The following is a 116,822-nucleotide window of genomic DNA, read 5'->3' as shown; positions in this document are numbered from 1 at the left end:
ATCAAAAGCTATGATTTGGATCGAAAATAGAGTGCACCCTAGGTGTGTGCTGTATAAGAGGTAGTTTACACTATCTATCAATGTCATATGACACGAAATAAAAACATTAAATATCTACCCACGCAGGCAATGTTGGGACGTAATTTTATTACAATTTTGCTGGTGTGGACGCACAAAGTAAATGGCGTAAGGAAAATCCCCAATATTGCACATATTAGCGACTATATAATGATGGAAAATTGCATGTCATATGACATTTACATATAGTGTAAACTAGCCCTAAGCAAAATGGAGTGCATCCTAGCTGCGCGCTCTCTTGTAAAATTCATAAGTGAATTCATACCCAGCAAACAATTTTGGAAGTTGTGCATGTGGAGTTATGATTTCACAACATCCTTCGATGTAGTCCACACGGAGTTATGAAAAATGCACTCCGTTGGATACAATTTATAAGCAGTTGCTTTAGAGATCCCTAAAAAACAGTTGGTTGATCCCTACCCGCCGGTGGCGAAATCATAAAATAAGAGGGCGTGTATACATTTCGAACAATTAAAAAAAAACAGCTGGTTGATACCAACCCACCGCTGGCGAAATCATTTATTCCAACAATAACACTACGTTTACATTTACGAAATCCACTCGATTTCAACTGTCAAATCCATAGGTTAAACGTCAAATGAAATCCAATGGATTTCAGATGAGATTTCATTTGAAGTTTGAGCTATGGAATTGACAGTTGAAATCGAGTGGATTTCGTAAATGTAAACTTAGCATAAGAGAGAGAGAGTGCATACATTTCTAAGAATTTTTTATAAAATAAAAAATAAAAACTTAAGTTGCGAACATTTTTGCGGTAATTTACGAGGCGGAAATTTTTAATGGAGTGGAGTCCAGTTGGTGTCCATGCCAAAAGCTGAACTAGTAATGGGAAGTCAACATATGGTCTGTTCCTCTGCTTTTAAAAATGGTAACAGTGGCAGAAAATGGTAAAAGTGGTAAACTGCTCTCATGTAAATTGTATGCTATTAAAATTAAGGGAACACTTTACAGGTTAAAAATGGTAAGAAATGGTAACCTCAGGCACATAAAGGAACAGAGCAATAATAAACCTTTAGGATAATGAAACAAAATCAGATGCGCTTGGATTAATTGGAGAACGGAGAAAGTAAACTCAAATGTGATTGAATTTAATATAAACTTTTTTAATTTGTGTTTATATTGTTACGAATGTAACTGATAGGTTTAAGTTAATTTAGTTTAATTTCCGTTAATTTAAAAATTTTAATTGTAACGTAAAGTTTTATTACGCAGTTACTTTATTTAAACAACAACAACAACTACCATGTTGAAATCTCTTCATCATTCTAGTTCTTTACCTTTCATTAATGTGCTTTTGTTTTGTTTTGCCACAATCATGTAATTATTGTTTAGTTTGTTACTTCTTTATTTCTTGAATTTGTTTGTTGTTGTAGTTACGTCATTACTGTGCTTGTCGTCCAATTGTATTCCCCCCATGTATGTATGTGAGTATGGTTGTTCGCTTAGTGCGAATGTGCGTCTGTGTGTTCGCTGCACAGATTCGAGGTGTTGCCATATGTGTTCTAGAGGACTCTAGAACAGGGAGATTTTGGGGTATAAATAGCGGTAGGAAAGGCAAAATTGAGTTAGTTGTGAATTTTATCCCGAAGTGTAAACATCGACTAGTAAAGAAGTAAAGTAAAGCTGTGTGCTTAGCTATAACAGTCAGCTACGAAAAAGTGTAATAAAGTAAATAAAGCATTGTAGAAACGTAATCTAAAACGAACCCTGTTTTATTTGGTACAAATCGCATCGGGGAATAAAACAACGTCTACACGGAGATTAGTTAAACCTAATTCCGTAACAATTGGTGTCAGCAGTGAGATTACGATCATCCTACAATGAAGTTTAAGGATCTACGAATGGAAGACTTGAAGAAGGAGCTAAGTAAGTTGGGGTTGTCTTCAACTGGCAACAAGGCCGAACTACAAAAACGCTTGTTGGAAGAGTTCGAGCGCCGTGGAATAAACATCGACGCATATGAGTTCGACAGTAAGGAGGAAGTCGAGTTATCGGCAAAGGGCGAATCCTGCGTTGAGGAAGTTTCGTCGGTAGCTGCCAGTGGAGACGATTTGAAATCAATGCTGGCTATGATGATGCTGGAAATGAACAAGAAAAATTAAGAAAATTCAAGAAGACTTATGGCGGAAATGATACCTGACAACTGCAAGATGTCTAGAAAGAATGAAGAAACCTCTAGACTTGTGATGGAAATGAAAGCAGAAAATTGTCGAATGAGCGAAGAAAATTCCAGAAAAATAGAGGAAAAATTAGAAGAGAACTCTAGAAAAATCGCTAATGGCATGGAAGAGAAATTAGAAGTAAATTCTAGAACAATTAACGAGAAAATCGAGAACATCACGATGGTGATTGAAAAGAGAGTAGATAACGTGGAGGTACAAATTAAAGAGTTGGATAAAAAGATTTTGTCTGTTGACGAGAAATTTCTGGCTCAAGATGAGAAGATTCTGGGCATAGAAAAGAAAATGTCGGAACTGGAAATCAAAGGCGGCCCAGTGAGGGCTATTCATAACACGTTAAAAATCAAGCCTCCTGTGTTCGACGGCTCAACCTCTTTCAATGTGTTCAAATTACAGTTCGAGACAGTGGCTGCTAGAGATTCTTGGAACGACAACGAAAAGGCGGTATCACTCCTTATGGCATTGAAGGGTGATGCTGCTGACGTATTACAGAGTATTCCCGCCGATTCTAGAAACAATTATGGAGATATAATGGCTGCTCTCGTACGTAAGTACGGTGGCGAACATAAGCAAAACATCTACTTAATGGAATTAAGGGGAAGAATACAGAAGCCAAATGAGACCTTACAGGACTTCGCAACGGAGGTAGAACGTTTGGTGCTAATGACGTATCCAGGAGAAAACCATCCATTGTTGGACCATATGAAAATCGAAACATTTGTGAATGACCCCGAGATCAAACGTGCAACGTATGCGTCACCAAAATCGTCACTTGCTGAAACCGTGTCGTACGCCCTTACACAAGAGACGGCAAGAATAATCACCAATCCCCAGACTCACAAGGTCCGTAAACTGGATACCGAGTTCGATGAACCCGAATCTCTTATTAACATGATCGAGGGAGCAGTGAAGCGGGCATTAAAAGAACGTTATACGGCAGCACCAACTAAGGCCAAGGGTAGGTGTCACAATTGCGACAAAATGGGTCATTTTGCGCGTGAATGTAGAGCGAAGCGCAAGCGATCGAGGTCATTGTCACCACGCCCGTCAAAAGAAAATAAAAAAGAGGCTCAACGTTCCACAAATGAGTCACCGTTAAACTAAATCGAGCCAGTCCAGCGGGGCATGAACTGGCTTCCATCGACGACGGCCCCACAATCTCCATAGCGATTGTACAGCAGAAAAACCACAACCTTACGACAACTGGTTACATCAATGGCGACAAGCGAATTCTGACCTTGGATACAGGCGCATCAAAGTCCATCATCAGATCAGATCTGGCCAGGGGAAAGATAACGCCACTAAATGGAGTCAGACTGCGCACAGCAACAGGGGAGCCTGCGGCAGTACATGGAAAGATAACCGTGAGACTAACTATTGTCAATAAATCGGTCGATTACGAGTTTATAGTGGCTGATATCGTAGACGAAGTTATAATAGGCGCAGATTTTATGATTGCCTTTGGTCTTAATCTGGATATGAAAGAACGTGTGATGACATGGTCCAATGTGTAAATTCCATTAAATATGGGTTACGAGGAAAACACACCTATTAGACGTCTGACTACGGAACATCCAGAGATTATACCGCCTTGTGCCGAAACATTGATATGGGTACCAATGGATGGAGATTGTGGAGTCGGGAAATTGTGGGTGGTGGAACCAGCGGAAAACAAAAATAGTAACATCTTAATAGCGAATGCCCAGGTGAAAAGCAACGATGATGGATTGATTCCAGTTAGAGTTTTGAACCTGTCAGACAAACAAGAACAAATTTATCAATTTCCCGATGTTAGACAATGTACACCAGCTGAAGCTGTAATCAATTTGGAAAATAACACCGAAAAATCTGCAGCCATGGAAAAAAAGCACCTCGATGGTTACATCAAAGAGTGGACACACAACTTATCACCTTCCGAGAAGAACAAGGCCAAGCAGTTATTATGGAAATATGCCTCTACCTTTGCGTCTACAAAAGGGCATCAAGGAAGAACATCGGTGGTGAAACATGAAATAAACACGGCAGACGCAAGACCAATAAAACAGGCCCCAAGAAGCGTTCCACTGGCAAAAAGGGACGAAGTCCAGAAGTTGATAAGCGAAATGGAGGAGAGTGTTCTGGTCAAGAAGAAAGATGGAAGTACCAGATTTTGTGTGGATTACAGAAAACTAAATGATGTCACCAAGAAAGATAGCTACCCTCTCCCAAGAATCGATGACACACTAGACACCTTAGCCGGGACGTCATGGTTCTCTACCCTCGATCTGCAGAGTGGTTACTGGCAGGTAGAGATAGCCGAAAAAGATAAGGAAAAGACAGTGTTTGGCGTTAACGGCGGTCTCTGGCAATTTAATGTCATGCCATTCGCGCTCTGCAACGCCCCGGCCACATTTGAAAGGCTGATGGAGCGGGTGCTGAAAGGGTTGCAGTGGAAGTCGTGCCTTATATGCTTGGATGACATCATAGTCATGGGACAGACCTTCGACGAACACCTCACAAATTTAAGGAATGTGCTCCAGCAGCTATCGTCTTCGGGTCTGAAACTGAACCCGAAGAAGTGTAACCTCTTCCAGCGAGAGGTAAAGTTCCTGGGGCACCATGTGACGACGGAGGGCATATCGACGGATAGCGAGAAGATTAAAGCCGTCAGAGACTGGCCGCAGCCTCGAAACCTCCATGAGCTGCGAAGTTTTCTGGGTCTCTGCACCTATTACCGTCGGTTTGTCCCCAATTTTGCCAGCATTGCCGCAAGCTTACACCGATTGACTCAAAAAGGGCAGAAATTTCTGTGGAGCAACGATCAGGAAGAGGCATTCCAAAAACTCAAAGACATGCTCTGCACAGCCCCTCTTTTGGCGTACCCTATACCGGGCGGTATGTTTGTGTTGGACACTGACGCCAGTGCATACGGGATCGGTGGTGTCCTTTTCCAGAAAATAGACGGCCAAGAAAAAGTCATCGGGTACTACAGCCGAACATTGTCAAAGCCTGAGAGGAATTACTGTGAGACGAGGAGAGAGCTGCTGGCAGTTGTGGAGAGCATCAAACACTATCACAAATACCTGTATGGACAGCCCTTCCTGGTAAGAACCGATAATTCCGCTCTGCGATGGCTGCTCCAGTTTAAGAACCCGGAAGGTCAATCGAGAGGCTTCAGAGTTATGACCTAAGTATCGAGCACAGAAAAGGTGGAAAACACGGTAATGCTGATGCCCTGTCTCGTCGGCCATGCAAAATTGAATGCAGACATTGCTTGAAGGCTGAAGGCAAAGCAAGTATCGTCGATGTCCGGCTACTGCAGGTTGAGTCCGGCGAGGATTGGTCGGCGGAACAAAGAAAAGATCGCACCCTAGGCAAAATAATCTCTGCTATGCAAATGGGCGAACGCCCTAGTCGCAAAGAAATAGCGCCCGAAAGCCCACTTTTGAAATCTTATTGGCCCCAGTGTAACAGTCTACTTCTAATAGATGGGTGCCTACATCGTAAGTGGGAGAGCGACGATGGAAAAACATACCGTAACTTTATTGTCGTACCAGACTCCAAAATAAAAGATGTCTTGTCAGAGTTTCACGATGGGCCAAGTGGAGGACACCTTGGTGTAACAAAGACTGCTGAAAAGATAAAGCAGAGGTTCTACTGGGTCGGCTGTCAGAAATCCATTGCAGACTGGATTGCCAATTGTGAGAGGTGTATAAGAGCTAAAGGTCCAACCCGGAAGAGTCGAGGCCACATGCAACAGTATAATTCAGGAGCTCCATTTGAAAGAGTCGCAATGAATGTGGCTTGACCGCTATGGAACGAGAACTGTGCCAGGTCATGAGGAACAGGCTTAAGGGGGAGGCAGTGTTACCAATGCCCATACCACAGAGAGGGAACTGTGCCTATTCGGGATGAACAGGCTTAAGCGGGAGGCAATGTTACGAATGTAACTGATAGGTTTAAGTTCATTTAGTTTAATTTCCGTTCATTTAAAAATTTGAATTGTAACGTAAAGTTTTATTACGCAGTTACTTTATTTAAGCAACAACAACAACTACCATGTAGAAATCTCTTCATCATTCTAGTTCTTTACCTTTCATTAATGTGCTTTTGTTTTGTTTTGCCACAATCATGTAATTATTGTTTAGTTTGTTACTTCTTTATTTCTTCCATTTGTTTGTTGTTGTAGTTACGTCATTACTGTGCTTGTCGTCCAATTGTATTCCCCCCATGTATGTATGTGAGTATGGTTGTTCGCTTAGTGCGAATGTGCGTCTGTGTGTTCGCTGCACAGATTCGAGGTGTTGCCATATGTGTTCTAGAGGACTCTAGAACAGGGAGATTTTGGAGTATAAATTGCGGTAGGAAAGGCAAAATTGAGTTAGTTGTGAATTTTATCCCGAAGTGTAAACATCGACTAGTAAAGAAGTAAAGTAAAGCTGTGTACTTAGCTATAACAGTCAGCTACGAAAATGTGTAATAAAGTAAATAAAGCATTGTAGAAACGTAATCTAAAACGAACCCTGTTTTATTTGGTACAAATCGTATCGGGGAATAAAACAACGTCTACACGGAGATTAGTTAAACCTAATTCCGTAACAATATAATAAAGTTTTTTGCATTATTGTTTTACACAAATAATAAATGCATTTTATTTATTCTGGGATATTTCGCAATGGCTTGCATTTTTACCCAGCAAAAAGTTTGCATCCGCAGATGCAGTTGAATCACTACGAGTGTACAGTACAAGTGCCGTTGGAGTACATCTTTTTCTATGAATTCTCTTATGAATTTTACAAGGGAGCGCGCAGCTAGGATGCGCTCCATTTTGCTTCCACAGCACACAGCAAGGATGCACTTCACTTTCGATCCAAATTACAGCTTTTGATGTAGTGTTTTGGATTGAATTTAAAGGCACTCTTTGGATTGCATTTTAGTCAGTCTAATGTCCAATTTACATTAGCAACTTTTTCGTCATTTAGAGCTGATTCGTCATTTATTTGCTAAAACAGGCAACATTTTGCGTCATTTGCCATACAAAAATAAATGACGATATCTGCGTCATTTATTCTAAACAATGCACGAAAACACCATACTATTATACGCAACCCTGCTTTTTCGTCATAAACTACCAAAAAATGCAACTGTTTTATGATGTCTTTGTTTGTTTGTGTGTGTTGTAGAAAAACAAAAATACTCAAACGACGACAAAAGTGAAAATAAATGGTTAAAAAACTTGCAAAAATTGTGTTTTTTTTTGTTTTTGGAATTAATTTAAGTTATTTAATAAACATTTGTGTTGTGAAATTCCTATTTCTCAGAATAAATATATTGTGTGTTTGTGTTATTGTGTGCGATTGTGTGTGTAAGCAAATGACGCAAAAAAAAAACAGATGTAAATACACTTCATTTGATTCTAGGATTTCGTAAAACGAAATCATTTAATGTGCATATGTAAATTGGACTTAAAGCAACTGCTTCAAAATTGTATCCAACGGAGTGCATTTTTCATAACTCCGTGTGGACTGCATCGAAGGATGTTGTGAAATCATAACTCCACATGCACAACTTCCAAAATTTTTTGCTGGTAACATATTTGAATGACTACAACAATTATAATCAATTTCCACCACCGCGGTGCACCGACAACAACATCAGCAGGTGCTTAATAATCATCAGTTACCAATGGAAGCCGGAAGCAATAGAAATAACTTTTTGGAATAAGAGGAACATTTTACTAGAAATTATTTAGAATTTCTATTATGTAAAGTTTTTTAAGAATCGCTCACAACGCAATTCATCGCGCCATATAAATATGTTCAGTACATGTTTTATGTATAAGTACCAATTTCTATCCCAGCAATCTCATCCTAAGGGTTTCTTAACGAACTAAAATAAAAGTAGTTAAAATTTAAATGGAATTTGAGAGTGTTTTTTTATTTAGACAAAATATATATGTACATATGTACATAGAGGTAAAATGTGAATAATATAGCGAGAAGTCAATATTATTATACCCTCAGCCTTTATGCTAACGAGGGTATATACACAATCGACAATTTGGAGTCGATGGGCCATATCCTTTGGATAAAATGTACGAAATGATTTATTTTTGTAAAATTTGTTGACATTGTTGTAACAAATTGGTAATGCATATACATAAAAGCTTCGTTCCATAACTAAAAAGTTTTTACACATTTAACACATTTTGCACATTTTTGCCCAAAATGCGTTCCCTCACACCAAAAAAGTTGCAAAATGTTCACTTCTCTTTGAACAAAAATGGCGCTGAATAGCTTTCTCTTTAGAAAATTTTACACGACAAATTTGGGCGAGTAAACATGTGCAACATGTTTGCCGGCTTCGGATTGGCTGACACGTCGACTTTGACATTTGTTCCAGTTTTTATGACGTTTCTGCCATTTTTCCGTTCCAGTACATTTTGACATCTCATACGACATTGATGGATAATGCAAACAACACTTTAGCTTCGTTCCAGTAATTTTAAAATGGTAAAAGTGTCAAAAGAGAAAACCGTCGAAAATGAGTTCCACCTACACATTTTTCCAAAATGTCGTATGAGATGTCAAATTTGTCACTTGTGAATTTGGTACACATAAGCTCTGTTCCTTTACGTGCAAGAATCTTCAATTTTTATCACTTTTTTACCGAAAAGCGTTCCTTTACTTCGGACACAATGCAATTCATATGGGAGCAGTTTACAACTTTTACTACTTTCGCCGGTTTTACTATTTTTAAAAGTCAAGGAGCAGGGTTTTGCGGAGTTAACCTCCTTTAAGAGGATTTATTTGAAATATAAGCAATAGAATAGACATTTGAAACCCAGTGGGTTTGTTAAAACCGGTTATATATAAACGTACTATAATACACTCTTTCGTTTTAGGAAAAAATAGCTGTGTTCCTTTACGTGCAAGAATCTTCAAGTTTTACCACTTTTTACTCGAAAAGCGTTCCGTTACTTCAGACACAATACAATTCATATGTGAGCAGTTTACAAATTTTACTACTTTTGCCGGTTTTACTATTTTCAAAAGTAAAGGGACAGACCAAACCAGACACCAGACAGTTTGTCGTCAAATACAACTCTGAATTACTAACACATAAGCTCTGTTCCAGAACTAAAAAGTTTTTAAAATTTTTACCACTTTTACACATTTTGCGTTCCCGTACACAAAATTTATATGAAAATCGTTTACGACTTTTACGGCTTTTACCACTATATAAAGTACGGGAACAGGCTGTCCATCAGTTTTTCACAGACAGTAGGGTTAAAAAATTTTTGACATTTTTTGTAAAAATGTGTGAGATAATAGGTGTGTCTTTTTAAGTGATAATTTGTAATAATTATTACGAAATGTTACTAAATGCTGTCTTTTTACACAAAAGTTCAGTAAAAGAGAGCGAAGTGAGAGAACAATTTTGACAGTTGTTTGCTGAGAAATTGCTAAAAGTTGCTGAAAGAATTTTTCCCAGCAACATTTAGCAAGTTCGAACAGATGTTTTTTAATCATCTGCTAATGGCCAATGTTTATCTTATTTTTGTGGAAAAATACAATAAATATTACGATTCAGGATTATTTATTGATTATTTTATTAATATATTCATTATATTTTATTTATTTTGCTTAAAATTGAAGAACTTTTTCATTGCTTTGGAGTTATTTTTTCGTTCATGCATTGGCGCCAATGTTTTTGTTTTGGTTATCAACTGTTATCTTGCTAAAGTTTACTAAATGCTGTCTTTTTACTTTTTTCTCTATTTTCGTATCAAAGAGTAAAATCTCTCTTACTCTCTGAAAAGTAGTTAAGGCCTGCGTACATAAGCTGCCTTGCCTGGTTGCCTTGCTTTCCTGCTTCATTTCTGACATAATAAAAATAAAAGAATAAAGAAGGCCGAGCAAATTTCGAACTGGATTGCCCTTTTCTTTTTTATTCTTTTATCAGAAGTAAGCAAGGTAAGCAGGCAAAGCAGCTTATGTACGCTGGCCTTTACTGACATGGTATAAGTAAAGAAGTAGATTTAAATGAAAAAAATCTATAAAACCCTTGTTTTTCCTGAATTCCTAAAACATCAAAATTGGTAAACACAAAAGCAACATGTGGGTTTGTTTACAATACCAATTTTGAGCATTTTATAAAACACGAAAAATGAATGAAGGGCCAAGGTTTTTCCACATAATCGAGTTTCGGATATGATAAAATGCGTGGTAGAACAAGAAAAGGTAGCAGCAATACCCAGCTGACTGAACTGGGTTGTAGTGTTAGTGTCAAATTCCATACGACATTTTATGTATTTATTTCTATGTTCGATGTATATTAGGGATATATATTTTTGAAGAACAAATTTATTCATCAGAAAAAAAAAACTATTTCCCATAAAGACGGCTTCATATCATTGTCATGTAACCTCCTCCAGGTCCGAACGACATGCCGCACACTAAAACACCGCTTATAGAGGCGGTACAATATTTGTTAATATGTGTGGTATTTTGTTAAACTTGAAAAGAATAAAGCCCTAATAAACATGTGCTTTTTTGTTTTCAAAAGCAAACGATTGAAACAGTTTCTCTTTTTTCAATGAATTACCAGCGATCCGAAACACTTTTGCAAGTATTCTACTTTCTGCGATAATTATGCATTTAGTGGAATGATATGGAAATACTCAAATTGAAAATCTAATGAGTTTTCATTCATGTTTTTCAAAATATTCAATCAAATGTGAAAAATTATTAGTTTTTTAAATTCCAATAATTTATAGACATTTCCTTGTTTTGTTTGTTTTATGTACATTGACACTAAGGTTTACAAACAAAAACAAATTTCAATGTGGTAGTTGTTGAGTTGTATTTGTTGTAGTATTAACTTTACCTTATATTTGTTCTACCATGGATAAAATGTTTGTTTCAATGATAAGCTGACAAATTTCTTCCATACTAATATTCTATTAAAAACCATTGAATTCGATTGTTTTTAAAATTGTTTGGTATATTATTCAAACAGCACACACATACAAAGATTGTGTATATTGTTTTGACGTTTTAGGAATAGTCGAAAGAAAAAAATTAAATTGACAGGAAGCTTTGGCTAACCTTTCTTATTAAACCATGGTCACTGAATAATTATTACTGAAAAAGAAAAAAAGACACAACTAATGATTAAAATGTGTTGAAAACAAAAGATCATGATCAAAACCAAAATATGTGAATGGAAAATAAAAACATTCACAATGATTTTCATTCATTTTTGCAGTTGTCTGGACGCCTCAGTTGTCTGGACGTCACACAGGCAAGTTTTTGGTTTTTGACAATCAATACATGAACTCAACTGTCCTGTCATTTGTAAACGCAGGGTTAGGGATTAACAAATTGGCTTGTTTTGTAGGGATCATTAAGTAAGTGCATATAAAATGTATCCAACGGACTACATTTTTCATAACTTTGTGTGGACTGCATCGAAGGATGTAATGAAATCATGGCTTCGTTCCAGAACTAAAAAGTTTTTACACATTTAAGACATTTTCCCCGAAATGCGTTCCCGTATACCGAAAAAGTTGCAAAATGTTCACTTCTCTTTGAACAAAAATGGCGCTGAAGTGCTTTCTCTTTAGAAACTATTTACACGACAAATTTGGGCGTGCAAAATATGCAACATGTTTACCGGCTGGTTGGCTGACACGCCAACTTTGACATTTGTTCCAGGTCTTTAAGTTTCTGCCATTTTCCGTTCCCGTACAAATGTGTATGTAGAATTCATTTTCGACGGTTTGCTCTTTTGACACTTTTACCATTATACTATGTTTACATTTACGAAATCCACTCGATTTCAAATGTCAATTCCATAGCTCAAACGTCAAATGAAATCCAATCGATTTCAAATGAGTTTTCATTTGACGTATAAGCAAAGGAATTGACAGTTGAAATCGAGTGGATTTCGTAAATGTAAACATACCATTGTCCGTCTGGGATGTTTGTGGAACAATTATTATTATTATTAAACATACCATTAAAGAAGTACAGGAACGAAACTCATAACTCCACATGTACAACTTCCAAAATTTTTTGCTTGGAACTTAAGGCCTCGGAACATAAGAAGCATGGCATTCTTGCTTAAGTCATATCTGGTAACCCTGCGTTTTCACATGACAGGACAGTATTGATTGTCAGTACATGTATTGATTGTCAAAATCCCAAAACTTGCCTTTGTGACGTAGGCGTCCAGACAACTGCAAAGACTGTTGTAAAATTATGAATGAAAATCGTCGATTTCTTTTTGTTTTCCATTTACATATTTTGTTTTTGTTCATATTTATTTGTTTTCAACACATTTCAATTATTATTTCACTCATTTTTACAAAAAAATGTCAAAAATATGTTAATCCTACTGTCTGCGAAAAACTGATGGACAGCTGGGAGACAAACGACAAATGTATGTATGTGTTAGTAAATCAGAGTTGTATTTGCAGACAGTCTGTCTTATGTAAACACCCCTTAATGAATGAAAGACCAAGATCGACCTAATTCAAATGTGATTCTGAAATCTTTTTATTAGGTCGAACTTGGTCTTTAAGCCCTGAGTACATAAGCGCCTCGCCTGCTTACCTTTCTTGCTTCTGATAAAAGAATAAAAAAGAAAAGGGAAACACAGTTCGAAATTTGCTCGGTCATTCTTTATTTTTTATTCTTTTATTTTTATTATGTCAGAAATTAAGCAGGGGCTGGATTCTTGTTCTATGAAAATTTGAAATGAAAAATATTTGCCTTATAGGGCGAAACCTATAGCTCTGTGTGTTGCGTGTGCTTTCAAAAATACAAAAACAAAATACAGGTATTTCAAATTGAAAACAACAACAAATACATGTACTTTGTTTTTGTACTTTTGAACGCACACGCAACACGCGGAGCTATAGGTTTCGCCCATAAAATTGTTCATTTGACATTTATTTCCTTTATAAAAAACAAGGCAAGCAGGCGAGGTAGCTTATGTACCCAGGCCTTAAGTCTTTTATCAGATATGACTTCAGCAAGAATGCCATGCTTCTTATGTGTCGAGGCCTTTATTGTTTCTTACATTGCATACGGCTATTTTACGTTCCAGTTACGTTTTGCTATCATATGTAAATATGCGCTGTGTTCACTACGCTCTACTGTTTTTTCTTTTAATAATTCTCTCTCTGTGAGGAACTCTCTCAGTAAACATATGTTTTAATTTCCAACTTCCAAACTTTGACATCTATTGGAGCCCAAACAAAAGCAACCATCATATCCCCAACTAAAAAGCCGAAGTTTATCCTGTATTTTAGTCATCTCTACAAGGAAGTGCGCGTCGGTGATAAAATAACAAGGCTGGTCTATTGATAAACTGCTGGAAAGAAAGAAGTTGCAAAATATAAATCCAACATAAATTCCATTTGTTCTCATATGAAAAAAAATTTAATGCAATATAAATAGCCCCCCGGAATTATTTTAAAAATAGAATTTGATGTGATACACAAATCAGCAGAGCATAACAACAACCACAGCATCAACAAAAGTCAAGTGAAGATAGGTAATTGAACGGAGCAAGCAAAATAAGCAGAGTATAACAACAAATTAATTGTGTGCTAATAAGAAAATTATTGTCCCATTAGAGAAAAGCAAGGGATACACGGGTTGTGTGAAAAATCTCGAAGAAAAATTCGATTGGCCTCCGCCCTAAAAAACAGTGTCTCCTATTCAAGTATATACATATATATTCAACTATATATACACCAATCTATATGTACCACTAGTTGTTTGTACGAGTGTTTTGAAGAACATCCCAGGAAAAAGGAGGGAATGTGAATGTTTCAATTTGTTTTAGTTGATGCGCGTTGTTGCTCTGCTTGCAAAGAAGTTGGTCAAAATAAAAAACACCCAGCCAGATAAAGGATAAAGCTCCTCGTCGTGTAAAGTTTTGTTGTTGCCTGTGAATGTGTTGTGCTTCGTTTGTTTGTCCGTGAGTTTGTTTTCATGTAAAAACGTGCAGATACGAGGAACATAGCGCGAATATACAAACAAAAACAAAATTAAATAATCAAAACTGTGTGTTGTGTGTGTGTGTTGTGTTGAAAGGTGTTTATATCCGTCAGTCAATCAGCAAGCAATTCGGACGTCATTGTTTTTAAAGGTTGTTTTGGTCGCAAAATTCGTTAAAAAACGAGAAAATGGGTAAGTAAGTGCAGTGCCCTAGTGGGGGTGGTTGGAAATGCATAATAAAAATATGTATGAATGTAATGCAATTGTTATATCGCATGTACAACGGATGTTTGTTTATATTTTTATTAGTTTACAGGGTGTGTCACAAGATTGTCACAATTTTTTATATGTATCATATTTTAAAATTGAAACAACTCTAGTTTATTAAAAACTCTCCGATTTTTTTGAAATTTTGGCCAGAGGTAAATATTGTTGCGCTGATCATGGGAATGTATAATTTTCTTGGCGGACGGATCCGGTTACCCGGTTATTGGACCCGAAAGTCCGGGTACAAAACCCGGGTTAGACCCGGCTCTACTGAACCGATTACTACAAAATGGGTATCATTGAAAAGCTTATACCATTGAAAAGAAATACATATCCAAAAAGTGGTCATATGATGGGATTATTTTTAGGTGATCAGGTGATATAACCCAAAAACTGATTTTTGGACCCGGATTTTTCGATAAAACCATCAAAAAGTCGAAAATGGGCCCATTATGGGTGCCCGCTTAATTTATCCAGATTATAGCTCGCACTTTAACCTTTCCAAAATGGTGCTATATGTTGTAATACCTTCTCTGGATCCAGAGATATGGCCCTTAGAAACTTGTAGCAATAGGTTCAGTAGAGCCGGGTCTAACCCGGGTTTTGTACCCAGACTTTCGGGTAACCGGGTAGGTTCCCCAAGAAAATTATAAATTTCCGTGATCAGCGCAACAATATCTACCTCTGGAAAAAATTTCAAAAAAATTGGAGAGTTTTTACTAAGCTAGAGTTAAGCCTTAAAATTTTTCGCTGGCCTAATTATTGATAACAGTTTGTCATTTTCAGCATATATCAATTCCTTTGTTTTAAAAGTAAATTTTATATTGAGTAAGCCCTATAATTTAAACTTGTCGCTTTCATGGCATATTAAAGCGAAAGTTCATGTTATTATTATGCCAATTTTTTATATTGCATGGAAGTGTATTCAGGGACAGTGGGATTTATTTTGAAAAAGTTGCGCGTTGTTTTTAAAAACGTTGTGAGGTACATACATACAGTTAGTCAACATAATTATTGCAAAACCATAATTTTAAATAAAACATCATTTTATTGGTATTAATAATTTTCATTATTAATATTTTTGTTAACAGTTAAATTAGTCTTACACATGTTTATTATTATTAATAAAATAAAATAAAATAAAATAAAATAAAATAAAATAAGAAAGTGGCTAAATTTCACTAAAAATTTTCTTAAAATTAACAAAAAGATGAACTGCTCATTATTTGCATTGTCAACAAAAGAATTGCAAAATGCACCACTTTTCAGTCTTTCACGGTATTTTCTGAAAATTGTTTCTAATATTTCGTATGGCCACACTGGGCATAAATAACAGCTTGTAAACGTCTCTGAATTTAATAAATAAGTTTCGGAATGTCATATTGCAATTGTATATTTTTGCCATTATAATGTAATGCATTTTATTTAGTCCATCCTGTTAGTGGGCGACCTATTCCAGAATTTTTTCTTCAGGTGTACCCATGAATTGTCGATGGGGTTAATATCTAGACTTTGGACTGGAGTGTCAATGATTTTGCTGCAGTTCTGTAACAACCAAGTCCTACACAAATAAGATTTACAGTGCTGCTCAATCATTCACTATTCCGAGTAAATGTTTACAATTTCTATGAACTTAAGCTTATTTGCTTCGAAATTTTGTTTACTTTTCGAGGAAATAAACAAAATTTTGAATTATTTCTTATAAAAGATGAGAAAAATGCGAATTTAGTGAAATAGTACTTTTTTTGCTAGTAGTCGGCACCATTTTCCAATAGTCGGCATTTTATTCCATATTGCTTTTAAAAATTAAATAATTTTAAAAATTTTTTAGCAATTGGAAATTAGTAAATTTTTTTTTGGTGTTTAGAACGTCAAGATAATTATTTGAAAGGCAATAGTTTTTTTTTGCAATTTTGTTCACATTCCAATTAATTTTGCATACAAAAGTAAGAAAATTTAAAAATATTGCTTAAATAAATTAGTTATTGCCTATAGTCGGTAACTGTAACCTAATTGTCTGTATTACTATGTTTACATTTACGAAATCCACTCGATTTCAACTGTCAATTCCTTTGCTCAAACGTCAAATGAAATCCAATCGATTTCAGATGAGTTTTCATTTGACGTATAAACAAAGGAATTGACAGATGAAATCGAGTGGATTTCGTAAATACAGTATAGTCTCGATAATCCGGACACTCGTTAATCCGGACAACGTGGTAATCCGGACACTAGAATTTTTTACATTGTAGACTCTATAATCCGGACATCACACATTTTTCTTACCTCGATAATCCGGACACCAATATTTTTCCCCTATTTTGAGTATTAGATTCTTATTTATTTCAATGACGTTTTTGTTCTTAGCAATACCAATTGGTGTATAAATGAGAAAAATTAAGCTTTTCAAAGTTTTCGGTCCAAATCTCGGCTTTCTGGCTAGCCAGTGTTGATTCCGTTATACAGTCAATATGGAATTAACTATCTGAATCTGTCAAATGATTTTCTAATCGCTCAACCATTGATGCCTGGTTATGATAAGCAACAGTATTTAAAACCTAATGTTGGTTAGCCTAGTTCCCAGAAAGATCTATGTTGCGTGTTCTTTTCCTCTGAAGGAATTAGTTCCTTCGCCCTCCGGTTAGTGAGAAAGTCCCTTGGGCCATGTAATGTATATCAGGGACATTTTATCTAGAAATATCTAGATTAGTTTTTATTGGGATTTATAACTAAACGAGGAAACGAGTAGATACCATAGATTCAATAAACTAAAAAAATCGTATGGCCCCTTTTATTTTCTTTCTTTGACATTCAAAACACTGGCGACTAAGGATTGTTGTATGGCATTCTCAAAATTATGCAACCAAAAGATATGAATTCCATTTTGTCTTATTCGTAAGCTGAAACATTTATATAAAAAACATCTCTTTTTGGTTCGTCGACGAGATGAAGTCATTTGGTGATGTTCATAGAAATCGCTAAATATTCACCATAATGAGATGAGTGCATATGAATTCTGTAGTTCTATCGCGAGTCATAAGAGGCTCGTGCTCCATGGAAAAAGGAAATCATTATATGTACATGGACTACAAAGTTTATATCATTAAAATAACTTTGAATTAATATACACCAGTTGTAAGGAAGTTTTAGGTAACAAAAATACTTAGCAAGTGTCACCTTACGATGGAGGAATAGTAAATTTGGTAAGCCAGGAAAGTTGCTCTCGGTCTTAAAATGGTCGCAATAGACCCTTATTAATGATTTAAACTTTCAAAATTACATGTCTTTATTACTACTCGGTAATCCGGACAATTCGATAATCCGGACATCGCCGAAACATGTGGTGTCCGGATTATCGAGACTATACTGTATAAACATAGTCTATGCCACAAACGGCCGGACTTCACACTAGGCCTCATATGGGCTAAAATCGCATAAATACTCATTTTTATGGAAGTTATTTTTATTAATTAGACTTTAAAGTATTTATTAAAGATATTTTTTTATATTTTCGAGCTAAAAATAATTGACAACGCGCAATTTTTTCAACCTATGCCGACTTCTGGCAAACTTTACATTTTCTTGTCCCTAAAGTCAGTTATAATGGCAGAATTAAAAAATGTTTTTAATAATTTCTTTTTCTAATGTGTTCTTTTGAATATTATCTACCATCACAACAAAATTTTATTGAAAATTTGCTCATTTTAATACAATTACAGACATTTTTATGTTGACGTCTCCACTAATTTTTTCTTAAGAGACATGCATTTTCGGTCGTTGTGAAAAACGCTCACTAACAAAAAGTTAAATTCCGATATAATAAATGGTCTTACCCCCTCTTTTTGTAACTATTTTTTGTTCGTTCGTCTATATTCGTAATATTTTAAGCATCCATAGCTCAACCGCCTGATTACATACGGACCTAATTTTTCGTAGACTCGTTCCATATATAGTTAAGAAATCCTCTTTTAAAAACCGGAGCTCTACATTTGCGCTGAGGCGAGTAAATCGACCTACAAAATTTGACAGTTCGTGTGAGAAGAATAAAAATTTTTACAAAAACAGGTGGTTAGTTCAATGAAGTGTTACACAAAGTTAGCTGTGAGTATTGTTGAAGCTTTTCTATTATTATTTTCACATTTTGTTACAGTAATTTTGAGTTATTTGAGTTCAAATACGAAAGATGCCGACTACTGGAACATGCCGGAGTTAGGAGCATTTACCCTATGTTTATTTATTTAAAAATTATTATTCAGTTTTTAAGACTTATGTTACAGAAATGTGTGGAATATCGGAGGATCCCTTTTTTAGCATGCTCAAAACATATGTAACTCCGTGTTTCGAATATGTATTACCTAATTTTGACGGACAAGTGTGTCGAGAACAAGACATTTCTAATTTGTTAACAAAAACAAAAGTTATGGTCTGAAATTTTCATCAAATATATGCAAAAATGTTTTATTTTGACGATATAAAAAAATGAATACAAAAATACTAAAAATATAAATTTATACTTATAAATGAATTAAAAATAAAACATAAACTAAACACCCAATTAGGAATTCTTCAATAAAAATGCTACCCCGCACAATGGTTCAGGAATCGATTTTCCTGGCCAAAAATCAAAATTTTGTTTTGTCAAAGATATTAAAACTAAGTAAAACAAAAATTTAGGTCAAGATATTGGAAGGTATGGGCGTGGTTTGCCCCTAAAGACGAACATTTTCCCCATTTTTTTTGGGAAATACACTCCACGTCAGTAGAATAGAACACCTAAATTTCTGTTAATGTTAGGTTATTTATCCCGAAGCGAATGAATCTACGTCTTGAATCTTGTAGGGATTTAAAGCCTATGATCTTCCGTATCAAACACAGAAAAAATTACATATGTTTCTAGCTTTTCGCGAAATGATTTTCTGATCATTTTTCCGATAGTACAATGAAAAATAGGCGTTTATTTTCGGTCATCAGGATAGAACAGTCATTTTATTTTCGCGAATTGTGGAGATATAAACGCCGAATTTTCTTTCAGTCGATAAAGCGGGGCTTTCTAATCATTTTTCACCAAAAAAACCACATAAATAATTCCGCGGACGCCGAAATAACAGCGTAGACGGGTTTAAATTTACAGATAATTGAAACATCTCGGAATATCAATAAGAGTCGCGCAGCTATGTCATATTTCTTCACAATAAGACAGAATATGACACAGACAACCTCGACGGATACAATCGAGTCCTTCGGATGCTGAAAAGTATGAAAGTATGAAAAGCGTCAAAATTTCTTTTAAAAAGCTTGATTTTTTCTTCAATAAAATGATTTTTTCGCGAACAAGTCTGCAGTTTAAAGGTTTGGACATGTGCTCCACATTTAGAGGAAGATAATCTGATATGAAAACATACGCTATTTTAATACACTAGGGGAAATTTTAGCACATTTTTCAAATTGAACACACCCTTTGGACTTTGTATTTTGTAAGTGTTCTTATTTCGGCGTCCGCGACTGTTCTCAATAGTGCTATGTTCCAATAATAATGGACCAGGTTATGCTCTCCATACCGGATCTTACAAATTAGTCGTTTTTTAACTGAACTCGCATATGTAAAAGCCCCGTTGCGTAAGTTGCTTTTAAAAAGTACTAAAATTTGGCTCAGTGTATTAAAACAACGGTTGTTTTCATATCAGATTATCTTCCTCTAAATGTGGAGCATACAGTATCGGCCAAAACTAAAGCACCCCCTCAGTAAATTTTTTTGAAATGATAATTTTTTTATGAAAACTAAATTATAAATTTATATTTTATTTTTCTTTTTATTTATTTATATCTTTATAATTGGAAAATACAAAAATAAGGAATTCAGAATTTTATAAACAAAAGTTAAAATTCAAAAAATATTTTAGGTCGCAAATATAAGCGGACAAAACTAAAGCACCCCCCAATTTGAGGTACAACAAAAACTATTGAAATCAATATTTCGTTGCGTATCCTCTATTCTGAATGACACAATCACATCTTTTTGGTAAAGAAGATACTAAATTATTAATTACTGCAGGCGAAATAATTGATTTTCGGAAAATTAAGCTTAAATCCTCAAAATACTGAAAATCGGAAGGTACCGTTATATGGAGGCTTGGTGGATGTGTTTTGTGACCACTAAGAACCCTAAGTACCAAATTACAGCTAATTTAGTAGGAAAATTTGGCTTAAATATCCGAAATACCGAAGATCGGAAATTACCGCTATAAGGGGGCTATACCAAAACATTAGCCGATATTGTTCATATTCATCCAAAAATGATGCTACACCCGATTTTCAGTATTTTGAGGATTTAAGCTAAATTTTCCGAAAACCGATTATTTCGCCTGCAATAATTAATTATTTAGTATCCTTAATGCCTAAAAGATGTGATTGTGTCATCCAGAATAGAGGATACGCAACGAAATATTGATTTCAAAAGTTTTTGCTGTACCTCAAATGGGGGGGTGCTTTAGTTTTGTCCGCTTATATTTGCGACGTAAAATGTTTTTTGAATTTTAACTTTTATTTATTAAATTCTGATCTCCTTATTTTTGTATTTTTCAATTATAAAGATATAAATAAATAAAAGGAAAAATAAAAAATAAATTTATAATATAGTTTTCATAAAAAAAGTATCATTTCAAAAAAAATTACTGAGGGGGTGCTTTAGTTTTGGCCGATACTGTATGTCCAAACCTTTAAACGGCAGACTTGTTCTCGAAAAAATCATTTTATTGAAAGAAGCATAATTTTGTCTGTGTTTGATACGGAACATCATAGGCTTTAAATCCCTACAAGATTCATTCGCTTCGGGATAAATAACATTAACAGAAATTTAGGTGTTCTATTCTACTGACGTGGAGTGTATGTAATTTTTGAAAATTTCTGCAGAAATAAGTAGCTATTTCTCGGAAACTATAACTATAAAGGAAGAAGGATCAATAGAAATCCGTTGTGAAAAAAGAAGATATGCCCGTTTAAATTTGAAAATGTAAGAAACCCAGATTTTCACTATTTTTACCGTTATAAAAAAATAAAAACGAAGTGACCCAAGCGAACTAAAGGCATTTTCGTTGTCCATGGATCCCAACACGATAGAATTTTGCATCAGAACGCTTGAATATTTTTCTGGTCAACTTTTGTAGCACAGTGCCATTTATCGACATTTTTCGAAAAGTTTGCACCTTCTCAAGGCCAAAACTGCCTGAAGGAGCGCTCCAATGATTTTGCGATGTATTAGAGAGTTCTTAATCACTTTGTATTGGATCGAAAATCTCAATGGTTTGGCCGTTATATGCTAAAATGTCCAAAAAACGTGGATAAAAAAACTTAAAGTCAAAATCGGGAGGCTCGATTTTCGCGGTAGACCTATGGTCTAGTGGACTTTTTTGCTTAGTTCATTCCCAGGAATCAGAAACGCGAAGGGCTCATTATAGTTTTCAAATCGCCCCGGCCTAATAACTAATGCTTAAGCTATTTTTCTTTCAAATATTTAAGAAAATATATACAGTATGCATTTTTTCTTTATTTAAATATAACATGCCGACTACTGGATCATATCATGCCGACTATTGGGCAATGGTGCCGACTATTGGGCAATGGTGCCGACTATTGGTGAAAAAAGAGTATTTCACTAGAATTGTAATTTTTGCATGTTGAACAGAAATAATCAAACAAATTGTTTATATAATCTAAAACTACACCAAGTAACGAATCATAACTACTTAAATTCAATTTGATAGAATATTTAGACTAGGAATGACATACGGCTGAAGATACGAGAATCCTTAAAGTGCCGACTACTGGTGCACTTACCCTATACCGTTTTCCATATGAATTACGGATCTTTGACACAAATTAACATTTTTTGAGTATTTGAGTTCTTATACAAATTATATAAGTTTTATGAAAACCTAAGGATAATTTTTTTAAATATTGAAAAAATTTGAATTGTTTTTTAAAAAAATTTTGAAAAATTTCGAAAAAGAAATTTCGAAAGAATTTTGTCTAGGAAAAAACGATTCTGAACCACTGTGCGCCGCAGAAATAAACGGATTTGTACTAGTAAAAACATCCTGTCCTAAAGAAATCTTAATATAAGTTAGCAAAAACTTATAAAAGTTTGAATATTTTGGGAAAGACAAATACAAACATTGTTTACTTTGATCAAAATTTACAATATAGAAGCAAATATCGCAAGTAGTTAAATGTATAAAAAAAATGTTTCTATGTACAAAGTTCCATATATTTAGCCTTGAAGCGTTTAACAGAAAACGAAAATGTCTTATGTGAGGATGGTAGGACATTATAGAGTCGTGCAACTCTGACGTGGAAGGATCGATTTAAGTACGAGTTCAGACGGGGTATGTGAAGTTGGGCATTTCTTATAGATCTACCAAAGTGGAACAGGTTTATTAAATAAGTGGACTTCTTAAATTTATAAACTTTGTAAAAATGCAACAATAATCGTGAATTGAAATAATTTGAAAAGGAACACCCTAAAAATCGAATACGTCCTTTTATAGAAAATATATATCGGACTACTCGATTAAATACTACATGCAATTTTTTCATAATAACTTCCTTGGTCCCACAATACACTTCAATTCAATAAAGAAAAACAGGCATAATTAGAGCATGAACAACTTTGACTTTAACATGCCAGGGAAGTGATAAATTTAAGTTGTATAGTTTCCGTAGTAAAAAATTAACCGTAGACACAATCAAATTGATGTGTGGTAAAAAAGACAATTTATCATCAAGTGTAAGACCAAGACAGTTTATATTATTAACGACATTAATAGACTACTTCGGTCGAAACTGCCGAACATTATTGACTTCGTTTTACTTTTATGAAAATTGTGGATGCAACGCCGTCCAAAAGTAAACTAAGAACATGACAATATTTAAAATTAAGCTGTATACCGCGTAAAAAGTACTAAGTTCGCCAAGAGATGGGAAGGAGTTGAATGTACAACTATATCTACTGCTGGGGAAAATCAAATAACGAAGCGAATTATTAAGCAGATCTTTTAAAGTTCATCAACAGATGTTAAATAAAGAATTTACATCGATATCTATACAAAACACTCCGATACATACCATAGATACCGGTGTACCAATATGGGCACATTTTTGGAAAACAGTGATTTCCAGGAAAAATTCAATTTTTTATATAAATTTTGCAAAAAAGGTTTGGAATTGTTTTTGGAGTTGTAAAATAGGCCATGTTTATATTATAGCCTTTTGCAGGGTTAACCTTATTAATGAGTATTTATTTGACTTATACCCAAAGGAATTGACATTTGAAACACAATGGGTTTGTTAAATCCGGATTAAATGTGCATCATTATATTGAGGGCTTCGGCCGGACACGTTCGTATCGCCCCTGTCTTCCCGATGCAAGCAGATCTTTGTATGCTCTATAGTTTTTTCTGTATTGTTTTCTTTTCCACTGTTGACCACCATACTAGTGCTCCATATGTGAGAATTGGTGTGATTATGCTAGTGTAACGGCATCCAAACAATTTGCGACATGCGTAATATGCAACGGTTGCTTTGTGAGCACGGTGCTCCATGCTACGTTTCCATGACAGCTTTGAATCTAGGATGACTCCTAGGTACTTGGCATGATCTGATAGGGGTATTACTTGATTGGGTATTGCATATTTGGTCTTTGTAGTGAATAGCACCATTTCAGTTTTCCCTGAGTTCACTCCCAGACCACAACTTGTGGCCCAGGTATCTAGCGATCTCACTTGTTACGGTCGGAAACAAACCAGAGACGATTATTACCACATCGCCCGCATAGTCAACCACCTTAATCCCCATATGGTCAAGTTTATTTAGAATTTCATTGAAAGAATTTCAGTGTGGCATTAATAACTCTGTTAGATGACTGGCGTTTAAAGGTTATCCCGCCTCATCGGTGAAAACAGGGACCATCGCGTGAAGCCTGAGGTTGAAATTTGCACTAGAGAGGCTATTTGTGGCGCATCTAGTGCCTTGGCCCCCAGCCAACAAAATGCAATCTGAAGAAACAAAACGTAATTTTCTGTCCAATTTTTCAAATAAATACCGGCAGACGCCTTCAACACAATCGCCGAATCTCAATATAGAAGCTGAATAGACGAAAATTAAAACTGCATTGTCTGTGACTGCTGTCGAAACAGTGATCTTCCACAGAAAAGATCACAAGGAATGGCTATCCCAAGAATTTTGGAATTTGGTAGAGGAGCGACGTAAAACCAATACAAAACAAGTAAAAAAGTATCAGTCGGCTTTGCCGACAGAGATATACCCTCAGCCTGTGTATATTGAAACAATTTTTTTTCCCAAAAAACGCATGTATTTAGGGAGTTTTAAAAAATTTGGGCGTTTGAACTGACAAAAATGTTGATTAGGATTTAATATCAAAAGTTTTGCGGAGCAGATACTAAAAAGAATGGATCTCCAGCCACTACATATGGTACCATAGGGGTTTTTTAGAACTTCAGGGATGTTTGCTCAAGAAGTATGAACTTGCCCCTGAAACAACTTTTACCATCGCAATTGAGGCAGCAATGCAAGTTGCTTCAACAAAAATCAAAGTGATTCGAAAGCAGGTCTTAAAGTGAACATGTATCCGAAATTTTGAGTGGGAGCTACCGGATGGAGTGGACAAATATAGTCCATATTTGAACCTGATCTATATCTGGTAGATATATTAGGATGTGTAAAGTATGGACCAATTCGGCCACTCTCTTCAAGAGTTATCGTACGCACAATTTTTCCGAACATTTTTGAACTTTTGTGGGGGAGGTACCTGAAGGAGTAGACCGATATGGCTTATCTTCGAACTTAAACTATGTTTGGACAAAATATTACTAAGGCCAAACTTTGGACCGAATCGGCAGACCTGTTCGAGAGTTATTTTGCCCTCCAACCTCCTCACACGGTGTCATAGGGGTTTTTTGCAACTTTCAGGCTATTTTCTCAGGAAGTATGGACTTGCCCCTGATGAAACTTAAAAAATCAAAGCGATTCGAGAGATGTTCCTAAACTGAACTTTTCCAAAATTTTGTGTGGGAGGTACTCGACGGAGTGGACCGATTGAGCAAAGTATGGACCAAATCGGTTACACCCTTCAAGAGTTATCGTGCGTACAAATTTTCCGAACATTTTCGAACTTTTGTGGGGGAGGTACCGGAAGGAGTGGACCGATATAGCTCATCTTCGAACTTAAACTAAGTTTGGACAAAATATTACGAAAGACAAAATTTGAACCGAATCGGTTCATCCCTTCGAGAGTTATCGTGCGCTCCAGCCAGCCAGACAGACAGACGGACGGACATTGCTCAATCGACTCCAAATTGTCTGAAACACATTTCGTCCAAACATACTTGGGGTCTAAAACCATTATTTCGATGAGGCACATTTTGCCCGTATGAAAGTGTATATACCCTTCATAGCCTAAAGGCTGAGGGTATAATTACTAACGGAACAAGTAAAAAAGTATCAGTCGGCTTTGCCGACAGAGATATACCCTCAGCCTGTGTATATTGAAACAAATTTTTCCCAAAATACGTATGTATATAGGGGGTTTTAAAAATTTTGGGCGTTTGAACCGACGAAAATGTTGATTAGGATTAAAGATCAAAAGTTTTGCGGAGGAGATAATAAAAGGAATGGATCGACATTGACCGTTATGGAAATGGATCTCCAGCCACAACATATGGTACCAACGGGGTTTTTACACTCTTCGGGCTGTTTGCTCAAGAAGTATGGACTTGCCACTAAAAAAACTTTTGCCATCGTAATTTGAGGCAGCGAATGCAAGTTGCTTGAACAAAAATCAAAGTGATTCGATATCAGGTCTTAAAGTGAACTTATCCGAAATTTTGTGTGGGAGGTAACGGTAGATATTTTTGGACGTGTAAAGTATAGACCAATTCGGCCATTCCCTTCAAGAGTTACAGTACGAACAATTTTTCCGAACATGTTTGAAATTTTGTGGGGGAGGTACCTGAAGGAGTGGACCGATATGAGTTATGTTCAAACTTAAACTATGTTTGGACAAAATATTACTAAGGACATATTTTGGACCGTATCGGCAGATCCGTTCGAGAGTTATCTTTCGCTCCAGTCACCTCACATGGTGTCATAAGGGTTTTTTGCAAGTTTAATACTTTTTTCTCAGGAAGTATGGGCTTGCCCCTGATGAAACTTGTAGCGTCGTATGGAGGGCAGTAAATACAAGTTGCTAAAACAAAAATCAAAGCGATTCGAGAGATGGCCCTAAACTGAACTTTTCCGAAATTTTGTGTGGGAGGTACCCGAAGGAGTGGACCTATTGAGACCATATTGGAACCTCATATTACTCTGGTAGAAAGTTTAAGCTATACAAAGTATGGACCAAATCGGTCACTCCCTTCAAGAGTTATCGTGTGCACAAACTTTCCGAACATTTTCGAACTTTTGTGGGAGAGGTACCTGAAGGAGTGGACCGATGTAGCTCATCTTCGAACTTAAACTAAGTTTGGGCAGAATATTAAGAAAGCCAAAATTTGAACCGAATCGGTTGATCCGTTCGAGAGTTATCGTGCGCTCCAGCCAGCAGGACAGACAGACAGACCGACAGACAGACGGACGGACATGGCTAGATCGACTCCAAATTGTCTGAAACATATTTGGTCCAAACATACTTGGGGTCTAAAACCATTATTTCGATGAGGCACATTTTCATCGTATCAAAGTGTATATACCCTCCTTAGCCTAAAGGCTGAGGGTATAAAAATACCCCCTCCAAAAATCATCATTACAAGCTAAAATATCACAACTTATCAAAAAAGTGAAGAAACAAGCCAGAAACGATAAACGCAGTTTTATAATTTCTATGGCTGCCGAATCCGAGGCGGCAGCAATTCGTGGAGACTTAAAAGCAGTTTTTAATATAACGAGAAAGCTTTCGGGGAAAAAGCTAAATTCAAACATACCTATTAAAGACAACTTCGGAATGATTCTCACGGATACAGACGCACAGCTCAAAAGATGGAAGGAGCACTTTGAGGATATCTTAAATCGCACAATCGAACCAGCTATCGATTTAAATAACGACGGAGTACAAAGCCACACCTACAACCGTCCTACGGAAAACATATATTCGGGTACACCCCTCAATAAATGAAATAAAAGAGGCAATAATACTATTAAAAAATGGTAAAGCAGCAGGTATTGACAATCAGCCTGCAGAATTTTACAAATGCAACCCAGAATATTTCGCTGAAATACTCTCACCACTAGTAACCAAAATCTGGGAAATTGAAACGATCCCGTCAGAGTGGAAAGAAAGTCTAATAATAAAAATACCAAAGTCCATACTTTCTGAGAAAATGGCCCGAAAGCTGTAAAAAACCCTACGGCACCATGTTAGTAGGTGGAGCGCACGATAACTCTCGAACGGATCAACCGATTCGGTCCGCCAATATTTTCGTAATATTTTGTCCAAACTTAGTTTAAGTTTGAAGGTGAGCCATATCGGTCCACCGTATCGGGTACCTACCCCACCAAAGTTCAAAACTTTCGCTAAAATGATGTGCACAAAAACTCTCTAAGGCAGTAACCGAGTTGGTCCATACTTTACACATCGTTATAGACATAGATCACGTTCGCCTATGGACTATATACATATATCAACTCCTTCGGATACCCCCCACACAAATTTCCTAAAAGCGCAGTTAAAGAGCTGCTTTCAAATTTCTTTGATTTTTGTTGTAACACTTTTTATTCCCTGCCCCCATTACGACGGTACAAGTTTGTTCGGGGGCAAGTCCATACTTCCTGAGAAAATGGTCCGAAAGCTGTAAAAATCCTCTACGGCAACATGTGTACAGGCTGGAGCGCACGATAACTCTGGAATCTGGATCAGCCGATTCGGTCCAAAGTTTGGTCTTCGTAATATGTTGTCCAAAAAAATTCAAAAATGTTGATTAAGTGCAGTCTAAGGTCTGTTCGAAGATATTTTGGTAATTCATACCGACGTCTTGTGGTCCTGTTTACAGAAATATTGTGTTTTTCATGGGCAAGTCCATATTTCCTGACATAGTAGTTCAAAATCTTTAAGGTATACGGTGACCAATTGAAATGACTGGAGGGCGCGCTATCTAAAGTCAAAAGAAATGACTTCGGTATTCGATTCTATACTGTACATAGATGAAAGTATCAACTAACACAGTCTGTTGGTATAGCCACCATTCCCAGTAACTACAAAACTCTCCCACAATGTAACCATGTAATGACCTACACTTTCCTGACGAAATAACTTTAATTTTACATTTAAGGTTCCCAATGTGTACAAAACTTTCTCATCAAAAGTTGTCGACATAGGTCCACGTTTTTGGTATAGTTCCATATAAGGGTACCTCCCGAATGGAATTATTTTGAGGACTTTACTAGGTTTCCTGGCCGAATTAGCAGTAATTTGACATGTAAGGTTCCCAGTAATTACAAAACATTCCTATTTAGTTATAGGTCCACGTTTCGTGGTGGATATCGAATTAGAAAGAAAATCTCTGGACAGGTATTATTAGCCGTTATAGCATGAGTGTCTACTTTATAATACGCTCACAGAGCTTTCTACTAATGCCAATTTTATTCCCGCTGAATTGTCCTGACGCAATGGTCTATGGAATGAAAAAGTAGAGTAGCATATTGTCTGGTCGCCTTTGCCGGCATTATCCTTTGGTAACTTGGTTCACATATTCTTTGCCAAATGAACGAATTTGACATATGCATTTTGCCTCTCTCCCATTAGCTTAATCTCTCCTATAAGTTTGCTCTCTCTCTCTTCCTTATTCTGTTTTGTTTTGTTCGGCTGGTTTTACTTCATTATGGCATTGTTATTGTTGTTACCGTCGTTACCGTTATTTATGTTGAATGAGCTTCGTTCTACACAGGCTGGGTCAGCCAGGCAGCCAGCCAGCCAACCATGTGTTGTGTTTTTGTTGGCATTCTCTTTCATATCCTTTTCGTTACACTTGTGCTTATCCTTGCCTTTCTTGTTGCTGCCTTGCTCTATTTTCCAAATGATTTTGTTGTTGTTATTGTTTTATGCTCTCTGTGTTATTTCTTCCTCTTCTTACTTTTGCTCAGTTTCCTTTAGCGTGGTATGTAGTAGTATTTAATTTTTGACAATTGTTACGGCATATCCTTGCAATGATTGCCTGCGCCTGGCTGTAGTCAGTCAACAACGTCGTTGTTAACGTCAGCAAAACCAATGCCGTCGTCGTTGTTTGCCACAGTCTCAGCTGGTCCTGTTGTGCGTTCTTCTTGGGTAGTTGCAATTTTTCTATCGCGTTGATAAGTCTGCCGCTCTCTGTAACTGAGTTGACTGGTGCAGTTGGCTCTGGGTGTTGTTTTTCTGCTTTGTGAACCACAATAGTTTTCGGGTATAAATTACATATTTTTTTTTAAAAAAATGAAACCTTGAAATATTTTAATGAAAAATGGAAAATTTTAAAATTGTTTTAATGATATGTTAATTTTTTAATGAAATAATGTGATTAATTGATGTTTGTGTGTGCGTGTTTTTCTTACATCTTTCCATTGCAGATAACATCGAAATGCTTAAAGCTTTATACGATTTTCAAGCCGCCTATCCCAAAACGATTAGCTTCGATGAGGGTGAATATTTTATTTTATATCAGACATCGGCAAGACAAAGGAACTGGTGGCAAGTGGTTAGCATGAAGGGCAATATCGGTTTTGTGCCCTCCAATTACGTAATGAAAATAAAGGTAAGTTCAAATAACAAAATTCCCCTCCCCCTACTCCAAACCAAATCAATAAAATAAACAAATAAATGAGGAAGCAATTTGGGCAACGACAATAACTGCAAAAGAAAAAAAAACGGAAATACAACTGACAACAACAACATCATAATCATCGAACCTACACCCATACAAACATATACTATAAAGTTTCCTCCCAAACAACCTAACCCAAATTACTTTTGAATCAAACTTCTTGCTTTTCTATTTATCCTTTAGCTCTCCTGTTCCATTTACTTTCTAGGAATTTAAATATTTGTTCAGTACTTCCATTTGGTCGTTCGGTCTCTTATTGAATTTCTATGGTTTTTGTGTTGAAGTGTTCCCAATTTTTTTGATAAATTGCTTTCACATCCAACAGCAGCATGCCATCAACCCACTTTTCTCCATACTTCTCTTGCAGCAAGATTTGATTCCTGTAGTTGTTGTTTTTGCCAGGAAAGCCAAATTTTTTTCGTTTTTTGAAAAGAGAATTTTTATGATATTGACCATTCTCGCCACACACATTTGTGTGATAACCACTACAAAAGAAGATGCCTTTAAATCTTAGTGACCGATATTGATACCTTGCCAATGATAATAACAATAATATGGTGGTGGCCATTGGGCCATTGATGTATAATTTATGTGTAAAATATAGTAGATGTAGCCATGGATATGACAGATAAGGGAAAGTTATCTCTGTGCCAATCTGGGTAAACGAAAGTTAATAAGCAATAAAATATTCTCTTGATAGCGGGTGGATATTTTGTAGGTGGAATATTTTGTTGATAGCTGAGGGGATTGTTTTTTAAATATTATTTAATAAATAAATACGACATTAAATTGCTTAGTTCGGACCAAACCCTTTATAACATTGAAAACATTTTAAATTAAATAGAAGAACTCTTACGTGTGAGTTTTGATTTCTCAGTTCAGTTCAAACGAGAAAATTTATAATAGCTGATGATGAGTTTTTATTTTATATTAGATAAAACCTTACATAGAATGTGATTTGGTAAAAAAAAAAACAAATAAAAAGGTATCAGTCGAATTTGCCGGAACAATACATATACTCTTAGCCTCAGACCTAAAAAAGAAGTAAACACAATATTTCTGAAGTCTATAGGCTTTGTTTTTTATACCCTCAGCATTTATGCTAACGAGGGTATATACACTTTCATACGGACAAAATGTGCCTCTTCGAAATAATGGTTTTAGACCCCAAGTATGTTTGGACGAAATGTGTTTCAGACAATTTGTTGATTTAGGCATTTCCGTCCGTCTGTCTGGCTGGTTGGAACGCACGATAACTCTAGAACAGATCAACCGATTAGGTCCAAAATTTGACTTTCGTTATATTTTGTTCAAACTAAGCTTAAGTTCGAAGATGGGTTGAATCGGTCCATTCCTTCCGGTACCTCCCCAAAAAGTTCCAAAATGTTCGGAAAATTTGTGCGCACGATAACACTTAAAGGGAGTAACCGATTTTGTCCATACTTTGCACATCGTGAAATTTCTACTTAGATGAGGTTTCAATATGGACTCAATCGGTCCACTCCTTCGGGTAACTCCCACACAAAATTTCGGAAAAGTTCAGTATAGGACCTGCTCTCGAATCGCTTTGATTTTTGTTGTAACAACTTGTATTCACTCCCCGCCATACGACGGTACAAGTTTCATCAGGTGCAAGTCCATACTTCTTGAGAAAACAGCCCGAAACTTGTAATAACTTCTACATCACCGTATGTAGTTGCTGGAGAGCTCGAACCGAATACTGAATTCGTCCACACTTTGTATATCGTAATATTTCTTGGAATATTATATGAAATTCGAAGGTCCACTTGGGATACCACTCACACAAATGATCAACATTTTTGTGTGGTTAAGGGCCGGTTCGAGGATTCTTTGAAAATTTTTACCGAATGTTTTCCTAGTGGCCCTGTTTAGTACAAAAGCCCTATCTATCGATTTCTCCCCGCAAATTTTGAGCTTAATCTAATCCATATTTTATCGGTTCATACGCCCAACATTTTCGAAACCAAAATAAATATATAAGTTTTTTTTGGGAAATAAGTGTTTCACTCCACACAGGCTGAAGGTATATCTCTGTCGGCAAAGCCGAAAAAAAATTGTACCTTTGTAACTATGGCCGCATATACAACACATTGTCAAAAATTCAAAAACGATCCCATACGAATCCTTATACTGCACTCTTTCCAAACTTTGTGTGGAAGGTACCCGTTGTAGCCAATATTCGGACTGTCTGTAAGAAATAATGCGAATAATACGTTTGGACCAAATCGGTTTCTCGTGGTGGTGCCGGCAGGCTTTTTCTGTTATTTTAGGCCATTAACGCAGGAAGTATGCACTTGCCCCCACAAAAATATCAAATCAGGGCCTGCAAGAAGAACTTGTTGGAAATAAGAAAGAAAGTACAGACAACTGTGCCGACGGACCAAAAGAAAAAATAGGAGTTTCTTGAGTTTTTGGGAAAATTTCTCCCGAAAAATTGTACCTTCGAAACAAGGGCCGCATACAAGACATATTGTAGTCGAGGCTGTAAGAAATAATACGATGTTCAGAATCGTTTTTTTCTGGTCAAAACTCTATAACTTTTGAAAGTATAAAGAAAGATATTTTATTATTTTTTTCGACAGATAACATAATCAGCTTTCCGATGCATTAAAAACACTCTATATCGATGTAGTAGTTGCAAAGGAATTCGAGGCCAAAGTTAAACATTTGAGCTGTTTTCATATTTTGCTTCATAATATGATTGTTTTTGAGTTTTTAATATATTCGAACTATTTTAAATAGATCACACAACCATAAACAAACTATAAAAATACAAAAAATTAAAAAAAAATCTCAAAAATTGCTCATTTTTTTTTCAAAAAATTTATTTTTTCCAAAATTAAAAATACTCCTTGGGTTTTCATCCCCCCATACCATTGCTATCGAAAACGATATCGTTTTCGAATGTTTCTCGAGAGTTTTGCGGATATTTTGTTCGAGAACGACACACGAGAATGAATTAAAAACGATTCACTCGTCGCTCAGTTTGTGGCAGGAAATCCTTCGATTTCGAATATCGTTAATAATATTATTAGCGAATGATTGACGATAGTTTTACGATAGTGGCGAAAAACATTTTTTGTGGAGTTTCTTGATGTTTCTGTTATGTACCTTTTCCGTTTTTATTTCTTTATGTTTGCGACGCGATATTTAACTGTTGATAAACATTGTTGTCTTGTGTTTGGCAACCTACCCATATGTTGTCTTTATCAACACTTATTGTCTATATTATACGTAGCATTTATATCGAAATTATTTGAAACAAGTAAGAACAGACTATAGTCGGACGGGGCCGACCATGTGATACCCTATACCACTAAACGCGTCTTCTTGGGATAAAGTTATAAGATGTGCATTAGAAATTTTACCAATTTTCACACAAAAGTTTTGATCAATTTAACCCGCTAAATATTATCCGATCATACCGTTGACTTGCACGCTACTTCTTCATCTCAAACCAAAACTACGTTTAAAATTTCGCGCCGATCGGACTATTATTGCGACCTACAGAGCGGCTACAAAATCGAGCAAAAATTTTGTTTTTGGTCCATTTCATCCCTTTAACATTTCACGATCATCGCCAAAAACTAATCAGTTCTATTCTGGTCCAAACCCGACCTCCATACTAAATTTCGTGACAATCGGTCCATAATTGCGGCCTCTAGCTTGATTACAATTTTTAATGGACGGACAGACGGACGGACGGACGGACGGACACACATCGCTAAATCGCTTTATCTCGTCGAGATATGAAGTTTGGTATACCACATGAGGGGTCTACGACGAATATTTCGCGGCGTTACATGAATTTTTGGGAAAACAAACTTATTATACCCTTTTCCACATTGTGGTATAGGGTATAAAAAGCAAATGGGAATTTTTTACAAACAACGTAAATTTTTTTTTTGAAACAAAAAAATGTTCAAAGTAAAAAATGTTTCTCGAAACAATTTTTCTTGTGAAGAAAAAACATTCGCCAAATGTTCGAAAACGATATCGTTTTTAAACTTTTGACGAACAAAAGAACAACGTGCTTGTGTACACCCGAAAAACAATTGCCAATTCTTCGAATGTGATATCGTTTTCGAAAGTTGTGTCGAACATTCGAATAATATCCGCAATTGGTATGAGGGGAAAACTCATATAACTTTTATAAAAACTCATATATTTAAATAAATTTCCATTTGTCTAAAAAAGCTATAATTTATATGGAAAACGGTATGGAAAATCACACGCATTTTTAGCCATGCACTTTCTAAAAATTTAAAAAATTGTTAAACGGAGGAACGGGTACAGAAGTATATATTGGCTGAAAGAGGACACTCTCGGTCATTATTCTTTTAAAACGGAACTTTGTTCCAAGCTGTTTCCTAAAAGTTCTAGTCCACCAAATTTGGAATTTCAGTTAAATTTATTACCTGAGGAAAAATAAAATAGCTCACTTCATATAAACGCTACGTTAATTTATTGAAACGTTTCTTAAAGACAACAATCCTACCTACCTAAAAACAACAACGAACAAAATATATGTTTTAGCTTCCAAGAAACAGCTGTTTCTTTCTCCAGAAAATTGCAAAACTGAAGTATTTTCCAAAATTGTCTGTAGGAGCACGCCACACCCACACCTTCCAATTTTTTACCTAATTTTTTGGTTTCCTTAGCTTCAATATGTTTACTATCGAATCCCATATAGAATTTAACAATCGATGACGACAAAAAATTGGGGTTTGGGCAGGAAAATCGATTACTGAACCCCTGTTCAACGTTTGAACCAAATCTGACTTGTCCCGTCGTAACAGGGCCTGCAAGAAGAACTTTTTGGGAAAATTTTCAAAACTATACTAGATGAGCTGTTAAACGGCACTGTTCGTAATTTTTGTGGGAGGTACCCGAAGGAAGGGATCAATACAGTCCATATTTTAACCTGACACATGACTGGATGAAATAATACGATGTGCAAAGTCTTACGGATTTGCCATTTTACTTGATGGCATCAGGGCTTCTTCCAGATTTTAGGCTATTATCGCAGGAAGTATGTACTTGTGCCGATATAAAGGGGGCCGAAGGGACAACCTGCTGAGCAAATTTTGAAACGATCTGAAAGGAGCTCTTAAACATCACTTTTTCCGAATTTTGTGTGGGAGGTACCAGAGGGATTGGACCGATACGGACTATTCGAACCTGATCTATATTTGGAATGAATAAAACATTGTCGATGGTCGATTGCTCCCTTTAATATTTTTCGTTTACACCATTTTACAGAAACATTTTGGACTTTTGTGGAGGAGGTACCTGAAGGAGTGGGTCGATATGGCCCATCTTCGAAGTTAAACTAAGATTTGAGCAAAAATTGGTTCGAATCGGCTGATCCGATCAGCCGCACCAGCCAGACAGACAGAAGGCGGACAGACATGGCTAAATCGACTCCAAATTCTATGAAACTAATTTCGTCCAAACATACTTGGGGTCTAAAACCACTAATTCGATTCTGACATAACAAAAATAAAAGAATAAAGAAGAAAAGGGCAACCTAGTTCGAAATTGACTCGACCTTATGAGCTTCAATCCAAACCCATATTTTTGTCGGCAAGTATAAAAGGGCCACAACATTACGAGGGCGGTTCGGAAACTTCTTAGCCTATCAATGAAAGAGAATAGTTAGTTTTTCAAAAATATTTTTATTTTTCAATATAATCTCCTGAAACTTCAATACACTTAGTCCAACGCTTTTCTAGCAATTCTATCCCTTGATTAAAATAGTTTTCCTCAAGGTCTTCAAAATAGTGGTTTACAACTGTAATTGCATCTTCATTTGAGGTAAAACGCTTGCCAGCAAGGAATTTTTTTAGATTTGGGAACAAGTAAAAGTCACTGGGAGCTAAATCAGGAGAATAAGGTGGGTGGTCAAGCAACTCGTACTTTAATTCGTTGATTTTAGCCATTGTTAAAACACTCTTGTGCGCTGGTGCGTTGTCTTGATTAAAAATTATTTTTTTTTTTGTTGTAAGCCAGGACGTGTTTCTCGAATTTGTACATTTAATTGATCCAAAAGGTTGCAATAGTACTCTGAATTTATTGTTTTACCCTTTTGCAGATAGTCAATCAATAAAATACCTTTGGAGTCCCAAAAAACCGTTGCCATAACCTTACCAGCCGATTCAATTGTTTTTGCCTTCTTTGGGGCACATCCTCCAGCTTCAGTCCATTGTTTGGATTGTTCTGTTGTCTCTGGAGTATAGTGGTGGCTCCATGTCTCATCAACAGTTATGAAACGACGCTTAAAATTCATTTTATTTCGCTTAAAACGATCCAAACAAGCTTGAGAAATGTTCATTGTTATGCGTTTTTGATCGACTGTTAACAAATGCGGCACCCATCTTGCAGAAAGCTTTTTCATCTGTAGTTCTTCATGCAAAATTAAATGGACTCGATCATTTGAGATGCCCATGATATTAGCAATTTCACGCACTTTTATTCGTCGATCATTTAATACCATATCATGCACTTTGGCTACAATTTCTGTTGTTGTTGCTGTTTTTGGACGTCCACTACGTGGTTCATCTTCAATGCTTGTACGACCACGTTTAAATTCAGCAACCCAATTTTTTACTGTTGCATATGAAGGAACACTTTCACCTAACACATTCGCTAACACATTTAATGACAGCACGCATTTCTAATTTTTCCATTGTAAAAAAATTGCGGATGCCTCTTTTTTGAACACCTGTTTCTATATGAAGGAGTTGCCAGATCGAAACAAAATTTAACATGTTTTCATAACAGAGATGGAAGTTTCCGAAACACTTAACTTTTTTCTGTTTTTACCGCGCTTTTTGTGCTAGGCTAAGAAGTTTCCGAACTGCCCTCGTATGAAACCCCCTTAATACATACTGTTTGAGAGAAAAGGATTTAGGGCTTGCAGCCGGTATTCGATCTGTCCATAGATGAAAGCTTCAATTCACACAGGCTGCGAGTATACCTCTGTTTGCGATGCCGACTGACCCTTTTTTTACTTGTTGAGAACTTTCGACTCTCGGCTCATGCAGCTGTTTCAACATTACCAACAGTGTTCCTGATGGCATTCGCAACATCATCTATTGTAAATTGTAGTGATTCATCCTCGGCAGGAATATATCTAATGCGACGTAGTACTTTTCTCTCCGCCTGTCCATGCAGAGGTACTCGACAAATTGTCGATTCAAATAACTTGCGAACTTGCGCGTCCAGTCTGCTAACCGAGTCCCAGAAGAGTTGGGCAGATCTCTGAAGCGGTGATTAGTGAACACTTTGAAACGCGGCCAATTAGATTTCCCATGACTGACGAAAGTGTGGCATTCAGAGGTGATGAAAGCGGGAGTTGTGCTGATGGAGACAATTGTGGTGAGATGGTTTGACTGAGGAGAAACGACAGGTTGCCAAGTGACGTACTTTCTCAGACCAGAGGCCTAATTACGGATTTCGATTTGATCGAGTATTTGCTAATGAATGAAAATATCGAACTATGAAAACCTACGTGTTCTTCAAAGTATATTATGAAGGTAGATGGTAAAAAAATGTGTTTATTTTAAAGCAAAAACTAAAGAAACAAGTGAGCAAAGGCTATAGCCGGGACGCGGCCGACTATGTGATACCCTACACCACTACTCCTGTGCATACAATTTTCACTGGTAAACATTTCTTTTACGGAATATTATCTGACTACCACCAAACTCAATATGCTCCATTAACCGACAAAATTCCCTGACGATCCGATCAAAATTGCGACCTGTAGCGTAGATTAGAAAAAATGGAAAAATTGGATGCAGTACCGACTATTGTGATAGCTCCCTTGTTTGACCACCTTTGCTTGGTCTCCTGGAATTACATTGCAAGAAGGATCATGCTTTTTCAAGAAGTTACACAGCACCGGCGGATTTTAAGTGCTGTGTGTGTGGCTACTGTTGGGGAACTGCGGGGGAATCTCGTATTTTGATGACGACGACGATTCACTTGGGGTGTGCTCACGCAGCATCATGCAGCATCGTAGTCCCTCTTATGAACGAGTCCAGAACAAACTCTGAGATGCACCCACTCCTGGCATCTATTCCATCTCACTGAAAATTGAGTGTGGTGGATACAGATGTGACAAACTGAGCACATCAATTTTCCTCCGTCCCGGCATGGACCAAAAGAATCCGGAGCCGACATTTCGGGAGTAAATCCGGTATCCTAAAACCCGCTGCCGTGGGGTTGTTAGTCTATCGTTAGACACCCATGTTGTACCAGAAGCTTGAAAAGTTGGCAGAGTATTCCGCTACTGAAACCAGCCCAAGTATGACAACAGATAGGAATCTTACAGACCATTTTCACATTTGTCGTCACATGTCAGTCGTGGACTGAACCAGAACAGGCCGTGCGACCGAACCGTCATGCCAAGGTGTTCGAGGGCATATAGAAGGCTTCCATCTAGCCGCGTTTGAAATGTTGTTCAGCCATGTAAAACTTCTCTACAAGTTATGTCTTAAAACACACCGTTCGGAATTGGCAAAAATTAATCGGGGTTAAATAAAAAAAAAATGATTATAATTTGTCGCACAAGGTATTTGCGACAAGGTCAGAAGTGGGAGCAAGACCTCAAGTAGCTGGGTGGTAGCACTTGAGGTGCAGGTGACCTTGTTGACCTCATAAAAAGCCGGCCTGTGGTGAGCTATGCGGTGCCAGTGTGGTATGCAAATGTTAGGGTTACGCTGTTGAAGAATTATAAAACATGTTAAAATGCCGCTCTGAGGATGGCAACGGCGTGCCTCCTGATGACACATGCGGACCATCTTTATGAGGAAACGAATATTCTACCACCGCATCAGCACAACAAGATGTCGATGCTGCACTTATCCCTGCCACAATCTCGTGGAAAGGCTTCCCCCACCCAGGTACATCAGGAGAGATTTTCATGATCTGTAGAAAGGATGGCCTGAATAGCATTCACACTGATGCAGAGGTACAAAGTGAATATCGTACACTGAGACCACTCGCCATCTATCGCAGCTGCCTGGCAACACGAGTGGTTTTAGCCAAGTTAAGATACGGGCCATGCAGCCTCCTCAACTCACGATACCTAACACATGCCCTATTTGTGGATTGGCACTGCACGACACGCTGCATTCTTTTAAATGCCCAGATAACCTCACTCACCTGTCTCCATACTTTGCACATCGTGAAATTTTTACCAGACTTAGTTAATGTTCCAATATGGACTCAATCCGTCCACTACTTCGTGTACCTCCCACACAAAATTACAGAAAAGTTCAGTTTAGGACCTGCTATCGAATCGCTTTGATTTTTGTTGTAACAATTTGTATTCACTGTCCCCAATACGACGGTACAAGTTTCATCAGGGGCAAGTCCATTCTTCCTGAAAAAATAGTCTGAATGGTGCAAAAAACCCGTATGACACCGTGTATAGTGGTCAGAGCGCAAGAAAACTCTAGAATGAACGGATCTACCGAATCGGTCCAAAATTTGGACTTCGTAATATTTTGTCCAAACTTAGTTTAAAATCGAAGATAAACTATATTGGTCCACTCCTTCAGGTACCTCCCACACAAAAGTTCTAAATGTTCGTAAAAATTGTGCGCACGATAACTCTTGAAGGGAGTGACCGATTTGGTCCATCCTTTACAAATCCTAATATATCTACTAGATATAAATCAGGTTCGAATATGGACTTCGGGTACCTCCCATTCAATATTTTGGATACTTTAAGACCTGCTCTCGAATCACTTTGATTTCTGTTGAAGCAACTTGCAATCGCTGCCTCAATTACGGCGATAAAAATTTTTTCAGGGGCAAGTCCATACTTATGGAGAAAACAGCTCGAAAGGTGTAAAAACCCCTATGGCACCATATGTAGTGACTAGAGAGCACGTTAACTCTCGAACTGATCAACCGATTTGGTCCAAAATTTGGCCTTAGTCTTATTTTGTCCAAACTTAGTTTAAGTTTAAAAATGGATATTATCGATCCAAACTTTCCGGTACCTCTCCCTCAAAAGTAAAGGATTATCTTGAACGGAGAAACCGATTTGGTCCAAACTTTGGATATCCTAATATTTTGTCCAAATTTAGTTTAACTTCTAAAATGTCCCATATCCGTCCTCTCAATAGGGTACTTCCCCCACAAAAGTTCATCATTTGTGTCTAAGTGCAGTTTAGGGTCTGTTCGAGATCCTTTAGAAATGTATGGCGATGCTATTCGTTGTGGTCCTGTTTACATCCATATTACAAGTCCTTGTTTCTTCCTGGCATACTTGTCCAATAGTTATACGATGACCCACTGAAATGACTAGTGGGCGCAATATGACCACCTATTTATATTGAAAACCATTTTAATAATGAATTCCACTTAACCAATCTTACAATGTCCGTCTACATACGCTGTCATTTATCCTATCATACGCTCAAAACAACACCCTTGACCAAGATTATGCACGGAGATATGCTAATAGCTTTAAATACTATTAAATGTTTTTTTCATTTAAACCAGGCATTAGGTTGAATTCCATGGCAATTATTTCACATCTGGTAACCGGCAATGCATGTTATGACTCTATCATTCCCATATTCCCGCAGGAGACCTAGTAGACAATAATGGTGTATAAATTGACCCTCTTTTGGGTCTGGCTACTGTGAAAAAATGAAGTTATTCATTAATAAATCAGACACATGGAGGCAAACAAACACACATTCAAGCCAACCCCACAAACCAACAAAACAGTTGTTTATCATTATTAAAGTGCAACAGCAACAACGACAACAATTCAACGAAAAACTTTAATTGTTATTTACTAGTGAAAAAAAAAAAAACACGAGGTACTCAAAAGCCCCAAACCCATTATCAAACCTAAAAGCCGTGTATTTTAGCCATTCAGTTAGTCCGTTTGTTATATGACGACGACAGGACACAGCGCAGTGCTACAAAATAACCCCAATTGTGTCAGCCACAAAATGAACACAAAAGGACTGTTTTTTATTTCTTAAACATGCCACTAGTCACACAGAATAAAACGAACAACGAGATACTATGTCCACACACACTCGCGCATGCATCGTTGCGCCGGAATGATGTTGCAGAATAAAATGAACAAAACTATGTTCGTTGTGAAAGTAAAAGTTCAGCTGTATTATTTGCTTGTGACTTTTAAATCATTTTCACATCAAATTGTCAGTACACTCGAGGATAAATTGCCGGTAGGAATCATAGATGACTACGGAAATGAGTCCTGCCAAGTTGATTTTTTTGCAAGACATTTTCAGTTACTGGAATCTCATAAAAGAGTTCAACCATAGACTAATGAATGAATACCCAGCAACAACACGTCTGAACAATTTCGGAAGCAAAGTCGTTCAGATTTCGTTCCTATTTCTAAACGATTTTTCGGAGAGGAAATACTTCAGATTTTGTACCGATTTCGTTTCGATTTCGTAACGAATGTCGGAAAGAAATTTCCTTTCCGAATTTCCCAAGGATTTTCTTCAGATTTAGTTACGAAAGCGGGCCGAAATCGATCCGATGTCGCTCCGACATTTCGTTCCGAAATTATGTCAACCACTTCATACAACTTTCGTTAAGATATCGTTACGATTTCGGATCAGTAGTGGGATTCTGTAACTCATTTTTGCTGTTACCGACAAAAATCGGTAAAATAAAATCGCAAAATTATGACTAAAAACATAAAGAAAAGTTGGCATCACTGTTTGTGTCGGTAGAGGCTAGCGACTACTTTCTACTCATCGTTAACTTACCGAAAAATTTCGTTAATTATCGAAATTATAAGCATATTAATTTTACCGACAATTATCGATAACAGCAAAAATGAGTTACAGAATCCCACTACAGATATCGTACGTATCGTCCGAATTTTGTTCCGATTTCGTTACGATGTCTTTACGATTGGTTTGCTGAGTAGACAGAGAATTTGTGATGTGTTTGTTTTTTGTAGGTGTCGCCCCTACACTCAATGTTCTCTGGGTTCGCTCAATTGCATTTTGTTTTGGGGTAAATTGCAAGTTTTTCTTATTTTGCTTTTACCCTCATAAATAGTTCAAAAATGTATAGTTATTGCCATTTTAAAAATTGAATACCTCCCCAGCAAACCAAATGTCTGATGTTCGACACGTCTGAACAATTTCGGAAGCAAAGTCGTTCAGATTTCGTTCCGATTTCTAAACGATTTTTCGGAGAGGAAATACTTCAGATTTTGTACCGATTTCGTTTCGATTTCGTAACGAATGTCGGAAAGAAATTTTCTTTCCGAATTTCCCAAGGATTTTCTTCAGATATCGTTACGAAAGCGGACCGAAATCGATCCGAAATTATGTCAACCACTTCATACAACTTTCGTTAAGATATCGTCACGATTTCGGATCAGATATCGGACGTATCGACCGAATTTTGTTCCGATTTCGTTACGATGTCTTTACGATTGGTTTGCTGAGTCGTCAACTGACTCAATTCTCACTCAATGAGAGAATTTGACTGAGAGGATTTCTTTGTCTATACATTCATTAGTCTATGGTTCAACTTGTAAGTTACAGGATTCTGCAGTATCCGTTATAGGTACAGGTCCATATTCAAAAAATTCTGCAGGCTATTGGCGTGAAGAGGCCGGCGAGTCGTTTTAGGTGGATGGTTGGAAGTCCGTCCAATTTACTTCTCTGTGAATGTACAAAATCCTAGAGGCTTGTCTGTCTCACTCGTGTGTGGAGAAATATGAGAGTTACTTCCATCCCGAAAGCAAGAAAATATAGTCACTCTGCGCTGAATGACTTCAGACCAATTAGCCTATCTTCGTCTCGCCCCAAGGCTCTCAAAAGATTAATTGACATTGATTGACACCATCTATATAAGCAACTCGTATCATGTCCACAGTGAAAAAACACCTGAAGAAGCACATATTCATGAGGTGGGCGGTGGTTACATTGAGAGGAACATAGCAAATTCGAACTTTTTCTTGACAACTTTCTTGTAATATAAAACTTCAATCAATTTACCTCTCACTCAACAACGTTAGGACTCCGGAAACCCGGAAAAGCTAAATTATAAATGTTAACATCCATACAGAAACAGGAGGCAGGTGTGTTTTGCGTGATACCAATCCACATGCGGCGCATGTGTTCGGTATTGTGGCATTAATTCGGGACCAATATGAATTGATGCTGCCACTTTTGTCTTGAGATGGCACCCTGCTAAGTCCTCAGGGCCTCATTCTGGCAGATTTGAATATTCTTTCACCTTGAGCATTTATGCTAACGAGGGTATATGTATACATCGAAATAACGGTTTTAGACTCCAAGTATGTTTGAAAAAAAAAAAAAAAACCGTACCAGATAATTTAGAGTCGATTTAGCCATTCGGCTTTCGTAATATTTTGTCCAAACTTTGTCTAAGTTCGAAGATGAGCCATATCGGTCCACTCCTTCAGGTTGTGCTCACGATAATTCTTAAAGGGTGTCACCGAGTTAGTCCATACTTTGCACATCGTAATATTTCTACGACACATAGATCTGGTTCGAACATGAAATTTCTACCGGACTAGATAGTGGTTTCAATATGGACTCTATCGGTCCACTACTTTCGGTACTTATCACACAAAATTTCGGTAAAGTTCACTTTAGCACCTCAACAATAACTTGTATTCGCTGCCCCATTACGACGATACAAGTTGTATCAGGGACAAATTCATACTTCCTGAGAAAATTACCCGAAAGTTTTGATTATTATCGAACGGATTTGGACGAAAATTTGGCCAATCGTAATATTTTGTCCGATCTTAGTTTAAGTTCCAAGATGAGCCAAACAGGTCCACTCCTTTAGGTACCTCCCCCACAAAAGTTCAATACTATTCACTAAAATGGTTGGCACGATAACTCTCGAAGGCAGTAGCCGATTTGGACCATACTTTGCACATCGTAATATTTCTACGAGACATAGATCGGGTTTGAATATAGAATATATATCAACTCCTTCGGGTACCTCGAACACAACATTTCGAAAAGGTTTAGTTTAGAAGCTGCTCTCGAATCGCTTTGATTTTTGTTGTAACAACTTGTATTCGCTGCTAACATTACGACGATACAAGGTTTTTCAAGGGCAAGTCCATATTTCCTGAGATAATAGCCCCTATGGCACCATGTGTTGTGGCTGGAACGCACGATAACTCTCGAACGGATCAGACGATTCGGTTAAAAATTTGACCTTAGGAATATTTTGTCCAAACTTAGTTCAAGTTCGAAGACTCAAAAATGTCACTAAAATGGTACGCGAGATATCTCTTGATCGGAGCAACCAATTTGGTCCAAGCTTTAGATCACCTAATCGTTTCACCAAATTTAGTTTTATTTCAGAAATCGTTCTTCTCCTTAGGGCACCTGCCTGCCTGTAGGAACTGTTCGAATATCCTTTGGAAAATTATATCTATGTTACTCCTTCCTGACATAGTGGTCCAAAACCTCTAAGTTATACGGTGACCAACTGAAATGACCGGAGGGCGTCCAAACATAGGTGATTATCCAACATTTCAAACACTGCTGGAGGATATTCTTCTCTATATGTTCTAACTTCTTGGGATGATTGGCGGTATCCAAGGCCTTCGATAGTTCAAGAGCTACCATTACTGTTCGTTCGCATAACCTGTTTTGGTTCAGTCCCCGACTGATATATGTGGATATGGCGTGTAATGCTGTTGAGGTATTCTGCACTTTCCGGAATACATGTTGATGTTGGGAACGTGGGAACAGCTTTTCGTCATGGGTAGAAAATGCCTTTAGAATCTTGGCTATTGACATCAAGAGGAAAATCGACCTGTGCAATTCGCCTGCGTTGGCATCTTTGCCTGGCTTCAGTAACTGCACCACCCTGCCTACAGCTGCAAATATGAGAACTAATAAGACCTCGTTGTATAAATTAAAGCCCTGTTCTTCATATTGCAATCGGAAAACTATTTAAGGTCCGTATTACAAATAGAAGTCCTGGGTCTTTCAGAAAGGATCTACAGAAGCACCCTTTCTTTTAGAAAGGGTCTACAGAAGGACCCTTTCTTTTAGAAAGGGTCTACAGAAGGACCCTTTCTTTTAGAAAGGGTATACAGAAGCACCCTTTTTTTTAGAGAGGATCTACAGAAGCACCCTTTCTTTTAGAAAGGGTCTACAGAAGCACCCTTTCTTTTAGAAAGGGTCTACAGAAGCACCCTTTCTTTTAGAAAGGGTCTACAGAAGCACCCTTTCTTTTAGAAAGGGTCTACAGAAGCACCCTTTCTTTTAGAAAGGGTCTACAGAAGCACCCTTTCTTTTAGAAAGGGTCTACAGAAAAGCACCCTTTCTTTTAGAAAGGGTCTATAGAAGCACCCTTTCTTTTAAAAAGGGTCTACAGAAGCACCCCTTATTTCAGCATCTTACCATGGGGAGGAGTAGTGCGTCTAAAATTTTGGCTACTGGCGACATGAGGAAAATCGGCCTATACGATTTGCCTACGTTGGCTTCACTAGCGGGATAACCCCGCCAACATTTCAGGCTTCGGGTATAGCTTGAGTGGTTTACGATAAATTGAAGACAATTGTCAAATACTTAACTTCTTTTAAGCATTACCATTGAGATTCTGTGCTACTAGAAAGCCTGTTAAGACCTTCTTTTAAGACCTTCTGTTGAGACCTTCTATTGTAAATAAAAGTCAATATAGGTCTCTTATTGACAAATAGAAAACTTATTATGCCTACTGTTGCAAATAGGAGACCTATTAAGACCTCCTTTTATAAATTAAAGTCCTGTTAAGGCCTTATATTGCAATGGGAAGACTATTTAAGGTCTCGTATTGCAACTAAAAGACTTCTAAATGCCTCATATTGCTAATAGAAGACCTGCTAAGGCAATCTATTGCATATAAAAGACCTTGAAAGGTGACCGTTCTTTCTTTCCCTGATTCGAGAGTGATGCATTGTTCCAGGTGGTCTTGTGACTTTTTTCGTTTGTGCTCGCCCACTAACCATTTAACATTAAGAGTAAGTTCCCTAACTTTTGAGTCTTCAGGGCTCCTATTTACCACGTATTTATCGACCGGCAGGTATATTGCTAGCGGCTGCAGCTGTGATAACTTCCCAGAAATTTCTCTCAACAAACCGAGGATTTATGAGAATGGACAGCTCTCTGAAACGCTGACTGGTAAATTCTCGGAACCTTTGCCAATCAGATTTTCCATAGTTCAGAAAAGTACGGCGGTCGGAGGTTATGAAGTTGGATGGTCTGTCAACGTTGACGATGATAGGAATATGGTCTGAGGCAAGGGAAAATTACGGGTTGTCAGAACACGTAATTTATTAGACCGGGCTGGGGAGCTGTGACAATCCTCGTAGAAGCTTTTTCGAAAAAAAATCGGAAAAATTATCTCAGCTACCTGTGAATCTGAGCTCTCTGAAGTGGTAATTATTAAATTCTCTGAAAACTTGTAAGTAAGCTTTCTCATGGTCTGTTAACGAAGACGATGATAGGAAGATGGTTTGAGTCAAGGGACAGGGACAGGGGTCACAGTAGTGATACCTGGTGAGCTGTCGAAATCTCTTATACTCGGATATATCAATTTGTAAGCCATTGCCTTACCCCTCTGATAATTTCCAAGGATGAAATGCCAAAGGAGTATTGTAGTCCCCTAGCACCAGACGATTATTACCGTGCAAAAGTGAACTAATATCGGGTACATAACGCAGGCCACAACTATTCATCGGCGGTATGTACACATTAAGCAACTCTACCTCGGCAGTCCCACTCTTTACTGCTAGCCCCATACATGGTTCACTACACCGACGTAGCCAGGGGCCCCCCCCGAAATGATTTTAGTTCCTATAGGATATTAGCTTATGTTACACATTTTTTAATTTTTGAGTAAAATTTTAAACTGTTTTAAATTGTTCAAGAAATATGTAAAGTAGTTAGTAGTTAAAGGAAGTATTACAGAGAATTATTTAACTACATTGGTATACTTATTATCCAACATATTTGATAATATAAAAATAATGAACAAGTTAGGCTTTTTGAGCAATTTTAAGCATAGTTCTTGTTAAGTTTTAATGTGTTGTTTAAGCGTTTAATCGGAATTTTAGTCTGACTGTAAGTGTTACTGAGTTCAGAACAAAACGTTTATTGGTATTTATTGAACCTTTGTAACATATTACGTCCAATACTTTGGCTTATAAACAACATCTAGAAAAAAACATTTTTGCGATATTTTCTTTTTGAATTTTTTATAAAAGCAATTCAACAATAATATATAAAACCGTTGCTTAATCTTTGTGGTTTTAAGTGTTTGTATATTTTCTCTAACACGTTTTTATAATGAACAAATTCTTTATTATGCTTGAATTTTGCAATAGAAAAACTATTGGTCTGTTCCTTAACTTACATATAAATTGTACGCTTTTAAAAGTAAAGGAACACTTTGCGGGTAAAAAGTGGTGAAAACTGGTAACCTCAGGCACGTAAAGGAACACGACTTATATCAACCATTTTTTATGATATAATTTCTGTTCCACCGCAGTGTCGTAAATGTCTATTGGACAAAAAGATATTTCAGTCGAATTTTTGTGTTTTGTTCGACCTTTCGAATGTTAATAAAATCAAGATTGTTGAGCTTGAGGTCAATGTTTATATTTTACTAGCTGAACCCGGTGCGCTTCGCTACCCCGAATAATGTAAAATATATTTTGACAAATATATTTGCAGGCCAATTTTCGTCACTCATTCCAACTTTCATTAAAATCGGGTATATAAAGCGTGTTTGGTGCATCAAATACATGAAGTCGGACGAAAATATATATAGGAGCTATATCCAAATCTGAACCGATTTCAATATAATTTGGAAAATGTTTTCTGGACCCAATTCCGCCATACATTCCAAATGTCATTCAAATTGGACATACATAGCTTGTTTAATGCATAAAATACATGAAATCGGACGAAAATATATATGGGCGCTATATCCAAATCTGAACCGATTTCAATATAATTTGGCAAATTTATTTCTAGAGCAAATTCCTGCACACATCCAAAATTTGGAGACATTATCTGTTACCTTTCTATAGATATTTGCATAAAAAATTTAAAATTTTTGAAGGTACCTGTGATTCTGATGCTAAATCTCCGGATCAACGCGGAATTTCAGAAATTGTTAGAGCCTATGTTACTTTCAGACCATGTAGTGATATACTCTGAAAATTTCAGGAAGATCAGTTCAGCGGATTTTGAGTCCATAAACTCCATACAACAAACGTACAAACATTTTTCTACTTTATATATATTAATTTATTACATATTATTTCCAATATTTCAAAATTACAATGAATTTCATCTTCAATGATTTTTCTCTTTGAATAAAAGCAGAAGGAAATGTCATAGAAATCCACAGCAATTGTATTTGGGGAGTACTTTCAATGGGTGCACATTTCTAGAAATGTTAATTTTTCCTCCTTCGGTAAAGGACTTTCTGACGACAAACGAAATCTAAAAACTGATCGGAAACAGGTTCTTCTTCGTCAAAATCTCAACAAGTACCACTCGACTTTGCGGACAGGGATATACCCTGAGCATGTGTGAATTGAAACTTTCATCTGTAGACAGATCGAATAGCGACTACACAGCCAAAATCCTTAAACCCAAAAACTATGTATTAGGAGATTTTCAGAAATGTGTAGCCGTTTTCGGATGTATGAACTTGCAAACAAAATATGGATTTGTATCATTGATCACAAGTGTTGCGGAGGAGGTATAGAGAAATGGACTGGACCGACATAGTTCATTTTAGGAGTAGATCTTATTTTGGGAGTCCTTCCTTTAAAAGATATTGCGCCCACCAGTCATTTCAGTCCGCCACAGTATAATTTTCACCTTTTGACCCTTATATCAGGAAATATGGAGTTGCCCACGAAAAACATAATACCGCTCTAAACACAAGGAATACCTTCAGTAAACATTTCTAATGATCCTCAAATGGACTTTAAACTGCACTTAAACAACTTTTTTGAAGGTTTGTGAGGCAGGTACCGCTGTATGGCCCATTTTCGAGTACAAACTATGTTTGGAAAAAATATTACTAAATCCAAAGTTTGGACCAAATCTGTTGCTCCTTTCAAGAAAAACTTGTACTGTAGTAATAGGGGCCCCGAGAACACGTGTTTCAAAAAAGCAAAGCGTTTCCAGAGAGTTCTTTTTATTTATTAACTTATTTATTTCATATTTTGACTTATAACTAAATTATTATCATAAAGGAAGTGAAGCCATGACCATTGAGGTCTTAAGCTTACACAGCTTATCCAGGGAGGTCTTAAACAGTACTTCGCAGAAAATTTTTGAAATACTTTGCGAAAGTTTGCCGTAAGAGTAGATCGGTATGGCTCATCTTCGAAGTTGATCAAAATATCACGAAGGCCAAATTTTGGACCGAATCGGTTGATATGTTTGAGAATTATCGTGCTCTCCATGCAGCTAACCAGACGAACAGACATAACTAAGTCGACTACAAGTTTTCTGACACAGATTTCTTCGAAACACACTTTGGCCCTAAAGCCATAATTTCGATGAGGCACATTTTGGCTAAAGGCTGAGAGTATAAACAATGTAGATTGGAAAAAATTGTGTTTATGGGTTTTTTGCTAAAAGAATATATACAGGTATATACCTTGGATTGGGCGACATAATTGCATTTTAAAAGAATTTAAGACTGGATTCCAGACTTTCCCTTGTTCCTGATCAATTTATGAGACGATCCAGGTTTGGAAACCAGAATTTCTATAAGTGAAGTCAGACGATTGGACGCCAAAATTAGTCTATTAACAGATGCACGATTTGGCGACAGAATTTGTAATTTACTTAACCGCGATTAGGTGCTAGAATTTCTTGATGGATAGACTAACATAAGACATTTTCGCTAACATGAACTTTCAAAATTTTGGTCAGGTGGGCCCCCCCCGAAATGAAATCCTGGCTACGTCCCTGGTTCACTACAGTCAAGCTCAACCCATATATGTAGGTCTCTACTGGACAGAATGGGGTATAAGACAGGCAAGACCTCTCTAATAATTGCCTAGGACGGAATACCAAAGGTCATGAGGAGTATTGCATCCTTCAGCAATAGACGGTTATTGCCCAACGAACGCTAACTAATGTCGGGCAAACCTATGCTTCTACGTAGGTTTCATGCTGCTACAACAACAACAATGTCGGGCACATTACGCAGGGCACAACTATTCATTGGCGGAATGTACACATTAAGCAATTCTACCATATACATATACACGAGATAGGTCTGTACTGAACAGAGTGGTGTATGATGTTACAAAGACCCCCCTCCTTTCGCACAACGTTTTAACCATCGCTACAGGTGACGGTGATCTTTGTTTGCTGGATCGCGGCGACCATTAAGTTTCCGACTCATAAAGTCTACGATTTCGCTGATTTCGTTGCGGAGATCTTTGGAACTGAATTGCAGGAATGATGCATTTTCGGGGTGCAACAATAACATGTGAGGAGATGCTGCGTTTGTTGTTGTTGTTGGGGAGACAGCAGGGTGTCTGGTATTTCCTGCGCAGCAAGCCTCGTCATTAGGGTGGGGCGATTTGAACGTCTTAAGGGGCGCTTCGCGTTTCTGATTCCTGGGATTATACTGAGCAAAAAAGTCCACTAGGCCATACGTCCAAGGTGAAAGTCGAGCCTCTCGATTTTGACTTGAAGTTTTTTTATCAGACTTTAGTAGCGTTTTTTTATTTTTTTTTGGCCAAACAGCCAAACCATTGTGATTTTCAATCCAATACTAAGATAAAAATTGTAGCTAATACAATAATTAAGAACTTAATTTTTTAAAGTTTGGATATAAAAAATGGATATAAGTTCAAATAGCATTAGTAAAGAGGTTTTGTGATTTTTTAAATAACACTTGAAAAAAAAAACGTAAAGTATAGAATGTATTACGTGACGAAATATTTTAAATATTTTAAATTTACATTAAATATAAAATTAGTATATAATTAATTAATATTAATTATATTTTGTTCAGTTTATACTAAATATATAAAAAATTAAAATAAGCAGGAGCTCAAAATCAATCGCCTCCATTAATTTCGTCAAAAAGAAAAAAAATCATGCAATAAAGAGTTAATTCACCTTATTTCAGAAGTACTTTCAATGATTCAAACTATTTTAATTTTACATCAATTTCATTCATCCAAAGACTATTGTAATCTTGACTTTGTAAACTTGGAACAATCTTTAAGAACATATCAAATCCGTATAAAGTTATATTGTATTTTGGCTGACGAAAAGATATTCAGCTCGTAGACATATGGTTTAGTAGACATATGGTTTAGTGGACTCTTTTACTTAGTACAATCCCAAGCGTCAGAAACGCGAAGTGCCCATAAAGATTTTTACCTATAATACAAATCGCTCCATCCTAGTCAACATACATCCTATCGCAGTGGTCCAGAGCAGCCTCAGAAGTGCACCCATTCCATTCATTACATTTTACCGATATTGATATATGGTGTTTGAGAATCTAGCAAACGGTAAAGGTACATGGCCTGGTGTTCTTCTCTATCGCCGCACGGACCAAAAGAGCTCGAATCAGGCATTCCGAGATATATTGCAGCTCCCATGGTGAACAAATATCGAACATTAGGGAAATTTAATGTGGTAAGATTTAATTTTTCTTCGGCTTTAAATATTCCATTTTTTAACGCCACAACCTAAAAACTCGTTGCACACAATGCCAAACCAAAAAATGCCATAACAACAACAACAACGATAATATGAAAATACTTACGTGACACTACTAAATCACTTAATTGTCAAATGTACTCTTCACAAAACACTCACGAATAGACCTGAAGACAACTGAGTTGTGGAGTAGATTTTACATATCCTGAGGATTATAGAAAGGGAAAGAAAGAGAAAACCTTAAGTCTGAATGATGGAATGTTTGTCAAATGTTGACAGAAACGGAAATATTTTTGAAATTGTTTTTGCAAACAAACAAACAAATGAACCTTTCCTAGCCGTTTGAGGATGGTCTTTTTTCCTCAATCCTTTCACAATAAACAAAAAGTCGACAAAAAGGACAAATTGTTGCCACAAACTTTTACCATCTATTAAATAAATTTGCCAGCATAAACAACAAAACGTTTTGGCATTCTCACCATATGTTACAGGCAAATAAAATCTATTTTAATATTCCGTTTTGATTTCTGAGATCCTTATTTGGTTATTGGCAGCCAAATATCATCATCATCATCGTCATAGTCAACAACATTACCTCAATATGCCTTTATTTACAAAGATTTATGTGGTTTGATCAGGCCACAAAACATATTTTCCTTTTTTTCTTACTTCCTTTTCAATTTATAAACAAGGAAAGTGGAAATCAAAACCAAAAGAAAAAAATATGTCAATAACCTTAAACTAAGATTTCTTAAAGCGCCCAAGAAAAATGTATTTAAGTGGAGGTTCGTTCAGTCAACCAACCCAGCCGTTGCATAAAAATGTCGACATGCATCATCATCATCATCTCCAGCCATCCATCCATTCTTCGAAGACAAGGACAAAATGTCAAGTGGGGAATAATTTGATTTTTGATATGTCAAAATAAGTGATTGGTTGGTTGGTATGTCGTTCGGTTAGATTGAACGGTGGGAGTGCATATGTCAGAATTAGTAAGATTTTGAAAGCAAATTGATTTTGCACGTAACACTCAAGAACTTAAATTCACTAACAACTGAATGAGAACATAGATGTCTCATACTAAAATGTACTTGGTAACATTATATAAACCGATGCACACTGCTCGAAATTACTGATCTAGCGGCGCGAAAGCCAATAAATCTATAAGAAGATCCAAAGGTTTGCTATGAGAAGGCCTAAATGTCCTCTATGAGAGGACCTAATGACCTTCTATGAGAAGACCTCATGGTCTTTACGAATGAGAAGACCTCATGGTCTTCTATGAGAAGACCTCATGGTCTACTATGAGAAGACCTCATGATCTTCTATGAGAAGACCTCATGGTCTACTATGAGAAGAATTTATGGTCGTCTATGAGAGGACGTCATGGTCGTCTATGAAAAGACTTCATGGTCGTCTATGAGAAGACCTTATGGTCTTCTATGAGAAGAGGTCATGATCTTTAATGAGAAGACCTCGTGATCTTCTATGAGAAGCCTTTATGGGTTTCTATGAGAAGACCTCATGGTCATCTATGAGAAGACCTCATGGTCTTCTATGAGAAGACCTCATGGTCTACTATGAGAAGAATTCATGGTCGTCTATGAGAAGACCTAATGGTCGTCTATGAAAAGACCGCATGGTCGTCTATAAGAAGACCTTATGGCCTTCTATGAGAAGACATCATCGTCTGCTATACGAAGATATCACGGTTTTCAATGAGAAGAAGTTATGGTCTTCTATTAGAACACCGCATGGTCTTCAATAAAAACGCCGCACAGTATTCTATGAGAAGACCTCATGGAATTTTATGATATGAACTCCTGATCTTTGGTCTTTTAAGAGAAGTCCTTGTGGTCTTCTATGAGAAAACCACATGGACCTCATGGTCTACTAAGAGAAGATCTCATAGTCTTCTATGAGCTGACCTCATGGTCCTCGATAAGAGACCTCTTCTATGAGAAGACCTTATGGTATATTATAAGATGACCTTCTGGTCATTGGTCTTATAAGAGAAGAGCTCGTGGTATTTTATGAGAAACCTCATGATCTTCTATGACTATTAATCTCTTCATAAAAGACCACAAAGACCTTGAGGTCTTCTATTATCCGAAGACCATGAGATTTTCTAGAAGACCAGAGGTCTTCTTATAGACGAAGACCATGACGTCTTCTCATTGACGAAGACCATGAGGTATTCTCATAGAAGGCCATGAGTACCTCTCATAGAAGACCATGAGGTCATTTCGTAGATGACCATGAGGACATTTCATAGAAGACCATACGTTCATTTCATAGAAGGCCACGAGGTCTTCTCATAGAAGGCCATGAGGTCTTCTCATAGAAGGAGAACTTTTTATAGAAGACCATGAGGTCTTCTCATAAAATACCATAAGGACATCTCATAGAAGACCGTGAGTAAATTTCAGACCAGGAGGTCTTCTCATAGACGATGATCATGAGGTCTTCTCACAGAGGACCATGAGGTCTTCCCATAGAAGACCATGACGTCTTCTCACAAAAGGCCATGAGGTCTTTTCATAGAAGACGACGAGATCTTTTCATGGAAGACCAAGAGGTCTTCTCATAGAGGACCATAAGGCCATCTCAAAGAAGACCATGAGGCCTTCTTATAGAAGACCATGACATCGTTTCATAAAAGGCCATGAGGTCTTCTTATAGAAGGCCATGAAGACCGTGAGATCTTCTCATAGTAGGCCAAGATTTCTTCTCATAGAAGTCCACGGAGACTTCTCATAGAAGACAGTGAGGTCTTCTCAAAGATGAAGACCATAAAGTCTTCTCATAGGCGACGACCATTAGGTCTTCTCATAAAAGAACATGAGGTTTTCTCATAGAAGACCATGGGATCTTCTACTCATATAAAACCATGAGTCTTCCTCATGGTCTTTTATAAGAAGATTATGGAGGTCTTAAAATGTCCTCTTCTATAAATTGAGGGCCTTTAATTTATTCTGTGCATGGAAGACCATTTGTGATCTTCAGTATTTGGAAGATCTTTCATATCTTCTATATTTGGAAGGTCTTTTGAGGTCTTCAACAGACAGAGGATCCATCGAGATCTTCTGTGGGTAAAGGATACTTCGAGGACTTCGATATATTGTACACACTTCATCTATAGATAGGGGACCTTTAGAGGTCTATTATAAAAGGTAAACCCTTCTTCAATACATAGAAGACCTCCTTTAAGGTATTCTGTAGATGGAAAACCATTAGAGATGTTTTCTAAAGACCATTTCAGATGTTCTATAGATGAAGACCATTTAAAATCTTTTGTAGATGAAAGACTTTTCTGATACGAAGATCCTTGGAAGTCCGCTGTTGATAGAAGATTCTTCGAGGTCCTTTTGATATATTCTATGGACGAAAGCCATTTTGAGATATTCTATCGGTAAAATAACTTTGATGTTCTCTATAGATGGACGTTTTGAGGTGCTCTGCAGAGGAAAGGCCATATACGACATTCTACAGATGGAGGCCATTTAGAAATCATCTACATTTTTATACCATCAGCCTTTGGGCTGAAAGGGTATATACACTTTAATACGATCAAAAAAGTGCCTCATCGAAATAATGGTTTTAGACCCCAAGTATGTTTTGACGAAATTCGTTTCGGACAATTTGGAGTCGAATTAGCCATGTACGTCCGTCCGTCTGACTGAGTTGCACGATAACTCTCGAACGGATCAAACGATTCGAACTAAATTTTGCACTTCGTAATATTTTTCTCAAACTTAGTTTAAGTTCGAAGATGGGCCTTCGGGTACCTACCTTTGTAATATTTTGTCCAAATCTAGTCAGGTTCGCAGACAAGTCATATCCGTCCACTTCTTCAGGTACCTGCCCAAAACTGTTCAAAACTTTTCGCTAAAATGGGGCGCACGATAACTCTCGAAGGCAGTAATCTAGTTGGACCATACTTGTCACATTGTAATATCTCTACGAGACATACATCAGGTTCGAATATCGTTTATAGAGGTACACTCCTACGGGTACCTCCCACACAAAATTGCAGAAATGTGCAGTTTAAAACATCTTATCGAACCTCTTTAATTTTTGTTGTAACAATTTGTATTCGCTGCCCCCGTTACGACGGTAATTTTTTTTTGAGAGCACGTCCATACTTCCCCAGAAAATGGCCCGAAAGCTGTAAAAAATACCTATGGCACCATGTGTAGTGGCTGGAGCGCACGATAACTCTCGAACGGACCAGCCAATTCCGTTCAAAAATTGGCCTTTGTAATATACTGTCCTAACTTAGTTTAAGTTCGAAGATTAGGCAAATCGGACCACTCCTTCAGGTGACTCCCCCACAAAAGCATAATGCGCACGATAGCTCTCGAAAGCAGCAACCAATTTGGTCTATACTTGGCACATCGTGATATATTTTGTCCAAACTTAGTTTACGTTTCGGTCCACACCTTCCGGCACCTCCCCAACCGAACCAAACAAAACCAATTTGGTCCAAATTTCGGACCTCCGGATATTTTGTCCAAAATGTAGTTTAACTCGAAAATGACCGGGTTTCTCCTTAGGGCATACACAACCCCCCACCCCCTCCTTTGTTTAAGTGCAGTTTAGGAACTGTTCGAAGATCCTTTGGAAAAAATATATCGATACCACTCCTTATCATCCTGTTCACATCGATTTTTATGTTTTTTGTGGGCAAGTCCATGCTTCCTGACAAACTGGTCCAAAACCTCTATATTATACTGTGACCAACTGAAATGACTAAGAGTGCGCGCTATCTATCGAAAAGAAATGACTCCCAAAATAAGATCCATTTCCAAATTTATCCATGCCGATTCATTCCTTAGGTACATCGGCAACACTTTTGAGCTTCAATCCAAACATATATTTTTATCGGCCCTAATCAGAGCTCCGAATACTCGCTATAATTCGCTCGTATTACACTCGCGAGCGAAACTCAAACTTACTCCACCCTCAAAAAAAATGGGCCCACCTCCGCCAAAAAATTGCACAAAAAAACCTTACAACCCCCCTCCCCCCAAATTTTCACTCGCGAGTAAATTGGAGCTCTGGCCCTAATACATAATTATTTGGTAAAAGGATTTTGTTTGCGTAACCAGTATTCGATTCTACAATGTCCATAGATGGCTGAGGGTATATCTATGTCGGCAAAGCCGACTGATACTTTTTCACTTCCATAAGTACTTCCATAAGTACTATAGCCTTGTGAAGTTCCATACTATGATAGTGGCTTGTCGCAGTAGCTAAACCAAGGTCTTCTAAGCAAAGCCGGAATAAAGTATTGAGCATATCTGATGACTAAAGTGTAGTTTTATAAACTGCATTCTTCTCTTCAATAGCAATATGACACTTTTATTCGATTATTAGGTGCATATTTGGTGCAAGCCACAGGTAGAAAATATTCTTCTTTTTCAAGACAATTTTGAACCCGTTTAAAGCCTCGGCGCTTTGATGTTTTCCTGCTCAATATAATTCTTTCTTTAAAATGTAAATACATTTATTACTTCCACTCCACTAACTAAAATAAAAACCCCACATTTCGAATGGCCACTAAACAAATGATTGAAATTGGGCCAAATAAATTCAACAATTTACAAAGACAGATCTTGTTTAAATATTCTGTGTTCGGGACAGAAAACCAAACCAAAGTACACATGTTGCAGTTTGTTGCCTTTTTGGGTTAAAAAATCTATCCCCCCATTAAATAGCAGACATTGCACGACAACACGACAGAAACTAAAAAAAAGTACTGCAGGCCATCAGAAACACCGCATCGTGGTGCCAGAAACCAATGAACCCATTTCAATGAAACAAAAAACACAGATATGCGTCTGTCCCAAACAGAACCCTAAGCCTGGAGGCAAAATAATGGCACAAAAACTAAAGTACCTATGCCGAGGATTCTTTGAATTTGTTTAGACGGTCTTTGGATTTTAGCTTTTGCCATTCCATTACAAACTGTTCTCGCACATAGTTACATGAACTACAGCTCCTGCTGCTGGAGGAGTGTAGGAAATCGGAAAAGACACTCAACTATTTGCTGGCTGGCTGTTTGCAGGGTGCTAACTGGGTGCCACTCTTTGATGCTGCATATTTTTAAATGTGTTACAAAGACTGCAAAACTAAAAAGAAAGGAAACTGAATAAAAAACAAAAGTTTGTGATTACAATAAAATGCCCATACATATGCATGTCCTGGCATTTGCTAACAATTATTTACAAGCTATGGCGATGTGTTTTGCCTGGTTTCTTTGTTATTAGCTGTGAATAAATTTTTTGAATTCTGAAGTGTCCGACGACAAAAAACATTGTGGATACAAAGGATTTTTTAACAAATAGTATCATAGGAGCTCTTCTCTTTGAGGAACATGAGGTCTTCCCAAAGAAGGCAACGAAATCATCTCTTTGTCGATTATGTGGTCTTCACTTCGAAGACTATGGTGACTTCTCATAGAAAATCATAAGATCTTCTCTTTAAAAACCATGGAATCTTATAAACGAAGAAGGCCATGCGGGCTTCAGCGAAGAAAAAAGAGATATTATCATGAAAGTTCATGGGACCTTCTCTTTGAGGACAACGAGGCCTTTTCACTGAATCCAATTAAAAAAATTAAAACATTCTTATAGAACACCATAAGATCTTCTCGTAGAAGACCATGAAGCCTTTTCAGAGACGACGCATGAGGTCTTCCCATAGAAAACCATGAGGTCTTCTTATAGAGGACCTTGAGGTCTTATTATAGAAGATCATGAGGTCTTCTCATAGAAGATTATGAGGTCTTCTTATAGAAGATCACGAGGTCTTCTCATATAAGAGTCTGAATCCTAGAGGTCTTTTCTTAGAAGGCCATGAACTCTTCTCATAGAAGGCCTTAAGGTCTTCTCATAAAATACTATGTGGTCGATGACTATGAGGCATTCTCTTTGAATGCACAGATGTCTTCTCATAGAAGAGCATGCGGTCTTGTAGAGGACCATGAGATCTACTCATAGAAGACCAAAAGTTATTCTCATAGAAGAGCCTGAAGACAAAAAGTCTTCACTTAGAAGACCGTGAGGTCTTCTCATAGAAGGCTAGAGGTCTTCTCATAGAAGACCAACAAGTTTTCTCACTGAAGGCTATAAGCTCTTCTCGGTTGTCTCATAGAAGATCGCAATGTCTTCTCATTAAAGTCCCGTTGTACCAAATCTTCTCATTGAAGGCCATGATTTATTCTCATAAAAGACCGTGAGGTCTTCTCATAGAAAACCAACAGTTCTTCTCATAGAGGACCATGAAGTCTTCCTAAAGAAAAACATGCGGTCTTCCTAAAGAAGACTTTGAGGTCTTCTCATTGAATAACGTGAGACCTTGAGGTCTTCTCTTGGAAGGAGGTGTAGAAGGCAACGAGGTAATCTCAAAGAAGACCATGAGGTCTTGTAATAAATATTCCTGACCACTAATGGATGATATGGCCATGAAGACTTCTCATCGAAGTCCCTGAAGCCTTCTCATAGAAGACCATGAGGTCTTCTCATAGAAGACTATGAGGTCTTCTCATAGAAGACCATAAGGTCTTGCCATAGAAGACATGAGGTCTTCTCATAGAAGACCATGAGGTCTTCTCATAGAAAATCATGAGGTCTTCTCATAGAAGACCATGAGGTATTCTCAAAGAAGGCCAAGAAGTCTCCTCGTAGAAGACCATGACGGTTTCTCATAAAAGACCATTCTCGTTGATGAGCATGAGGTCGCTCATCGAAGTCCCTGAGGTTTTCTTAGCGAAGGCCATGAGCTCTTCTCATACAAGACCATGAGGTCTTCTCAGAGAAGACCATGCGGTTGTCTCATAGAAGACCGTGATGTCTTCTCATTAAAGTACCGTGGTCTTCTCATAGAAGATCAACAGTTCTTCTTATTGATGACCGTGAGTTCTTCTCATAGAAGACCTTGATGTCTTCCCAAAGAAGACCTTGATGTCTTCCCAAAGAAGACCTTGATGTCTTCTCAAAGAAGACCTTGATATCTTCTCAAAGAAGACCTTGATGTCTTCTCAAAGAAGACCTAGAGGTCTTCTCATAGAAGACCTTGGGGTCTTCTCATAGAATATCTTGAGATCTTCTCAAAGAAGAGCATGCGGTCTTCTCAAAAAATACCATGAGGTCTTCCTAAAGGAAAACATGCGGTCTTCCCAAAGAAGAATAACATGAGACCTTGAGGTCTTCTCCTGGAAGGAGGTCTAGAAGGCAACGAGGTAATCTCAAAGAAGACCTTGAGGTCTTATAATAAATATTCCTGACCACTAATGGATGATATGACCATAAAGACTTCTTATCGATGTCCCAGAAGCCTTCTCATAGAAGACCATGAGGTCTTCTCATAGAAGACCATGAGATCTTCTCATAGAAGACCATGAGGTATTCTCAAAGAAGGCCATGAAGTCTCCTCGTAGAAGACCATGGAGGTTTCTCATAAAAGACCATGAGGTCTTCTCAAAGAAGGCCATGCGGTTTTCTCAAAGAAGATCATGAGGTCTTCATAAAGAAGACCATGAGGTCTTCTCGTAGAAGACCATGAGGTCTTCTCATAGAAGACCATGAGGTCTTCTCATAGAAGACCGTGATGTCTTCTCATAGAATACCGTGATGTCTTCTCATAGAATACCGTGATGTCTTCTCATTAAAGTACCGTGGTCCCAGGTCTTCTCATAGAAGAGCAACAGTTCTTCTCATAGAAGACCATGCGGTCTTTTCAAAGAAGACCATGCGGTTTTCTCAAAGAAGATCATGAGGTCTTCATAAAGAAGACCTTGATGTTTTCTCAAAGAAGACCTTGAGGTCTTCTCATAGAAGACCTTGGGGTCTTCTCATAGAATATCATGAGATCTTCTCAAAGAAGAGCATGAGGTCTTCTCAAAAAATACCATGAGGTCTTCCTAAAGAAAAACATGCGTTCTGGTCCCGCTTGTATGGAAAAGAGTGCCAAAAATAGTTCTAATCAAGCTACCGCCTCCAAATTTTAAACGTAGGTTTATAACAATCCAGAAAGATAGAAAACCATTTTAGTGGATGTAGGTCCATATTTGGGTATAGCTCCCATAGAAAGGTACCGCCCGATTTGTGGTATTTTGACGATTTTGGCCAAATTAACGAACCGATTCGGATGTTATTTTGCATTTTGAGTTCTGAGTGAATAAACTACCTCCTTGCAAAAAATATTCAATATAGGTCCAAGTTTAGGTATAGCCACCATATAAATGTGCCCTCAGATTTTCGGTATTTTGACAATTTTAGCGAAATTTTCCAACTGATTTGTCTGTAATTTGGCATTTTGCGTTCTGAGTGAACCAAATACCTCTATGCAAAAAATGGTCAATATTGGTCTACGTTTAGGTATAGCCCCCATATAAACGTACCTCCCGATTTTCGAAATTTTGACGATTTTACCCACATTTTCCAACCGATTTGGCTGTAATGTGGCATTTTGAGTTTTGTAGGAGCAAAATACCTCCTTGCCATGTATTTTTCGTTTTTAAGGCCTCATATACAAATCACAAGTTCTTCGACTTAACTTGGCGTATAACCGCTGTAAATTTACAAAAATAAGGCTGAATGTTAAATATTTGATATGTTTAGAGAATATTTATTTCAATCGCAATAAAATTTGTCGCCATCAATTTTTCGATTTTTGTCCACGGGCGGAACCACTGTGCAAATAAGACTTTGAGGTCTCATAGAAAACCTTGGGGTCTTCTCATAGAATATCATGAGATCTTCTCAAAGAAGAGCATGAGGTCTTCCTAAAAAAAATACCATGAGGTCTTCCTAAAGAAAAACATGCGTTCTTCCCAAATAAGACTTTGAGGTCTTCTCATTGAATAATATGAGGTCTTCTCTTAAAGACCTTGAGGTCTTCTCCTGGAAGGAGGTCTAGAAACCAACGAGGTAATCTTAAAGAAGACCATGAGGTCTTATAATAAATATTTCTGACCACAAAACGATAATACGACCATGAAGACTTCTCATCGAAGTCCCAGAAGTTCATAGAAGACCTTGGGTTCTTCTTATCGAAGAGGATAAGGTCTTCTCATAGAATATCATGAGGTCTTCTTATAGAAGACTATGAGGTTTTCTCATAGAAGACCATAAGGTCTCATAGAACAGTTCTTCTTCATGCGGTCTTCTCAAAGAAGAACATGCGGTCTTCTTAAAGAATGCCATGTGGTCTTCCTAAAGAAAAACATGCGGTCTTCTAAAAGGAGATCTTTAGGTCTTCTCATTCTCAAAGAAGATCATGCGGAATGTCTAATAGAAGACCATGGTGTCTTCTATTTAATGTCCTATGAGTTCTTCTCAAAGAAAACAAATAGTTCTTCTCATAGAGGACTATGAGGTCTTCTTATAGAAGACAATGCGGTCTTTTCAAAGAAGACCTTGAGGTCTTCTCCAAGAAGGCCTTGAAGTCTTCTCAAAGAAGACCTTGAGGTCTTCTCATTGAATAACATGAGGTCTTCTCATATAAGAACATGCGGTGTTTTCATAGAAGAACACAAGGCTTCTCACAGAAGACTTAGAGGTCCTCTCAAAGATGACCAAGAGATCTTCTCAAAGAAAACCAAGACGTCTTTTCATAGAAAATCTGCCCTTTTTTGCTTTCGGATGCATGGGTTCTTCTCGGAGAAGACTATTAGGTCTTCTCAATTCTCATAGAAGGCGATGAAGTCTTCTTCATGGAAGGCCATGAGTTCCTCTCATAGAAAGCAACGATGTGATATCTTTGAGAACTGTTTGGACTTTTCTCCGAATATTATGAGTTCTTCTCTTCGAAGGCACCTATGAGGTCTTCTCATAGAAGACCATGATGGCTTCTCATAGAAGGTCATGAGGTCTTCTCATAGAATACATGAGGTCTTCACATAGAAGATCACGAGGTTTCCACACAGAAGACCATGAGGAGTTCTCATAAAGAATCTCGTGCTTTATTTTTGTAGATACTATTAGGTCTTCTTTAGAAAACATGCTCCTTTTTGCTTTCGAATCCAAAAAGTTTCCACTGGAATTAAACGGAAATATACAAATTTCCGTTTATTTTGTCGGGACAACCTTGCTAGCCATTGAATATGTATGAAGTGGCTTCTCCATTATATGCAGCAGTGGTTGTTATTTCAGTTTCATGCCAGATTTGCTGCCAATAGGGAATTTTCTTCAGGCTTCTGTTTATGGCTTTTTATTATCACTACATATGATTTCATCAGCATCTACTCCATGTTTTTCTTCTCTTTTATAGTCAGTCCTTTCAGTAATTATGCATGAAGATGATTGCAAAAAAAAAGATGCGATGCAGCATATGTATGGAACACACCTACATACATATTCGCAACATATTACAAGGATATACATCGTCGTGACCATGTTATGTCGTCCTGCTGTTAAACCTTTGAGTGAGACAAGCGTATAGTCCCATACATGTCCTGTTTAGTGCCACAAACTGACAACGGTCTGTGCCAAATGTGTAGCTCAAATGCCATTCACAGGCTGCGCACAGTGGCTGCGTAACAGAAAATTATTGGGAAATATTCGATTATGACCAATGTTGAGATCTTTTTTTTAACAATAATATTTGGAATATATTTAAGAATAGGTCTGTATGGCTACTCAAAAGTTTACAACAATTTGTACAAATTGTTACAGAAAGTTGTCTGTTAACTCTCTTTGTATCTGTTAACTCTCTGTTCTTCATTGCGAACTTGCAAGTTTTTGCTGGAGAAATTTCTTCTAGCAAGAACTTGCAAGTAATCAGACACACATAATGTCTTTAGAGACTAAAATAGACTAAACAATTTGAATTTTTATTGAATATATTTTCCTTTCAGTGTGAAATTTATAGAAGATATTTTTCGAGACATGTTCGTTCTCCTGTTTAATGTGGCTCTGGCTCTATTTTTAGGAATGTGGCTGTTTCGATGGGAAGTAACCACAGATCTACTGCAGTTAACTGAGTAGGTTTGGCAAGACAGCTGAAAAGGTACAGTGTGTCGCATGCTGGGCAGATGTTTTGCACGGTGTCATCGATCCTTGCCCTATAGGAATACAGACGACTGCACCATACCGAGTGTAGTTGAGCCAAAACTACAATGGTTTGTCGTGACAGCTGACGTTCCTCAGATGCGATAGCTGGGGATGTTCTCCGAGGATCATAGTTATTTTTAGGGCAGCTGCGACTGCATCCGTCTGAATGCTATTTAAACCTGCTTGATAGCCGTGTTAATCTAGGGATTATCTCTTGTAACATTGGACCTCTCTTTCTAGATCACGAAGATCCCTCCATATGGTGATTAGGATGGTAACACCCGAGCAAGTACTGCAACGTAAGCATGTCATTGCGTTGCTTTACCGGAAGAATCTTTATCTCCTCATGTAGATGGTCCACTGAAGACATGAGGAGGCACCCTGTTGCAGTTCTCAGTGTGGCATTCTAACAGGTTTAAATGTTTTCCATCGCGTTGTACTTATATTCACGGTCCAAATTGGCGCCGCATAGCTTACCACAGACCTGTCGCGTTATATGTGGTAAACAAGGTTAGGGACTTGGTACAACTTACGGAACCCATTTTCTGACGCTAGGAAAGACAAAGGCCACTAGATTATTTGCTACAGCCAACAAAAGCGAAGATATATAATGCGACGTAGTACTCTTCTCTTCGTCCTATCACTCCCGCGGTGCTCGACAAATTGTCGAACATCAGAATGGTTGAAACTTTCCCATGATTGATGAAAGTGCGGCGTCCACAGGCGATAAAATCGAGCGGTCTGCTGAATGCGACAATTATGGGGAGATAGCCTGACCCTGAAGAAGTGACAGGTTGCCAGGTGGCGAACTGTGACACTATACCCCTGAGATCGTTTCCGAGGACCGAGACCAAAAGCGAGCTAATGTGGGCCTATAACCTGTAGTTCAGCCATTTGTCGGCGGGAAGTATAAGTTCAGCAACTCTACCTCGGCAGTTCCACGCATGTACTGGTCATTAGAGCCAGATCAGGGAAACTGCGGGGGAGTCCGTATTCTGATGATGACTACGATTCACTAGAGGCTGTGTTCACTGTCGTAGTCCCTAACATGAACGAGTCCAGAACAACCCCTGTGATACACCCACTCCCAATATCTTATAAATCTCCCCGAAGTTTCATTGTGGTGGATTCGGACTAAAGGAATCCATGTGGTTCCGGGTCAATTCGGTATCGAAGAACTTGCCGCTGAGGAAGTGTAATAAACCTTGTATTACGCCAAATGTCGCAATTTTGATTGGATCGTTTGTGTGGGAGATTAACCCAATACCTCTAGCGCAAATTTAAGATAGCTCTGTGGTTGACATTATGGAGAGTTCTTCAGATAGGTAAGTCCTGTAATTGTGGCCCATATTAAACCCAATGAGGAACTTTTCTTTGTATCTAGCATCCCCCATGTCAGTCCCTAGAAAACACCTTCTCTTTATTGGAGACTTCATAACCACTGTTCTTTTCTTATCTTTTTTGACCAAGACTATATCAAATGCACTCCATATTCTGGTGGTTGGAATGTGATGGCTTGGTATATTTCAAACTCATTCATTCATGTATGACATGACCTGTCTGTTTGTCAGTCAGTGTTGGAGTGGCCTCTCTGTCTCTTTATGTTTTGGTAGAAAGTGAATTAATCTTTATTTAAGGAAATACAATTTAATTACTTATACACAAACACAGTCACACAAACAGACACGAACGGAGACGACGACGACACACACACAGACACATATAGTAGTTGGCAGTGCATTCATAAGTATTTGCATATGTATGTATAAAGATGATGATTGTCTATATAAGGATGTTTGTTGATATGCATGCGTCGTCGTTGTATGTTTTTGCTACAATGTCCTTGACTGTTTTATTGCCACTGGCTAAGGAAGGAATGAAATCCCATTTAAGCAACACACAAAGCTTTACATCCATATATACGTACATACCTCTACATCCCTTTGTTTGTCCTGTTTCTGATGATATTAGGTTGGTTGGTTTGGTCTACCAGCTTCTTAGCTTGATGACTTTGTTGGCATGTTGCTGTAAGTATTTGTGTTCTTGTCTTTGACTTGTAAGGACAATTCATAAGACTATGGGAAAACAACTAAAACAATAATAACAAAGCTGTTATCATTGTGAATGAGCCTGTGTGTGTGTGCATGCTCTTGCCATTGTTGTTGTCGTCATTATCCTTGTATACTTGCGTATGTCTATTTAAAATTCATAATACCACCTAGGTATGCAAAATGGTATCCTTCAAATGTTGCTGTTTCTACTTACATCAGATACTCGTATGTGCAAACTTTTTGTTTACAGTTTTCTGCCTTTTAAGGCCAGGGGCTTTATTAATTTCTAGATCCAGATAATTGTGTGTAAATTACTCTCGTTTCCGATTATCGTTGTCGTCGTTCATTGCAACCACATTGCTTTTGAAAAGTCGTAGCCTCAAGGTTAACGTTTGGTGGCGATGACGATGATGGCACATTGTGTCACATGTGACACAATATTTTGTATTATTTTAGGCTCTGTTTTCACAGTGAATTGCTTCCGGTATTTAACTTTTAATGACTTACCCGGCAGCAGACAATGTGTGGTGTATTGCAAATGCAACAAGAATGACAAAAACAAATTAACTTTTATACCAAAGATTACTTTTAGCAGGGGAGAGGTAAGGCAAAGATCACAATTTTCTTTATTTAAAAAAATTGAATTAATAAAGGTTATCCAGATAGTGATCTCCTACCTCAAATGAGATTCTCCAACACCGGGTAGTAAATGGACCAACTGTCTATCGGTGTTGTTCGCTGATACCCCCTCATTACTGTCGCAACCAGCTCAAGCTCTTAAAAAAGGGAAGTAGTTATGGGCGGGGATACCATCCCAGAAATTACAGTTCAAGATGATAAAGCTATTGACATAGCAGTGACCCATGTCACCACCTACAGTCGCGACACAGCACCTCAATCCCTTGAAATGGATCCTAAACCGACCTCTCCCATTGTGTCGGACTTCTTAGTGTTGGACAAATCCGACAAAACGATTACTTCTTAGGCAAGAAGCATTGAATGAAGAAAGTGCTAAGGAAAATCCCTCAGCAAAAAGACGGATGATTCGCTGATAAAAATGACCTTCATAAATGTCAAACCCAGAGAAACCATGGACTAGAAAACTTACCGAACGATGGTTTAATACTGCAGTCGGTACGTAAGGTTCATTGCATGATTACCAATAGCCCAGTGACCAGTAAAAACCCCAATAAGTTTTGCCAGGTTCCGTCGGTTTGGCTAATCAGGAACTTTGGACGTTTCACGTTGTAATGTGGTCATGTAGATTTTGATATTTGTCATGTTTCTCTATTGTCCCATCTGATCTCTGTTTGTGATAGATAGTATTTAAGATATTCCCTCTAGCTACTCCCAATGAGCGTTCGTTAGAGGAGGATTGTTCTCTGGTTAGTTGTTCTCTTACAAAACCATCCGCTATGACCTGCGATCCATGTGGGATTTGCGGTAGTATTTGCGTCAGTATCTCTGCCTGAAAAACACTGCTCAGACACTTGATATGGATATGTTGGCATCCTCGGAGAAGAGACCAGAACTGCTGAGTTGAGTTAGAGCCTGCCGGAAATGGAAATTAAGAATTTATTTACATCATCATAGTAATGAGCTGTAGTGGAATAATGCTAGTGTTATGTTAGACTGTATTCCATAGTCCGAAGGAAAACGAAAGAAAATATATTTCCCATCAATATCTCAGAAGGGATCCCTAGTTCTGGCCCCACTCATTATACCCTCCATTAACTTTGTTTCTCCACCCTATATTAACTTTGTTTCTCCACCAAAAATTGTCAGCGTAGGTCCATGTTTTGGTATAACCCCCATTTATTGGTACCTCCCGATTTTCGGGTTTTGAGGGTTTTTGCTACATTTTTCAGCGAACAACCTATAATATAACATTTAAGGTTCACAGAGCTCATTAAACATCTCCACCAAAAATGTCAACATAGTCCACGTTTTGAAACAGCCCCCCTTTTAAGGGTACCTCCTGATTTTCATTGTTTTTAGGAATTTTAGTTAATATTAACCGAACAAGCAGTAATTTGCCATTTGACGCTCTCAATAGTCCCAAAACGTATCCACCAATAATAGTCAACCTAGGTCCATGTTCTTGTATAGACCCCATATAACGGTACCTTGCGATTTTCGGTATTTTGAGGATTTTAGCTACACTTTTTGACTGAGCTACATGTTATTTGATGTATGAGATTCCCAGAGGTCACACAATATCTCCACCACAAATTGTCAACATAGCTCCATGTTTTGGTATAGCCCCCATATAACCGCACCTTCCGATTTTCGTTATTTTGGGGATTTTAGCTACTTTTTTGACGGAAGTACCTGGAATTTGATGTTTCAGGTTTCCAGTAGTCACAAAACTACTAAACCACTATAGGTCCATGTTTCGGTGTAGGCCTCATATAACGGTACCTTCCGATTTTCGGTATTTTGAATGTTTTAGCTACAATTTTCACCAAACTACCATTAATTTAACATTTGAGGTGCCCAGAAGTCACAAAACATCTCTACCGAAAATCATCAACATATGCCCAGTTTTGGTATATCCCCCATATAAAGGTACCTCCCCATTTTCGATATTTTAAGGATTTAAGCTACATTGTTTGACGGTATTTTTTGAAAATAAATATTGAGACTATAAAAACCCTGAAAGGGTTTTGTCCTGTCATATCCAGTCCGTATTTTATGGCCTCATCTAAACCTTGCTAAAACTACAGCTTTTTTCATTTATCAGGACTTTATCTGAGAAACGTTTAGGAATTTGGCTTGTCTGTCTTAGGCAATATTGTAGCCTTGAACTAGTAGAACTTATCTTTTCAACAGACCATATAAGTAACTATCCATCTAGGGCATCAAAATCGATAAAATAAAAAACATTTTACATAATTGCTAAAATTCTGGTCAGTATCAGCTAAACTACTAGGAGTTGAACCAAGTAACGTTTTGCAAAAATATTCCAAATAAAGTTCTCAACAATTCTTCAGAACATTCTAAACTCTACAACGCTTAATTAATGTTGTTTCAGCGGTATTTTGCATCATATCTTTTACAACACATATTTCAAACACAGTTTACACCAACAGTTTATTCTCGCATTTCGGATTTCGGGTATAATTAAATTTGTCATTCCGTTTGCAACACATCGAAATATTCGCAGGAGACCCTATCTATCTATATATGTATATATAAAAATGGTGAAAAAAATGTATAGTAATTCATAAAATGAGAACGACTAGGCCGATTTCTGTAAAATTTTTTGTCAGTTATTCGTCTTTTCGAGGAGAAGGTCTTTGCGGAAGAAAATTTTGGAAAATCCCTCTGGAAAAGTCGGAAAATTGGAAAAATCGAAAATTGAGTTTTTGTATGAAATTTTATTCCTTAATAGCGAGACGAAGTTCGCCGGGTCCACTAGTAAAGTATATATATTATTGATCAGCATAAAATTCTATGTCGATTTGACCATGTCCGTCCGTCTGTCTGTCTGTTGAAATCAAGATACAGCTCGCAATTTTAAAGATAGAGAGTCAAAATTTGGTAAAGAAGTTTTTATTACTTGCAGGATGGTTGGTATTGAAAATGGGATATATTGGTCCACGTTTTGATATAGCCCCCATAGAACGGTACCTCCCGATTTTCGGTATTTTTAAGGTTTTAGCTTCATTATCCTACCAAAATGGCTGAAATTTGGTACGTAGTCTTCTTTAGAGGTATAAAACTTTCCCCCAGAATTTTCCCGGTATCGGTTCACACCTTCATATAGCCCCCATAGAACGGTACTTCCCTATTTTCGGTATTTTTAGGGTTTTAGCTTCATTATCCTACCAAAATGGCTGAAATTTGGTACGTAGTCTTCTATAGGGGTATACAACTTTCCCCCAGAATTTTGTCGGTATCGGTCTACACCTTCATATAGCCCCCATAGAACGGTACCTCCCGATTTTCGGTATTCTTAAGCTTTTAGCTTCATTATCCTACAGAAATGGCTAAAACTTGGTACGTAGTCTTCTTTATGGGTGCAAAACTTTCCCCCAGAATTTTGTAGGTATTGGTCCACACCTTCATATAGCCCCCATAAAACGGTACCTCCCGATTTTCGGTATTTTTAAGGTCTTAGCTTCATTATCCTACCAAAATGACTGAAATTTGGTACGTAGTCTTCTATAGGGGTATATAATTTTCCCCCAGAATTTTGTCGGTATCGGTCCACACCTTCATATAGCCCCCATAGAACGGTACCTCCCGATTTTCGGTATTTTTAAGGAACGGTACCACCCGATTTTCGGTACTTTGAACGTTATGGCCTCAATATTCCACCGAAATGGCTGAAATTTGGTATTTAGTCTTCAATGTGATATAAATTGTTCGCCAGAAATATGTCTGTACAGGTCCACGCTTTCATATTGCCCCATTTCTGACTTAAATTCGTCGGTATAAGTCCACGTTTCGATATAGCTCCCACGGTACCTCCCGATTTTCGTAATACTGAAGATTGTGAAGTCAATATCCAACCGAAATGGCTGAAATTCGTTATTTCGTCTTCCAAGAGCTATAAAATATTCCAGAAGAGTATTATCAGTATAGGTCCACGTCTTCCTATATCCCCATAGAAGCGTACTTCTTGATTTTCTGTATTTTTTAAGTTTTAGCCACATTCTCTTACCGAAATATAGGAAATTTGGTATTTAGTCTTCTTTGAGCCTAAAAACTTTCCGTCAGAAATTTGTCGGTATAGATCGACGTTTTAAAATTGCCCCCATAGAATGGTGCCTCACATTGTTTTACCGAAATTACTGAAATATAGTATGAAGAAGACTTATTCACGAAAGGAAACTTATTGACATATGTATTTATTAAAGGGTCGTTGAAAAATATACCAAAAACAGCGTGATAGAGGCATTTTACAACAATGACATGTTCTGAAGAGATGTGTATTACATTCCAGCGAATATTTTCCCAAAGAAAAAATTAATGGTTTTGGAAATATGGTGCGAAATGTATACAAATTATGGAAATTTTCGATATTTTATAAAATTTAAGGCAATAAATGTAGTTTTTCGATTTCATTACTTCTACAAATATTTTATTATTGCCCTTATACACAAATTTGCTTCAGAGGTCAAATGAAAATTCACATAGGTTTCAGAGATGTAGCCCAGAATTGCTTTAAAAAGTCAATATTTAACCATGTTTAGATGGGGCCATAAAATCCAAGCTGGATCTGACATTTCAAAACCCAACTAGGGTTTTTGTCGTTTGTGTCTGTACTTTCAAAAAATCCTCAGCCCACATTGTTTGCACAAGGTTACCTTGAAAATGTTGCACAGTGTAAATATACCACCTGTTTAAACACATTTTTTTAGATTAGATAATTTAGATATTGCGGTGTCCGTGGTCGAATAATTGTTGCTCCTAATAATAATTATTTCATTTTAGTTGAGTGTTTGTTTTAAAAGTGAGAACTTTTAATTACAAATTACGTACGGCACAAAGATAAACTCCGAAATTTCTAGTTTAAATCCTTATTAGAAATATTTTGAAAATTATATACATTTTCTGAGGCTATGGGTCATTATTATATGTGTTCTTTTAATATCTGATAGATTTCAAACGCACAATAAACCAATTTGGAGGCATTAAAAATATAATTTTTACATTGAAAGTTAATGTTAAGATGCTCCTCCTGGAATTTCAATCATCACTTTTAATTTTAAGTTAACTGGAACGCTATAAATCTGTTCGGTAAATCCAAACTATAATAAAAGAAAGAAATTTAATATTAGATTAAAAATCCCCACCTCTATCTTCGTTCCAATTAAATTGCTAAAAATAAATAAAAATTATTTTAAAGGGTTAATTTTTAAAGTTTTCTTTTTATATTCTCTATTAAATTTATCACCCAACACATTCCTTTGCATTCATAACACCACAAGTATATTTACACATCAAACCAACTTCATATGTATGTATGTGTGTCGGTAATGTAGTTCTTCTTGTTGTTGTTTTTTATTGCATCAAGGAAGAACAAACTTTACATGTAAATTATGAGTAATTAAAAACAGGAAAAAAGAATAAAGCAAACAAATTCAATTAGCTGACATCGTCCGCAAAGAGAATAACAAGGATATTACACAATTTTCTGTGCTGAGGAAGAGAAACATCAAGGACATGTATACACATACCCTTGCACATAGGCATTTGAAGGCTGTTTGTTGTGCATTGGATGGGAAAAGTTAATGTTTTGCACCTACAACTTTTTCATACACCATCTGCGCTGCTGGGAGGAAATTATTAACAGAGTTATGGAAATATGTTAATATGTGCTTGTATGTGTTGGGTATAGCTGAGTCAACAGATATTTCTTAGATATTTTTTTATTTGCCAGTGTTGAATTAACTTTTTTTCTTATTTTTTATAGGTTGAACCAGATTTCCTGATAAGTTTCCTAAACTCTTCCATTGAATCACTGGAATTATCCAAAGAAACTGAAATAAATGGAATTATGCCAAAAGAAGAACTCCTCGAAAGGCTGAGAGAAAAGAAAATATCAATGGAGAGAATGTATTTGGTAAGTAAAAAAAACAAAAACTTCAGCTAAGCACACACAATAGGTTCTTCCGAGTCAATCCGGTGCATAGAACCGGTCGCAGTGGGATTACATCACCTTTCAGAAACCTTGCTGACCGCTAATAAATTAATAGACTGCTCTGTGGTCTTCCTAATAAAAAGGGTCTTAAGAAGCACCCTTCCTTATAGAAAGGGTCTTAACAAGCATCCTTCCTTATAAAAAGGATCTTAAGAAGCAAATTTCCTTATAGAAAGGATCTTAAGAAGTAACTTTCCTTATAGAAAGGGTCTTAACAAGCACACTTCCTTATAGAAAGGATCTTAAGAAGCAACTTTCCTTATAGAAAGTGTCTTAAGAAGCACCCTTCCTTATAGAAAGGGTCTTAAGAAGCACCCTTCCTTATAGAAAGGGTCTTAAGAAGCAACCTTCCTTATAGAAAGGGTCTTAAGAAGCACCCTTCCTTATAGAAAGGGTCTTAAGAAGCACCCTTCCTTATAGAAAGGGTCTTAACAAGCACCCTTCCTTATAGAAAGGATCTTAAGAAGCAACTTTCCTTATAGAAAGTGTCTTAAGAAGCACCCTTCCTTATAGAAAGGGTCTTAAGAAGCACCCTTCCTTATAGAAAGGGTCTTAAGAAGCAACCTTCCTTATAGAAAGGGTCTTAAGAAGCACCCTTCCTTATAGAAAGGGTCTTAAGAAGCACCCTTCCTTATAGAAAGGGTCTTAAGAAGCAACCTTCCTTATAGAAAGGGTCTTAAGAACCACCCTTTCTTATAGAAAGGGTCTTAAGAAGCACCCTTCCTTATAGAAAGGGTCTTAAGAAGCACCCTTCCTTATAGAAAGTGTCTTAAGAAGCACCCTTCCTTATAGAAAGGATCTTAAGAAGCACTCTTCCTTATAGAAAGGACCTTAAGAAGCACTCTTCCTTATAGAAAGGTTCTTAAGAAGCACCCTTCCTTATAGAAAGGGTCTTAAGAAGCACCCTTCCTTATAGAAAGGGTCTTAAGAAGCACCCTTCCATATAGAAAGGGTCTTAAGAAGCACCCTTCCTTACAGAAAGGTTCTTAATAAGCACCCTTCCTTATAGAAAGGGTCTTAATAAGCACCCTTCCTTATAAAAAGGGTCTTAAGAAGCACCCCTTCCTTATAGAAAGAGTCTTAACAAGCACCCTTCCTTATAGAAAGGTTCTTAGGAAGCACGAACCATCACAATTCACTATCGATGATGTTGCACATTTCATTATGAGGGCTAAATCATCTAAATATTATGATTTAGTCCATGGTATTGCTGAAACAGGTGTATGAGTGCGGCAGTTGAGTATCTCGCTAAAGTTCTCAACCTGTCACTAGCCACTCACATCGTGCCCTAAGTCTGGAAAATGGACAGGGTGGAATCGCTACTGAACCCAGGCAAGGATGCCAGCAAAGGTGAATCGTACAGACCGATTTCGCTTTTGTCTCCCGTAGCAAAGACCCTTGAGGTTTTAGTCCTCCCCAATATAAGAAATATCTGTAAAGTTGCCGGTCATCAGCATCGCTTCCGTAAACCGCAAAGCACTACAAACTCGCTACACGCCAGAACAAACCGTGCAATAGGTCAGGGTTGGTGGCGCTAGATTTGTCAAAAGTCTTTAATACTGTTAAGCATTCCACGCTGTTTCACGACATCCGACAGACTACCCTCGGACCAACGTTTGAAACGTTGGATTATGAATTATATATGAGGACGCAAGTTGTGGAATTAAGGAACAAAAAGTCGAAGCCCGTAATGTTTAAAAGGAAGTTACCTAACGAGAGATGATATCTCCGGAACTGTTTAATATTTGCTGTTTTCCATTTCTCCAGCATTGGGATTGTTATGTATAAGGATGATTATCGATATTGGTGTGGGGTACCTTCCGTAATGTCATTTGTAAAACGCTGAACTCCTTTTTAATCGATCTTAGAATCTTTCTTCGCGGGAGGTATATCCAAATACACGTCACTATGTGTACGGCCACTCTGTTCTCCAAATGGACTGCGGAAATGAGTACAGAGTTGGACGACAACGCAATGGCATGCTGTCGTTGCAGTACATGCTTAGGTGTTACCGTGAGAGTCATCCTAATAGCCATATTGTGGATAGGGCCCCCCACTCAGGCATCTCAGGAGGTATCTTCATGATCTAGATAGAGAGGTCCAGCGTTAACATCCACCGTCTGTGAATGAAATGCTCATAATTTCCAGAAAAAGATAGAATTGGGAAAGAATGGAGGAGGTGATATCAGAATATGTCTGACCTCACCATTGTCCCTTTTTCTATCCCAACGAATGATGCTGCAATTCACAGTGTAGGCAAGGGAACAACAGCCTGCAGCTCTGTTTCTCACAAGTCAGTCAGAAAAAAACAGTTATCTCAAAACCCACTGATAAGAACAATGCTTCTGACCAAATAACGACAGGGGAAACCAGCCTACGGTTGACGGGACGGTAGTTTCCGGAAATTGTCAAGGACAGTCTTGCTGAACAAAGCCGACAATATTAAGCCCTACTTGAGCGAACGGTGGCACTGAGCCTCAGCCAGGATAGTGCTTCTGCTGGGGTCGAGGACAGTTTATTGTATGACGAACTTGACACAACAGCCATTCCAGCGACTGTAGTCGTCAATAATCTGGCCCCGGCAACAGCAAACAACTCCTTAAAGCCAGGGCCATCTGACGCACCGAAAGACCGAACATAGGCCGAAGCCGATACAACTAGTCCAAAAAAAAATATTCCCAGAAATTCCAAGATTATACTCTTAAGAAACCACTATTAACTAATTGTTCTTCCTCTTTTCTTTCAGGACAATTCCGAGCGAGATGCCGATTCATCGTTATCCTTCTCTCAGAGCATTGGCGATAGCAAACACAGTGCACCACATGCACAGGAACATCGACCACATAGTCCACCCCATTCAAAACGTTTGGATAGTAGTAAGAAATCAATATCAAGTCCTTCCATGGCCACCACATTGCCTCTAATGATAACCGAATCACCCAGTATGGGTTCAATGCAAGTACAGACCCAGCAAAGTCAATGTCAACAACAACAGGCTCAATCACCATCACCTGCACAAAATAAAGTCAATGATGTAGCTCAAGATAATAGTGTTACCTCCGAACATTCAGAGACCACGACTACGACAACAACAACAAGTGAAGATGTTATCACCACCTATAAAGAACCAAGTTTAAACGATTCCTCTGCTTCGTATACACATTCAAAAGAAAATGGCACCCTTAAATCAGACAAGGAATCATTGACGTCGAACTCGACGACAAGTAAAGAACGAAAGTCTAAAGAAAAGCCCATAAAAACAAATGAAGCTGACGGCAGTAGCCGGAATCATGTAAAAGCACAAAATGGTATTTCAGAAAAGGATGATAAGACTGTTAATAATGACCGCTCTGAGGGTAGTGAAGGTGCTGATGGCAGTGATGAGAGAAATCCTGCCAATGGCACTGCCGTTAAAGCTGACAGTAATGATAATAGTCAAGCACTGGATAGTGAAGATAGTGCAGCTGCTTTACAACAGCTGCATGCCGCTGCTGCTGCAGCAGCCTTAGCCCATACTGGAGGCTATCCAAGACCAAATTTAAAAGTGGAATCATCAGATGTCTACCAAATTGTTGATGTTATACGCCGTAATACTAATTTAAGTTTTGATTTATCCTGCGAAGCTTTACGTGTTGTGCTAACAAGTTTGGAACAACTATACAATGGTGCCATTAATCCCTATTTAGAAGCGGTGGCCATTCATGTTACTGAGAAAGTGGAAACACCCAAAGAACTGCTTGGCATGACACATGATGCCAAGAAACTGCAATATATATTTTCTCAATTGGCTGATTGTAAAAATGATTCGGAACAGCGCACCTGGATGTTGTATGAAGACGAAGATGATATTGTACAATTTTTGGAGGATCTTATTGATATATTGGTAAGTGTGTGACAATGACAATAGGGGGAGAAAATGTTTTATAATTTGTTTGTTTTCTGCCTTTAGAGTAATGCCGATGAAACGATTTGCTGTTATGAAATGTCCTGTGACCAGTATCAGGCACTAGTCAATTTAGTCCAATATTACCAAATGGAAACACGTTGGAATATAAAACGTTTATTGCTAAAAACCTTTACAGCTGCCTGCCATTTGGATCACATTATTGTCGATATCCTATTGACGTCTGTGTTGCCTTTGGAAATTGTCGAAGATATGAAGACAAATTTTGCGAATTTAGATCGTTTTAAGCAGCTAGTCAAAATGCTAACAATTATATTCTCATTGGGCCAACCTATGCCAGTTAATCATCAGGGTATGTAAAAAAACACTCAGTGATATACATATATACAAATGCATGTCCATGTATAGAAATATTATTGCAAATTATCGAGTACACGGACACGCTTTTTATGTGAGACTGACATCTCACGGTGCGCCTGAACCAACTTTAAATGGGAGGAATGGAAGCAAAATCGTGAAATCTAAAAAACCCTAAAAAATGTGAACTTTGACCGCGATTTATTTAAAAAGCGCTTCGGTGATTATTTTGGTTTTTTATTTTTCTCATCTATGAACATTGTAGTTTCAGAGTCCGCAAAACCTTTCCAGGTGCAAGCACCTGGCGCATCGTGATCTTTCAACCCTATCAATTTTTCTGAACGGTTTCTATTAACAACAAAACATTTAAGAACACTTTTTAAAGCTAAATAATTTTGTTACATTCTTTCAGATTATCTTGGCGTTCACTTTGCCTCCTTTCTACTGGAAATTATCGAAGGCAATAATCCTGAAATTCTAGTCGATATGGTTATATCATTAGTTTTAGCGTTTAATTTACAATTTAATGATAGCAACAATCATAATGTTGTTGTTGAAGCAATGCAAACATTACCCTCGGCGAAAGTGTTTACCGAGAAAATTCTGTTATTGTTGAATCGCGAAGGTATGTTGTATACGCTATTTCTTTGTAACGCTTTGTAAATAATGTGAATTAAAAATTTCCCCAATTTCAGAGGATCCCATTAAAGTTCTAAAACATTCAACAGATTGTATGAATTCAGTATTGAAAATGTTTATCGATATCTTTAGTGTAGCAGAGACGGCAGCAATGTTTTATACCAATGATACCAAAGTATTAATTGATATTATTGTTCGGCAATTGACAGATTTATGTGCTGGAAATCCGGTGAGTACAAAATTTTTAATTTTTGTTTTAAAATTTAAGGAACTTATGGCCATATTGAGTAGTAAATATCAGCTAATTTTTAAATTGTGAAATTTGCTCAGAAGAGGGGACTGGTTTGTAACACTTAATATTCCTCCTGCCTGACTAAAATTTTTGAGCTACTAACGTCAATCGGTCACTTATCGCTGTGCGTGGCAATTGAGAACCTCAAATGTCAGATAGCTCGGTTAAAAATTTTAGCTAAAATCCTCAAAATACCGAAAATCCGGAGGTACCGTTATATGGGGGCTATACCAAAACATGGACCCTATGTTGACGATTTTTGGTGGAGAAGTTTCGTAACCACAGAGAACCACAAATGTCAAATTACAGCTAGTTCGGTTAAATATTGTAGCTAAAACCCTCAAAATACCGAAAATCGGGATGTACCGTATGGAGGGTATCTTAAGTTTGTTTTTCCGTTTGTAACACATGGAAAGAATCATTAGCGACCCTTTGAAGTATATATATTATTGGTCAGGATAAAATTCTGAGTCGATTTAGCAATGTCCGTCTGTTGTAATCAGTCTAGCCTCCACAAAAATGCAGTTAGAGAGATATATTTATGAACCCGAATACCTTTTTCCATAGGCAGTTCTCGTTCGAGTATGGTTATATCAACCCAACTTTGGTATAGCCCCATATAACGGTACCTCCCGATTTTCGGTATTTTGAGAGTTTTAGCTACAAGTATTAACCGACACAACACTACTCCTCGAAAAACTGTCAACATACGTCAATTATTAGGTATAGCCCTAAAATAATGGTACCTCCGGAGTATTTTGAGGATTTTAGTTATAATTTTGAACCGAACTAGCTGTAATTTGGGTGCTACCGTGGTGCAAAGGTATGCACACCCGCCTTGCACACATAAGGTCGTGGGTTCGATTCCCCGGCCAGGCAACATCAAAACACTTTTCAACGTTGGCAAAATACCCCTCAGTAATTTTGGGTGCCACCGTGGTGCAATGGTACGCACGCCCGCCTTGCACGCAGAAGGTCGGGGGTTCGATTCCCCGGCCAAGCAACATCAAACATTTTTCAACGGTGGCAAAACACCCCTCAGTAATGTTGGCGACATTTCCTGAGTATTTCAGCCTTGAAAAACTTCTCCATAAGTGGTGTCTTAAGACACGCCGTTCAGACTCGGCGATAAACAGTAGGTCCCATATCATTGAGCTAAATTGAATCGGGGTGCACTCATTGATATGAGAGAAGTCTCCCTTGTCCCGTATGGGATGTTGTGGAACAATTATTATTATTATTATATTAGTTGTAATTTGACATTTGAGGTTCTTAAGGGTCACTGCACTTCTTCACCAAAAATCGTCAATATAGGTCCATGTTTTGGTATAGCCCCCATATAACGGTACCTACCGATTTTCGGTATTTTGAGGATTTTAGCTAAAATTTTTAACCGAACTGGCTGTAATCGGACATTTGAGGGTCTCAGCGATCACGAAACTTCTCCACCAAAAATCGTTAACATCGGCCCATGTTTTGGTATAGCCCTTATATAAAGGTCAATCCCGATTTTCGTCATTTTCAGGATTTTAGCTACATTTTTCGACCGGACTATTTATAATTTGATGTTCCGAGTGGTCACAAAACTTATCCACTGAAAATGTTCAACATAGGTCCATCTTTTGGTATGGACCCCATGTTTATTTATTTAACAACAAAACATAAATTAAAACCATCGGGCGAAATTTATAATTGTACCTCCGATTTCAGGTGTTTTGAGGAGTTTAGCTAAATTTGTTGACCGAACTATCTGTAATTTGACAAAATTTGTCAACATAGGTCCAAACTTCCATATAGGCCCCACATAAAGGTGCCACTCAATTGAAGGTATTTTTAGGTAAATTGTTTGACCTAATTTAAGCTTTTGGGGGCATCCGTGGTCATAAAATATCTCCACCTGAAATTTGTGGACAGGAAAGAAAACTAATTCTATTTTAGTTTAGAACATAACCAAATAGGGTTTGAAGAAGGGACTTTTGTTTGGATTTTATTTGGGCTAAAACCGCTCTTGTTTGCCTTGACAGCTGACGTTCTTCTGCTGCGATGGATGTGGGTGGTCTCCGAATACGACATTCATATTGTACTGCATGCGCAAGTGAATTAGTGTGAATGTTTGGACCTCCCTCTCTAGATGATGAAGACCTTTTCTAACTTGTCTGGGTGCCAACTAGATTGTGGCAGGTGTGCTCACGGAGGTAACACCCATGTAGGTACTTCTTGGTTGTGCTGATGCACAGGCAAAATCTTCGTCTCCTTATAAAGATCGTCCACAAGAGACAAGTGAAAAGGCATTTTATGGCAGTCCTCAGGGCCGCATTCTGGAAGTTTTGAATATTCTTCCACTGCGTAGCGCTAACGTTTGCATGCCACACTGGCGCCGCATAGCGTACTCAGAACGGCGCACAATGGTTCAGGAATCGATTTTCCTGGCCAAAAATCAAAATTTTGTTTTGTCAAAGATATTTTTTTTCTATATGGGATTCGATAGTAAACATATTGGAACTAAGGAAACCAAAAAAGTAGGTCAAAATATTGCAAGGTGTGTGCGTGGTGTGCGCCTAAAGACGAACATTTTCGCCAATTTTGGGAAATACTTCATTTTTGCAAATTTCTGGAGAAAGACGTAGCTATTTCTCGGAAACTATAACATATGTTGCGTTCATTGTTTTTTTGTAAGGTAGGCAGGATTGTGGCCTTTAAAAATCGTTTTAGTAAATAACCGTAGCGTTTACACAACATGATCTATTTTATTTTTTCTTCCGATACTAAATTTTATGAAGTTCCAAATTTAGTGGACTAGAACTTTTGTGGAAAAACATGGAACAAAGTTCTGTATTCACAGAAAGACGTTCGAAGGTCTCCTCTTTTAGCCCAAATATACTTTTGTACCCGTTCCGTCCGTTTAACACTTTTTTCAATTTATTGAAATTACATGGTTAAAATTGTGTGTTTTTCTATACTTTTTCCATATGAATTACAGCTTTTTGATACAAATTTAAAATTTTTTGAGTATATGAGTTTTTATACGAGTTATGTATATAAGTTTTATAAAACACCAAGGAGTATTTTTTTAATTTTTGAAAAAAAAAACTCAAATTTTTTTGTAAATTTTTTTTTAAAATTTTTTTGAAATTTTTTTTCATTTTTTTTTTTGATTTTTTTGATGAAAAATAGTTTTAAGAACCCAAAAGTTTAATGTTGACCTTGGATTTCTCTGCGACTGCCAGACTATGATTCGTTTGAAAGCTGATTGTGTTATCTGTCTAACAAAAAATTATGAAAATATCTCTGTCCGTTCAAAAGTTAGAGAATTTTGACCAGGAAAAACCCATTCTGAACCACTGTGCGGCGTTTGCATAACACACTGGGGTGCTAAAGTTTAGAGCTATCAGACAGCGTCTTGAGAACCTTATTCTTACTTCTGATCTTCTCGCAAAGAGTTTTGGCTTGCACGGACGACTTAAAAGTGCTATAGAATGTTACAGCTAACATTTTGGGGTCGTTTGTGGTCGGAATCAATACACCATCGACCAATATGTTCAGTTGAAGCCTCATTTCATCCGTGGGAAACAGTGTGGACTGGATTTAGCGGTGGATATTTTCATATTCCTCACATGGAATAACTGCTCTATGGCAGCCATGTAAACATTTGAACTAGCAAATATGTATGTCATCGACGATAAGACCTGACGCCAAGATCGTACAATAATCCGCATACATTTCGATCTCTTTGTTATCTGGAGGGTGCGGAATATCAGAAAGGTAAAGATTAAACAGTCTCCCTTATACCATCTGGGATGTTTGTGGAACAATTATTTGTGTATAAAGATTAAACAGTTCCAGTGATATCAGCCAGCCTTTGGGAACTCCCTGTCTTTACGGGTCTTAGACTTCTAATTTCTGAATTCCACCAACGACGGGCCTTCAAACATGTAGTTGATTATCCAACACGGCTGCGGGGATGTCTTCTCTATGTCCTCGAACAGCTTGGAAGAGTCACAATGACTGTTCGGTCACACGGTATGTTCGGGTTCAGTCCTCGACTGATATGTGTTGATATGACGTGCATAGCTGTCGCGGTACTGTGAATTTTCCGCAATCGATGCTGAGGTTGGGCAACTGGGAAACTTCTCTTCATCATGGGGAGGAGTAGTGCCTCTAGAATATCGGGTTGTACGATTCACCTCTGCTGGCATCCTTGCCTGGCTTCAGTAGCGGGAACACCCTGCCAACTTTACAGGTTTCTGGTACAAGATTTAGGACACTTGTTAAGTACTTAACTCCTCCTTATCGGATCTGTCGGCGTAGCAAGCTCCTCTTCGCCCTATCACTCTCGTGGTGCTCTATAAATTGTACGCGCACCTCTTCGGATCTGTCATCATGCCGTTGAAGGTAACAGCCATTCTATCATCCTTCTTTACGGATTCGATAGTGATTTAACCCTTGCCCACAATATACTTTATCTTGTAACAATGTTGCAATGCTTCAGGTGATCAAGCCACTATTTCCACTTATGTTTGCCTAATAGCCTCTTAATTTCAAGAGTTAGTTCTGCAACTCTTGGATTTTCAGCGTCCGTACGACGAGTTCCCTAGGCTGGGAAATTTTGTCTGATGGAATGGGCAGCTCACTGAAGCGGTGATTGTTAAATTTTCTAAATCCATGGTTCAGAAAAGTACGGCGTTCAGAGGTTATAAAGTCGGGTGGTCTACTCACGGGGACGATGATCGAAAGATGGTCTGATCCAAGAAAAATAAAACGCGTAACCAAGGCACGTCATTTATCAGACCGGGTGCCACAATGGCAATGTCTGGCCACTGTCGCAATCTCCTCTTATCCTCACAGGAGCGTATTCGATCACCGTACAAATTGTGGATTTGACCGACCGGTGTTTTACCCCTCTGGTCATTGCCTAATACAGAATGCCAAGGCTCATGATGAGCATTAAAGTAATCTACCACCAGACGGTTATTACCGTCCAAAAGCCAATTAATATCAGGCATATAACGCAGTATACAACTGTTCATCGGCGGTATATACACATTAAACAACTTTACCTCGACAGTCCCAATTTTTTACTACTACATTCATTCCATGTATGGGTCACTAGAGTCAAGTTTAAACGATGTAGGTCTATATTGGATATACTGGTGTATAAGGAAGGCAAGTTTTCATTCTCCGCGTCATTGTGCGATCCTTTCGCAAAACGTTGTAATCATCGCAACGTTGCAAGCTACAGGTGACTGTGAGCTTTGCTTCTGGAATCGCGGCGACCATTATATTCCATCGACTCATAAAGTCTACTATTTCGCTGACTCTGTTGCGGAGACCGTTGAATTGCAGGAATAATGCATTTTCGCCGAACATCAAGATGAGGTGTTAGATGCTGTGCTTCTTGTTGTTGAGGAGTTTACGGGGTTGCTTCGTATTCCCACGACTACGATGATGGACACCGACGAAGATGATGGACACACGTTGGGAGACGTTTTGGTGCAGAAAGCAGCAACATAACTTCTATCGCAGTAGACCTGGAGTCGGCTAGAACCTGAGCAGCCTCGCAAATGCATTCATTCCCTACATTACACTGTGGGCGAAATTCAAATCTAGCGGGGAAAAAGTCCGAAAACTGACCAAGAGCTAACTAAAAATCATTAATGCAGTATTTTTCCAAACATACTGGTAGACCTAAAAATAACTATCAATATTGTATTTAATGGTTATTCGCCGTTATAACGGTACATTTATTAGGAGTTTTGTTTTGCAAGTGATAAAATCGAATTTTTTGATGACTTGTATATTGACAAGTAATATGAACAAATAAAAATAAATATGACCGTAATTTAATTTTTTCAGATAGTCTCGAAGTAGTGCTTATTAAAAAAAATAATTGTAGCATTATTTGATGTTGTAAATATTCAGAAAAAAATCTTTAAACATTTATATGAGATTTTTTCTACTTAGAGAATTTTGAGTAAAGTGCAACTTATGGGAAACCCACGGAAACACTACAGGACTTTTTTAATATTAAATTACATACTCCAAAGTATCTACTCCCAAAATTTCGTCTGCCTTTTTTTGCCTTTTTTCATGTTATCAACAATTTTCTAAACCCATTTTTACATGAAAATACGTAATAGAATGTAGGACATTTGTATGGGGGATATACCAAAACGTGAACCTAAGTGAATAATGTTTGGTGTGTAGATGTTTTGTCTATTAAAAACCCGAAAACAAAATTTGCAGCCATTTCCAATGGAAAATGTTGCTAAAACCTTCTTAATTCTGGATATCGGGAGATACCTATATATAGGTACTATACCAAAACGTTGATCTAGGTCGTACGGAGGTTTTGGTACGGAGGTTTTATGTGTACTTAGAACCCGAAATACCAAAGTACAGTCAATTTGATCGGAAAATATGAAGAGTACATTCAAAATAACGAAAATCTCGGGGATAGACCAAAACGTGGACCTAAGACCCCATCATTAGAACTAATGTTATATACCCCCTGAGGATCCTAAATACCAAAATACAGCAATATTAACAGTGAAATGTGGTCCACATAACCAAAATACCTTATATGCGGAGGTACCGTTACGAGGACGATATGCTTTAACGGTGAGCTATATTCGCCATACTCAGTGTAATCATACCTATACAAATAAGTAACATCTTTACCAAATTATAGCCGCATACCTCAATTAGTTTAGGAGTTATTAATTTTTCCCCGCTAGATTTGGATTTCGCCCACAGTGCATTAATTACATCGCACAGATGTTGACATGTAGAGGTTGCGGATCTTGCAAACGAAACGATCCATGGCCCGAGCTTCTTATCTCTTACGGCACAATTACTATAAATCCGACGACGAAGTTGGACACGCATTGGAAGATGTTTTGCCGCAGCAAACAGCGACATAAATCATATCACAGTAGTCCTGTAGGCGGCTAGAACCCGGATCATATCCATGGCTCGATGTTCTTCTCTATTCCGACACTCGGAGCGAGTAAGGATTTATTGCTGAGTCAATCCGGTGCATAGAACTAGCCGCCATAAGATTGTTTCGAGAAGTTTGGACGTGGTACTGCTAATAACCATATTTTTCTCCCCGCAGCGAAGTCTATAAGACTAATTCCGTTGTCCTATGTTTCGATTTGGGGGCTAAATTTCCCATTTCTGGGCCTAATATAGTTTGGGAAAATTAAATTCATGGCCAGGGAAGTGGTCATATGCTCTTTCTTAATACTTCTAAAGTATATATAGGATCTAACTGTCATTGTCTTCGCTAGGAGCATGAGCGGAAAGAAGACTGAATTAAACTTTTATCCATAACATAACAGAAAAAGATGCGAAATCGAATATACGTAACTCGTGAAATTTAAAAATAACGGTTTTATACCAGACCTCGTAAATTGCGTCACTTTTATGTAATGTTTTGTATATCGCACTTGAAATTTTACGCCCTAGCACTCGGTAAAATTCCATATATTTCAAATGACAATTTGCGGGGGGTTACCAGCATTAGCATTATAATAATATAATTAAATAAAAACTAATTTAGTAAAAATATTACCATTTCAGATGAGGCGCTGTTACTTGGAATTATGTCGACGAATTCTGCGTAATACCGACTATCAGGAACATCAGCATCGTAAACAAGATTTTATGAAAATCTTTACACGAATATTCTGTGAGGAAACCGAATGTAGTGCCTCCGATCAGAAGTTAGTGCGTGAAATAGCCAATGAATTTCCACAGATATTCAAGGCTTAAATTTCGAAAACAGACAGGTAAAAATATGCAAATGAAAAACGTAAGCAATTAATTGAGAATAATTTGAGTAGTTTTTAAGTTTTGTTAACTTTAATGACATGTCATGACAGTTTATGTTTTTGTTATAACCTTTCAAGGATTAGCTATAGATGATATTTTGAATTAGACCATTAATATTATTTGAACACACCAAAGCAATTACAAATATACATACACATGTATGTATATTTTTGTTTCCTTATTTATAACTTATTTAGGTTTAAAGTTCAACTTTTAAAATTAGTGAATTCTGAAGAATTAATCGATTTAAGATTATTATAGTATAGTAAACAAATCCTGTTATATTTAAGAAAATTTTCGTTTTTTATAAATTAATAAAAATTAACAGTACATGATTAAATCTTTGTAACATAAGTTTTAAGTATATAAGAGTAGATGAAATCATTCGATTATTATTGTTATAATAAAGTTTATTTAGGAGTTTGTTATTTTTTGTTAAAACTCATACATATACATACACGCATAACTGAACATATAACATGGTTGAAAATCTCAATGGGAAAATCCATCGGCATACAAAATGGAATATTTGGTTATAGTTTAGATCATGTTAAGTTCTTGCCTGTAGCACAGGCGAGCTTTTCAACTGTACCCTTCAGCGAATAGAGGTTTCGTTCTCTCTTTCCCAAACTTAGCCAATATTTTCCAAAAACAACAAGATTTCACATTACAAAAATTGCATTTAGGGATATTTGTCAATAAGCATAAATCAATCATTTTATTTACAATTTATATACACACACATAACATTTAAGACTCCAAAGTAATCCTCATATAACTACCTATATTCGAACATAAAGTGAAAAATAATTGTTATCCATAATTCACATACATATAATCAATCACTTAATGAAACCGCGATTCATTACAAAACCTAACAAAATAGTTAACAAAAAATATTGGTCCTATATGCAATACAAATCGCCGTATTATAAATAGAAGCACTTCCTATATACACATAACAACCTATGTTTTTTTTTTTTCAATTGCATTTAATGGTGTATTATTAAAACAATAATATTGTATTCAAAATTTACAAAAAAAAAAAAAAACATTTATTAGGAAAAATGTCTTCATGTTCAAATTTATTTTTTTATATTAAAGATCCTTAGAATTAAAAATTATTTTTTTCTCATTTTTATTTATTATATAAGATTTTTAGAGCAGCCATGAATTTCTTTTTTTATTAGAATTTCTAGTCATTTATACAGAGTAATAGTTTTTAAGAATTTAGGAAGTGCATTCTTTCATTGATCGACATTTTTAAAATGTATCAACGAAACAAATGCATGGTTAAAAAAATTCAATAACATTTTAGATATTTATACTAAGACTATTATATAATAAATTGGTTAAATTTGTCCATATAATCTATGAAATCTTAAATAGAATAATATACAAAAAATTGTAAACAATTTGGAGTTGATAAAGTAATTTTAAACAAATACAGGAATTTCAAATACATACGCAATTATGTATGTTCAAAATCACATGCATTATGAGCACTCATCAATACAAATGGAAGGTATTTGTAGTTGGCCGGCTACTTAAAGCTAATGTTTACGTGCCAAACCATTTCGAATTAAAATTGCAGTAAAGCTTTTGGCCATTAAATAAACACCCAAGCGACCTTGATATGCCTGTTGATCTAGGGGTTCTCTTCTACATTGTTGGATATCCCTCTCTAGAGCATGAATATCCTTCCTGATATGCCTAAATGTGTCGGGCCTTGACAGCAGATGGTGATTGAGATGGCTCTCATGGTAACATCCAAGCAAGTACTGCAACGAAAGCATCTCATTGTGTTGATGTACTGTAATAATCTTTACCTCCTCATGGTCCACTGAAGACTTGAGGAGGCACCCTGTTGCTGTTCTCAGGGCGCCATTCTGACAGGTTTGAATCTTCCAATTCGTATCACATAATCCAGGGAACCAAACTGGAGCCGCATAGCTTACCACAGACCGACCTATCGCCTTATATGTGGTCAACAAGGTTTCTTTATGTGCACCCCAACTGCTGCCGGCTTGGGGCTTGAGGTCGGAATTCTGCTACCGTCGACCACGACATTCAATTTTCTTCCAAACTGCGCTGTCCATGTAGTGAACAGAGTGCAATCATCCGCATACGTTACGATCTCGATGCCGTCTAGAGGGGGCGGAATACAGGAGAGGTAGAGGTTAAACAGTTCCGGAGATATCACCCCACCTTGGGAACTCCCTGTTTCCCTATACGGGGTTTGGACTTCTTGTTCCAGAATTCAACGTACGACTGGCGTCCACATATATAGTTGACTATCCAACGTTTCAAGCTTGGCCGGAGAGTTGTCTGCTCAATGTCCTCAAACCGCGTGGAGTGCCTGACTGTATCAAAGGCTTTTGATAAGTCAAAAGCGCCACCATCACTGTTCTCTGGCGGTCTCTGGTTGATTCCTTGACAAATTTATGTGGAGATGGCGTGCAGCGCTGCTGTCGTGCTGTGCTCCTTATGATAATGGGCAACCTGATAGCTATTCCTCATACTAAGGTAACAAGGGTCTTTGCTGCGGGCGACAAAAGCGAAATCGGCTTGAACTGGCATCTTTGCCTGGCTTCCGTAGCGGGACCACCCTGCCCATTTTCCAGACTTCGGGAGCAATGAGGGTGTCTAGCGACAAGTTCAGAACTTTAGGTATAATTTAGCGTTCCTGATGACATTAGCAACATCATCCACTGTAAACTGTGGTGGTTCATCCTCGGCAGGAAGTGATCTGATGCGACGTAATACTCTCCTCTTCACCCTGTCACTCTCGGGGTGCTCGACAAACTGTCGATTGAAATAACTTGCGCACCTCATCGGGTCAATCAACGTAACGTCGCCAAACGTGACTGAGGTCCTACCTTCCATCCTTTCGAGTGGTTGACCGATTGCTAAGGGAATCGACTTCCAGAGCCATAAAAAGTTTCTTTGAGGAAGAAGGAAGGAAGTTGATCTAGCCTTCTTGGCCGAGGTAGGTGGTGGCATGGGTTAACTTTCATTTCCAAACTCTTGCCGGCAGAGGCCTCATGTGAGTCCGATCGACTAAGCGTCTTCGTTTGCTGTGTTCTCCCTGTGCCCTCGGTTTTAGACTCCGCAGAGATCTTGTTCACTTTGACTCCTCCGGTGTAAGTAGTTTCAGCGATGGGAATAGGTGATGCCCCTATATTCGGTCTCTCCTTCTGCACTTCTTGGGTAGCTGGAGGTGGGTTCTTTTGAATTACGCCACTGTCTTAGGGTTCGACCGTATTAGTTTCACCTCTCTTTCCGATAGTGAAAAGTTGCCTACAAACATCATTAGGAAATTCAGCGACCTTCTGTATCCACTTTTTCTTTTTGATTCAACGGCGCGACGGCGTTTGGCGGTTGTGGGAGGGCTGCCTGAGGTAATTTTCTGTCGAAGCAAGAACTTGCTTACTGTGCGCTACAAAAATCTTTTGCTAGGGGACTTCAATGCTCATCATGAGCTTTGGCCTTTCGTCCTAGGCAACGACAAGAAGGGTACAGCGCTGACCGAGCAAATTGAACGAGGATCACAAGAGATTGTCACAGCACGCCAGACATCATTATTGAGTCACCCGGTCTAATAAATGACGTGTGATTGGTAAGGGTTAAGACATCAATACAGCTGCAACCGATCGATAGATACCTGCTGGTCGAATACTTGAAATAATATAAAAATTCGCAGCAGAGGCAACGGGACTAGCAAATGAGCGTGATGAGCTTCGATGTACGAACCCTGAATATCCAAGAGTAAGGGAACATAAGCGGAAAAAGTGGCTACACCACCGAAAGCACCTAGGCAACGACAAGAAGGGTACAGCGCTGACCGAGCAAATTGAACGAGGATCACAAGAGATTGTCACAGCACGCCAGACATCACTATTGAGTCACCCGGTCTAATAAATGACGTGTGATTGGTAAGGGTTAAGACATCAATACAGCTGCAACCGATAGATAGATACCTGCTGGTCGAATACTTGAAATAATATAAAAATTCGCAGCAGAGGCAACGGGACTAGCAAATGAGCGTGATGAGCTTCGATGTACGAACCCTGAATATCCAAGAGTAAGGGAACATAAGCGGAAAAAGTGGCTAGACAACCGAAAGCAATGCAACATTGGTACAGGATTAAAGTAAATTGCAATCGAGGGTTAGATCATTCTCAAATCGGGGAAAGAAGGATGGTAGACCGGCTGTCAACGGCGTGACAGAGACAAATCCTAAGAGGTGCGCGCACCATTTATAGGGCACCACGAGAGTGATGGCGCGAAGAGGAGCTTGCTACGGCGTATAAGAACCCTTTCAGCCGAGGAGGTACCACCACAATTTACGATGAACGATGTTGCAGACGTCATCAGAAAAGCGAAATCATCCAAGGCATTGGGCGCACATGGAATCTCAACGGAGTTGACTACTTAACAAGTGCCCTCAATCTTGTACCATAAGCCTGCAAATTTGGCAGGGTGTTCCCGCTACTGAAGTCAAGCAAGGATGTCAGCAGAGGTAAATCGTACAGGTCGATATCTTTCCTGTCGCCAATAGCGAAGATTCTAGAGGCACAACTCCTCCTCATGATGAATACCAGTTTCCCAACATTAGCATGGATTCCGGAAAATTCACAGTACTGCAACCGCTTTACACGCCATATCAACACATATCAGTCGAGGACTGAACCAGAACATGCCGTGTGACCGAACTACAGCCGTGTTTGAAACGTTGGATAATCAACTACATATATGTTTGGAGACCCGTCGTTTGTAGAATTCAGAAATTAGAAGTCGAAAAAACCCGTAGAAACAGGGAATTTCCAATGGCTGGGTGATACCCCCGAAACTGTTTAACCTTTACCTTTCTGAAACTCCGCAACCTCCAGATGGCAAAGAAATTGTAATGTATGCGGATGATTGTACGATCTTGGCATCGGGTCCTATCGTCGATGACATACATATGTAATTGGTTAAATGTTTACATAGCTGGCATAGAGCAGTTATTCCACCTGAGGAATATGAAAATATCCGCCGCTAAATCCAGTACAACAATGTTCCACTTCTGGACGAATGAAATGAGGCTTCTACTGGACATATTGGTCGATCGGTCGATTCTAACCCAAACTACCCCAAAATGTTGGCTGTAAAGCAGTGTCGCCCAAGATTTACTATCAATGTTTTAGTATATGTGTATGTGTGGATGAAAAAACCAACAACCACATGATGTTTTTATTCACGCACACTGTAATTGAGAGAGAGAGAGAAGCAAATGCAAAAACAACGCCCTCACTATACTTCATTGCAAAGAAGCCCGTCCCTGCTGTAAAGTTCAATAACATTTTTAAGTCGTCCGTGCAAGCCAAAACTCTATGCGAGGAGACAAAGATTTAAGCGGTTCATCTGCAAAATGAGTTGTTGTCGATGCTGTACCGCCTTGGGTGATACCGCCGTGAGCATCCCGCCACAATCTATTGATCAGAAGAGATCTTCATGATCAAAATGAGGGATAGAGAGGTCCAAAGGTATCAACTAGCCTATCAGCCAGGCCTGAATAGCATTCACACCGATGAAGTTGCGCAGATACACTGTTAGTCTCGGACTCGGAGACCACTCCCCATCCATTCCAGCAGAAGAACGCCAGCTGCCAATGCAAACACCTGTGTCTTTAGCCTTATTAAGATCCGGAAGATTCAGCCGCCTCAATTCGTACATAGCTCCATTAAAGAAGGAGGAACCCATACTGACGTTATGATCCCACACGGGATCTTTGCGATAGGTACAGCCGCTAAGGGTACTACCGATTCCTTATACTCGCAGCTAATGACCTTGATTCTCTTGTATAGGGCTGTCTGGCCGAACCGTACATTGCTGTGGTCCACAACGTCTGGGATAATAATGTCCCTGAGATGACCTTCAACCAGTAACCAAAACAATCGTTGATACACCCTTTCGATCAGTCTATTCCATGATTGCTAGCCGGAGATCATTTGGGACAATTCGCCGCGTAGCATTGTCAACATGCTTCGGGTTAGACGAAGACGCCTTCTCAGACGTACAAAGTTTCGATGAAGATGCACTTATTGAAAAGATCTTGTGTTCTTCCCTCCAATCTTCTTCGCCACCGAGGCATACAAAGCAGGGGGATGGACCGGCTGTGACAGGCAGCGTCAACTTCTTCGCGGCAGGATGGTCGTCATCAGACGACCTCATCTTCTTCACAATCACTGGTTGTTGTTGTTGTAGCAGCATTTAACCCTATGTAGGTTTAATGCTGTGTTGGCAGCCTCTGGCCGAAACCCTATGGTTCCAGGTCAATCCGGTACGAAAGAATCCCCTGCCGTGGGATTGCCACACCACTGGTTGTGATTTTTGATTGATCGACTGAGTAGCGACCTTTGACGTAGTTGAAGCTGTCACAGAACCATCATTGCTCTGTCCCGTAGATTTGAATATCCTCTTCGCCTTTTTTGCTCCTTCTCTGTCTTTTTTGAAGGGAAACATTATCCTGCGTGAGTATAGTTTCTCACGAACTTCTTCACAAACTTGAGGTTCGATCTCATCAGCTGAAATTCCCTTTCGCTGATGGTATTCGGATCATTATTTAGGTACCGATTGCAGTATCTAACTGCCCTTCGGCTTTCTTGTTCATTGTTTCTTTGGGCTTGGCATTTTCTGAAATCTGCGATATCAAGCTTATTGATGGGTAATCACTACCTGAAATATATGTCGATTATCCAAAGGTGTACTGTGTAATATTCAGTCCAACTCCTTGGCTTGGGACTGGCTTCGGGGTAGGTATGTGCAAAACATGGATGACTTCCTTTACAGGTAATGCCGTTTCCATTTCAGTGTTATTTTAGTTTTCACCCTCTAAACTCCACGTTCTGTTCTGATCTTGTGCTGCTATGTAGGTTGAATGGATGTCATATCTCGGTGATGGTTGTTATTGTGGTTTCCATTAATCTGAAAGAAAGCAAAACTTGTATTTGTTTAACTTATGTATTAACTCTATAAATTTAAAATTCAAAACCAAATCTTCTGAACATAAAACAGATAAAATCTTATAAAATCCTATAAGCCAACATTTTATAAAACAAACTCAATTTTTTAAAATAAATTATAAACAAACTAATTGATCTAAAACAATAACGACTCAAACTTGATGTATTCTAAAGTAAATCTAAAGAATTAAGAACTGAATAATAACAACAGGACATGATAAGCTAAAGCAAAATTAACATAAAACATAGACAGGTAAGGTTGGCAGTGGTTATGGTTAGACAAATGTTGATTTTCCGAAGATAGAAGAACAATAATCTATGAAGACGATTCATTTGTTCTTCCATAATAAAGCTTACTAATTAAAGTCCCGCTTGTATGAACTTTTGTAGTTCGGACTTTTGTTCATCAAAAATTTTCAAAATTCTTAGATTCAAAATAGTATTAGGGGTGTCTTTTTACTTACTAAATGTTGCTGAAACATTTTTTCAGCAACTTTTCCTTTATACAACTGTCAAAATCTGCAACATTAGTAATAATTATTACTAATAAGTGTGTCTTTTTACTTACTAAATGTTGCTGAAACATTTTTTTCAGCAACTTTTCTTTTATACTACTGTCAAAATCTGCAACATTAGTAATAATTATTACTAATTATCACGTAAAAAGACACAACTAATTATTCCACTAATAAAATAGTTGGTTTAAAATATTAAAACAACAACAATGGGATTAAGCCAGACTATTTTGAAAAAAAAAAAACAAAATTGCAAACGCTATCCCAATAAAAAAACGCCACAATGCTTCTAGTAAAAAGACACAGCTATTATTTTCTATTAACATTTCTCTAACCAAAACCCCACTATCAAAAAGAGTTTTATTTGTAAAATAATACAAAAAAACAATAAGTTATAAATAAAATTTACCAACATAAGATCTTATTAAGTTTTCACAGACACAGAAATTTGTTATTATAAATAACAGATTAAAAATAAAACAAATTTGGGAAATTTTATTAGACGTTATAATAGTAAGAAGTCCCTCCCCCCTCGAACACAGACAACTGTTATAAAAAACAAATTTGCTCAAGGATTGAAAACCCCTCTCTCTTTCTCGACAAAAAACGAGATTTGAAGAAATTTTAAAGTTTCACTACAAAAAACCTCTTAACACAAAGCACTTTTTTGAAAATCGAGCACAAAATAATACGAAAAAACAGTTAAACAAAAACACTACGAACAAAAAAAATCAAAATACTTGTTTTCCATTTTCCATAAAAAAGACACAAATTGTTGATAATAAAATTAAAAAGAAAAAAACCCTCAAATAGAAAAATTTTATTAAATTTATTTATTTATTTAAAATTTCATTGTTATAAATAATAAACCCACACAAACAAAGAATCAAATTCAATAAAATTGGCACAACCAACAAAAGACAATGTTTCAGTGTACCTTCAAATAGAATGTTTTATTATTTTTAGAAAAATTAACACATTAAATGAATAAATAAATGTTGCAATAAATCAAATTGTTTTCCCAATCCCATTCACCACCCCAAGAATGGTCTGATTGCAGTGGAGAAGAAGTCTTTAAGGCTTCTCTCACAGTTTATTGTCTAAGCAAGAGTTATATATAGGAAAACGAAAATAAACAAACGAAGTGTAGTAATGAATAAATAATTGTTAATGTATGACAAATCTTAAAGAAGTACGACGAAACCGAGATTTAAAATCATTATTATGTTTAATAATTTACATAATTTTTGTGTAATTAAAAACTATGTATCAAAAGAAGTATGGTTTTTTGTTTGTGTTTTTATGTAAACCAACCAAAAATAATGTAATTTTTTAAGTAATAAAGCAAAACTAAAAACAGATATATACATAAAAGAAAATTTAAAGTAAATTGCAAGTTGATATCGGTTGTTTGACAAATATTTGACATTTTTGCATTTAAAGTTATTAAAATTCCATATAGAAAAAACCTTCGCACAGTGGAAAAAATGCCGATCTAGCTCGCCAAAAGTCAAAAAAATCACATACGCCAATTTGAAAACTATTATTGCAGTATTAATCTAAGGTGTCCACAGAATGCAACGGCATTTAAAATAATTTATTTTGCATCAGTCTAAGCGAAATAACGGTTCATTATTGATTGACATTTTTTGAACTAGTTTTCATAATATAGTTTAGTAGTAAATTTATGATCATCGCAAGCACTCTTTCTACAAAGTAATTTTAAAGCTTTACTGAATTTAACATTTCGTGAAGCAGGTGATTTAAAAAATGTTGAATATAAGATGTTACAGTCGAAATCGCTTATAACGTCGGTCAAGGGACCGGCCAAAATCGGACGCTATAAGCGATAGTCGTTATAAACGATATTTATAAAAGAGGTAATATAATATTATGTATAGTGACATTTGGGTATAAATACGTTGTTTTATTAAGTAGATAAATAAAATCAATTCAATTTTTTACTTTTTCATTCTATAAATGACAAAATAATAAAAAATAACGATATTAAATTCATTCTTCAGCAGATCGCCTTTAAAATATCACCTTTAAATAGGATATGGTTCTATTTCTAAGAGTCTGTTATTTTAGTTTGTGCTTTTGAATTCCGATAAAAGTTTTAAATTTAACTCAGATCTGAGTTTTGAAAGGGTTTCCAAAACACATTTTTTGTTTGTAACATCTTCTAAGTAAATAAATTTTTCAAGAGTTTCTACAGCTAGACACGCCTCTGACACTTAGAGCATTTGAAACTCTGTTCATTAGAATTGCCTCCATCTAAAACTTCCAATTATGTCGTCGTCATTGCATAAGGCAGATGTGAAAACTTTGTCATCGATGGCAAAAAATTCATGAATATCTTCTACGTGTTGGGAGAAGTTAAAACGAAGATAAATGTCTTCAGAAACTTTTAAAGGTCCATTAACAATCCCGCAAGATGAAGGAAATTATCAATGACAGAAGACGTTACATTTTTCCATGATTCATCTAACACTAACACGGCATACAACACATTTAATTTCGTACTTTGATCCTTTTCTATTCTTGACAGAATAGTGGATATTTGCTTATCCGGCAATGCTATTTTAATGATTATATTCCACCTTGGTCCATGGGTTGTAAAACAGATGTGACATTGGGTGACAAACATTCAAGCTTAATTGACTTGAGACCGCAATCTTCGAACATGTGCATAAGTTTGGTATTTTGTTGTTGTTTGAGTTTGAAAAAATATACATACAACAAATTATTATAATTATAATTACAATTTCCTTCTTCGTATGATTCGACGTTATAACCGATAGCAAAATTCAAATATTTCACAAAAAAACTGCCATTACAACCGATATGACGCTATAAGCGATATTTATTTGTGTGGAATATAAAGGGCAGAAATTCGGGACTTTTGGATTTCGTCGCTATAAGCGATATGACGTTATAAACGACGGCGTTATAAGCGATTTCGACTGTATTTATTGCAACTCGGATTTTACACTTAAAACATGTGACATCCGATTTTTTCCAAATTTTGCATTTTGTTCAAGCTATTACTAGGGAGTGTCGTATTTTATTACTATTTTTATTAATAATATTTTTTATGTAAAAATGCTTAAATTAGGGCGGTATCTTTCAATGGGGGCCATATCAATGCGTGTACATGCGCCGAAAATTCTCTGTCGGAATATTTTATACCACAAACGAAGACTAAATGTCAACTTTCTCAGCTATTTCGGTTGGATAATGTGGCTAAAACCTCAAAAATTACCGAAATCGCTGGTACCGGTCTGTGGGGGCTATATGAAAACGTGGACCTATACCGAAAATGTTTATAGGAGTGTATGCATAACCCCCACGGAGACTAAATACCAAATCCTAGCCGTTTCGGTTGGATAATGTGGTAGAAGTCTTTAAACTATCGAAAATCGATAGGTACCATTCGACGGTAAAAATACAATTTTACCAAATTTATTAATAAATGAAGTAAAATTGTCAATTTATAGCTGTTCATATCGAATTTATGGGCAAACATGCAATAAAACATAGATTTGTACTTTTGGCGTGCTAAATCGGTACTTTTTTCCACGGCGCTTCGTAGCTCTGCCGAAAGTAGCCCTGTAGTCTACAATGAATATGGTAAGTAGGTATCTGTTTCTCATGAGACATTTCCTGGATTTTACCTCAGAGATAGCATTTACATTTCCCAATTAGATAATTGATCACAGGCTTACCCGCAGTCTTGCAGCTCAAAAACGCCAAACTTTAGCAGAACTTTTTTTCATCTCAAAAGGCACATCTTGATCTATTCTTTTTGCCAAATATTGCATAGTTTTGTAACAAAGTGCCGCCAACCTAACACTGTCCAATCTAGCTCGAAAACGACTGGACCGGACATTATACAAGGTGTCGCAAAAGTAATCCTCCTATCAGAAAATGCTATAAATTTTGTGATTGGCCCCTAATGCCAGCTCTGTTTTGACATTTGTGTAGTAAACTTGCGAAATACATGTTAATAAACAATGTTAAGCTATACTGCTCCAGAACGCCATCCTTAATCACCACCAACAGGAATATGATTTTTCATTAAAAATAATCATGAGTGATGAGGCGCATTTCCATCTTAGCGGGTACGTAAATAAGCAAAATTTACGCTTCTGGGGACTCAAAATTCACGTGTAACCCATGAAGAGCCATTACATCCGCTCAAAGTCACTGTATGGTGTGCTGTTTTCGCTGGAGGAGTCATCGGAACTTTTTTCTTCGAAGACGTTGCGGGCCAAACGGTTACTGTGAATGGTGAGCGCTACAGAGCAATGATCAACGAGTTCTTTTTGTCGCCGAAAGATGCATTTCCCGGGCGTCTAATCTCCCGTTTTGGGGATTTGCACTGGCCAGTAAGATCGCCTGATTTGACCGCTCCAGACCGCTTTTTGTGGGGCTTTTTGAAGTCGCGGGTTTATGTCAACAAGCCTCAGACTCTTTCAGCTCTTAAAGACAATATCCGTCAAGAATGTGAGGACCTATCGCCGGAAGTTTTGGCTAAAGTGATGGAAAATTCCATAAAAAGGGCTCAAATGACAATAAACTGTGGCGGCGGCCATTTATCTGACATCATATTCTTGACTTGATGTAAAAAAATATAAGACCAAATAAAAACAAGTAAGAGCAGGCTATAGTCGGACAGGGCCGACCATGTGATACCCTATACCACTATAGATTTGCAATATCTTTCCTCCATGGATAAATATAACCTGTACATTACAAATTTTACCAATTTTCACACAAAAGTTTTGGTCCATTTAACCCGCTAAATATTATCCGATATTCATGTTGCTTTTCACACGCCTTCTCCATCATAAACTTAACTTTTGTGTAAAATTTCGCGGCGATCGAACTATTATTGCGACCAGGGACGTACGCAGGGGGGGGGCACGGGGGGCCCGGGCCCCCCCCGAAATGGTTTGGTCGAACAAAATTTGTTAAGCAACTGTAACTACTTATTATATTTTTTTTCTCATAAAAATGTTGGTATGTTTGAAGATTTCAAATTAAAACTTATACTTTGCTTAAGTTTTTGAACAGAAAATGTTCATTATTAACAAGTTCTGTAAGGAAATATTTGAAAATTTTTTGTTTGTATGCTGTTTTTGAGAGAAACTTCCAATGAAATCTGAATTACTTCTTCATGTCATATCATACCACTATCAAATGCGAATTTCATAATGAATATACTCAAACTTTATGTCATATTCGAACTATGTATATATAGCTCTCGAAGCTTAAAACTCATTCTGTAACAAAAAAAAAATAACGAGTTGAGTATTGTGGGAATGGAAGTGTATGAAAAATGTCTATTGGATAATATGTATGAAGAGTCGGTCCTTCGTGGACTACATCATGAAAGCCATTTAGAAATTTGTTTTACTAGCATCGCCAAAATTTTGCTATCCTATTTTAGACAAATTAGCTGCTAAACAGTATGAGAAAATAATGAAGACAAATGAATTTTTGTGCGTCACTTCATTTTTTTCTTTATCATCACCGAAGTATAATTGTAGCCTCAGACTTTAAGGTTACGAGATTATATACACTAGGATACGAAACAAATAGGTCTCATCAAAATAATGATTTTAGACTCCACATATGTTTGGACGATATTCGCCATAAAAGTTAAAAAATGTTAACTAAAATGGTCGAAGGGACTAACCGATTCAGTCTAAAATCGAACCTAGTATGGACTACCTAGTTCCACTCGCAAATTAACTTCCAAAAGTACATCAAGTTTCAAGAGATTTTTTTGGACAACATCTTTAGGTCCCTCATACAAGTCTAACATAATTGCAGTTTAAAGACTGTTCGAGGATCCTTTGGACATTTTGTAGTCTTGTTTACAGCGATATCCTATTTTTCGTGGACAAGTTCATGCTTCCTGACAAAAATGTAAATACTACGGTGACCAACTAAAATAGTTTATGGGCGCGGTAACTATCGAGAGGAGTGTCTCTCAAAATAAGATCCGTTTCCAAAATTAATTATCTTATTATTAGCGAATAATTATGTGGGGTTCAATAAGGATCGATTGTTATTTGTCAAAACTGTATAGAACTAAGTCCATCAAAGTATTTGTCATCGAGTCCAAAAACTTTTAATCGTACAATTAAGAAGAACAAAAATTATAGCGCTTCTTTTGTAACTCCTCCGGTAAATAACATTGTGCATGTGGGGAGGGTATTATACCATTAGTTGCGGGCAACTAATCAATTTCATATCCACTGTAAAACATTTTGTTGTTATTCAAATACTTGAATACAACAAAATATGGACTAAAGCTGAAATAAACACAAAGATGTTTTTTATTTTTGTTAAAATCGAAATTTCGATTTTAACTTTTCAAAATTTTTAAAATTTTTTTTTTTAATTCCATTTCGATAATGGACAAGATTATTAGGTTCGTAATGATCCCACAAAAATATATGCTGATCGGTTTATTCCTTTTCAAACTACAGTGGGTACCGTGAACTGCTTTAGTAAAAACAGTGCTTTATAGGCAGGCATTTGTCAGAAAGATTTTTTCAAAAAAAAAAAAAAAAAGATTTCTTAAATAAATGCATGAAAATGGATTCTTATAAGTGGCCATAACCCATTAAAATGACTTTACGTAACGCTACACAACATTTTTTAATTTCATGATTTTTGGTCAAGTTGGGCCCCCCCCGAAATGAAATCCTGCGTACGTCCCTGATTGCGACCTACAGAGCGGCTACAAAATCGACCAAAAATTTTGTTTTTGGTCCATTTCATCCCTTTAATATTTCACGATCATCGCCAAAAACTAATCAGTTCTATTCTGGTACAACCCCGACCTTCATACTAAATTTCGTGACAATCGGTCCATAATTGCGGCCTGTAGCTTGATTACAATTTTTAATGGACGGACAGACGGACGGACGGACACACATAGCTAAATCGCTTTATCTCGTCGAGATATGAAGTTTGGTATACCACATGAGGGGTCTACGACGAATATTTCGCGGCGTTACATGAATTTTTGGGAAAACAAACTTATTATACCCTTTTCCACATTGTGGTATAGGGTATAATAATCCACAAGAAGAATCAAAGTTTTTCATCGGAAGTTTACTTTTGTGCCACCTTGTATATGTTTGAGGGCTTATTAAGTACATTATATTTTTTTAAACGAGGGAATTTTAAAAGTGTTTATTTAAAAACCCAAATTTTAATTTTTGGCAACAAATGTTGGCCTGAGAAAGTGGTAATTTTTTTAAATTCCCTCGTTTTTGATGCCCAGTTTTCGTCTTCAAAAATTCTATTTTGAGAAAAACGCGTTTATAGTTTATATGCTGAATACAGCACACAATGCACGAGGTGTATTTTGCTACCGTTGAAAATTTGATGTTGCCTAGCCTTGGAATCAAATCAGGGCATTCAGCGTGCAAGACCGGTGTGAAACCATTGCACAACGGTGTCACCCCATAAAGAAGGTTAACCCGGCAGAAAGCTCTAATGTATACGACGTTTAACCTTGAAGATCTGTATTGATTTAAACAGACAAGCGGAAATGGCTAAATCGAGATAGAAATTACTATAATCTCCATCTTATATATGAGGTGAAACGGTAATGCTTTAAAACAAAACATACCAGAAAAGAACATCATGAGGTCTCATCCTTATTCAGCAAAAATCTATTTTCAAATTATCCGCACACGTCTTATATGGATACTTAATCGAAATTTGATCTGATCTATCAGAACAAAATCTTTATAGAAGATTAGTAGATCTTCTCCTCGAAGAACATCTGGGGTTGTCATAGAATATGAGTAGGACCTTTAACAGAACAACAAAGTGTCAATTGATTTTTATACCCTCCACCATATGGAGGGTATAATTAAATTTGTCATTCCGTTTGTAACACATCGAAATATTCGTCGGAGACCCTATAAAGTATATATATTATTGATCAGCATAAAATTCTATGTCGATTTGACCACGTCCGTCTGTCTGTTGAAATCAAGATACAGCTCGCAATTTTAAAGATATAGAGTCAAAATTTGGTTATTACTTGCAGGATGGTTGGTATTGAAAATGGGATATATCGATCCACGTTTTGATATAGCCCCCATAGAACGGTACCTCCTGATTTTCGGTATTTTTAAGGTTTTAGCTTCATTATCCTACCAAAATGGCTGAAATTTGGTACGTAGTCTTCTTTAGGGGTATAAAACTTTCTCCTAGAATTTCGTCGGTATCGGTCCACACCTTCATATAGCCCCCATAGAATGGTACCTCACGATTTTCGGTATTTTGAAGGTTTTAGCTTCATTATCACACCGAAATGGCTGAAATATGGTACTTAGTCTACGTTGGTGGTATAAAACTTTCCCCCAGAACTTTGTCGGTATAGCTCCACGCCTTTATATAGCCCCCATAGAATGGTACCTCCCGATTTTCGGCCTCAATATTCCACCGAAATGGCTGAAATTTGGTATTTAGACTTCGTTGGGTGTACTCAAATTTCCCCTATAAGTTTGTCGGTATAGGTCCACGCCTTCGTATAGCCCCCATGGAAAGGTACCTCCCGATTTTTCGTATTTTGAAGGATGTGTCTTCAATATTCCACCAAAATGGCTGAAATTTGGTATTTAGTTTTCAATATGATATAAAACTGTTCGCCAGACATATGTCTGTACAGGTCCACGCTTTCATATTGCCCCATTTCTGACTAAAATTTGTCGGTATAGGTCCACTTTTCGATATAGCCCCCATAGAACGGTACCTCCCGATTTTCGTAATACTGAAGATTGTGACGTCATTATCCAACCGAAATGGCTGAAATTTCGTCTTCCAAGAGTTATAAAATATTCCAGAAGAGTATTATCAGTATAGGTCCACGTCTTCCTATATCCCCATAGAAGGGTACTTCTTGATTTTCGGTATTTTTTAAGTTTTAGCCACATTCTCTTACCGAAATATAGGAAATTTGGTATTTAGTCTTCTTTGAGCCTAAAAACTTTCCGTCAGAAATTTGTCGGTAGAGGTTCGACGTTTTGAAATAGCCCCCATAGAATGGTGCCTCACATTGTTTTACCGAAATTGCTGAAATTTAGTATTAAGTCTTCTTCATACACGAAAGGAAACTAATTATTCCATTTTGCTTCAATATAACTCGTGGTGGAGGGTATAACAAGTTCGGCCCGGCCGAACTTAACGCCGTTCTTACTTGTTTTACTGATATCCACTTTTTTTTACCTAAGCTGTAGACATTCGCGTAAAAATTCGTGGACTTTCATTAATCTTCCAAAAGTTTGTTTCCATGTAGTCTTCAAGACTTTAAAGCTTTCAAGTAGCCATTCAGAGCGGCATATAGTTGTTCAAAATTTTCAGCGCGGAACTAGTGAAATTTTTTTTCTCCGTTTTAAATTCACATGATTAACCGACTATATGATACCCTACACACCACCATGACTTTGCTAACTTCAATGGCGGCATTTTTTAGACAAATTTACCACACAATTTCTAAATTTCATCAAAATGTCTATTCAGATTTGTGTTTGGTGCTTCAAGTACGTTAAATTAGATGTTGCATGGCTTGAGAATCGAAACCGGGCATTCAGCGTCTCAGCGACACATAAGAAGCAATAATGCCATCTTGCTTAAGTCATGATAAAAGACTAAAGACCAAGTTCGACATAATAAAATATTTCAGAATCACTTTTGAATTAGGTCGAACTTGGTTTTTAGTCATTTACCACATATGACTTAGTCCCAATTTACATTGGGCGAGTTTACTTGCGGCAATTGTCATTTTGTAGGAGAGAGAGGTGAGGCATATGGTAACCCTTTGCCTCTCAGCACCCTCTCCCACCTACAAACTGACAATTGCCGCAAGTAAACTCGTCCAATGTAAATTGGGACATAAGCAAGAATGTCATGATTCTTATGTGTCGAGGCCTTAAGACGGGTGTGCATTAGGGTTATGACTTTTTTACAACCTCGTGTCCCTGTATTATACACAGTCTTACAAAAGTTTACGTACGTAAGTTTCATTTAAAATTAATTAAGTTTAGGTTATGTTTTACTAAGGTCAGAGATACACTTCAGTTATAATCGGGAATAATGAACTTTTAATAATTTTGCATTTGAAATATTGTTGAAAATAATACAATGGACTATTAGCCTTTTTTAGAATCTTACCCCTACCACTTTCCTAACAAAATTTGGAGTATAGGACCTTACTTCTTGACTTAACCCAAGAGACATTACGTAGCATACTTTCATCGTTTTTATACCCTCAGCATTTATGCTAACGATGGTATTATATACACTTTCATACGGTCATAATGTGCCTCATCGAAATAATGGTTTTAGACCCCAAGTATGTTTGGACGAAATGTGTTTCAGACAATTTGGAGTTGATTTAGCCATGTCCGTCCGTCTGTCTGGAGCGCACGATAACTCTCGAACGGATCAACCGATTCGTTCCAAAATTTTCGTTCGAAGATGGGCTATATCGGTCCACTCCTTCCGGTACCTCCTCCACAAAAGTTCGAAAATGTTCGGAAAATTTGGGCGCACCATAACTCTTGACGGGGGAACCGATTTAATCCAAACTTTGCACATCGTGAAATTTCTACCAGAATTAGATGATGCTCCAATATGGTTTCAATCAGTCCACTCCTGCGGGTACCTTCCACACAAAATTTCCGATAAGTTCATATTAGGACCAGCTCTCGAAGTAAAAGTTTTTTCAGGGGCTAGTCCATATGTAGTGGCTGGAGAGCTCGAACCGAATACTGCGTTCGTCCACACTTTGGATATTGTAATATTTCTTCGAATAGGTCCACTCCTTTCGGTACCTCCCCCACAACAATTCGAAAATATTCGCTAAAATGGTGCGCGCGATTTCTCATAGACGTAGCAACCGATTTGGTCCAAACTTTGGATCTCTAAATATTGTCGAAACTCAGGTTATGTTCAAATTTGGGCCCTATCTGTCCAATCTTGTGATACCACCCACACAAATGGTCAAAATGTTTGACTTCATAAATGCAGTATTTACATTGCAAAAAATGACAATATCATAAAAATATAAAGTAAATATGAGTGGCAACACTGACATTGTCAAAAAAGAGACGTGTCATTTTGCTGCATTCATGAACGCACACATTGCTTTACTTTTGGCCTGTTCCCGTACATTATAAAGTGGTAAAAGTTATAAAAGTCGTAAACGATTTTCATATAAATTTTGTGTACGGGAACGCAAAATGTGTAAAAGTCGTAAAAATTGTAAAAACTTTTTAGTTCTGGAACAGAGTTTTTATGTAAAATTCCGTTTTTTGAAAATAAATTTATTATTGGTCTGTTCCTTTACTTTTGAAAATGGTAAAACCGACAAAAGTAGTAAAAGTTGTAAACTGCTCTCATATGAATTGTATGGTGTCAGAAGTAAAGGAACGTTTTTCGAGTAAAAAGTGGTAAAACTTGACGATTCTTGAACGTAAAGTATATTGAATAATTACCACAAATCCGTCATTTCTAATAGTTTCTTATGTATTTTTCCTGTTTTCTTTGCAAATGTCAGTTGGCATAACGGTACTAAAGAAATGTCAATTGGTGTGCAGTCCACTTGGAACACTGCACTGCAGTGTGATGGGTCGCGTGACATTTATGAAGTCGCGACGATGTCATTTGACGCATCATACTGCATTTATGAAGTCAGCCATACTGTTCTACGGGGGCTACCACCCACACAAATGACCAACATTTTTGTTTAACTGCGGTTCGAGGATCCTTTGGACATTTTTACCGAAGGTTTTCCTAGTGGCCAGCGATATTATGTTATGGCTAGTGTGATAAAAAACGCCATATCTATTTTTGAGCTTTATTCCTATCCATACTTTTGTCGAAACCCCCCTAACACATAACATTTTTTGGGAAAAAAGTATGTATTTCAATCCACACATGCTGAGGGTATATCTCTGTCGGCAAAGCCGACTGATACTTTTTTACTTGTTATAATGCAAAAAAAGTTGGCGCACATCTTATTTTGCAATTTTTTTATTTGAATTGTACTGACGAGTATCACAGCTTTGAGTGGATGCGTTTCAACAATGAAGACATTCTGTAGTGCGATTCTCTAACCCATTTTTTGAGTTACCGATAAAAATCGGTATAATTAAAATGCCAATAATTTCGGTAATTAACGATAGTATTCGGTAAATTAGCGACCAATAAAAAGTAGTCGTAAAGTTCTACTGAAAGCAACAGTCACAGTTTATACAGTTGGACACTAAGACCACATGATTGTTATGTTTGTTGTCAAAAACATTATAATAATTGTTCCACAAGCATCCCTGATAGGACAAGGGAGACTTCTCTCATATCAATGAGTGCACCCCGATTCACATTACTTCAATGATATGGGACCTACTGTTTATCGCCGAGTCCGAACGGCGTGTCTTAAGACAATACTTGTAGAGAAGTTTTACATGACTGAAATACTCAGGAAATGTCGCCAACATTACTGAGAGGTATTTTGCCACCGTTGAAAATTATTGATGTTACCTGGACGGGGTATCGATCCCACGACCTTCAGCGTGCAAGGCGGGTGTGCACACCATTGCACCACGGTGGCATCCAAAAACATTATTGTGATTTAAAATACAAAGAAACTCAAATCACAATAATATAAAATCTATTATATTTGTTGCAAGATCTATTTAACAGGTCACGTAAGTAGCACAAATACAACTCTGTTTTGGCCAAAAATTCTTCAATATGTCAAAATGTTTGTTTACGTTTTCATACAATTTATTCACAATAACAAAAAAATTGACAGATTGAAACCAATCATCTGGTCATTTTACGCCACCTTATTGTTTCATCATGATTTGTTGTCAAAAGTTGTTAATGGGTACTTTACACGATATGTTTTTTACATATGAGTTGCCAGTTCTCCCATACAAAATGTATATGCAAACCCAGCAAAATTTTATGGAAGTGGTTCCATGAGATGCCATGATTTCACTGGATCTTTTGCATTAGTTCACATGAAGTCGTGAAAGATCCGATCTTTTCATCAGCATTTGAACCCATTCGAAGGAAGTCGTGAAAGATCCGATCGTTTCATCAGCATTTCAACCAATTCAAAGGAAGTCGTGATAGATCCGATCTTTTCTTTAGCATTTGAACCAATTCCAGCGATCCAATAGAGATGAATTTTGTGTTTTTATTTTTACACATGTACTAGCAAATGCCCGCTACTTCGTATGCGGAAAGGAAACGAAATATATATAAATAATATTTAATACGGGAATGGTGAATACTGGAGATTCTGTTGTACTAAGACCTATTTTTATTACCAATATTTTTTCGATTGTAGTCAGAATTAAAAAAAAAAAAAAATCTGCCGTATCGCATCCCTACACATGTACCATATTTTTTATTGCGAATTTCCAAAACAACGTATCATATTGCAAATTTCAGATTTGACTCCTGGTTTTACCTCTTCACTAACACAGCATTCCCTTCCAGTACGAATTTCCAAACACTTAACTTTATCTCACCCCTTCACAACAACAATCACGCACATTCACAATTCAGAACCCGAATAGGTCCGTTAAATTTTCGGCATTCAAAATGGCCATAAAAATCCACGTTTTCGGATATCCCCATATAACGGTACCTCTCGACCAAGTGTATTTAAAAAGAAGAACAAATGTATATTGTCCAATTTTCTTTAAATTTGGACCTTGAATACTCAGAGGATATAAAAGTTTAATTTAAAAAATCTCCACTTCAGTCCACGTTTATTATCTTCTGCACATTTTCCAACCGAAATTCGGAATTTGTGGCATGAAAGGTTAGAAAACTTCTTTACAAAAAATTGTACTTAATGTGCACGGGTATGTCAACCGTATATAACGGAAAATTTTTTGAAGGCATTTCAATTTAGGATTTTTTAATATCAGGGGGGTAAATACCTTCTAGTTAACAAAATTGTCGCATTGGACCACGTTTTCAAATTTACATACCAAAGCGGTCAGAACAAAAAACATTTTTTGAAAAGATACTTAACGTTTGACTACTTAATTTCAGTACATTTTTTACAAACTCCTTGGCGTTAACATCAAATCAATGGAACAATATTCAGTACAATTTTTCAAACTCACCAAATATATTCAACAAATATTTTTCCATTTCGTATTTTTTGTACAAATAGCGTATTTCCAAATTATATAATCCCAGTTTTGTTCCTACTCCCAACACCAAATTTAGTACCTTAACTATTTAAAATGGTTTTGGTACCAACATGTTACCCAACTTATCGTACACATAGGTAAACGTTTTCAAAATTACTTCCTTATATTCAACATATATCCTAACCCCAATTCACTTTTCCAGTTTTACCAGTTCCCCGGAAACCCATTTGGGGACTATTTAGTAGTTTTTGTATAAATAAGTACGAATTTTCAAAACCTCCTCCCTACCTCCACTCTAAACACCAATTGCTAATCTTATACCGAATTTCAAAATTCCAGTTCTACCCTTTACAAAATCACAAATTGTACAAAATTCTATACCATATAGCAAATACCAAAAGGTACCAAATTTTGTACCATTTAGCACTTTTCGTACACGATTTCCAATGTAGTTCCATTTAGCACTTTTCCATAAGTACGAATTTCCAAAACTACCTCAATCCTACACTCGAACAATAATCTGTTCACGCAAATACAAATTATAGCGAATGTCGTACCATTTAGTACAGCTTCGTGCACATTAGTACGATTTTCCAAAGCTACCTCCATATCTCAATTCTATATTCCAACAATAATCTTAATTCCAAATTTCAGGATTCCAGCTCTTCAAATCCATATCATACTAAACTCACTACCATTTAGGACTTTTCGACCTTTGGTACATCTTTCTTACCCCCATTCCAAATTTCAAGATTCCGGCCCTATTCGTTAACCCATATCCAAATTGTACTATATTTAGTACCATTTAGTATTTATACCCTATACCACAATGTGGAAAAGGGTATAATAAGTTTGTTTTCCCAAAAATTCATGTAACGCCGCGAAATATTCGTCGTAGACCCCTCATGTGGTATACCAAACTTCATATCTCGACGAGATAAAGCGATTTAGCGATGTGTGTCCGTCCGTCCGTCTGTCCGTCCATTAAAAATTGTAATCAAGCTAGAGGCCGCAATTATGGACCGATTGTCACGAAATTTAGTATGGAGGTCGGGTTTGGACCAGAATAGAACTGATTAGTTTTTGGCGATGATCGTGAAATGTTAAAGGGATGAAATGGACCAAAAACAAAATTTTTGCTCGATTTTGTAGCCGCTCTGTAGGTCGCAATAATAGTCCGATCGGCGCGAAATTTTAAACGTAGTTTTGGTTTGAGATGAAGAAGTAGCGTGCAAGTCAACGGTATGATCGGATAATATTTAGCGGGTTAAATTGATCAAAACTTTTGTGTGAAAATTGGTAAAATTTCTAATGCACATCTTATAACAGCTAGCCCGGAAAGCTAGTGCACAGGGATAGTGGTATAGGGTATCACATGGTCGGCCCCGTCCGACTATAGTCTGTTCTTACTTGTTTTCGTATACTTTTAATTCGAATTTCCAAAAACCTTTCATTTTTACTCTCCATTAGTGACCTTCATTCAAATTTCAGGATTCCAGCTCTATTCGTTCACCCAAATCCAAATTGTACTAAATTTAGTACCATTTAGTACTTTTCGTATTTACAAAAACCTTTCATTGTTACTCTTCATCAGTGACCCTCATTCCAAATGTCTGTATTCCAGCACAATCCGTTCACCCAAATCAAAATTGTTCTACATTTAGGTACCATTTAGTACTTTTCGTACCCTTGTAATTCGAATTTCCAAAAACCGTTCTTTTTTACTCTCCATCAGTGATCCTCATTCCAAATTTCAGGATTCCAGCTCCATCCGTTCACCCAAATCCGAATTATACTAAATTTAGTACCATTTAGTACTTTTCGTGCACTTATGGTTCGAATTTCTAAAAACCTTTCTTTGCTACTCTCCATCAGTGACCCTCATTACAAATTTCAGGATTCCAGCTCAATCCGTTCACCCAAATCCAAATTGTACTAAATTTAGTACCATTTAGAACTTTCCCTGCACTTATAGTTCAAGTTTCCAAAAACCTTTCATTGTTACTCTCCACCAGTGACCCTAATTTCATATTTCAGGATTCTAGTGCCATCCGTTCACCCAAATCCAAATTGTACTAAATTTAGTACCATTTAGTACTTTTCTTACCCTTATAGTTCGAATTTACAAAAACCTTTCATTGTTACTCTTCATCAGTGACCCTCATTCCAAATTTCTGCATTCCAGCTCAATCCGTTCACCCAAATCAAAATTGTATTAAATTTAGTACCATTTAATACTTTTCGTACCCTTACAGTTCGAATTTCCAAAAAAATTTCATTGTTACTCTTCATCAGTGACCCTTATTCCAAATGCCTGTATTCCAGCTCTATCCGTTCACCCAAATCCAAATTGTACTAAATTTAGTACCATTTAGTACTTTTCGTACCCTTATAGTTCGAATTTATAAAAACCTTTCATTGTTACTCTTCATCAGTGACCCTCATTCCAAATGTCTGTATTCCAGCTCAATCCGTTCACCCAAATCAAAATTGTACTAAATTTAGTACCATTTAGTACTTTTCGTACCCTTACAGTTCGAATTTCCAAAAACCTTTCATTGTTACTCTTCATCAGTGACCCTCATTCCAAATGCCTGTATCCCAGCTCTATCCGTTCACCCAAATCCGAATTGTACTAAATTTAGTACCATTTAGTACTTTTCGTGCACTTATGGTTCGAATTTCTAAAAACCTTTCTTTGCTACTCTCCATCAGTGACCCTCATTACAAATTTCAGGATTCCAGTTCAATCCCTTCACCCAAATCCAAATTGTACTAAATTTAGTACCATTTAGCACTTTTCGTACCCTTGTAATTCGAATTTCCAAAAACCTTTCTTTTTTACTCTTCATCAGTGACCTTCATTCCAAATTTCAGGACTCCAGCTCTATTCGTTCACCCAAACCCAAATTGTACTAAATTTAGTACCATTTATTACTTTTCGTGCACTTATGGTTCGAATTTCTAAAAACCTTTCTTTGCTACTCTCCATCAGTGATTCCAGCTCAATCCGTTCACCCAAATCCAAATTGTACTAAATTTAGTACCATTTAGTACTTTTCGTACCCTTGTAATTCGAATTTCCAAAAACCTTTCATTTTTACTCTTCATCAGAGATCCTCATTCCAAATTTCAGGATTCCAGCTCTATCCGTTCACCCAAATCCGAATTGTACTAAATTTAGTACCATTTAGTACTTTTCGTGCACTTATGGTTCGAATTTCTAAAAACCTTTCTTTGTTACTCTCCACCAGTGACCCTAATTTCAAATTTCAGGATTCTAGCTCCATCCGTTCACCCAAATCCGAGTTGTACTAAATTTAGTACCATTTAGTACTTTTCGTACCCTTATAGTTCGAATTTACAAAAACCTTTCATTGTTACTCTTCATCAGGGACCCTCGTTCCAAATGTCATTATTCCAGCTCAATCCGTTCACCCAAATCAAAATTGTACTAAATTTAGTACCATTTAGTACTTTTCGTACCCTTGTAGTTCGAGTTTCCAAAAACCCTTTGGTACATCTTTCTAGCTCTCCATCAGTTACCCTCATTCCAAATTTCAGAATTCTAGCTCTTACCGTTTGCCTAACACAAAGGGTACCATATTTAGTACCTTTTAGTACTTTTCGTACACTTCTAGGTCGAATTTCCAAAAACCCAGCCTTATCTCACCCCTACACACCAACAGCAACCTACACTCAAAATTTCAACTTTCTAGCTTCAGCGGTTTCGTCTGGGCGCTGATGAATCAGTCAGTCAATCAGTCAGTCAGTCAGTCACTCACCTCACTACTCTTTTATATATATAGATATATTCTTTTATTTATCTAAATATGTACGTTTAAAGCAATGTAAGATTTATTATGCTAGGAAGTCCCAATCATTGAGCTAAAAGTAAAGTCGGACTGCACTCTTTGGTATTAGTCGTGTTCCATTACGTGCCTGAGGTTACCAGTTTTTACCCTCAAAGTGTTTCCTTACTTTTAAAAGCATACAATTTATATGAGAGCAGTTCACCACTTTAACCATTTTTGCAACAATTACCATTTTTAAAAGTAAAGGAACGGACCAATTATAAAAATTTCCTTGCCTGCACTAGAGAACCCCGCTCAACAAGTCGATTTGTAGATCCCTACAAAACAACAAAAATTTCCAAAACGTTGTAAAATAAAATTCACGAAATAGTAATCTGCAGTTGGAGTCAATGTCGAAATCTGCACTGTACTGATGGGAAGTAAAATCCTTTTGTAAGATGAATCAAAACCTGTTGCGGATGAAGTAAACTCTGTTGCGAGCAGCGGTGGTGCTTAGACTGCAACAGCTGGGACGGCTGGAAGTCAAGTTTCTCACTTAAATTTACAACCTGTCGCTTGCCAAACACATCGTTTCCGAAGTCTGGAAAATAGGCCAGCTACTGAAGCCCGAAAAGGATGCCAGCAAAGGTGAATCTTACAAACCGATTTCGCTTTTGTCGCCCGTAGCAAGGACCCTTGTGGCTATAGTTCTTCCAGCATCAGAAATAACTTTCCAGTTGCCGATCAATAGCATAGGATCCGTAAGCAGCACAACAACTGCGCTGAAGGCCATCTCCATATTAGCAGAAAACTCACTCAGAGCAAGCCGTGTTCATAATCTAGAAAGAGAAGTCTAACGTTACAAGAGAGAACCTCTAGGCCAACAAGCCTTTCAACCAGGTTTAAGTAGCATTCACACGAATGCAGTCGCAGATGCAGTAAACAGTTATCGTGTGAATGCGGTCCTTGTAGAACATCTACCATCTATCGCAGCTGAGAAGCGCCAGCTGTCAGGACAAACCAGGGGGGTTACTCTGTATTGCGATGCGAAAGCAAATGCGATGCGAAAGTTAAATGCGTTAAGAGTACAATTTGATACTCTGTATCACAAACGCAAACGCTTCCGCAAAATAAACTGAAAATATGGCCCGCTTTCGCAAAATAAATCGAAAATATGGCAACGCTGGCTGCACAATGTAAACAATAACGAAGAATGAGAAAAAGAAATGTCAAAAAAATTGTAAATAAAAACATTTAAAAAAATTTTTGTGCGGTACGTGCATTTTTAAAACTTGCTAATCGTCTATAACAAAAAAAATATGGATTCGGTGGCGGAACGGATTACAAGGAGAAAAAATGTTTTCGTCTCAATAAAGATGCGGTTATGTACATTTAGACAACTAATGTACATATTGCAAAAACCAAAATTTGAAAATGTTCATTTTAATTGTTCGTTTGTAGCAACAAATTATGTAAATGCTATACGGTTTCTTGTGCAAATCTCTTGCTATTGGTCCTCAAAACAATATTTCATTTAACGATACAAAGTGTTTTTTACGATATCTAAAAAATACAGTGAAAAATTAGCATTGCTTACTACTTTGGGTGACAAATAAAGAATTTGGAACAAGTGTCGTTTAGAAGCACCTCTTGCATGGGTCTGGAATTTTTACCATAGGTAGCCCTTGGTACCCTGATTATAACGATATTTAATTTTCCAGAGCTAAGTCTATACTTCCCGAGATATGGGTCTTAACTTGTTTACTTGTATCATCATTATTACTAAAACCTATGAAATATGAGACTCGACGAAGAGTACTTTCCAATGCCGCAAATAATTAATAATTGTAATTTGATTTTTTAATAATAATTTATTAAATTATTATACGTCAACATTTTAACAACATTTCCCAAAAAGAATAAACAATTTTGATGTAAATACAAGCATTTAATTGTGCTAACTTACATGATTCGTTTCCTTTGCGTTTGGTGTTTTGTTAACGCAAGATATTTGCGCTTATCGCACGAGTTTGACATACGCTTTCGTATTACAGAGTGCGGTGTTACAAGATTTGCGAAAATTAGATGCGAAAACGTATTAGAGAGTACCAATTACTTGATTCGGTACAATTTTTCTTACGCATCGCAATACAGAGTAACCCCCCAGAGTAGTTTTGGGTCCATACGCTCGGGATGGTGCAGCCGTCAAAATTCCCATAGGGCAAGTACTGATGACACCGTAGAAAACATCTGCCCAGCATACAGCACAGACCCCCACGACACACTGCTCCTTTTCAATTGCCCTACCAATCCTGCTAAGAAACTTAAATTTGCGGCTTTGTGGTTACAAAAAATATAAATAGCGAAATAGCCACATTCTTACGACTGATAGACCCAGAGTCAGATTAAGCACAAAAATGAGAATACCAACATAATAACTACTGTTACAACAACGAGAACAACCTGCAATTATAGATGTAAACTATATTATGATAAATAAATTATAGTTATTTAATTAATTCCTTTGAATTAATAAAATAAAAAAAATGAAAATAATTTTTCCATGCAGCATTTTCCATTTTCGGAACAAGATGTGAAAATTACATGCCAAAGGGTTGGTGAAAATGACATGCCAAAGATTAGTGAAAATGCTATTCATGGGAATTGGTTAAGATGGCATGCCAAAAGATTGGTATAGATGCCATGCCAAAGAATTGTTGAACATGCCATTCCATCGAGTTAGTAAAGATGACATGCTTAGGATCTGAAAATGAATTGCATCTTTTGGGGGTCACGCTCTTGTAAAAAGAATGAGTGAAGATGCTGAAAAAATGGCATTCCATTTCACTTGCACCCATTCTTGAATAGCATCTTTGGCATCGAACATTTTGCTGGGAAGTGACAGCTCATATGTAAGAAACATATCGTGTAAAGTACCCATAACAGAACTCTGAATGGCCGACCTTATGTAGGCCTTGGCAACAGTGTTGTCAACTTTTATTTGAACTTTTATTTCATCATTTTGCGTTTTAATGATACCGATTTTTGTCGGTTAGTTTTGTGAGTTAGAGAATCGCACTACTGAGCTTTAAAATTGTTGAAATGCTTGTAATGTTGAAAACATGCCCAATTTATGGAATTTTATTTATGCATTTTTCAAATAATTTCGATATAAATGCTACGTATAATATAAATAACACTGTGCCACAAATTGGAACTCAAGGTCTGTGCGGTGGAAAATTCCTTTTGGAGATGAAAGCCCTTAGTGAGTATATTAAGAACCCAAAAGGAAATTTTCCCCGTAGGTCAAGTTTCTGAGATATCGCGCGATGAATTTTTTGAATTTTCACCTATGATGCTTGAGAAAATAGCGTTATATCTCTGTTTGCCGTTATTGTAGCTTCGTTTTGAGATTACATGTCTTCAGTCAAATCGAATGGCGAATCTTTTTGTAGAACATTTCATTCTTCTAACTCAATTCCTTTCATGTCCTTTTCGTCCTTTCTTTCTTGAACCGTAGTAAAAGTACCACAAGATGAGATTTTACAGCATCCAAATATTCCACAAAAATGTTGCTCAGGGAATTTTAGGTACGGTTCTCATTGACAACTAATCGATATTGTCACGTTTTCATTGTCTTTTTTGACATTTACCCGGTTTTTGTTCAGAAAAAACCTATGTTTTGTTTTTCTGTATATTCGTTATTGATTATGAATAGGTAGGTAGACATACCCATTGGTTATCGCTTATATTGACATCTGGGATGTATCTGAAATATATACCATATATAGCTCCCGATATGCTGAACACGTTAATGACAAATTTTCTTGGAAAATAGATCCGGTTATCTAATATTTAGAACCGGATATAGCGATATAAAATCCGGATTTTGTACCGATTTTAAGTAACCGATTAAGCTTATATGTATACCGTTAGAAAGCTAATAAAATTGCCAATCAGGGAAAATAAATTTGTTGACAGCATCTTACCTGAGTTTGGTGCTAAAACAAAAAACCCGTATTCTTGAACCGTTTTTAAGGAAAAATATCACTGCGCGTAAATATGAAGATAAAAGCTTGTTGAGTGAAATATTATTTTTGCCGATGAAAGTCGATGAAGTTAATATTATGAACCCGGAAGGACAGTGATGCCATAGGTCAAATTTCTGAGTTATAGCGAAATGGAATTTATGTTACGGGTTTATTGTCGTGCTCCTAAAGTTCATCAAGAATGTATGCATCACGCCATAACTGAGAAGTTTGACCTATGGCATAACTGTCCTTCCGGGTTCATAATATTAACTTCATCGACTTTCATCGGCAAAAATAATATTTCACTCAACAAGCTTTTATCTTCATATTTACTCGCAGTGATATTTTTCCTTAAAAACGGTTCAAGAATACGGGTTTTTTTGTTTTAGCACCGAACTCAGGTAAGATGCTGTCAAAAATATATTTTCCCTGATTGGCAATTTTATTAGCTTTCTAATGGTATACATATAAGCTTAATCGGTTACTTAAAATTGGTACAAAATCCGGGTTTTATATCCGGTTCAAAATATTAGATAACCGGATCTATTTTCCAAGAAAATTTGTCATTAACGTGTTCAGCATATCGGGAGCTATATATGGTAAATATTTCAGATACATCCCAGATGTCAATATAAGCGATAACCAATGGGTATGTCTACCTACCTATTCATAATCAATAACGAATATACAGAAAAACAAAACATAGGTTTTTTCTGAACAAAAACCGGGTAAATGTCAAAAAAGACAATGAAAACGTGACAATATCGATTAGTTGTCAATGAGAACCGTACCTAAAATTCTCTGAGCAACATTTTTGTGGAATATTTGGATGCTGTAAAATCTCATCTTGTGGTACTTTTACTACGGTTCAAGAAAGAAAGGACGAAAAGGACATGAAAGGAATTGAGTTAGAAGAATGAAATGTTCTACAAAAAGATTCGCCATTCGATTTGACTGCAGACATGTAATCTCAAAACGAAGCTACAATAACGGCAAACAGAGATATAACGCTATTTTCTCAAGCATCATAGGTGAAAATTCAAAAAATTCATCGCGCGATATCTCAGAAACTTGACCTACGGGGAAAATTTCCTTTTGGGTTCTTAATATACTCACTAAGGGCTTTCATCTCCGAAAGGAATTTTCCACCGCACAGAAACCTTGTTGCACAGTGTAATAAGTGCTTAGTTATGGCTCATTTACTACGTGTTTGCTGTAATGCAACAAAAAAGTTTTTTGAGTTTATGAAGCACTAAACACTTTAAAACATGCTTGATCTTGCACAAAAATGTAGCACTAATATCTGGCTAGCTGTTTGCAAAAT

At 37.2% G+C, this 116,822-nt stretch overlaps 1 protein-coding gene and 1 long non-coding RNA gene across 5 annotated transcripts; both read left to right on the top strand.

Moving 5' to 3' along the window:
- Positions 1–13,451: 13,451 nt before the first annotated feature.
- On the top strand, positions 13,452–87,347 carry LOC141397791 (NCK-interacting protein with SH3 domain). Of its 4 annotated transcripts, XM_073974515.1 has the most exons (9): positions 13,565–13,620; positions 14,283–14,464; positions 30,146–30,330; positions 72,683–72,832; positions 75,657–76,793; positions 76,860–77,166; positions 77,584–77,796; positions 77,867–78,039; positions 85,684–87,347. In XM_073974515.1, the coding sequence occupies exons 2-9, from the start codon at positions 14,461–14,463 to the stop codon at positions 85,873–85,875; spliced, it is 2,361 nt and encodes a 786-aa protein (XP_073830616.1). In that variant the 5' UTR covers positions 13,565–13,620; positions 14,283–14,460; the 3' UTR covers positions 85,876–87,347. The 4 variants fall into 4 exon arrangements, with proteins under 4 accessions (XP_073830615.1, XP_073830616.1, XP_073830618.1 ...); XM_073974514.1 differs by having other exon boundaries at positions 13,452–14,464; XM_073974517.1 differs by lacking the exons at positions 13,565–13,620; positions 14,283–14,464 and adding an exon at positions 28,987–29,010.
- A 4,946-nt stretch (positions 87,348–92,293) lies between these two features.
- Positions 92,294–94,847, top strand: LOC141397792 (uncharacterized). Its single transcript, XR_012411505.1, has 2 exons — positions 92,294–93,381; positions 93,764–94,847. It is a non-coding gene; the product is annotated as an uncharacterized lncRNA (long non-coding RNA).
- Positions 94,848–116,822: the final 21,975 nt, after the last annotated feature.

The sequence above is a fragment of the Musca autumnalis genome, unplaced genomic scaffold (assembly GCF_047663935.1).
Source record: "Musca autumnalis isolate F117 unplaced genomic scaffold, ASM4766393v1 scaffold_3, whole genome shotgun sequence".
Taxonomy (NCBI): Eukaryota; Metazoa; Arthropoda; class Insecta; order Diptera; family Muscidae; genus Musca; species Musca autumnalis.
Note: the sequence above shows the minus strand (reverse complement) of the source record. Positions and strands in the feature narration are given on the sequence as shown.

Excerpts from the sequence above, each read along its gene's own strand:
- LOC141397791 (XM_073974514.1), top strand. Across the intron at positions 72,833-75,656 it reads CAATGGAGAGAATGTATTTG|GACAATTCCGAGCGAGATGC; the intron begins GTAAGTAAAAAA and ends CTTTTCTTTCAG. Across the intron at positions 76,794-76,859 it reads AGGATCTTATTGATATATTG|AGTAATGCCGATGAAACGAT; the intron begins GTAAGTGTGTGA and ends TTCTGCCTTTAG.